The sequence below is a fragment of the Spea bombifrons genome, chromosome 1, assembly GCF_027358695.1.
Source record: "Spea bombifrons isolate aSpeBom1 chromosome 1, aSpeBom1.2.pri, whole genome shotgun sequence".
In the NCBI taxonomy this organism is placed as follows: domain Eukaryota; kingdom Metazoa; phylum Chordata; class Amphibia; order Anura; family Pelobatidae; genus Spea; species Spea bombifrons.
In genome coordinates, this window is record NC_071087.1 from 112164495 (window position 1) to 112308673 (window position 144179).

At 40.8% G+C, this 144179-nt stretch overlaps 5 protein-coding genes across 6 annotated transcripts; 2 read left to right on the top strand and 3 right to left on the bottom strand.

Annotated features, from left to right (window-relative positions):
* Positions 1 to 1509: 1509 nt before the first annotated feature.
* Positions 1510 to 9208, bottom strand: IQCD (IQ motif containing D). 2 transcript variants are annotated; one of them, XM_053468839.1, is made up of 5 exons: positions 9078 to 9208; positions 8217 to 8942; positions 7638 to 7871; positions 2830 to 2901; positions 1510 to 1926 (listed from the first exon to the last, which is right to left on the bottom strand). In XM_053468839.1, the coding sequence occupies exons 2-5, from the start codon at positions 8931 to 8933 to the stop codon at positions 1627 to 1629; spliced, it is 1323 nt and encodes a 440-aa protein (XP_053324814.1). In that variant the 5' UTR covers positions 8934 to 8942; positions 9078 to 9208; the 3' UTR covers positions 1510 to 1626. The 2 variants fall into 2 exon arrangements, with proteins under 2 accessions (XP_053324814.1, XP_053324807.1); XM_053468832.1 differs by having other exon boundaries at positions 9067 to 9160.
* A 1228-nt stretch (positions 9209 to 10436) lies between these two features.
* TPCN1 (two pore segment channel 1) lies at positions 10437 to 28155 on the top strand. The gene is made up of 27 exons (XM_053468851.1): positions 10437 to 10621; positions 10834 to 10943; positions 13780 to 13956; positions 14553 to 14666; positions 14943 to 15073; positions 15409 to 15497; positions 16002 to 16036; positions 16257 to 16315; positions 16399 to 16498; positions 17145 to 17261; positions 17811 to 17935; positions 18206 to 18254; positions 18673 to 18736; positions 18884 to 18928; positions 19225 to 19281; positions 19447 to 19500; positions 19592 to 19664; positions 20248 to 20355; positions 20512 to 20583; positions 21031 to 21120; positions 21413 to 21528; positions 21965 to 22011; positions 22520 to 22588; positions 22666 to 22750; positions 23214 to 23341; positions 23520 to 23600; positions 27449 to 28155. The coding sequence occupies exons 1-27, from the start codon at positions 10516 to 10518 to the stop codon at positions 27545 to 27547; spliced, it is 2400 nt and encodes a 799-aa protein (XP_053324826.1). The 5' UTR covers positions 10437 to 10515; the 3' UTR covers positions 27548 to 28155.
* A 9971-nt stretch (positions 28156 to 38126) lies between these two features.
* Positions 38127 to 104691, top strand: MED13L (mediator complex subunit 13L). Its single transcript, XM_053468863.1, has 31 exons — positions 38127 to 39269; positions 54800 to 55037; positions 78924 to 79008; positions 79496 to 79579; positions 83578 to 83723; positions 83948 to 84142; positions 85412 to 85600; positions 86517 to 86682; positions 87201 to 87299; positions 87486 to 88205; positions 88876 to 89092; positions 89397 to 89499; positions 90064 to 90173; positions 90318 to 90417; positions 91462 to 91682; positions 92143 to 92348; positions 92698 to 93626; positions 93940 to 94119; positions 94307 to 94530; positions 94795 to 94960; positions 95243 to 95570; positions 95917 to 96133; positions 97520 to 97708; positions 98641 to 98864; positions 99196 to 99338; positions 99417 to 99575; positions 100827 to 101003; positions 102093 to 102232; positions 103545 to 103706; positions 104253 to 104365; positions 104470 to 104691. Exons 1-31 carry the CDS (start codon positions 39198 to 39200, stop codon positions 104600 to 104602), a joined length of 6435 nt encoding a protein of 2144 aa, XP_053324838.1. The 5' UTR covers positions 38127 to 39197; the 3' UTR covers positions 104603 to 104691.
* Positions 59337 to 61425, bottom strand: LOC128499891 (actin, alpha cardiac muscle 1). Its single transcript, XM_053468872.1, has one exon. It carries the CDS (start codon positions 61354 to 61356, stop codon positions 60223 to 60225), a length of 1134 nt encoding a protein of 377 aa, XP_053324847.1. The 5' UTR covers positions 61357 to 61425; the 3' UTR covers positions 59337 to 60222.
* A 12568-nt stretch (positions 104692 to 117259) lies between the features above and the next one.
* On the bottom strand, positions 117260 to 119536 carry LOC128474687 (speckle-type POZ protein-like). The gene is made up of 9 exons (XM_053457078.1): positions 119411 to 119536; positions 119217 to 119288; positions 119030 to 119101; positions 118823 to 118932; positions 118558 to 118696; positions 118359 to 118414; positions 118124 to 118246; positions 117584 to 117726; positions 117260 to 117404 (listed from the first exon to the last, which is right to left on the bottom strand). The coding sequence occupies exons 1-9, from the start codon at positions 119529 to 119531 to the stop codon at positions 117260 to 117262; spliced, it is 981 nt and encodes a 326-aa protein (XP_053313053.1). The 5' UTR covers positions 119532 to 119536.
* Between the last annotated feature and the right edge of the window lie 24643 nt (positions 119537 to 144179).

Genomic DNA, 144179 nt, shown 5'->3' on the forward strand with positions numbered 1-144179 from the left:
TTACCACTCTTTACTCTTACTCTTTACTCCTCTTAAGAGATATACTGGGCTCTTTCTCTTCTAGAATAGGGCTTGTAGCGAGGGCAGTAAATGGTGATGCAGCTTTGGCTATATGCCCGATCATGCCAGGTGAGCTTTTGTTGCATTAATGGCTGAATTAACCCTGCATAATGCAATGTTAAAAATCACAAGGTATTTAAAAAGCCTTAATGTACCTGGCAGCCCTTCTTACAGGTTAGGCCCATCTGCTCTATTTAACTCTGTTGTAATGTTAGGGAGTTAAAATGTTAAGCTCACCTGCAAACACATTTTCCAGTTTGGAAGGAACCTCCTTCAATGTAAGCCTGCCCTTTGTGCTTTAGAACAAGTACTTTGCAGGCCAGGCAAGGACTACCTTTTAAAATTCTGTATAGCCATCTTTGTAGTTAAGGGGATTCCAATACCTAACGAGTGAAATTGACTCAGAAAGCAAAATGTTATCGGCGCCCTCTGCCAGAAAGAAACCTAGAGCTAATATCAAATCTCAATATAACAAGAAAAATGAGAGGATGCTAATTTGATATAAGAGTGAATGGCCACTTTCTGAGTTTATTACTGGGTTTTGATCAGTATTTGCAAAAAAAAAACAGTAAAAAAAATGTACTGTTTTTTGTGAAGAATAAGTAACAATTAACACATGTTCCTAAGGCAATTGAACCATTTGTTAGCCCACAGTATTATTATATTGGTATCATTTTGCACAGTAGCAACGTGTTTAAATTATATACTTGATATGGTAGATTACGTTTTATAGCATCCATTTGGGACTATGGGCGTCATATGTGTACTTCATGACATCACGCTATGTTGCATGCAAAGTCATGGCTACGGTATTCTGTGGTAGCCAGGAGGCTTCCATGTCACTTGGGAAGACAATTGTGGTTAGGGAGGAGTCATATTAAACATCAACGTAAAGTAAAGTGAAAGCATTTAGTGTGCATTAGTTTACAGATTTACTATGTTATAAAAAAAAAAACTTTGGTCAGGGTTCTGGGAGTTCCCTTTTAAGTTTAAAGGAAATAGCTGAAATAGAGCTTTTACATTATTTAGTTTTTGAGGGCTATTGTTAACATTTTCAGAGGTACTGCAATTGTGGCTGCTGTTTGATTTCTTATTTATTTTATCACTCACAGCAAAGCAAACTTTCCTGACAGCTCGCCATTTAGTGAATAAGGGTGTGTGTGTGTGTGTGTGTGTGTGTGTGTGTGTGTGTGTGTGTGTGTGTGTGTGTGTGTGTGTGTGTGTGTGTGTGTGTGTGTGTGTGTGTGTGTGTGTGTGTGGATGTGAGCGAGCGATCTACTGGCGCCATCTAGTGACAACACAATGTATCAGTTTTATTTTATATCTAAATACGGTATATATATTTTTAGTTCTAAATATATTTTTGTTGAATAAATCACATTGGATCATTGGATAAATCCATCGTCAATGGAGAACATAGAAAATATTTTGTAGAATGCAGACGAAGAAGAATTTATTAGGATATTAGTTTCACATTGTTTTGGGACATTCACTATACTAGTGATATAGAAAAAGAAACAGCCATCCTGAAAAAAAGATGCAAGAGGGGAAGTTTTGGTTTTCTTTCTATTTCTTTCCCTTCTTCCCCTTCCCTTTCTTTCCTGTCCCTTTTCCTTTCTTCTTTTTCTTCTTCTTAGATCTCATTGTCTTGCGCACCTGGTAGCCTTTCCAGAATGCTTGGATGACAGTAGCAGCCCTGGTCATATTGGCCAACTCCTTCTCTGCTGCCTCCTTCTTCAGCTGAGCCAGACGCCTCTCCTCAACAATCTGGACGTATTCTACCTCTAGCACGGCCAGCTTATCTCTCAACTCCTCCAGATGGGCTTTCTCCTCAGCATAAAGGGCCTCCAACTCCTCCAGCTCAGCCTGGAAAACAGTAGCCAATGTAACATGATTTTACAATGTATTATTTATTTATGGCTCATCAGGAATGACAAAAGCAATCAATATCAAACGTTTCCATCACCTAATTAAGGAGGAACAAATGAGGAAGAACAAAAGATAACCATAACCTAAAGGGGACACAGCCAAGAAATTGCCTACAATAAACACAATTCATAAAAACAAGCTTGCAAAGCAAACCATAATCACTTGCTGTGGGTTGCTTTCAAGAATTATACTAAGAAGTATAATATTGTCTCTTAGAATGTCTGCATATGAGATAATATTCTGTTGAATTGCTTGTGCCTTACCTTGTGTATAATCTTATTAATATGACACAAAACATTGGCAAAAGTCAGTCTTGATAAACATAAGGAAAAATCATGTTTGAGGCAAGGTATCCAAAATCTCAAAAAAGTAATGTCGACGCTAGAATTGTTAGAAACTCGCAAAAGCGGTATCCTGTTGGCCAGAAATCCAGTTGGCGCCTAATGGCTAGTTCAAATAGCAGGAAAGAAATGTCAGCTTCTTTCAGATGTGCAACTTCTCCTCAAATTGGGGAATACTGGAAATAAATCTGTGAAGATATCCATATGCAAAAGGATTGGGTACCATCAGTGTTTCCCATCTTGAGGAGTAAACTTGCAGTAAAGAGTTGAGGACTCATAATGTGCACCAAAGAATTTGGGCTATATAGAATATACACTGTTACTAAAATTGGGTTAATATTTGTATGAATTGACTGCCTTTCTGTCTTCAGTTTGGGCCTCGCAGTTGCTGGAAAATCATGTATGATATTATATAGTAGAAGTATGGCATGCATATATCCATAATATGACATCATTTGTTATCATAGGTAATAGATCCAACTCTCTCTTAGCATCTTACTTGCTTCTCTCCCATATCAGCATCATATTTCTGTATCCAGTTCTCAATCTCAGTCTCAACTTTATATTTTTTCTGTAAAAGAAAACAAACAAAATTCTGCAGCTGACAAAAAATCATTCAGTTTTGTTTTGTTATTAATTCATTGAACCGTATGTTACAGTTATATGGAATGTGTTGGGTACAAAAAGATACTCTAGCTAAACACTACAATAACTAAAAGGAGGAGGACCCCCCTCCACAACTGTTTTTTTTTCTTCACTGTTTGTTATGGGTCCCAGGATATTTGCCAGTATATAGCAGTGCAGCAAACCATTGGTTTATGTATGACATCACAACTGTGAATTAGTTTAGGTGTTTCAGCCACGACCATTGCTACCAGGTGGATAAAATCAAGCACATATGCAGCCATCTCCATAGACAAACATTGGCAGTACTGAAGAGCTTGTGACTTAAAATGTGGCACTGTGATAAGGATGACACCTTTGCCATAAGTCAGTTCATGAAATGTCTGCCCCGGACACTGTGTCTATGAGTAAAAGCTTGGCCATGAAGTGGTAGGCCAGGGGCTTCATGAACTGGGTTTCCATGGCCGAGCAGCTGCACACAAGTCAAAGATCACTATACGCAATGCCAAGTGTCGGCTGGAGTAGTGTAAAGCACACGACCACTGGGTTCTGGAGCAGTGGAAACCTGTTTTCTAGAGTGATGAATCACGCTTTACTATGTGGAAGTCTGATGGACGAATACAGGTTTGGTTGATGCCAGGAGAACACTACCTACTGGAATCAATGGTTCCCGGGCTGTTTTTCAGAGTTTTAGAAAAACCTGGTTACCTAAACTATTCCAAGCTATGAGCTATGCCTCATTTGTCGTACTGTGTCATATATAAATGAAGAACTGAATATATTTGCAGGTTGCGTGAAAAAAGTGAGAAAAACCAGTATAGGGAATAAGATAGTAAATGGTAGGAATAATCAACCTTAATGGCTTCCTGGTGTATCTGGAACCACAGCTGCAACCCTTAAGCAACACTCTCCGGGTGTTGAAGTAATACAGAAAAAAGTCCACTAGGGGGCGCTCGTGTGTTCCATTCAATGCAAAATAAAACAAAGAGAAAATATATATAGTGTAGGAGTAAAACAGTATGTTTTGCCCTGCGTGTCGCAGATTCCTCACTCACAGTGTATTGATGGAGTTCAGTGCGTCATAGAAAGGGCCTTGAGGTCCATATGCCAGGATATAAACCGAGAAGACAAACCAGAAAAGGATCCAATAGTGTGTTATGTATATGGCACTAGATACGCAACAAGTGGAAATATACTTACACTTAAATAAGTGTCAAGATGCTCGTAATTTCTGGTGATAATCTGGTCGCGTCTGTATATCCTTCTGCTTTGAAGAGTCCAATGATGAGATACCAATGTGTGTGTGGTGTCTAAAAACCAACCACTATTCACATATAAGGTATATTAAAAGAAATATTTATTCTAAATTAGCAGCCAGCTGGATCCATATCAACTGCAGCTTTAAAAAGTATTTAAAATAACATAAAAAGTGATAATACAAATAAAAGTACTGATAAAATAAAATTATATCATAAAAAGTCCTTGAAAAGTCACTCAACGCGTTTCGCCGTGTAAGGCTTCATCAGGAGTAGTATTTTCTCAGAAGTGAAGGTCCTTTTAAATGTTTGTTTGGCGCCATCTAATTGTCTTCCGTGTTGTAGCGTCTGACGTCAGCTGGACAATTACTTCCGGATTCAGTTCATTCATTGACATGCCGGGGTCGCTGCCTTCAGTGAAGCTTTGGATCCCGATCGGAGGATTCGTTGAACCGTAGGATTAGAGGTAAGTGTAAAAGCAATGTCATCGTATTGTTTGTCTTTTATGTTGCAGGCTACCCTCCCGCAGAGGGAACATCTTAATCGGTATTAATACCGATGTATACGGCAGTTACGGGGATCAAAGAGTGAAAGTATCGGGGCAGTGAAGCGGTGATGTTTGCCGAAAACGAGCAGTGAAACGGGGATACAAAGAGATATATATAAAAACAAAAAAACGGAGATCTGTAGGAAACATACAAAACGGAAGATGAAGCATGGCCTGATGATGGGAGATGCCTGATGTATATGAAATGTGTTATGCTGGTATATATACCAATACATAAATGAATGAATTAAAATGGATATATATAAATGAGCATCATGTAATTATATGTGTGTATTGAATTAAATAAACTGAATCCATGAAGGGAAAAAAGACTTTGAGGCTGGTTATTGTATATAAATTATTGTATATATAAAATAAAAAAATAATATAATAATAAAAAAAAAAAAAAAAATTATTATATATGAGCTAAGATGTCAAGCTCCATATTTAATCCCCCGCTTTTAAAGGTTTTTAATTTAAATATCCATTCTGTCTCCTTTTTAATGAGGTTCTCCGTTGTGTTGCCTCCCCTCCAATGTTTGGGCACCCAGTCTATGCCTATGATTTTAAATGTGTCCTGTGAAAAGAGAGGGCAAGCATTACAGTGTCTTGGGACACTGTGTTTGAGATTTTTATTTCTGATGTTGCCCAGATGTTCTAAGGCTCTCTCCTTTAGGGGTCTGGTTGTCATTCCCACATACTGCAGGCCACAGCCGCACTGGAGCAAGTATATAACATTTTTGGTGGAACAATTGATAAAATGTTTGATAGTGTATGTTAAACCAGTTATGTGTCCTGTAAAGTGTTCAGTCTTTCTGGGTAATGTACCACACATTTTACAGTGGCCGCATTTGTGGAAGCCATTAGGTTTGGCCCCTAAAAACGTACATGAAGATATATTTGGCTTTGGTTTAGAGAGTACACTGGGGGCAAGCATGCTTTTTAGGGAGCCTGTTTTTCTAAAGATGATTTGTGGCTTGTCAGGTAGGACTGTCCCCAAAATTTCGTCATTTTTTAATACATGCCAATGTTTATTGAATATTCTTTTTATCTGGTTGGCATGGGTATTATATTTCGTGAAGAAGGAAAAGCTATAATCTCTTTTCAGATCTGTTTTCTTATTTTTGGGGTCAAGAAGGTGTTCTCTATTTAGTCCCTGGACTTGTGATAGGCTGCTCTTTAAGGTTTCTATGGGATACTTTTTATCAATTAATTTTTTTGTTATTTCATCTGCTGAATTTATTTTAATTCATTCATTTATGTATTGGTATATATACCAGCATAACACATTTCATATACATCAGGCATCTCCCATCATCAGGCCATGCTTCATCTTCCGTTTTGTATGTTTCCTACAGATCTCCGTTTTTTTGTTTTTATATATATCTCTTTGTATCCCCGTTTCACTGCTCGTTTTCGGCAAACATCACCGCTTCACTGCCCCGATACTTTCACTCTTTGATCCCCGTAACTGCCGTATACATCGGTATTAATACCGATTAAGATGTTCCCTCTGCGGGAGGGTAGCCTGCAACATAAAAGACAAACAATACGATGACATTGCTTTTACACTTACCTCTAATCCTACGGTTCAACGAATCCTCCGATCGGGATCCAAAGCTTCACTGAAGGCAGCGACCCCGGCATGTCAATGAATGAACTGAATCCGGAAGTAATTGTCCAGCTGACGTCAGACGCTACAACACGGAAGACAATTAGATGGCGCCAAACAAACATTTAAAAGGACCTTCACTTCTGAGAAAATACTACTCCTGATGAAGCCTTACACGGCGAAACGCGTTGAGTGACTTTTCAAGGACTTTTTATGATATAATTTTATTTTATCAGTACTTTTATTTGTATTATCACTTTTTATGTTATTTTAAATACTTTTTAAAGCTGCAGTTGATATGGATCCAGCTGGCTGCTAATTTAGAATAAATATTTCTTTTAATATACCTTATATGTGAATAGTGGTTGGTTTTTAGACACCACACACACATTGGTATTTCATCATTGGACTCTTCAAAGCAGAAGGATATACAGACGCGACCAGATTATCACCAGAAATTACGAGCATCTTGACACTTATTTAAGTGTAAGTATATTTCCACTTGTTGCGTATCTAGTGCCATATACATAACACACTATTGGATCCTTTTCTGGTTTGTCTTCTCGGTTTATATCCTGGCATATGGACCTCAAGGCCCTTTCTATGACGCACTGAACTCCATCAATACACTGTGAGTGAGGAATCTGCGACACGCAGGGCAAAACATACTGTTTTACTCCTACACTATATATATTTTCTCTTTGTTTTATTTTGCATTGAATGGAACACACGAGCGCCCCCTAGTGGACTTTTTTCTATATTTGCAGGTTGGTCACCTTTATGAGTGGCCTCCAGATGTATATGTAGACAACAAGTTCCATGTGTTGTAGACTTTAATTGGCCAGATTCTCAGACTACTCAGAATTTTTGTTTGCAGAAGGCAAAGAGCAGAGGAAGACTAACAAGAGGACAGGGGAGCAATTCCCCCTGGACTGTTCTGACTTAAAGATTTTGGGTCACTGCCAGAATCTTTACCTGTCTGTTTTATTTGCAGTTTCACATATAACCCCCAAGATGTCTAGAGCAGCAAGGGCTTTAGCATTTATAACTGGAGTTCCTTCTGTACTTTTGGTTCATTTTGGCACATATACATTGGACAGAACTTTATTGTATGCACTGAACGGCATTGCCCTTTTCCATTATAAGCCAAATGTTTTTGAGCACTACATCATTGGGTCTCTAGCTTTGGCTTGGTCCCTCAGCTGAAAGTTGAGAACCACATTAACTATTGATTACATATTAAAACTACTTCCAACACAGTTACATACCTTTCTTAGGTTCAGCTCTATCTCACGATTCTCAGCAATGGTGGCACTAAGCTGTGATCTTAAATGCTGAAGGTCCTGTTGGAGTTTGGCGCACTTTCCTTCAGAGGCTCGACGGTCAGATTTCTGCTGCTTCTCAGCCTCCTGCATTATACGTCTCACCTGGCTCTCGGAAACCTTCTCCAGCTGATGCAGACTGATCTTCAGCTGCCTGATAACCTCATTCTTCTTGGAAATCTGTAGAGCAAGTACAACAACTTATTGCTCGTCTTTTGTAGCGTTGCATGGTTAGTATTTAGTTTAGCGGGATCACACAACTTAAAGTATAGGTTCTCTGTCTGCCCTATATGGTTGTACAGATAATGCACTCTCGGCAACAAATACAGTGGGTCTTAAGAAATTTCATTGCGTACCCTCGTTTTAAAGTAAAAAGCCACAACAGCAGATACTTTTTAGGCACTGATTATATCGTACAGTCCATTGTTAGGTTATGTACTATATGTGCATAGGATGGAATGAGGTGGGCAAAGACCACGTGTATAGTTCTGCACTATAACTACAGATCTGCTGTTCCTAACTTACCTCTGTATCCCGATCAAGAATGGCTTTATTAAGTTCCTCTTCCAAAGTTGCCAGAGCATCCCTATTTTTCAGGTCACGCTGCATAGTTTTCTGGAGGTAGCACATTCTTTGATTCAGCTCTAAAGGGCTGGTCAGAAGCATTTCAAACAGAAAATCTCTTAGCTCTGACAATATCTGGATGAGTTGCTGGGAGGCCAGATCCCGCACATGAGCTTCGGATTGCAAAGCTTTGCTCGCGATTGGATTGGCAAGAAAGAGCCTCAGAGTGTTCCTTACTGAACTCTGGATGGCTTCACGTACTGTTGAAAGATTACGCTCATCCAATTCAGGACTCTTCCGGTCCGCTGCATTTTCTCTGTTTATTCGATTGAGTTGCTGTTGCATATTATTCTGAAGTCTTTGATGCTCTCGGATAGCCCCTGTCAGCTCTGATCCAAAAACCACACTAAATCTATCCAGGTTATTTGCTGCATGTTGGAATAGGGTGACCAGCTCCAGCTTTTTAATTGTCTCATCAAGCACTGCAATAATTCTTTGCGTCTCTATCGAAGTTAGTTTTTTGCGGCCTGGCTCCAGCACCTTCATACTGTCAATTTTAACAAGAGCCTTGTTTGGACCTTTTTTCAAAGGACTGCTCTCATTATTTAATGGGGATTCCAGGGGCTGAGGTGAGGAACTCATCAAGGCTTGGAAAGGAGAAATAACTTCTGTAGTCATTTCTGCTACCTAGGAGAAAAATAAATGATTGAATAACTATCAGTTAAATGTTCACATAGTAAGTTATAGTATATACGTCATCATAAATCAGTAACACATGCCCAAAACAAGTGGTAAGTGTTAACTCATTTACTTTTACTTCACCTTTACGGGACCCTTTGATGTCAGCTCTTGCCCCTTCTATGTCAGACATGCACCTAAAGGAGCATCTTCCGTATACATACTGTTGCTAAGGTGACGGAATACGTAACGGAGGGAGGTAGTGTCTCGCAGCCATCCAATCGAAACATCTCGGCTTTCGCATATGCGCAGGTCCACGTCCTTAATTTCAGAGTTCTATACACAAAAGAAGTTTCAAAAATCCCCTATCGCAATCTTCATTACGGGAGTCTATCTCCTGCCCTTTACCATGAGCAGGTATCCAAGCAGATTGACATCTAAGTATCGTTTGTGTGATCCGTACTGATGACATTTTCGATAGCATGACGTCTGCCGTCTTTAGTGTGTAGAATCGCATGTTTTTTGGTTGGCTGATCTGTGAAGGAATGTTGCGCATGTGTAAACCAGAGCTCAGCTCCGTCTACTGCGCATGTGCGGGAAGCCCGGAGGGTTTCTGGTGCAGTAAATAGGGAGCTGCTCTTGTTTTTTGGCTTGCAGTCCTGGAACAGAGAAACTTATCTTTTGAAGTCCCGCGCAACAAGGTACCAAGGTAAATATTGCGTCATACGGAGCGGGTTTTCACAAGACAAGCTAGAACAGGCTTTGGTGTAAGATATTACAGATGTGTCTATTCGGGCCATTTACTAGCTGGGCTGTGGGAATTTCATGTGGGTATTTATCCTCAGGGAATATGATTATGGGGAACAGTTATGGCGGTTCTGGGTTGTTATAGTAACTCATTTAGACTCCATGGGAATATACCTTATTGCAGGTGGACAGCGAGCGAATGAGCATTTCCTTTGGGTTGCAAGGGAAAAAATGTGCAGTATTATTAAATATAAGTTCTTTTTGTGAGAATTGGTTGTATTTATAGGCTTACTTTGTTGGCCTAGCAACATAATTCAGGCCAGCGTACGATACCTGGACTTCGTGTCTGTGAGGGGACGGTCCATCTGGCCGCCCTCACAAAATGAATGAGGCGGGAAAATCACCCGTTTGTGTGATTATGAAAGCATGCTGACACTAACTAAACGATTATCTTTTTTACTAAAAGATTTAATGTTGCAATTCACTTAGTTCTGTATTTTGTATCGGATGTTTTGCATGCGTTTCCCGTTTTACTGCATACCTAAGCCAGCGAGCTAGCCGTTTAGCGTGATTTACTTGCCAATTTTATTTTCGTGTTTTTTTTTTTCCCCCATTTTGTTCTTTGGATTCAGACACCCCGTCTTCCTCTGCTCTGTTTGAATGCTCAATGGAGAGATGATACTGCTATCAAGAACTTTGCCGTTTTGATGTGTGATCGGTCTACAGATAAAATCTGCCACTGTATGCCACCAACATGGTGTTTCCCTATAGGTAAAAGTCACACTCGGAGTTAGGTTGCTGGAGCCTTGTCGGAAGTGGCTTGAAGATCTTTAGAATGGCAGGGAGGCCAGAAGATGACGAGCCTCTTATTCTTACCCTTGAAGAAAATGGAAGTTGTGCTGATTTCTCTAGAGAGGGCGCCAACAGGGACCTGACCTCAGGTAAGACATTTTTATTCACAGAGAAACCGGTGTTTAACTTTCAAGCTTTCTAAGGACAAGAAACCAACCTTTTTCCAAAGATTTTATTTTCTGTATGGAAATAAACATTATTCTTATGTATCTGCTGACCTTTGGCATCTTGGATACCTAGGTATTAAATGACTGAATTGTTATTTATTAATTTTATGGTTCAACTTTTTTGTTACTTGCAGCCAGAGAAGAGTATGATCTTTTGACCGATCTCTCGGAGCAAGGTCGGGTGTCGGGGGATTCAGCCCAGAGCTGGGGAACCCGATATCAGGAAGCTGCCATCTACCTCCAGGTGAGAACAAGGCTGGCAACCAAAGTAACACAAAGCCCTATGTTCTTATTTGTGTTCAGGAACAGGTGTAAACATTATATGTTTCAGTGGCTGATTAAAGTATACAATGTTCTGCAGACTTTGAAAATCATATATTAACTCAAGAAAGGGAAAGAAGCTAATGTTTAACATCTCGTATAAGCACCAATATTCTTCTCGTTGTGAGGCAGGAGTAATGCCTATAATGCACAAGGGTACTTACATCACTGGCATTTAATTGACGATACTGGCAGAAATGGGTTTCTGGAAACAAATGTATAATAAGTGATTATTATACATTTCCCGACCACTATTTTCTATAGCAGAGGTACCAGGGCCGGCCGAAGACTTAACGCCGCCTGGGGCGAAGTTTAAAACGCCGCCCCCCCCCCCCCGCCGACGCCGGGGGGGGGGGCATTTTAAACTTCGCCGACGCCATAATCTACGATCCCCCTGTACTTACCTTTAAACAGTCCTGCGGCGAGTCTCCCTGCTCTGCCACGGTGCCGGCTTGTAATGCTGAGCGCCGGAAATTGACGTCACTTCCGGCGCTCTGCATTACAAGCCGGCACCGGGACCGAACAGGGAGACTCGCCGCAGAGGAGAGAGAGAGAGGGGCGCCGAGCCGGTAAGCGAAAACCACTCGGTGCCCCTCTCTCTCTCTCCTCCGCTTCAAAAAACAAAAAAAAAGCGCTTGGGGCGGCAAAGTGCCGCCCCTTCTAAAGTGCCGCCTGGGGCAATTGCCCCAGTCTGCCCCATTATAGGGCCGGCCCTGAGAGGTACAGGGATACATCCTTGTTAACAAAAATCAGACGGCTGGTCACAAAAAGTACACTGGGACTGATTTCTAAGGATATTGTAAGCACATAAGATAAACAGAAAATTAGCACCCGCACAATGCCAATATGTATTGCAGAATTAACCTTTTTTACATTACACGCCGATTTTTGTGTTCACCCATATTTCTCCTCTTTCTCAGTTAACGTACCCACACAAATTTATTTTTTTAGCACACGTAGGGCTTTCTTTTGGAACCATATTCATAAATGTGAGATATTTTATATGAATAAAATCCTTAAAAATAATGGTACACAGCTAGAGCCAATGGGAAAAATACAATATATTATTTTGCCTTGATTTTGAAATCACCCTATATGAGTGGGATTTTTATCTACTTTGACCCTTATAGGGCAAATACCGGTATTGGAAGTTAGGCACAACTTTTTCCAAACAATTTAGCATGGTGGACTATAGGAGTACTCACAGATATCAAACCGTCACTGAAGATAAGACACCCAAGAGTATGTTACTAGGTCCGTTTTGACACTTTTCAGGCAGCCGTTTTATCTCCAGTCTCTTCCTGTCACGGGAATGGGAGCTTCCTTTTAGCAGGAGTGGAACCCAGTGGCAGAGAACCAGATAAAAAAAATACAATAGTCCGGAACGTGGTAATAGATGAGGATCTAAGAGACATTGTGCTCAGTCCAATCTGTGGTCAAGGCAGAGACAGCAGAGATGGAGGGTCAAAACAGGAAGCCAAGGGTCAAAAGCCAGGGAAACCGATGATATGGGGAAGGTAACAAGAGCTGGCAATGAAGATTATAGAGCTTCGTCTCCATGTACAAAGCAGCAGAATAACTCGGCTTAAAGGCAACAAACTTTAAAGCCCACAGGAGCAAGGAACACTACGTTTCCAAGCTTTGTGATTTACTACTGTGTTTGTTGTGTTTGTCACATGAACATAGCATATTGCTTTTTCTCCCTTGCTCAGAAAATAAGCGACTGCAGAAAACTCCTCCGTTATTTTTGTATTAAGCAGTAAGTTAGTTTAGCTCCCCCACAATTCAAATTGTCGCATGTTTTTCTTCCCTTAAAACTAGTCAACCAATCGTATTCTTTTGTATATTTCTCTATATATTTTTTAAGGTAACTGGGGAGTGTTGTAGGAGGGTGCAAATTAGATTTTTTACTATTTCTTATATAGATGGATACGATTTTTTTTTTCTCTACTCCTCTGCCCCAACTGTCACAGGGCAAATCATGCCTTTGTTTCACAGCCTGATTTCCCTCTCAGTTCCGAAAACCCCACGACATACGGGAAACGTCCTTGGTCCTCTAGGACCAGTTTTTTGTGATGTATCCTCTATGCTGCTGGTTATTAAGGGGTTGTAGATGTCTTTCACACATGCAATTTCACGGCAGGTAACAATGAGTTGCCCCATCTGGTCTGCCCGTTTTTCCTGAAATGAAGACTCAGACCTTTAATCTGTTCTCAGTCTCATCTTAGATTCGAGGTGGTAATATGCCTGTCCCATGCGTGTTTAAATTCTCCTCCTCGTCTTCTGCTGGGAGGCTATTATACCTCATTGAGTAGGTAATAAACTCCAGTCTCGTGTGCACTGCTTGTCATGATCGGATATAAAATGCACATGGGGCACGGGCAGGTCACTGCAGAGCTCGGTCGGCTGCCGCCACTTGGAAAGTAAATGCTGCTGGGTTTGTGTATATCATTACAACATTTCCTATATTTCCCAATAGCATCCTGAGTCTCTCCATTTGTGTGTGTGTGTGTGTGTGTGTGTGTGTGTGTGTGTGTGTGTGTGTGTGTGTGTGTGTGTGTGTGTGTGTGTGTGTGTGTGTGCAAAAGGACCAGAATAATTGTCATGGGTTTATGTGAAGTACACCCTTAAATACTCCCAAATTCTTAGGGGACAATATTCACTTTTTACACCAACCCTCAACGATCAACAGATGCTCACCATTATGTTTTTTAGACTGCCGGGATGCTAATATATTCCTGATTTTTTTTCTTTTCCAGGAGGGGAAAAACAATGACAAGTTTTACACTCATCCTCGTGATGCCAAAGCTCTATCTGCTTATCTGTTTGCACACAACCACTTGTTCTATTTATTGGAACTCGGCACAGGTCTTATGCTGCTACTACTGTCACTATGTGAGGCTCCTGCAGTCCCATTTCTGCGCCTGGACATTTACGTATGTATTTATTGTTTCACAATGATGTACTGCAAATCGGTAATCAACTGTAGCCAGCAATATTATATATTAATAAGTGATTAAGGTGTAATGTTTGAAAAGTGCTCTAACAACCAATTAACTGACCCAAAAGACTATTTTGCTTGCTGTGATCTTATCATCGCGGTACATGTGAATCAGACTTCATCTCTTGTAAAAAGAACAAAGCTTGGTGGCACGTAAGAACCATTCGGCCCACCTACTTTTCCTGTCTTTGGTCCTTGGCCTTGTCTTAAGCCTATCTCACACATGTTTAAATCCAATTACTTTATTAACCTCTACCACTGTTGGAGGCTGTTCCACTTATCTACCATCCTTGCTCCTTTGGGAGGTCATGATGACCTAGAATGTAGTGTCTCCAAGTAAGAATATCAATTAAATACTACATTAAAAATTCTCTAAATCCTTATAATAGTTTTATCATATTTTCTGTGTTTATGAATGCTTGATATTTATCTTTTTTTCTAGTGCAATTAACAAGGCACTGATCCACATTGTATGAAATCCTAATAAAACAATGTCTTCTGTCCCTTTCCAATCTGACATTGTATTTGCAGGTCCATGCTACACTGGAGCTGCTAGCACTGGCACTGGTGGCGTTTGAGCTGAGCATGAAAATGAGATGGCTGGGCTGTCGGACTTTTCTGAAGCATCGAAGAACAGTGCTAAAGGTCAGGCCTTGTTTGGTACAAGACTGGAGCAGATGGTTTGATGATAATGATAGAAAGATTCAATCTGTATATGTTTGCAGGAGTATATACCACTATGCGTGAATCTGCATTTACACTTTACTTTGTTACTTTAAAAAAAACACACAGGAAATCGATGCATATGTTTTTGTGTCATACATCTATACACATGCATTTATTTATACATCAGGAGCTATGATTGTATTGTGAAGTCTGCCTAATGTGTGATAAGCAACATTTATAACTGTGATCCCGCAGAGCTGTGTGCTACTGGTGCAGTTTATAGAAGCCATCGTGGTGCTCGTGAGACAGACTTCTCATATGCGTGTGACACGAGCCCTGCGTCCCATTTTCCTGGTGGACTGCAGATACTGTGGAGCTGTCCGGAGGTAAGGATATTACTGACCTGTAATCTGATTTATTGGTGCGCAGTAGTTATACCATATCTCTATATTGTGAACGTTTAATTTACATTGAAAATACATTTATGATCTGCAAGGTTACATCCCACGTCGTCTGCTCTTTCTGAAAGACTCAGAGGGTACCTCAGTAATTGCCTTAAGCGACCTTTTCGCCTAAAAAATACTTGACGTTAACCAAAAACAGAATTGGTTATATATTTAGACAGGGATAACACCTAAATCAACTGCCTTTCTCAGCACATATGTCCATCTTCTGCTTGTGGTAAGAGTATTCTAAATGACTCTAAATGTTTTACCCCCAGGAATCTACGTCAGATCTTTCAGTCTCTTCCGCCTTTCATAGACATTCTTCTTCTCCTCCTGTTCTTTATGGTCATATTTGCCATATTGGGTAAGTACTGGAGAAGAGCGGAGCGTTGGTACACCAGTTTGGGTTATAAACTGTTTTTTTGGTTTTTTTTGTGGAGACTGTTTTTGCAGTGGCAGTAAATAACTTAATTTTCCCTAGTTGCTAGTAAAATATAGACTGAAGGTGCTTTCCGTTTTGTTGCTTTTAGTCTAGTTAGTTGACAAATATCGTGCTATGTCCCATTCTGGACTGAGCAGTTATAAACAAATACAAAAACTATTCATGTCTCGAAGTACATAGTGTATGACGAGTAGAAGCTAACATAGTGTATGACGAGTAGAAACTAACAGATGTGTTCCTGTTTTGTATCTTAATTACATTTTTAGGAAGGCATTGTTAGTATCTTCTGCTACATAATATTGGAATGTTATATAAAAAAAAAAAAAAAGTGGGGGCACATGATAATTATACACTTGGCATAAGCACTTATGGCTATATTATGTCATTTATTTGTTGCTTATTGTTCCGCTTTGTGATCTTTTCTAGGTTTCTACTTATTTTCTCCTAATGTTTCTGATCCGGTAGGTTTGCAAGTCTTTTTATTATTTTTTCTTCTTCTTCATCACGGTGCTCACACTGTTTTTTATACTACAATAAGCTGCATGAAGGGTTTATTATTTGGATGGTTAAATGCCTGCTGTGTGCACCTACACGTAGCATATGATCCATCTCTGTATGGGTGCCCCAGCTTTTTATTTGTGGTGTTTGTGCATGTCTGACCTACACTATTTCACGTTTCAGTATTTTAGCACTCTGGAGAATAGCCTTGTCAACCTGTTTGTGCTTCTAACAACTGCAAAGTAAGTGGCACCCCTTGCTACTGTCAATTGCCTATAAACACTGGTAATCCCTCAACGTAACACAACACCTTTTTGTATTGCAGTTTTCCAGATGTCATGATGCCAGCATACTCTCGCAATCCATGGTCTTGCATCTTCTTCATAGTCTACCTGTCTATTGAGCTGTACTTCATCATGAACCTGGTGAGCTTTCCACAGTGCAGCTCAACCTTCTTTCATTACACATCAACAGGACACATTCCACTAATTACAATTACATGTGATGTTGGTGTGACAAACGACTGGCCAAACCTTCCGGGTCCTTCAGAAACTTTGTACACGTGTACCAATAGTCACGGTTTAGCAGGTAGTGTGGGCCAAGGACTGGTTGGGGAAATCCTCCTATCTCCTAGGGAGATTAAAATCGATGACGGTATGTTGTGGCAAAGTGACCTCCATTGTAGCTCCCACATGGCCACATCAAAGATGAACAGTATGGTTGTGAGAAAAAAGGGATGGGATAGGGTAAGCCAAAAACCTGTTACTAAATTCCTTGGTCCTGTAGTAGATTTAACATTGGGGGTGCTGTGCCAGCCACTACTACCTAGTTTAGGAGACGTGAAATTTGGATGGTAGCGTGGATTGCGTAGAACTACGATCTATTCATGTAGTAGTTGTATAGGAGGCTATAGGTTTAGTTGTGTGCTGTAGCCTGAAGCTTGCTGAAAGAGTAGGGTTATGCAGGACACTTTGAAATGGTCTGATTGGCTGCTGTCCAAAATAGTTTTAAGCTTGGAGATTCCCAGCAAACGCATCCATGTTCTGAATGCTTTTTTTTTATTTTCTCCAGCTATTGGCAGTCGTCTTTGACACTTTCAACGACATTGAGAAGAAGAAGTTCAAGTCCTTGCTATTGCACAAGCGCATGGCCAGTCAGTTCAGCTACCAGCTGCTTCTCAACTCCCAGGTATCCAGAGGAAGCAGTAAGTGGTGTGGGGTATCTACCAGAGGCCTGGGGCACCTCACAGCTTGGCGCTGTTACCAGATTATAGCATCTGGTTACCCATCTTGCGTGCGGGAGTTCCTTAAGTAGACACTTCTTGGTAAATGCCTATTTTCTAAATTGGCATATTGTTTTAAGTGTTTATTTCCTCTATATGTGAATGGAACATAATTTCGGATTTTGCTCTTTTACACTGGACCTTCTTTGAGTTGCCGAATTTATAAAATGTACTATGCATCATGTTAAAGAAGGCTTATGTAAATGAAAAAGCTAGATGGGCAGCTACAATACTTCATATTGGGTAAGTAGTAGGAAGAGCCCCTTTTAAGCCAGGAAAAGATTTGTTATACAGTGACCTCTGTAGCCAGGCATGTAAATGGATACACCTAATACCATGTGTCTGTGTTGCTGTGCCTGTCCTTGTAACTGTTACCTTTTGTATATGTATCACGTACAAAAATTGATCTAGCAGTGTGTATTGATTTGTCCATACCTAAATATCTTCATTTGCAGGGCCCCCCTGGAATCTCCTATCGTCACTTTGATGGGGTGATGAGGTTCTACAAGCCTCTCATGTCCGCTCGGGACAGATATCTTACGTTCAGGGCCATGAAGCAGAATGGAGCAGATAACCTCCGGTAAATAAAGGGTCGTGGTGTCACGTGTGTGTGTGTGTGTGTGGGGGAGGGGATTCAGATTACTCTAGTTGCCAGCCAGCTGTGTAATTTTATAGCAACCAGAGGCATGTTCATTAGCAGCCTATGTGTATGTGTTAGTCGCAAATACGTTAAAGTACAATTCCAGTCACCCTCATTAGGTTTGTTATAAGGAGTATTAAGGCATCTGAACTCGCACGTATACTGTAGTTGCTTGAGTCTTTTGCTTTTCATACAGTTTGTATCTTGCAGGTTAAAAGATTTCTACCAATTTTATGAAGTTGTGGACTTGAAGTGGAAGGTGAGTACCTCTGTGTGATTGGTTAGTGGCGGAGGGGTTTAATCCAATGTTTACTAGCTCTCTGCGTTTTCAGAGCCTTAGTCAGCTCTTGTTCCTCTATATGAAGTTAAATGTATGATGCCAAAACCTAGAAACAAAGGCTTCAGAAAACGACCACTAAAAGTAAAAAAAAAACAACAAAAAAAAACCCACTAAGTTTTTATTGGATCTTAAATCTCCCCGAATATTTCTCTTTCACTGAAGTAATACATACATTTAGCACTCTAAATTCATAAACACTATAACCTGCTTTATATTCTTCTGTACCGTGCCATGCGCCTTTGCTCTGCTGCTTTGTTACGCGTCCCTCGTCTGTGTTTTATTTACCAGGCTGGCGTGAGCCTCATGTCAAGGTTGACTGATTATTTCATTTCTGCAGGTACAGCGAATTCGGGAGCACTGGTTTGATGACCTCCCTCCCACAGCACTAATTATTTTTAAAGGTACAGGAACAAGGGGTGATTTGCTGGGCTAGAGATCTTTATCAGCATAATGACATGGATGGATCGTCCACTGCTGCTTTCTTATATCTTATTCTCTTCGTATTAGTCTTCATTGGCCCTTATGTTTTGATTTGGCTTCTCTTTCAGGTATTAATGTGTTGGCAAAATCTAAAGCCTTCCAGTATGGAGTGTGTAAGTTATCTATTTCTTCTGCATGCATGCTTCTCTGTGCAAATCTGAATATGGATGGCTTGATATTTAGTTTATCCTGCTCTTAGCACACTTTTTTTTCTTTTTTCAGTCGGTATATGTTCTGTATATATTCATTTAGTGATGTTGAGTTCCCAGCAGTAAATTGCCTATAGAAATCGAATGTGTTAACTAGTAATTCAGTCCTGTATCTGGTACTATCTTTGCCATTCCCATCACTCTTCAAGTTTCATGTTTTTCCGTTGCTGATCACATGTGTTCGTTCTTCTACTCTACAGATATAGTAGTTGCAATCAATGGCTTCTGGATTCTGACAGAGACGTTTATGCTGCAGGGTGAGTGTGATTATAGATTTCACATATGGTATGAAGATCCCTTATATCAATAATCAACACAAAACAGCACAAGTGTGTGTCCTCACACTTGCTTCACGTGTAATTGCCTGTTTACTGTCCTATGGCTTCACAAGGTGACCTCCCAGACATTTCCCTCTTTTTCAGGTGGTAATTTTTTTCCACAAGGTGTCCCTTGGAGCTATATTGTTTTTCTCACATGTAAGTCTGCAAGCCTGGTATACTTGACATTATTTTCATTGAGTCACCTCTCATTTCGATTTCAACGCTCATTTATTTACTTGTGTTCTAGTGTATGGGGCCGAGCTCCTTCTGAAGATTACAGGCCTGGGGCCTATGGAGTACTTTACATCAGGATGGAACCTGTAAGTGTGCGATATTGTTAAAGGGGAACTTCCAGCATCTTTCTATTACTAGTTCTTACATAATGTTTTCAGACAGCTTCATGTTAGCCATTTGTATGTGCCCAGGCTCTGTTATCTTGGCCTAATCTACTAGACAAACACCCTGACCCCTTTATCATACGGCAAGTAGTAAATAAAAAGAATGCCTCTGGTCTTAATCACACAGCCGGTCACACTGACTAATAAAAGTCTATGGTGGGTACAGACTTTTTTAGCATTGCCATAAAGAATGAGCGCCATGTGAAGATCACATAATATATTACGTGTCTGACAACAGCCTCCGGGTGTATTGGATCAAAACAAGATTTCTCTTTTCAATGAAAACCTTCATTACTGTATAAAGCTTGGTATGAATGGTCATAAGTTCCTTGGAGGTTTGGCCTGTTTAAACCATGTTTGTCATCATGCTATGCTTTGCCACCAGCATTTATTTTGTCCTGATTGTGATACATTTTACATGGATTTGTTTTTAAATGTACGAAGTGTAAATGATCTGGGTTTATAGTCAAACGCTCTGTTTAGTTTTATCTTCTCCCCTTCACAGGTTTGACTTTTCAGTGACTTTGCTGGCTCTGCTGGGACTACTGGCTCTTGCCTTTGATATGAAGCCTTTTTATTTTATTGTGGTGCTGCGACCTTTGCAGCTGCTCAGGTGAGTTCGCAGGATACCTGTATTGAGGATGCAGGGAGTTTAATACATTTGTGGAAGTTTCAGGTGATGGTTTTATACGCACACATTACTTACCTTAATTTTCTGCATACCAGTTTGCACCTCATCTCAGTTTGTGTTGTTTATGATTCCTTCCAGGCTTTTTAAACTGAAGAAGCGTTACAGAACCGTATTAGACACCATGTTCGAGTTACTTCCTAGAATGGCCAGGTAATTTTCTCACCTTTTATTATTTGTCATCTATGAGTTTTATTTCTCATCTGCTTTAATCAGCCTGTCTGTGATTTTGCATGTGAGTTTGAACTCAGACCTCATTATGCATTATGAATTTTCCCAAGCAAAAGGGTCATGATGACCCTACACAATACCCAGTAAATGTAGTAAGCTTTAAAGGTTATCTTACCTACAATGCGGTGTCAGCCCAGCTCTTTTTGCAGCAGGAGCTCGCTGGGGTTAGTCCTTCATAATTCATACTAACGTTACTTTATTGAAACTACAATGTTTCTACAAACTAATTTAAAGAAAGCCCTTCTTAATAATTTCTTTCTCCCTTCCTCCACCCCTATGTATTTATTGATAACAAACCATACACAGAACGAGTAGAATACAGGTAAACATACATATATCTTATCTTTTTTTTTTTTTTATCTCCCGCAGTCTGGGTCTGACTCTCCTCATCTTCTATTATTCTTTCTCTATTGTGGGCATGGAGTTCTTCTCTGGAGTGCTGTACCCCAATTGCTGCAAGTGAGTATTTACCATCTGTATTTTATAAGCAGCTGGGGCTTGTGTATCATTACCCCGAATAGGGAATACTGAGAAAAGCATAGTTGAGCATGGCAGAGATAGAGAGAGCACCGTGTAGCTTGCTGATATAGATCGAGGGAAGTTACATATGAAAGATTAACGTGTAAATGGGAAATATTAAGCACAAAGAATGAAACAAATGTAAAAGCAGGTGTGGAGGCATGCTTCAGTGACAAAGTATTGGTGGAAATGTACGTAGTGACTAACACTGATCTGTGCTTTTTTCGTTCAGTACCAGCACAGTAGCGGACTCCTATCGTTTCCTGAACCGCACTGTGGGAAATCAGACTCTGCCTGAGGAAGGATATTATTACCTGAACAACTTCGACAACATCCTTAACAGTTTTGGTAAGAGTGGACAGAAGAATCTCAAATTTTAGTTAAGTCAGTCAAATGTAAAGCAACAGTTTAATCTCCTGATAGAGTCCACGGTACTACTCCAAAGCTAGAGAAAATCAAACAAATCTACAGTATACTCTGCGTACCAACTGCTATTAAGATGCACTAGTGTAGCCAAATTTGATTTACATATACAACATATCTGTAAACATTTGTGGGCAGGGTCTGCGGGGTATGTATTCATTTGATTTTCTCTCAATTGTTAATTGAACATTGGCTTGGCTGTGGTGTTCCTTTATACTTACGGCACACAAGTTATGATTTATGAAGAATGTGAGCATCGTGTGACGCGTTTTGTATTTAGGACTCATCAGAAACTGAATATGACTGCTTTGATGAGGGTAAAGAGTGACCTGTACATTTTAGTTTTTGTCTTTTTTTGCAGTTACACTGTTTGAGCTAATGGTAGTTAACAACTGGTACATCATCATGGTGAGTGCCCCTCAGCCCATGGCATAATTTAACAGTCGGAATCTCTGCGATGAATTGGTGATGGGTATTTTTCAGACAGGAATCCTGTTGCAATGAATGTATATATATATTTTTTTTTAATATTCAGCATGTAGTTATGACATTAGTGTAGAATCTGTTTTAATCACTTAAAATAGGTGTCTGTGTTAAACCTTTTATTAGAGTGGGAATGTAAGGAGATTGTCTTCATGGCCTACAACTGTAGATGCTTTGAAATGCTGGTTAACAAAAATGATGATCGATTTTGGAGGCTGTATTGGTGTCGCATTCTCAAATATATATGTATATTACCGGTACTTTCCTTGTGTAATTTCTGGAACAAAAATGCATGTTACGGCATGGTATTACATTTTCACTTAACTATGTATCATCTCCCACAGCAGCAAGATGCTTGCTTACATTTTATATTTTGACGTTTCAAAATAATCCCATTGCACTGTAGTCTTTAAATGTTCTGTTTCTATTGCAGGAAGGTGTCACATCCCAAACCTCCCACTGGGCGCGATTGTTCTTTATGGTTTTTTACATTGTCACCATGGTGAGTGGTCAGTTTAATGGCCAATCCTTTAGACCCCACAAGCCCCATGTACAACTCGTCTTATTATTTCTCTCTAGGTTGTGATCACCATAATCGTGGCCTGCATCCTGGATGCATTTGTGTTCCGCATGAATTATAGCAGGAAGAACAAGGATGCAGAAGGTAGGGCCAATGTAACAAATAAGTGCTTTTTAAGTAAACCCTTAATAACCCTGACTGTGACACAGAGAATGCAGGGGAAATCACTATTCGCATCAGGCTTAGATTGTGGGTCTATTATTGAAGAAAGGCAATGTTTTAAAATATTGGACAGATGGTGAAACACATACAATGTTTCTGCAGGGATGGCTGTGGTGGTAAATCCCATGGCATTGTCTGAACTTTGTATTAGCTAGTTTCAAACTTCATTAAAGATTGGCAGTGAATGAGCTTAGTTGACACTGAGTGGTCGCTGTGGGCAGCAGTGCATGCGCAGGAGTACACCAAGGTGTTGGCTTGTGTAAATGGGCACAGTGAGAATACGTTCTTTTGTGTTGAATAAGGTCCATTCCTTGCATTTGGTGAACGGGGAATTTACAGTCTTAAGCTACTTTTTCTCCACCTCCCTTATTTTTCGCCTGGATAGATGAAAAGGGAATTACTATGGAGATAGAAGTGGGGAAAGAAGAGCTGACTTTGATTCTGAAACACGCTCAGAGCAACGATGAGCAAGCTCAACTCCGCAAACTGCTCTTACACCTGCAGTCTAATGAGGTGAGAACCATGGAGGTATCCCTTGGTCTTGTTAACTGTTTCATATGCGTTTTACCTTTTTTCATTTTACCGGTGCTTTGCAGCATAATGTACGCAGCTTCTCAGCATGGTTTGTTTTCACTTGTCTGGTCTAACATACCCTCGGTACGTTACCTTGTCTTACCTACTCTTTCCTCAGGCTTCATCTGTGCTGTTCTTGGGCCGAAGATCTAGAACCAAGAGTGACCTGAGCATGAAGATGTATGAGGAAGAGATCCAGGTGAGATGGATGTTATCTTGTATCAGATTATGAAATGTATTTGCCTCTTCTGCTGAAACTTAATATGGTCGGCATTATGATTTGCTGCTCGTTTTGTAACGAGTTTTGTAAAAAGTGCAGAAAAGAGTTTATTTAGAAGGGATTTAAAAATGGCATATCCATATCCTGTTGTGAAGCAAATACCGTATTTACTTGATTATGAAATGAGTTTTTTTTCACAATAAATCATCTCATAAAACAGCATCTTCTTATATAGGTTGTCTTTTAGTCAAAAGCACTCAGCACACACCCTCTCCCCCTGATTGGAGGAACAGGCAGGAGAGAGGCTGTTCCAGGGATGCGTGCAGTGGCTCCGCCTTTTTGCGGCTTTATGCAGACGGATCGGGGGAGAGGGTGTGCGCTGATGCTCCAACATTTTGCGGCGGTACCTAGGCAATGGAGCTGATACAGGTGAAGAAGCGAAGCTGCGGAAAAGGAGACATGGACACAAGCGGTCTGCGGGAAACTTAGGGAGACGTTGAGAGTGAAAGCACTGAAAGGAAAAACTGTTTTGTTTTTTTTTAAGATTTTTTTTTTTTTTTTTTTTGGAAGGTTGTCTTATAATCGAGCAAATATGACAGTTTACAAAAAAAGAGCAATGCTAAAAGTGGTAACCATAGATCAGACTGGTATCAGAGTTGGTAATCACAGTCCCTATTTCATGGGGTAGCGTTTGGGTATTGTAGCCTAACATAACTAGACAAAGTTCATGAAGGTTTCTTACACTCCAGCAATCCTATGTGCCTTAGCTGGTGCTGAATATATTTCATCAGCCCGTGTTATTAAATAACCTCACCGAACCTGCGAATGCAAAAAGGTTTACATTTGTTTTATAAAGAACACAATAATTGCTCAGAAGAAGTTTTTTTTTTCTAGGATTTATTGCAAAATCATTAGATGATCTCCTTCTGATCGTTGTATAGCATGCGTAAGACATCCTCTTGGATATGAGGCCTCCCGCTGAAATGTGCCTTTTCATGTATAAAAGCTAGTCTGCTTTTTTAATCTTCCTAAAAATAGCCATTTTTGTATGAGAACCCAGTGTATTTCCCTCGTACAAGTGTGTAACTGTTTTAGTGCTGGGAATATTGGAAATGTATATATCGTGAGGTGTACGCGACGAGGTGACAACAGCAGGAAGGAAAATAACCAAGAGACCGGAGCTGCCACTTATTAATAATCAGATTGTAAGACAATGGGCCGATTAGATTCCGTGCAATAAATTTAGCGCTGGTTGTGTGTCCCTGCAGGTTACGATGCAAGATTGTGATATAAGACCAGCAGCAGGCTTTTCAAAGCTAATGGATTCCAGTCCAGTTTGTTAATTTGTAATGTTAGCAGGGGAATTCTCAAAGCCAGATGTATATATAAAGACGTAATGATGTGTGAGGTATGGATACAGAGGGGGGGGGGCATGCATAGAAGGAAATTCTTCTTGTTCCGTTTTGTATATAACTACCTATGTAATGTATTGTACAGAGCGGGGACCACGCATATGTTTTGTATCGTTGTGCGTAGGATCTCTACCTGCTTCTAAACAATGTACTTTGGGCTGTGGGGCACTTAGTAGATAAAATGTGGATGCTGCTATGGTCAATATGGAAATCCCTGGAGTAGGCATGATTGTATGGAAGGTACTTCGTGCCCCCGTGAATGCCATTGGCAAGTACATGTCCTGGCGCAGGAGGCTTAGTGCATACATTACAGCAAATACTAAATAAAGTCATGTGGTAGCCAGCCATACATCGTGACTTATTGGGTGTAGTCCTCGATTGTGGACACAGCTTAGGGTTGTAGAAAAAAAACCTAGTAGGAATGGGATCTCTGTTGCGTGCGTGTGTGTGTGTGTGTGTGTGTGTGTGTGTGTGTGTGTGTGTGTGTGTGTGTGTGTGTATATATATATATATATATATATATATATATATATATATATATATATATATATATATATATATATATATATATATATATATATATATATATATATATAGAAAATTGTTGGGAGAGAGGATCTGAGTCATATATAGTTAATACTTTAATAGCTTATTTTTCCCAGACTTTGATTCTGTAAAACTTTGTAAGAAAAGGCCTTGTTAGTAATAATGCCAAAGCTCAAGCCTTGGCCCTAAATTGCATTATCAGTGCAAGGCTGTCACAGTCTTGAAAACAAGAGAAAATGTTGGCTTCTTAAGGTTTTAAACGGTTCCAGATGTTGGAAAGTCTGTATGCTTGATGGTTGAGTCACCTCCACCCATCTTCATGAACAGCCGTAAACCATCAGGTCCGAGATCATGTTTCATTAAATGGGGGAAAAAAGCATTATCTGAGAGTAGAAATTTATTGGAAGACGGGAACTCCGAAAATGCATTCTGTTTACATGTAATGTCTAGAAAAATGGGTGCTGGTACTCTTATTTATTTTTAAACAATTTTATTCGGTCGTATAGGATCAAGTATTACATGTCACATCGTGGTAGAAGAATGACACAAGTGCTATACCATTCATTACATTTTATCAGCTGCATTAAAGAAGCTGTACGGAAGAGGAACACACTTCTTACACCCTAATAATACTGTTTGAAGTACAAAGTAGAAACCAATACGTGGAGTGGCATCAAACACCCACATTTCTCCTGCTATTGGTTAAGTCTAGACACTTGACACCTGTGCCGTAAAATAAGGGTGCCTCAAAATAAGCGAAATGTGGTGACTTGCTAGGCAATATGTGGCTTCTGGATGAGACATTAGACCGTCTGCAGCTTTTGTACTTATGTGATGTTTATGTGAAGGGTTCCAGAGGGGTCATAGGTAGGTGAGTATTTCTGGCAGGGTGGTTCTCCCTATAAATTCAAATGGTAACAAAAGTTTGGCTTTTATCGTAGAAGACTCCAAAATTCCACTATAGGCATTGGGTGTAAACACAATGGTTAATGAATTAAGTAAATAAACGGAACACACATATCTGATGGGTTTAACGACATTCCTGTTAATGCAAAGAAAGAGACTTGCATGTCGTTCTTTAAAAGAAGACACTGTACATCCATGCATGGAGGATCCAGCTGATTGTGTAGTTCATTATCAGACTTTTCAGGCGTCTGTTAAAAGAATTGAGCATGTGTTTAGTCTTTTGCCAGGGTTACTAATAAAGCGCTTGCACGCAAGCATTGGGCATGAGCACTGTCCTATCCTTCTATGTTGCTGGTACTACATACACTATACGGGGCAGTATACGAATCAACTACAGTTACTATGGGTACTTGTATGCATCCGTTAGAAAATGAGTTGTACAATATTTTTTTATATATATATATGTTTTCAGAATATAACGCTATAGATGTTATTGATAAATTTCATTCCAGTGTAAAATGTCAGCATTTTTAAGGATTTGTCACTATAAAAACCAGTGGAATAATCAAAAATATAGATAGAAATATGTTCCTATGGTGATAAGAGCACTTGTAAAACTTTGCACCACAATAACTATTTTAAATAGTACCTTTTTATGCAGAGAACAACATCCTAACAAGTCATGTAATAAAATGGAGGGAACCAGGTTAATATATAACATAAAATGATTCAAAACAAGCCATTTCACTGTTTTAGAGACCTCTGATAACATAATGAACGTTTTGTGTATATCATGCAATAAATAGACCAAAGGGTTGGATATTTCAATTTGCGGGTTAATGTTCCGAGATTGGTGCAAGATAATAAAATGAAATGTTCTTACATTTAATTTACCTTTTTTTAAAACAATGTTTTTCTTTCTGTTCCATATTTAATGTGCTGATCTCTTTCTGCTTTCCCCAGGAATGGTACAAGGAGCACGCACAAGCACGTCGGAAGAAGTCCATAGAGCTACAGCATCCTCTAGGAAGCCTGCGTCCCCGCTCTCGCACCGTTAACTGAGCTATCACACGCTATGCTCATCTCACTATGCAGTTATCGGTATTAATATTTATACTTCTCAAGGGCCAGCATAGGCCTGGCAGGGATTATGGTGTTCATGTATGCGGCTATGGTGAGTTCTAAGTCTAACAACACTCCAGCCCGCTTGTTCCAGCGTCCTGAAAGACTCTTTAGGCTACCAGTCCCGAAATAACACACATGCTAATCAAAAGAGACTGTAGAGCTTTATTAAAATTTACTGGGGTCAAATGACTATTTTCATACTGGTTTTGAAGAGGATGGCAGGGTATTGCTGTTCTTGTAGTACAGAATTGTATAATATTTGCTCATAGGAGGCCAAGGCCCGAGTTTTCCTACTGTTTCCTACTACATACAATGTTTCCCAACGTTCTCTGCCCCAGTTTAATATATATATCCTTAATGCAGACAATCAATGCTGGTTTTCCCAATCTCTTCTTCTGCTGGACTGGAAATGTGTTTACCCTTTCATTGTAGTATCGCACTTGGCATCATAAAAGAGGATAATATGCGTGTATAATACACACACACACACATATATATATGAAGCTATATTTGTAACATTAATAAACTTTACTTTTATAACAGTATTTCCACGTTGTGTTTTAGTTTTTCAATCTCAACATGTAATTATGAATTACTGTAATATGCAAGGCCTATAAACTGGAACATGTAAGTATAAATTGCTCAGAATGCTGGTATTACCCTTTTTAACCCTTGCTGCAATTTATACACCTCCTATTGAACCTATCCAGGGCAGTTGTGTCACAACTGTATGTCTTCATGCCCATCTGAATATATATTTACCCATACCAGGGCAGCTACTATATGAAATAAGTGTAGCGTGGATATATCTGCTTTAAACCTTTGCAATGAGTTAAAGGCCAATAAATATATAATTTGAAGGGCACACATGAAAGTGGATGCAAAACAGGAATCGGGGGGGGGGGGGAATCTGTAATTGCCTTTCCGAGAAAGTGATACAATAAACGATAGCTTTTGATCATTTATTAGTGATGACAAGTGACATTATCATATTTCTCCAGCAGGTTGTGCAATGGTTATACGTGTTCCAGGTAGAATACAGCATGCTAGCAGTCGCCTCCTAAAGCATGCTCATGTGTTCTCCATGGGCAAAATGAGCATCTGAAAATTAGTCCAAAAAAAAAAACAATACTTTTTTAAATGTATCGTTTCAAATACAGATTATATTAAACTCATTTTTTTTATAAAAAATTTTCACATATTCTGATGCTTCAAAAAAAAATACACTTTAGCCTTAATTCAGGTAGTTTTTGATAGTAAAGAATAGAGTTCTACTTTGATCTAAACTAAGTAGTAATACCCCCCCCCCCAAAAAAAAAACCTTCACAATCACGCGGTGTCTGTGACAAGGCCCTTAGAAGTTATTGGTGCCTACAGGCCATTTGGTTACAAGCAATGGATGTGCCTACCCAAGGTACACAATATTTTACCGGTCCTGATGAGACTGGCAGTGGTGTAACAATGCTGATTTCTGTGCAAGCCAGCACCTTACATAATGTGCTATGGAATCATTTCCCATCTTAGTCATTGCTGGCAAACACTGCAACATGCGTGTTTTTTTCCTAACAAAAGGGATGCAACAAAGAATACAAGAGGAAGCATATTTTAGAGGAGGAGAATTATTAGAGAGACAGAGTCTTAAATATAATGAGAGGGTGGTAGGTAAGTGGAACAGCTTTCCGGGAGAAGTTATAGAGCTTAATACACTGAATAGGCATAAGGCTATACAAAATAATAAAAAATAAAATAAAGGACCTTACGTGAAGAGAAATGGACAGAATAAATGGGCTAAATGGTCCTTACCTGCCATCAAATGTTTTGTCAGATGCACTCAGGTCTTGGTCGCCGCTGAGGTGTGTATGATCCTATAGATGTCTTACAACTGCAACCAATGCCAGATTGTCCTATGATCCAGGATGCTATAGATAAGCACGTACCATAAGGTGATCCTATTAGCAGCAATATGAGATCCCTCAATATAACTACTTTCTAGGGTTCAACATATACATCATAAATTACCTGCAGATAAATAGGGTTTATTGTAGGTCTGATTGCATGACGTTAGGTGCTTCTGGATTCTAGTGAACATTCTGTAAAATCTATATGCTTACGCAGCAGCAGGAACTGCTATCAAATGCAGTAGTTTATAGTTATTGATCAGTCTCACAAAACTGGAAGAAGTTTATCCCATTCCTCTGCAGAACATGCAACATCTGCGGTAATCTGAGAATGAACTGCTCATTCAGGTCCTGCTAAAGTAGGTTTACAATTTGACCGTTCTTTTCCGAAACATTAAATTCCTTGCACTTCAACCATTCCCAAACCATGACACCGCCTCTTTCATGCTTGATTGTTGGTATAAGATAATTAAAGCAATGCAGTGTTTGCTCACAAAAAGTTCATCCGTGGAGTCTCGATGTACTGTATGGCAAACTTTAGACAAACTCTATTGTTCTTTTTTTCTGCTTTGCAACTCTGCCGTGAATCCAAATTTTTACCGTATGAACATAGCCCTTCGTGAAGACAAGAGGCCTGCATATCCCTAGATCTTGTTCTATGGTCATTTGTGACCTCTGAAATTATTCTATGGCTTGATCATTGAGACAATTTCTACATTGGATTCATCTGTTGAACTTCTTGAGGAACATCAATGTTCTGTACAGCAAACTCTAGACAACCATTCATTTTCTTCTTACAGAACAGCGGTTTCTGTTTAGCTATTCTGTTTTGCGGTGGAACCATGGGCATTGTGACTTCTTAGATGAATTTACGACTTGATCATTGAGCCATTCAGTCTTAAACCTCCTTCATTTAGTACATATTGCTCTGTCAGTGGTTCTGTGGCACCCAGAGCCTTAGAAATAAAAATAAATTAACCCTTTAGGGGATGATAGTATCTAGGAGGTGGCCCACAGAATGTTGTACTCTTTATGAGTCATCTGTACAGTTAAAAAAACAAACACACACTGCTTACACAACAAAGGGAACAAAGTGCCATCGTGTTTCAAAGGCTGACATTCAACAAGGGAAACAATATGCAAGCAACACACCAAAATAGAATATTGCCAACATGTTGCAACCAGATGACAACCTAATACAAAAATAGATTGACATAAATCTTTATATATACCGGTATATATACATACATATACTGTATATATGTGTACGGTATATATATTATGATATAAATGATATATAGTATGATGTAGATATTTATCACACAATATAAATTTAGTTTATATCAGTAAAAGACTGCACTACACAGACACATGTAACATGTAATTCCTAGACTTTTTTTTTTTATTTCACCTCCAAAAAAAATGATAGCGCAAGGTGTCACGTCACAAGTGAATGAAAGCACTAATATCCAAAATTAAATAAAAATCCCACGTCAAAGGGCATTGCAAATTTAGACATGAGAACCAATCTCTAAAATGACCCATGTTTAACCAGTCCTAATAAATCCACCTAACAATGAAACCTACGTTATATAGCATTGAACTAGAAAAGGAGCCATGATTGGAATGTGCTGATCATCTCCAACGTTACAGATACAATAATGAAGGAGCAGACCTCAGCTGCCATGTCTGACTGTCTAGTAATATAAACCTTGTGGAAAAAAAATGTAATTGAATATAGCAAGCATACATTAAAAATTAATGTAAAATGCAGTCTAAAGTAGGCAATATTCAGCCACACTGCAAACCAACACAGAATTGGAAAGCAGTTGTAAAAATAGCTGTCTTTCTAGCTACAGCAGCAAGAAAATCAATTGTTTAAATGCGGATAATATGAAAGGATAATTAGTAATTGTACAATGGAAATGAACTATTGCTTTTGCTGAAAACTCCACTGCTTCTAATACAAACAAATAGATTAAATTTATTTATAAAGCGTTATAGTGGAATAAAATGCTATGCTTGGATCCTAGAAAAAGAAATAAAAGGCATATTTTCAAGGTGTAAATTCCACATAAAGGGTTTATTGTTTCCAACAATGCACTTTGACCTCTAACAGTACCTATATTATTGGAGTGAACCAAAAATGCCTTTCTTGACAGAAAAAAAGGGCATTGGCATGTTAACTTCCTAAACAAATTCCCCCTTTTTTGGATCAGTATTGCTTTTATACAAATTCCATTAACACTTAAGCATGGCAGTCTCTGCTAGGCTGGCTATCATCTGTCATCAGCTGTCTCTACTTCACAGTTTATTTAAATTCCACTGCAGACGTCACAGTCAACACTCTGTTCTAGATCGTCTATCCAAAATCCCTTTACGGTAGGTCTCTTTAACCAAATCCCCTACAGCTTTGTCCATCCAAGACTTCTTTGGACTGTGTATCTACTTTCCATCCCAAGTGCATTTGGACTGTGTACGCAAACCCCAAGGTAGACGGTTCTGGTGCAACTCATCTAATTCACTAACAGCTAAACCAAGGTTATCTACAACCAAGAAAAGCTGTGCCTACAAAAAAATTTGCATTGTGCTGTGATTATTATTGTGGTTCTGTCTATGGTATATGTGTGTGTGTATGTATGTATGTGTATATATATATATATATATATATATATATATATAATATAATATGGTTAATAACAGTCTATGTAGATTCTGTACAGCAGGGATAGTTGACTTGCATAGTAACATTAATCTGTGGCTCTGTTAGTGAGCGGCAAGGAGCTTTATTCTCAGGCCTCCGCTGGAGGAGACCGAGGGGTGTCAGCCTCGCAGGGCGGAACGTGGAAAGTAGGTCGGTGGATGGGAGGGGGATGAATCCTGCTGCTTTTAGTAATGAGAGTTGCAAAAGGGGTCACAAGTTCAGAAGCAGCTTGGGAACAGCGGGCTGTCAAAGCAAGCAGAGCATAGCTCGCTGACAGCCTCCGCACACACAGACACATATGCAGAGTGTAATACACACAGAGAATGCGTTGCGTAATAAGACATTATTATTATTAGATTTCTGTTTTTAGAGCGCCAGCAGATCTGTACAAACACACACATTAAGGTGTAGATTGTAAGATCATTTGAGCAGGGCCCATCCTCACCTGTTGTTTCTGCAAGTCAGATTGTTATGTTATATACTACCTGTTACGTCCTGTCTACCCTTGCGGAATCTGATGGCGCTATATAAAACAATAGATAATAATATGTAGAAGGCACTGACCACCATAGTGCAAATGGGCTGGGTACAGAGGAGCTCTCCGATCTCCTCAACCGGCCCACTGAGTAAGAGGTGCACTGGGGGGTCTGATTGCCCTATAGGGCACTTTGTTCCCCGTTATGGGGCAGAGGGGATTCAACTCTCAGTTCTGTTAGAGATGGGCAGGGAAGGATAGTAAAGTAAGGAGATGATAACAATATGAAAATAATTGCAATCACATTACGTTTTTATTAAATACAGTGTGTTTCAAACACCGGTACATCAAGTATATGAATACATAGAAAAAAACACATAAAAATCACAAACTACAACCCATATAAGGGATTAAAAAACCTGAATTTACAGATTATATCATATGATCCACTCTGGAATATCCCCTTAGTGACAAAGCCCGTACATGTATTGTTTTCAATGGGTTTAGGGACCGCCCATTGTCCTTAAGGGGGTTAAACACACTGTCACATGCTGGATGTAAACAGTCATCCAAATATTCAGAACTCAGCATTTAAACAATAAAGTTGCACTTAAACCATAATAAAATGATTGTGAAAACCCTGATGGATGTGGAATGTACCAGTCTATTGGATTACTCAACATGGCACAACATTCCTTCACTGCAAACAGATCTCTTTTGCACTATGTGTTATGTCCTGTTTTCCCATTGTACGGCGCAATGCTCCAGATGATGGTTCAATATAAATCAATAAATAACAATAATACTAACTAAGAAGCATCCAGATTTCAGAGGAAAGCACCACTGATTGATGGCAAATAACATGAGCAGATAGAGGGAATTACAATGAGAGGAAGTCATTTGTTGTATTTTGGGGTTATAATCCACATCTGCAAAGTTGCAATATTCTTCAGTGTACGGTGCCCTTTTATGCAAGCATCTCTAAATCCAAACTACTAAATCACACCTAGGAACTTTCTGCGTTTACCTGGAGTCTCTGGGTGAAGCGCTGTTTCCCTGGGTCTTTGGGTCCTTCTCCTGACTCCTGAATCCCCTCCCACTCCCAGTCCTTTTAATTCTGGGGGTAGCCCCAATCAAGCTAACCACACCCTCATGTGGCTACCCCCTCCCCTGTGCATGGATAACCCTGCCCCCATGGAGCCACTCCTTCAGAAGAAGAAGACCTCTGGGAAGCTCCCACCTAGTCTTAGTTCTATACTCAATGACATTAGAGGTGGTGCCACCATAAAATCAAATTAAGCAGCTCCTTAAGGACCCTATTGGTCTTCAGGGCAAATCCTAGGACCAGGACATAGATTTTTTACACTGTAACGTCTGCTTAAACATATTATAAATATCGTATTCCTTTGCTTATGCGTAATCATCCTTTTCATTACTTGTAAGACCAGACTAAATCCTCTCGCTTAGTGCTGCCCCTGAGGATTTTATAGTATCTCAACACACTGTTCCACAACCATAAAAGCTCTCCATCAGCTCAAATCCATGGGCAGCCTTGTAATAAATAATAAAATACATACAAGAATGTCATTTTGGAGAGGTATAGCAGAGATCCTTGAAACAAAAGACATGTGCAAGAAGTAAGAAACTACAATTCCTTGCCAAATTAATATTCTACCCTCTGGACATAATACCCTGCTCTTCCACTTTAACAATATTAAAATTTACAATATACAGAACTGACAAAGATTAACACACATTAATTAAGACATACTGGCACACAAGGAGAAGAAATTGTAAATTGTAATATATTTATGTAAAAGTAGATGAGGGAGGAAATCACCGCTATCAAAATATGATGGCGCTATATAAAACCATAAATAACAATAATTGCATAGCGCAAACTAAGGCTATTCTCATACTAAGCTATTCCACTACATCTTAGGTCCATTTTGATCTCCTCCCTTTAGATATTTTCCCCAGTATGTGTAGAAGGATGTTGTCCCACAGTAGAAAGGTTGTTCTCTTTTCGCTATCGTCTTATTGGTTGGTGTTGCTATAATGTCCTTTGTCATTGTCATCTGCCTTTGGATGCTTGCTTGGGTTGTCTCACCCTGCTTGGTCCTGTTTATCCACTGGTGGATCATCTAAAGCCCTGGTGGGTATATGAACAATGGGTCTCAACCTCCCAAGAAAAGGGCCATCTGATAGACATGCCATACCTGCTGGTAGACTGTTTTTTAAAGTACTTAACCATTTATTGTCACCTTCTTTCTCGTCTCAACCTTTTAATGTACTGTAAGCTTGCAAGGGCAAGCTCCTCTTCCCCCTCTACCAATATGTCTTAATGCTATTGCCCATTTCACTTCCCTTTTGCTTCAGCTCTATTAAATCAGCTGATGCCCTATAAATAAAGTATAATGCAATTTAAGAAAGAACCATGGATAATACCAAAGATCCCCTTCTGTATCCAGAGGAACTAATTGCCAACAACTTTCTGCTGCCCTTGCCAACAGTTTGTAAGAAGTCGGCATTACATGCACCATACTGTAATTAATAACGGCAAAATGAAATCCGTGTTAATATTATACCAACCATCCCCAAGAAAATAAACATATATAAAAAATATATATAAAAATCATGGAAAACATCTACTAAATTTCAAATGCCATAACAAAAAAGACAAGACCAAGGACTGATTAAGGTCTGTGTCTCTGCATCAGGAAAAATGGGCAGATAGCATGGGCTGAATGGTTCTTATCTGCCATCAAATTCTAATTCTGTAACTAATATTATATGAATGGTAGAACCATGCACTTCAATAAAAGCAGTTATAACATATGGCGTTATTATACCTACAACATACCTACACAGAATATCAAGAGGGAACAGTATTATTAGCAATCCTATGTTACGTTATTATAGCAGTGGTAAAAATAATATTAAAATTCTAAAACTGACCCTAGATTTCTGATGAATATAATTTATATACATATTTGGCAGAATTTGTAAAAACTGGGAATGTGGAAGATTTGGAGATCTGTAAAGTGGCACTTCCAGGGAAGGACTAGGGATAATGAGGCTGTCCTGACACTTTAAGGCCAGTGGCCACCTAATGACATCAGCGCGGCCGGCGGCTGGATATGACAGGCCACATATTACGCTTTTATGCTCACGTACTATGTGACTGGGCATATCTAGCCAGTGGCTGCACACTGCAGCAGCTGATCTTCTACTGAAACAGCCGATAGAAGTTTGTATGGAGCGGTCAGGCAGCAGCCCACCGGGCATTTGCCCGCTATGACAGATGGCCAGTCCAGGTCTGGTTACTTCCCTATAATGTTATTAATATAAATAATGTATAACTAGCTGTGGCAGTAATGACGCTGATAACATATGTAGTAACTATTATAATCCTCCTGAAATAAATATTATCGGTATTAGTAATAATACAGGTAGAATTAGCTTGTCGGTAGAGACTCAGCTGCAGCTTAGCACTTAAGAACGTCGAGTAGGTGCACAGGAGGAAAACGATCACTGGCAAGTAAGTAAAGAGGCTCTTCTACTTAATCACTAAACAGAACAAATCTTACTTTTACTATAGGTAAGGATTGCTTACTCTTTTCTTAAACAAGTTTAATATGCCCAGCAATATTAATATGAAAAATGTCACTAATATAGTAATTATACAGATACCAGCACTAGTGATAGTAGTAACAGAAACATTACAGCTACTCATTGTACTAATTGTACTAATGATATTGATAACAGCGATAATTAACCCCTTAATGACAAAGCCTGTACATGTACGGGCTCAAAATGCATTGTTTTCAATGGGTTTAGGGACCGCCCATTGTCCTTAAGGGGTTAATAGCAAAATGTAGCAAATTGTGTTAATATTTCGAGTATCAGTGCAATGAAAAAGTACTAGTACTACATTTAGTAATTATATTGATTGATTCTGCAGAATCCCATCATATGCATTTGCCACCTTTCCCCCATGAGTTTGGGGAAGGCCCCTTTCTATTCTGCCATGACTGTACCCCAGTACACAAAGCAAGGTCCATAAGGATGTGGTTGGATGAGTTTGGAGTGGAAGAAATTGACTGACCCACACAGAGCCCTGACCTCAACCCCATCAAATGCCTTTGGAGATTGCGAACCAGGGCTTCTTCTCCAACATCCGTGCCTGACCTCACAAATGCTCGACTGGATGAACTGGCAAAACTTCTCACAGAAACACTCCAAAATCTTGTGGAAGAGTGGAAGCTGTTATAGCTGCAAAGGGGGTCCAACTACATATTAATGTCTATGTATTTAGAATGTGATGTCATAACACCATGATGTTGGTGTAACGGTCAGGTGTCTCAATACTTTTGTCCATATACTGTAGATATAGTGTACTGTATATATAGTGTACTGTGCAGGTGTGAAGAAATGCTGTGAAGTAAGAATGCTTTAAAAAGCACACCAAATATTGATTTGATTTTTCTTCTGTTCACACATTTCACATTTTATTAAATGATAAAAATAAACTATTACCATGTCTATTAGAGTATTTTTTTTCACACCTGCCTAAAACTTTTGCACGGTTCTGTATAATATGCAGCTAGCCTGATTTGTAGATATCTCACCTATCATGTGTTTATCCCATTATACAGCGCTGCAGAATACGATGGTGCCATGTAAAGCAATCATTCATTATAATAATTCCCATTTATTATTATAACGCTGGTTCTAGGTTTCTCAAGAGATCATTTGTATTATTCTGTTTCAGCATAAAGATCATAAAGTGTATAAGGGGTTCATATAATGCATTTTACGCATATTAAAATTAATTTTAATTTTAGATTGTAAGCTTGTGCGCCGGGCCTTTTTTTTTTTTTTTTTTTAACCTAATGCATCGGTTTGTCAGTCTGTGAATTCTCGTATCGCCATATCCTTTGACTATATGTATTGTAAGTCCTGCGAAAATTGGTGGTGCTATATAAATAAAATCTATTATTATTAGTATTAATACTATTAGCTGTAATTGTCCTGCGTTCATTGCTACTGCGTGATTTTTGCTTTCGAAGCAACGCGCCTCTCCTATGTATAACACAGCATTGGTTTACACGCCATGGCCTCTAAAAATGTGTCCTGGCTTTCCTTGCAAAATGCTGTTTGCTTTGTTAATGCAAAGATCTAATAGATAAATTGATGCATGTGGAAATAACAATGTGTGACAATTGGCCACTGATAATGTCATTCTCACTAGAACACGGCAGATGTGATGAGTATATAGAACAATGATAAGATTAATAATAATCATAGTGTAACAATAGCCATGCAGATAATAGCGATATTAATACCCGAGCGCTGGAGATTCCCATGCACACAGCGACCTCTGGCGGCGCTTTACAGTTCACAGACGCGATAGGGCTTATGTGAGGTACAAGCGAAGGCCCCCCACGCTTTCCTCCTCCCTTACACCGTCACGTGAGCACCGAAGCCCAATCACACTCCGTGTTGTCGCGACTGGACGCCATTGCTGCTGTCACAGAGGCGAAGCTCCGGTCAGTGTGTGAGGCAGAGGACGGCTGCGGTAGAGTCTCGTACCCCCCCCAAGCCAACAACGGAGCCACTAAGGAGACGGGACGCTCTTTGCTCCAACTCGTAGGCCTCGGTGCCATTTGCAAGGAGCGCACAGTCACCCGGCAGGCAAAGCCCTCATCCCGAGCAGGCCAGGATCCTGCGGCCTCCTCCTGTGGCACGGGGCGGTACGCTTTTCCCACATCCCCGGGAAGCTTGGAGTTCGGAAGTACTCTGCAGCTAGGACTGGATATCTGAGAAAGGACCCGGAGGCCCAGGGGCAGGCGCCGCCAGGAGCCCCCCTGTCATTTGCGGGATCTATGTGACTGGCATGCACTTGGGTGCTATTGGATCTTGCAGCTTCGGGTGCACACACAGCCGTATACATTCAAGCTGTGGCATCAGGGCGACTGGGCAGACAGGAGGCCCCGGCACGCTAGGGGGCGAAGCCCTGCACCTGGGCTGCTACCGACACAGCCCGTCCATCGTGATACTGTCAGCGTGATTTTTTTCCTCCTGTAAAGCCACTTGTACTTGCATTGCATTCCCTGACAAGCAGGGGGAGGCCGCAGCGTTTCCTTTCCCACCTCTTCCTTTCACATCCCACGGCGTCGGTCCGCCCCTCCCCCACTCGGGTGACTCACTTCTCCGCGCCGGATTATCAGGAAAACCAGGTTTCATCCGTGGTGTCCGTGGATCTTTGTTTTGGCAATTCCGTGGGTGCCCCCGCTCTGGGAGAATGGTCGCGGCTGTACCCCACCTGTGATCTGCAGGACTCCTGAACAAGGACCCTGTGATCCCGATATCGCCGCCCACACCGAGCCCGCTTCCAGAGGATCAGCTTGGGCCTGCTTTACAGCCTGTCTGCCAAGCTTTCGGATCGGATAAAGGATTTTAGGTCTCAGACATGCCCAGCTCTGGTAGCCAGGCTCCCGGTGGATCATGACTGCGGCGGCGAACTGGGCAGCCAACGGGGCGAGCCTGGAGGACTGTCATTCTAACCTCTTCTCATTGGTAATAATCATCTGTGTGTCTGTCATGTGCATGAGAGACCCTTCCTGTGCCCGGTGACTCTATTACCCAGAGCAGGGTCACACGTGTGCCGGCTGCATCGCTTTACTAGATGGCCTGTATGTCATGGCAAGTGCCACTCGGAGGCCATTGACATAAAGGCATCACTAGCCTCTGCTGTGCTTATCATTCGTTATGATTGAACGGGGAAGTGATAATAGGTAGTGATGAATAACAAGTGTGCATTGATGATGTTGACAATGTTTTATACAGTTTGATGATGGGCTTTATATAGATTTGGTTAAATGCCACATTCAGCTTGTTTGTATTACTCCATCATTTGCTAGATGTTGGCTAAGAGCTTCCCATTACACCCTGGAATGATTGTCAGTCCAGCCATTGTTGTGTGAAGAAGCCATGACTGTACTGCATGTTTAGGACCTGTAATTATTATCTATTAAGTAGACTTCCATAGGTGGGTATATGTGAACGTTATGTGCAGGCAGCCTTTACGTTGTTCTTGGGTACATCTTTGGATACGTTTCTTTAGGCATACTGACTTTAATATCATAGTTGTTAGTTTCCCATTACTAGGTACACACAACTATCTCATTGCCTGTGACATTCCTAGAGTGCTGTCATCTAGGCTTTCCCAGACAGGGCATCACCCCTCTCTTGTCACTTGGTTGCCGTTTCATGTTTTATCTGTGGCTCTCCACGTAGTTGGCTGTCTATGCTAGGTAGACCAACGGCGCTGTCAGTGTACTCTCCGGCCATTGGCTGCGTCTGTTCTCCAGAAGCATGCCATTCATCAGGCCTTGTAGTTATGACATCTACCTCTGTTTGTGGGCAGACATATACATGCGCTACATATTCCTCTGTTGATTTCTTAGACAGGCACAGAAAAGACTACTCCAAAGGTGAACACATCACATCTGTGTATAGCAAGATCACTATTTTTTGCTTCCTATTATGCATGAATTAGTGGTAACATAATTCAGTCACAGTCACTTTATTACAGATGTATTCCTCTTCTTTTTCAACGATTGCCTCTGCTGACTTCATTGCTGTCTTCTTGTGTGCACAGGGGGCAAACAAGTGCTGTAAACAGTGTTTGAACGACTTCACTGTCGTTATTTATTATTGATTCTGTTAGCTTCATATTCATTCATTTACCTATATTAAGCATCATTTATTTTCATTATTTAAACCATTTCTTTTTTAATTTTTTTTTAATGGGAATTGGTGCAATTTAGTTTGCACCCTAGCTCTCAAGTGATTGGTAAAAGTGTGCGGATTGTATTTGTTTTAGTCCAATTGATTCATGAATATTATGTCTGTCTCCTAAACACTTTTCCTGACAAGATTATCAGTGGTAGGGGATGTGGAGCAAACAGGGATATTCCCCTGGTTTCCACGGTGATTGCGCCACATCTAGAAAGTTTCATCCCTGTAGCTAAACTCTTACGAGGTCTTTCCACGGCTCATGGCAAGGTTTGCTCAGCACTTAAGCCCAAGTGATTGTAATGTTTTGTCCTAGAGTGAGGTTAGACGCAGTTGCGTGTACACAAACCCGTCTTCTCTCATAGCCAGTAAAACATTTTCTTGGCGTGGCCAAAATGCCAACTAGTTTTGGATACAGCATTATTTCCCCTCAATCTCAAGGTCATCTGTTTTTTATTACTTGCCTGAATTGGGAAAGTATTTTAAAAAGCTGAAATCTTGCGTAACGTTATGCATGTCAGTACATCTGCGGTGTTGGAACTAGTGTTTCCATGTGGATATGTTGTTTTTACCTTTGTAGTTTCCAGTAATGCCAAAAAGAGTTGTGACTACTAATTAATAGTGTCGAGAGTTCTTCTTCTGTTTAATCTGTTCTAGAATCGTTCATTTTGAATAAGGAAATTTACTGGCACGTCTTTAGGCAACACGTAAAGTGACGCTCGTGCGAACCGTCGTTGGCATGTGTCATGGAGACAAAATGAGTCCATGCATTCCTGGTCCATGAAACACGTTCTAAGCTGGAGTCTGACGTTTAGAATTGCTGTATCGCTGAATTGCAGGGTTATTGTAGCACTTCAGTCATGTTTTCACATTAGATTCCCCCTACAGGTACATTGTGTCTCCCCCTGCGTCACTATATATTACTTTAATGCGTCCACCGAACTGTCTTTGCTACAACTATCTTCAGGACTCTCTCACGTGGACATCGATTGCTCTCTCAGGACAATTGGACGTGGATTTCCACGTCTGTGCCGTTTATTAGAGATTGTGCGGGGAAGGCATTTAGACAGAATGCATGTGTGTGAATCTTTTGTGAAGCCGGGGCACTGGTTGACGGTTGGAGCCCGGCAGATGTGTCTAGAAGCTGATTTCATGGTGAACGTGTCTCATCCCGAGATCAGGGGCAGGGTCGGCCAGATTTACGTAACTTTAGGCACCAGTTTTGCTTTTTGTGTTTTCTGTAACTATGGAAAGATAAATCTACAGTGTTACCTCGGGTCAGTCCGGCTCTGTATAACGCTTACATTAACAGCCCAAACGTACTGAGATTTCTGGGTAGAGAGACCCATTTGACTTTCTATGCTCATTAATTCCAGTTACATAAAAAAGAGTACTATAGAAATAAGAGCGATTTGTGTCATCAGTGAGTGATGAGAGGACGATGCTGTGGTAATGGCAGTGCTGTCTGTCACGCCGGCGGGTCTCATTTACTCTGCCTACATGTCTGTGTTCGGTGATGACGAAGCCCTGAACGTTCTCGCCTGACACCCTCCTGTTTGTGTACCTCCTCTGCGGGTGCATCTGAGTCAAAGCACCGCGGCTGTGTAGAACTATCTAATAAAGCGTGCGCTCCCCTTAGTAGAAATGTGCCGACCTTTCCCTAGCAGTGGCGGCGGCAGCGTATTTTCCCTGCTCTTCTCTCTTTCAGGGTTTTTTCTTTGGCTTTCTTCCTGATACATAGGATCCGCCCCTGTGTGTGTTCGGTTACCTTCTATGCCTGATCCCTGTGCATTTCCACCCTGCAGTGCTATAAATAAGAAGCACTCAGACCTTACCTCACACACCGCTACACTCGCTAGTAACCCTACGCGTGCCAGAGCCGCGCAAAAGCGTCATATCGTCTTTCTCGGTGACCATCTGACCCGATCTGTGTAATGGATTCCATTAGTGCCTTACCTTTCAAGACTAAAAGATAATTGCTTGTCGTTAATATTTAAATGTCTGTTCTAACACCTTTTGAGTCTGGTACGTCGGGGTGTCTGAAAGATGCTCGGTGACAGAATTTCTATGTATTGTCCTCTGCTTTGGGATTTGCTGTTGCGAGCGACGCGGAGTGAATGAATGAATAGCGCTTATAGAGACGGCTTATGTCCCCGACAGCCCCTGTGAAGGAGAATGCATAGTAACATACTTTGTGAGTACTTTAAATATAAAGCACTTAACTGAGCTGTCCTCCTCCTCCATGGTCTGATGGTCCAATGATTGGCTGCTTGGAGTCAACCAATCGGTAGCAGAAGAGGACTCCACATTGAAATCAGCGGAAGTGTTTGCCATACATGCGCATTCCCCGAGCCGGCACTGGAGCTATTTAAGATTAAAAGTACAACAAGAGGCCACCGTCTAAAACTGGGGGCTCACGCATCTAGATGTAATGTAAGGAAGCTTTACTTTACTGAGATGGTAGTAGATAAATGGAAAAGCCTCCCATCTGAAGTGGTAGATGTTAATTTAGTCCCCCAATGGCTTTGAGGGATGGAGACTAATTGTGCCTGAATCTCATCACATATGAATGTATAAGTTTTTAGACTTTTAAGTGAGTATTTTGTTATTTTAAGGTTTAAATACAGTTGTGTATCTCGCCGTTTTAACGTTTTTAGTGCCACCAACGTTTTTCCTTACCTCCCGTGTTGAGGTGATGGACTGGCAAGTAGGTCGCTGCCCACCGCTGTGTCGATACAGATCTTGCTTTTATTAAGTAGTCTGGTTTTGGTGAATAAGGATGCAGATGCGCAGTCTGTAGCTTTTATTTATTGTTTTACTGTTTGTTACTACCACTGAGGCTTTTCTACCACCATTTTTCAATCCCCCCTTTTTTTGAATCAGAACCTCTGATGAACAGACAGATTCAAGATCCTATAATGGTTTCTCGTGACAATTTCTCTAGATGTGGAAGCTTTCTTATCACAGCGATCCCTTTAACAGTGTAGGGCAGCAGTACGGTTGTTCGGATGTCTCCTGTGGCACGTTTGTAAATAAATTACTGCGCTCTCTTTAACATTTGGCTGTTTCTGAGTAATGCCAGGAAATCCTGCTTTTTGATGGGGAAAAAAAATCAGTCCCTTACATTGGTATATGTTTAGTTAGCCGGGAAACATTTCTATATATATTGTGCTTTCTCATGATGTCACAATGCGGACAGTTTTGACATCTGCACTGGTAGGCTCATGGCATTGACTGTTGGCTTTGCTTTTTTCCATATCACACTAATGAATTTGGTTGCTTGTTCATCAATGTACTGCTGGCCCTCTTGGTCACTAAAAGGTTAACATTACAGCGCAGACTGCAGTAATGAGAGCACCGTGTCTGTCCCATGTTTTGTACTTTGTTCCTACCAGAATTCCAGGTCATTTATGAAGCTGCTGCTGGACTCCCGGCGGTGTTGTTAGACGTCAGCGTCAGAAGCTGGCTGTGTGTCCGTGATGTGCTGCCACATGATGGCATGTTACAGTGCCTGTAAAATTCACCACTTTGTAGTTTGATTGTGTTTATATGATCCTTCATTAGAACTTTGAGTATTTTCAAGGTGGTTAATTGTTTGTGAGAGCTCTTGCATAAAAATCTTTATAGGATTTTTTTTCTATACTGTCCTAGCTATCCAAGCCACCCTCCAAGGTAGGGCTGTCAGGAGTGTATGCAGCATCACACCTGAGTCCAAAGTCAGCCTGCAAAAAAAATACGTTTGTCTTTGACTTATTGGGACTTCTCTTCTTGTTAGACGCCATACCTTTGCTAGAGTTAGGGCAAATGTACGTGGTTCTGGTTCTCTGGCTATTATTCAACTAAAGTTCCATTACTGGTCTGCTAGCTTCAAAGATGGGAAATTAGCTGTGATGTTAAGTGAGAGTAGGGGTCCACCTATTGTCCACTATCTCCTCGTTAGACCTGCTATCCAGAACAATCTGATCGAGGTAACAAGCAGGCTTTAGGCCTGACTTTACCCTTTCACTTGTTATCTTTGTAAACATAGTTCCCCTCTTGTACTTTATCAGCGTGCTAAACAGGGTCTTGCAGCCCACAATACATTGGCGTGTGTGGTCTCCGGGTTTAGGTTTGTACGGATTAGTGATGATTCGTTATCTGTATTGATTTGATTCTGCTTAGCTCAGCAGAAACCTATCTCCTTATCACAAGCAACACGGTGTAGACCTTTTCACTAAAACTGACCAGTCTTACTTTTCACTTCTATAGTCTTCATTGATGACTGGTGGATTTTGCTATTCGTGCACTTTACATCTTGTGGCTTAGCATTTTTTTGTTTTTAAAGATTAGATTCCAAATGGTTGTAGTAGATCATATATATGTGTGTATATATATATATATATATATATATATATATATATATATATATATATAAATATATATATAAATAAATTTTACCTTGCAACAAAACAATGCGTACAGCAATCTAGGAGCTAGCTAAAAAATGTAGATGTTTTTTGTTCCCAATGATAATTAACACATATATTAACATGCTAACACACACAGAGCAACATAATTTCACATCTACATCTTTAAGCACGCATACTAACACAGGCTTTTTTTGGTGGTGGTGGGGGCTTTGTAGCTCGCAGTCATCACACACTGCCTGTAACTGAGTGCCAGGAAACCATTTCAACTGAGGGGACGCAGCGACCCATGGGGAGGGTCCGTGGTCAGCGGTGGTGCTAGCGCTGGGGGCTTCCCTGCCAAAAAACACTTTGTCACCCCGGTGACTTGGCGTTTAGGGTTTGTTAAGCACCGGCCTTACAGACATTCCGATTGGGATGCAAAAGCTATAAATAGATTAGGAAGGTAGGACCCTGTCCGGTAGAGCTTATATTGTAGTAGTAAGCAGTGGACAGAAATCTGCCTACAATCATAGTCAGGAGGTAAGTGCAGTTTACAGCGATTTAGAGTTCTGAATGGCGTACGAGGTTTGTAAACTACTGTAGTGCTACAATTGAAAGGCGTTCCTTTAGTTTGCTAGCTATTTAGAAGTTAAAGCTTTACGAATGTCTGGTGGTAGGGATTTCCAGGTGTATGGAGCAGCGAGGGAGAAGACCTGTAGATGGGATGGAGCAGCGAGGGAGAAGACCCGTAGATCAAGATGGACTATAGAATGATAAGTGCTGAAGAGACTTGAAGATTTTGCTGTACTCTAGAGGAAGAAGAGATGGTGGGGACACCAACTTTTTTCTTTTGGTTTTTGGCTTGCTGTTTTGTTATGTTACTATTTTACAGGGCCTGTTCGATTTTGTATACACTTGCCAGATACTTAGTAAAATTGTATAAATTGTGGTGGCTTTGGTCTACTTATTTGACAAGCCTGTAGTTTTGAGGATGAAGGCAGGCAGAACATTTCCCTTCAGAACAGACACTGATGGAAACCCCAATATGCTTTACCTTTTTTTTTTCATAGTTCTTTACGGCACATTTAAAGTCATTCACTTATCCTATATATTCATCCATTTGCGATTCTAGAATGTTCATGCCTTCTAGAAAATGGTAAGAACTTACAAGGTTTGTGATGCTTGAAGGGCTCCATGAGCTAGAGAGTAGAAATCAAGACACAGGCACAGTTTTCTTTTACTTTTTTATTTTTTTATAATGGCTGCAAGCAAAGAGCAGAATCAGAATACACTCTTCAGGACTACGAGAAACCCATCGGATCCCAGAGAGCACGTATATATCTTTGTGAAATTTCTCATGAGGTTTTCTGAGAGCAACAATTACTTTATGGCTATTGAAGAGCATCGGAGCTTCAAGCAAAGGATTTGTTATGTATTCGAGCGTCTTCTTTTAAACTTCAATGTACCATGTTTCAGACACTAAATTGTGTAATTGTAACCTGAGGCCTAAGCTTGGTTATTTTGTTTATAATTTAAAGGGACATCCCAGTGTCCCAGTGAGCCCCCTAAACAAAATGCATAAGAAGGTACTTTTGTAAGCATGCTTATATGCCTTGGTCAGATTGAAAAGAGGATACTTACTTAAGGGAAATACTGCAGCTGCCTTGCTCCTCGGTGGTCCAACCATTCTTGCCACTCAAGCAGCCAATGAACTGAATGGACCCTCTCCCAGGCACTGCTGGCGCTGACGTGTTGTATGTGCATGTGTTTGGCTGGACACTGCGTGTAAAATATCAGGGCAGTGGCGGAAGGGGCAAATGCATGTGAAAAATACTGCAGAACCCCCCTATGCGTTTACAAAATGGGCAACACTGATATTTAATGGGACCGCGCAACCATCACATGCATTAAAGGGCGTATGATGACTGAAGTGCCCCTTGTAAACCTTTTTTCCAAATCCCTTATGCTAGGCATGTTTTGCTCATATTGATTTAGCATGTAGCATATAAATATATTTATGCTGAACATTATGACAAACATCAGGGATTGAAGTGTGAGCTTTTTAGCCTCAGGCAAGCTGGGGAGCCGCATTCTTGCAAACATCCTCTTTCCATCTTTTCTTCCCTTGGGCATTCTCAGCTTCTGCTGCTATTCTATCCCATTTCACAATGTCAGTGGTGTTTTTTATATATATAGATAGAGATAGAGATATAGATATATATAGATAGAAATATAGATATATATAGAAAAAAAGAATATCTTGCTTTCATTTACGTCCCGCCATAAGTGACTGTTTACTTGTGTTTTCGTTGCTGCAGAAAAGGTGGCTTAAGCTGTCATTTCGGCTACACGCCTTCACCCCTGATATTCTACCAAAAAGTATTTTATAGTCTTTCAGTATACCCTTCTTTTTATATTGATATATATACATGCACACACACACACACTTTTTTTTGTGTTAGCCATATATGTAGTATACAGTTGGAAACCTGCTTAGACATACCACATGAATAGTGGCGCTTTAGCGTACCCCTAGTAGTAAAGTGTGGCTGTTTGGCCCTGCCGTCTCTGGAGGTATTTATGGGTACTTCCATTAAGTTACATGCGGTTCCTCTACAGAGCAGAGAATGTTGCTGCTTGACTTTTTTTTTTTGGTCTGGTTTCCGTATGCAAACACAGAGACAACCCTCGCCAAATTACTAACTGTCTCCTCACTCCTGAAGAGAAAAAAAGTTTAGTTGGCCGTGCTTAGTCTCTTGGACCTCTTTCCAGCTTTCTTCTGGCTTAAGTCCTACTTCTGTGACCGTACCTTTTAACATCACCTTCTCTGGCTCTTGTGTCTCCCTCCTGCTGTCACTGGTGTGCCTCGGGGCTGAACTTTTGGGCATGTATCCCCTTTATTGAGTGGACACGCTAATTTACCTTTTCTTGCCTTAGTTCCTCTCCTTTCTTCTATAGTTCTTCTTCTTTGTTAGTTCTTTTCTTTAGTTAGTCTTCTATTAGACTGTCCCTTTAAGGCATTGTATTATATGCTGTAAACTAGCTTTTAATAGCTGACACCTGGGCTTTGTTCTTTGTTTCGGCCATTAGTAATAGTGAGCAGTAATGCCTGCTGCTAGAAGACTTCAGTTATTTGGTAAGAGGATAGGACAGGATTCACACACTCAAGTAGTGACTTTGCAGCATTATTTTTGTTGACGGTGTCTTCAGCTTAGTGAATCAATAAGCTATCTTTGTGTGCCAGAGATTCTTCAACGGAAAGTCTGTGCATGGGCCAGTGATCTAAAGTTGGGTAGGGGTCTTCTTACTTTTAATACATTTGCACCTATTTTATTATATCTTGGTGGTCTTAGGAGCTTCACATGCCTTCACTGAGCCAAGAGCATCTGATCAATCAGTGCTGACACTCGCAGTACACTAAAAAGAATAGCTAACAATAAGATCGTTTGAATTATGGGCTTATTCACTTTAGTCACTTGCCATGTTGTCTTCAGCAAAAGCACGATCAAAGTAAAAACCACACTCTGATGTCAGAGATCGTAGCTGGTGAAATATGACGGCGTTCTCTGCGCTCATAACATAAAAGAGGTTTTTCTCTTTATATTTACACGCAGTCACATCTGATCATGTAGACCTTGTGTGATTTATAGGCTAAGGGCAAGGCTGTTATTTTTTTGTGGCATTTTGTTCTTATTTATATTTATATCTATATCTCTTGCTCTCGCGTTTTATTCGTTTGACTCTTAAAACGTACATGTAGTTGACAGAATAAACATTACTGAAACCCCAATTTGAATTCACTTAGGACCACGGAAAAGCTGGTACGGAGCACATATGGCCAGCAGGCCTCCACTTATCAGTAGTACAGCAGGGGTTCATGCTGTGCTCTCTTGTGAACATACGTGGAAGTATTACAATGCACTAGGGCTGCAACAACTAATCGATAAAATCGATAATAATCGATAATGAAATTCGTTGGCAACGAATTTCATTATCGATTAGTTGAATCGATTATTATCGATTATAAAATGAGGGTTTTTTCAGAGCAAACGCTCTGAAAAATCCCCCTCATTATATAATCCGTTTAGTCTGACTCACCGTCTCACAGCAGCAGCTCCTACTTACTCCCCCTCCCTGTAATCACTGTGACAACTGGCCCCGCCCCTTCCTTCTCCAGGCCAGAACCACATGGCTGTGACACTCATCTAACTGTAAGTATATGTGTATGTATATGTATATATATATATATATATATATATATATATATATATATATAATGTGTATGTGTGTATATATATATATATATAATGTGTGTGTATATATATATATATATATATATATATATATATATATATATATATATGTATATATATATGTATGTTATATATATATATATTTGGGCTACTGAAAGTTAGGGGAGGTGGGGGTTAATTTAGGGGCAGTTATGGTTAGTGGGGTGTTTAGGGTTAATTTAGGGGCAGTTATGGTTAATTGGGTGTTTAGGGTTAATTTAGGGGCAGTTATGTTAATAGGGTGTTTAGGGTTAATTTAGGAGCAGCTGTGGTTAATGGGGTGTTTGGGGTTAATTTGAGGCAGTTGTGGTTAATGGTGTGTTTAGGGTTAATTTAGGGGATGCTGTGGTTGATGGGGTCTTTAGGGTTAATTTAGGGGATGCTGTGGTTAAGGGGGTGTTAAGGGTTAATTTAGGGGCAGTTATGGTTAATGGGGAGTTTAGGGTTAATTTAGGGGAATCTAAATCCTGGGGGCAGTGAAGTGACATATCTGGGGGTATAAGGCATATACAGTATATAAGGCATATGTGGGGAGGGCAGTGTGGCATGTCTGGGGAGGATGGAGTGGTGTATCAGGGTGTATAAGGCATATCTGGGGGTAGAGTGGCATATCTGGGGGTAGAGAAGTGGCATGTCTGGGAGGCAGGGTGGCATGTCTGGGGAGGATGGAGTGGGGTATCAGGGGATATAAGGCGTATCAGGCACAGTGGCAGATGTGGGAGGCAGCGTGGAGTGGCAGATGTGGGAGGCAGCGTGGCATATGTGGGAGGCATTGTGGAGTGGCAGATGTGGGAGGCAGCATGGCGTGGCATATGTGGGGAGGGCAGGGTGGCATGTCTGGGGAGGATGGAGTGGTGTTTCAGGGGGTATAAGGCGTATCAGGCACAGTGGCATGTGGGGGGTAGAGTGGAGTGGCAGATTTGGGAGGCAGCGTGGCGTGGCATATGTGGGAGGCAGCGTGGTGTGGTAAATGTGGGAGGCAGCGTGGAGTGCTGTGGTAGGCAGCGTGGCATATGTGGGGGGGCAGCATGGCATGTCTGGGAGGCAGCGTAGCAAATTAGTAAATTATTTTAAATAAATGAAAAATTTACAATTTTTTTATCCGATTAATCGATTAATCGAAAAAATAATCGGCCAACTAATCGATTATTAAAATAATCGTTAGTTGCAGCCCTACAATGCACACATTAAAACAATAACTTTAAATGAAAAATAGTTAACCTCGGTAATCAAATGCATCTGAGGATATTGGGTCTCTGGCTTCTACCGTAAAATGACTCCCTCCTGCGCAACCTCAAAACCTTCTGCAAACCAAGGCTGCAGGTAAAACGTAAATGCCGTTCTTATGCTCTTGGAGAGAGTGCGAAAGGCTCCCGATACCTGTATTTCAGGTCCATACATGCAATAAAATATTTAATTGTATTCTATAATGTGAAGAAATACTGGCAGGCATAATTAGAGCTGCTATGACATCACTCATTCCGCAGCCAGAGACATGGAAAAATGAACAAGTCATATCGATATGAGATTTCAAATTTTTTTATTACGATTAAAAAAAAAACAAAGCAATTAATCCTCTGAGAAGTCAAACAAGTGGCGTTATAGTACACTCGCGCGCGCACACACACTCACACACACGCAAGCACTGGAAAGAAACATCTGGTGGTAATCGAAAGTCAAAGTCCACACTGTGTAAAAAGCAGGAATGCAGCTTTCCTCTGAAACCGAGGCGTTCGGATCCCTCTCCTTGGCATGCTTGTTTGCACTTATTGTTGTCTTGGTGTGGAAAACTGCTTCTCTAACTAGGCTGTCCAGCTGCCCTGTGCTGCGTTCAAAGGGTAGCGAGCTTGCTTTTCTAATTCCATCACTGTGAACACGTACATCTGGATGCCTATCGGCGGTATTGTTGTTGCCTTAGTCAGCTCTGCGCTCGCTTAACCTCTTGGGAAGCTGTAAATTCCTGGGATTTTGTGTTGTATAGTGTTACAAATTGGCATCATATGCAGATGATCTGCTATTAGCGCTGAGAGATTCGATCGCCTCTCCTAACGCTGTAGTACTGGACTTGATGAGTTACGCTGTTTAAGGAGCTTGCCTAGAACTTTATGGACATACCACGTTTTATAGCTTCTGGGAAGATGAAGTGGACTCCTCGCTGACTTTCTGCCTCTCCTAGGCTGTATATGTGTTTCAGCTACACAACATGTACTGGTCCCAAACAGCTACTGCTTGCACTTAAAGGGCTTGTTCCACTTAGACAAATCCTCGGACCTTTTAACAGTGGACATGTCTGGCCTTCCCTGTTGAGATGGTTAGGGGATAGTACAGATATTGGCCTTATAAAAATGCTTAAATTCATGTTGTTACTTTATTACTGGTGCCTAATCGAGCTTTCTATAATTACAGTTGTGCCATTATCTATTAACAATTACAATTAATTAAATTAATACAACAATAACTACATTTAGTGACCGTATTACCAGCTATGTTTGCATAAAGAATACTTCTGCCGTCGCTGCCGTTTGATCTTTTAAGGCTGCGTCATGGTTTTGCTAGTTTTACTATCATTGGGTACGCAGACAGTGATGTCTCCAACAAGATTTCTTAAATGCATCTTTTTAATTATTTAAATGGATAATATTGCAGCCTTGGTATTAGTGTTGGTCTTTTTTAATGAATTTACACGTGCTAACAGCTTAAGCGAAGGAAAAATGACAAGATATTGTCGTTTACCTCTGAAGGAACACAGAAACTCTTAAGAAATGTTTTCAGTTTCTATGGCTTTAAGCAGTCAGTACCTGCATTTGTGTCGCGTGATAAGTATTCCCGGCAAACTTTTTGCATGATTTGAAAACTGTTTCTGGGAATTGTTTGGGCGCGTTTATATTGCTACACTTTAGCACAGTATAGGGATCAAAATCTTAAATCTTTCAAGGAATGTGTAGGTTCACACAGCTCAAATAATCCGTATGTCTTCTAAATGGTTGAGAGGTCATCTTTTCTCCAGTAAGCACCCCTGTCATCACTGGTTTGTTTCTGTAGGTGAAAGTGTTATGTACTACTTTTAGGGATGCAACCGAAATGAGAATTCTGGGCTGAAACCGAAAATTCAGGATTTACTTGACCAAAAATGACCCCTCCCTTTAAAAATACATAAATTAAAAAAAAAAAAAACCCACAAAGTAACACTCCAAAATTGGACAAAAATATTCTATAACAATATTTATATGTATGATTAACAGCAATCACAATCCTATCATGTACTGGTTGGCTGGGCATGATAGGGGTGTGATTACTGTTAACAATCATATATGTATTAATATTGAATTTTTCACTTACTTTGAATAAGTGTGGTTAACACACCAAACTTGAACCAAAGAAAACCCAACAATAATAATATATATATCTATATATAATATATTGGTAACAACAATCACAATCCTATCATGCTGAGACAGCCAGTGCATGCTAGAACTTGGACATGATAGGAGTGTGATTATAGGCTCCCTATGCCGTGCTACCCCCCACTTACACATCCATGCTATCACACACACTCATTAAAAAACATTAATTCACTCATTCATATACTCATTCATTCCCTTAATCACACATACTTGCTCATACACCCTCCCCCGCCCCCTTACCTGAACTGCAGGGGCCCTGCTGCTTCCCTCTGCGTTGCTGTGCTAGCAACCTCTCTTGTCTCACCCCCATGTCTCATGCATTCACATGACTCTGCTGGGTTCCTGCTTTTCCTGACCGGTACAAGAGACGCTTCACGCACACTGTGTGACCAACGCACAGGTAAGCAGCCTGGCCCCTGCGGACGATTATTTATTTATTTCAGCATTTTGCCGATAACGCCCTTTTTGGCCGATATATTTCGGCCACGATATATATTGGTGCATCCCTACTTTTTATGTCCTGTCTACCTGTTGTACAGAGCCGCTGTAAACCTGGGCTTATCAAGTTCGAATGTATGTAGTGCCATTTTCTGTTTGAACAGCAGGTTTTTGCAAAATACAATCTTGGTAGAATGAATAACGGGTCTAGGTCTATTATACTTGCAGAAGGTGCTAGACAGGTGCACATGGTTCTTCTCCTACTGCCCCGTGGGAAGCTGTTTACTGTGACGTATGGAGAAAAAGACGCTGTTCGATAAACAGGACTTCGTTAGCATTGCCATAAAGCAGGGGCGTCCAACCTGCGGCCCGCCAGCTGCATCTCCCATCCTCCTCAGCCAGCCCCTTAGCTGAAAGAGCATTATGGGAGATGTAGTCCTGCAGCAGCTGGAGGGCCGCAGGTTGGACTTCCCTGCCATAAAGAATCGACCTGTGGTGAATTTGGAGATGAATGTCTTAGAATGGATGCATGCGTGAGTCAAAGCAATTTGAAGGAAGAGTGATTGTGGAAGGATGGTATTGCTCTGTTTGTTAGAGCTTTATGGGAGGGTAGGAACGAAAGCCTAGAGCTTTGAGTCCTTTTACTCGCTGTATGTCCTTGTCTTTTTGTTATTGCAGCGTTATGAGATTCGTATTTTTTCCCCCCCTTTAGTGTGAGTCTAATATCAAACGGATACTAGTTGAAAGTCAAATTAATGACACTAGTTGTGAAGTAGTAGTGTTTATATGAGGTTAAGCTTTTGTGCGTACATTATACTAGCGATAATTGCCAACACAACTGTATGCAAGGAAAAAAAATGATACCGGAAATTTCCAGGGATTATACTTTTTTTTTTTTTGTTCCAGTGAACTTCCTGTATCCGCCGACCTGGCCGTGTGATGTTTTGGGTGACTTTCCCAGCTGACTCCACACTGAGCTGATTTTTTTTTTCCTTGATAGACCTTCATTATTCAGGGTCCGGCTGCGTGGTTAAGACTTAGCCTTTCTATGGTTTACCGCAAGCAGTATGATAAGGAGTCAGGTTATTTGCCTAGTAGATTGGGCTAAGATAACAGAGCTCATATGCAGCTACGTTTCAGCAAGCCAATGTGTGCCAAGTTGCAAGCTAGTTTTCCGTGTCCTTACTGAGGGCCGTGATGATGTTGGTGACTTTTTGCGGGGTTCCCTTTTAATGAGTGGCAGCTATGTATGTGGTACAGAGCGGAAAAACAGACTTTAATGGCAACAGCGTTCCATGAAAAAGGTTTCTGTAAGGTAATAGAGACCTAAAATGAAAGCCTTTAGGGAGTTGTAGTCCTCAAAAGCGCGTGCAAAAATGTTGGCATACCTGTGGGCAAATGTAACTTCTAGAGTCTAACGTCTTTCGGGCACTGAACTCCATGCTATACGTGTCTTCTGTACGCTAAAACTGTGCATTGTGTACTTCTTTTTTTGCTTATTTGTCACATTTAACTGTTTCAGATCATCAAACTAACTTTAATATTAGACAACCATGTAATAAAGCACAAAATGCAGCTTTTAAATGACCATTTCATTTATTGAAGGTTAAGGGTTAATCAAAACCTATATCACCCATGTGAAATTGCAATTGCCCCCCTAAACCTAATAACCGCAATCAAATGTTTTCTGCCAGCAGGATTGGTTAATGACGCGATCCAATCATATAAAGGATATCTCACTTGGCTAGGTCTGCTAACATATACCTTTCTTGTTTCTCTTTTCTTAGGCTGAACTGACCGGCATTAAATGGCGTCGATACAACTTTCAGGGCCATGGCGATTGCAGCCCGATCATCTCTGCTCCAGCCCAGGACGACCCCATCCTGCTGAGCTTTATCCGCTGCCTGCAGGCCAACCTGCTCTGTGTGTGGAGACGCGAGGTCAAGCCTGACCGCAAAGAGCTCTGGGTCTTCTGGTGGGGAGAAGAGCCGAACCTCGGCGATGTCATACACCACGAGCTGTTCAGTAAGTGTCTTGTTGCCTTTGTAGTGATTTAGGATGTCTAGTACATAGAACGGGACGGATCAGATGGCCCCCGTGATTTCACAGCTGACAAAGTACGAGTGCAAGCCTACGTGTTCTTGCAGAATAAAAACTTTTTGTTTAGATTTTCAAGTGTTTCTGACAATATTTAATCTGTGCTGTGGATAGCTAGCAAGCAAAGTTTGAGCTGTTTTCTATTATTATTATTTATATGGAGATCTCTGTTGCATTATGTACGCTGCAGCGGTTATGCAGGTCAATATATATATATATATATATATATATATATATATATATATATATATATATAATGTGTGTATATATATATGTATATTCCATCGTAGATATTTCTGCTATGCTTGCGTGTACTACTGGCTGAGTGTCTACGATATCTTTATAGTTTTTTGTTTATTAAACAGATTGTGGAGTCTAAAAGAAATCATTTTGTTTTCTGTTTAACTGCTTGCCTTCATGTGTGCATTATACATTTTACTGGTATGCTTTTATGTGGAAATAAAAGTGAAACGGTAATGTATGATATTGCTGTATTAATGACTGTTGTTCTTGGTCCTTGATAGTATTGATGATTTAAGTTTGTTTGGCAATAACACCTGTGGCTCTAAGTATCGGGATACAGCATCCGACCGTAATGCTCTGCACCCACCCCCCCTTGTAGCCGTTGTTAACTGGATTTTGTCTGTCCCTCTATAATCGGCTGAGGTTTTCAGCCATCCCGTGTGGTAATAAGCCTCATTACTTCTGTGACTGGTTCACATCTGTCCGCAGATGACAGTGGTGTATAGAGAATCGTCTCTGTCTCTCTGTCTCTCTCTCTCTCTGTCTCTCTGTCTCTCTGTCTCTCTGTCTCTGTCTCTGTGTCTCGCTCTTGTCTGCCAGGGGACTCCTGTCTCTTGGCACTGTGCATGATGTGGAATGTCCTTGCCTCAGACTGAAGTCTTATTTCCTACAATGACAGGCCTGCGTAGTATTGGCAGGATTGTTCACCCTTGGCGAGGACTCTTCCCTGGAAACTCCCGGTGCAGAGCCGCGGCCCTGCCCTTACTATTGATAGGTGTTTCTTTATTAAAACATGTGTAAATGATAAGTCTTTGTTAACCTGAATGCTGGTTTGCACCTACTGTGTTTCTAATGTAATGCTCTGAGATATCGGAGCATTTATAAAATGTAAGCTTCAACGTACCAGAACGCCATAACCGCGACGTCTGTAGCTCTAGCCCCTGTGCAGGTTCCGGTTATAGTCGCTATTTCTTATGGTTCCGACAAATGGATCCCTTAAGACAGAAGTAAGGAGATAGCGAAGACCGGAGCGCAGGAACGCGTGAGTTATACTACGTGCGAGCCGGGCTTTAGCGTCTGTATTTAGCAGAGCTGTGCGAGCGCGTGAGAGGCGGCTGTGTCTGTGTCACTGCTATGCAGCCCGTCATACATAATGGAGAAGCCCATCAAGCCATTACAGCGGCGTGAATCTTTTATAAGGCACCTGTTCTTAGTGGAGGCATTCGTGACATTCTTACTTCCCCAGCCAGCTTTTAATAATATATAGGCGTTTCCCTTTTTTTTTCCCCTCGTTCTTTCTTACCATTTTCTCTTATTGTGTTTATAAAATATTAACGCTGTTGGTGTCTTTGCTGTCAGGCCAGTTCTTAGACTGAGAGGATAATTGTGATTGACGTTGAGGCATTCTGATTTATTGCTTTTAAATGTGAAATATTCTGAGGGATTCTTCGTTCCGGTTCTGCTTGTCCTTACATTATCTTAACCGCTATATGCCCATGTGTATGTTACAAAGCAATGTATGCTTTGTAATGTGTTCTCTATATCCGGGTTGCACTCAATCAAGGTATGCTGCATTGAGCCCTCTCTTAGGAGCTAGAGATGGCGTCCACACCGGGCAGTTTACACAATTTGTTACTTTTTGTCATCGTTCTGTAATGCGTATATAAAAGACGCTTGTGATTTGCGCATACCTCGCTTATGAGAAGAGAGAAAAAAAACCACACATTTGCGTCCCAGTTGGCTCAGAAATATTTCTTACGCAGCAGCTGGGAGGAAAACAAACAAAATAAAATAATAATATATATTAGTTTGTGTGTACATGTGTTCCTTCTGTGTCCAGACGATATTCATTTTTGATCTGATGGGAGTAAAAGATATAAAAGTAAAAGCTTGGAGGAGCTACATGAAACCTTACTGCCTTAATATAGCTAAGTGTGCAAGAGAAATCCGTGTCTGCGTGGCTCTAGATCACGTAGTGTTCTGTATGATGACAATCCGCGTCGAGAGCCCATTCGTAGTAAGGCATAGTCTTATTCTGAGAGGGGGTTTCACCGCGGGGGATACTGCGAGCCGAATGCCAAAGCAGCTATTATGGGTATGGAGAAGAGACTTTTGGTATGCGGCACATTAGCATATTTGACTACATGGTTTTTAAATCGTGTGCTGTATCATTTTAAGGTGCTGTTCGACCTGATGGTAAGCGCTTTCCATCCTTTGTATTCTTAGTCTGTAAATGACTCCCTGACGATCTTATCTGTGCTTTAAAGCAGATCTGCGTACGCATTTTGCAAACTTTCTGGTTATTGATTGGTTCGAGGAGCCTTTGGAAGAGTGGGACGGCTGGCAGCAGAGAGCTTTAGCACGGGAAATCCATTTGAGATTCCAGTCTGGTCTCCTTTCCTATTATAACTTGGGGGTCGCTTGAATCACAGTGACGTAAAATCTAATTCAGTTTGCAGATTACACTCTGACTGCTGATGCGGGATATGAACATAGCGTTATGATGTTATATAACTTGAAAGAAATTGTGTTACTGTGATTTATTATTTGTGAGGTTTCAGCTATACATTTCCCATAATGCTCAGCTAGGCAAGGGCATCATGGGAGTTGTAGTTTAATGTAGTGTAGTATGAACCTAAATGATCTTCTACTCACCTGTGCTTTGGCTGGTAGGTTGTGCTGTATAGGTGACATCATGGCTTTATTGGCATTTCCGAAACCTGTTCCACAATGTTGCGCTGTAGTCTGACATGTACTGGGCATTTCATAAATGAAACTGTAATGAGTGACATGCTCATAAACCCTTACACTCCAAATAACTATTTTAATATACCACATATTGTGGTTTCACATCTACATTGGCCATCACTCTGCTAGACTGTGTATCCCTTATAAACCCCAGAGCAGATAAATCAGCCATCAGTCATATGTTTTTTTACATTCGTGTGGTAAAAAAAAACAAACAAAAACAGAGACGTGATAGAACAGGGGCCGACAAATTTGGTAAAAATGTATTGGTAACAAAATAAATAAATAAAAGCAGCTTTTTCAAAGGTGCTAACTCCATTACTATATACAGCACTGTATTTAATGCTCAAATAATATTATTCACCCCCTTGTATCGAGTTTTTGTTGGTGTCATAATATTCACTTGATCGTCACCTCGTATAAGTTATTATATAAGTTATTGGAAAGTATTAGTTGACATATGACCTAGAATGATGCATTATAAAGGAGACCCCTTAAAGGGTATGTTGCACAAACAAAAGGGGGGGGTTATATCGCAGCAGCTGGGAAAACTGCATTTGGTATCTTGACAGATGCAGCTGTAAATACAGACTTCTCTTCTCTGAGATAGTAGCGAGACGCTCTCTGTCTAGAGTGTGAGGGAGGTAAGGAGAGAACGGCACTGAGTGACACGTACAAATGCAGTCGGCGCAAAGCCCTGGTGCATTCTACTGTCAATGCCAGCCTTTCTCTTTACAAATGTGATGTCATCAAAAACAGCAGTGATGAGGTAAGATTTCTTGAAAGGTTATGCATAAACCTCTAGATTGTAAGCTGGTTTGAGCAGAGCCCTCCTCACCTGTTGTCTCTGTAAGTCAATTTGTTATGTTACATACTACTTGTTATGTCCTGTCTACCCATTGTACAGCGCTACGGAATTTGGCACTATATAAAACAATAAAATAATAAAAATACTGGTGCAAAGTGGTAAAAGTGTAGCAATCACTGTGGCAACCAATGGAAAATTCCTGCTTTTACCAATTTCCACCAAAATTGTTCCATTTACGTAACCCCCACGTTGCCCTGTGACCTGAGATAAAGCTCACCATACTTTCGACTTTTGTACATTTTGATAGAATTTAATTTTTTTAAAAGCCTCCAGTGTAGCATTAGAGCATAATAACTTATCACACCCCAAAACATTGTGTACCTGTGATTTGGTAATACCTTGAAAAACAAATAACAAGTAAACACAAAGATGATTGCAAAATATTTTATTGTGATTAATCTTTTTTTTTTTTTTTTTTAATTGAGCAGAAATGCATCAATACCCACAGCACAATATCTTAAATGTACATTTCACATTATGTGATCTTACTCATTAGCACTTTACAATAGAGTTCTTTATAAGGTTTAACATAGCAGCAAGTTTTTTGTGGTTGGCATCATATATTTGAGCATGTTTTAGGGTAAACCATTACTACATTATTATATACTACGTTATTACTACACATGAAGAGGATTACAATATACACAGACACTGCATAATATGTTAGTGTGTCTAAATGTTAGTGAATAACCATTACAATACGGTCTGGTGTTTGTTTGAGATGTTGTTGATGCCAACCATATTTTGTTTCCCTTAATTTACTCTTAATGTATACAATAAAATGTGGGCTTGGCAAACTGGTTTTCCAGCCATTGCCAAAACTACAATTCCCATCCAGCCCCTGTATTTTTAGTTTTACGCCCCGGTTTTACATGTTCAGTGTAACAGCTTAACCCCATTTAGTACATAAGGGGACTGTTGCAAGTTGCACGCCCCTCTAGCCCCAAGGATAATTTAGTGTCCTTATAGCCCTGTCTGAACATAGCAGATGCTTCAAATATATTTAGCATATAAAGATATTTCAAACCTTTTACATTTGTTGTGATCCCTTTCCGTCTGTACCCCTCCTGAGTGAGAGACTGAAAACGGAGGAGTGAGAAAAAAGAAAAAAAAAAGTCCTCACCAGTGATCTTGTCATCGTGATTTTAAAGAGGTCTGTTGTTTATACCATGATGTTATAAGCCAGTTCTTTTTATGCATAATTTCTCTGTGCGTAAAGACACACACAGGAACCTGCAAAAGGTAATCTGATGTTTAGAAGCATTTGCGGTGGACAATTGAAGGTCCAGCCTCGTCGTATTCTTGCTTGCTGATCCACATCTGCTGGAAGGTAGAGAGAGAAGCCAGGATGGAGCCGCCGATCCAGACTGAGTACTTGCGCTCAGGTGGGGCGATGATCTTGATTTTCATGGTGCTAGGTGCCAGGGCTGTGATTTCCTTCTGCATACGGTCAGCAATACCTGGGTACATGGTGGTACCGCCAGAGAGAACGTTGTTGGCGTAGAGGTCTTTGCGGATGTCAATGTCGCACTTCATGATGCTGTTATAGGTGGTCTCATGAATGCCAGCAGACTCCATGCCAATGAAGGATGGTTGGAACAGGGTCTCAGGGCAGCGGAAACGTTCGTTACCGATGGTGATGACTTGGCCGTCGGGCAGCTCGTAGCTCTTTTCCAGGGAGGAGGAAGAAGCAGCTGTGGCCATTTCATTCTCAAAGTCCAGGGCAACGTAGCACAACTTTTCCTTAATATCACGCACAATTTCTCTCTCAGCTGTTGTGACAAAGGAGTAGCCACGCTCTGTCAGGATCTTCATGAGGTAGTCAGTCAGGTCTCTGCCTGCCAGGTCGAGACGCATGATGGCATGGGGCAAAGCATAACCTTCATAAATTGGGACATTGTGAGTGACACCATCTCCTGAATCAAGTACGATACCAGTTGTACGGCCTGAGGCATAGAGAGAGAGCACAGCCTGGATGGCAACGTACATTGCAGGGACATTAAAGGTTTCAAACATGATCTGTGTCATCTTCTCCCTGTTGGCTTTTGGGTTTAGTGGAGCTTCTGTGAGCAGGGTGGGGTGCTCTTCAGGGGCAACACGCAGCTCATTGTAGAAGGTGTGGTGCCAAATCTTCTCCATGTCGTCCCAGTTGGTGATGATGCCATGCTCAATTGGATACTTGAGGGTAAGGATACCTCTCTTGCTCTGGGCTTCATCTCCTACGTATGAATCCTTCTGTCCCATACCAACCATGACACCCTGATGGCGTGGACGGCCCACGATGGAGGGGAACACAGCTCTGGGAGCATCATCACCTGCAAACCCAGCCTTCACCAGGCCAGAACCGTTGTCACAGACCAAAGCGGTAGTTTCCTCGTCGTCACACATGGTTGATTGCTGGAGGCAAGTTAGGACTTGTGGCGTGGAAGGGCAGGTGCGTTATGCTGTTGCTACAACTCTTGAGTGTGCACCGAGTCTTTTATATTCATTCTAAGCCCCTCTCCTCCTTTTCTCCCCTCCTTACTCGTACTTCCTTTACCTAGTTTAGGAATGCTTTGCAATGCAAGAGGTGTTTCCCATGTGCCTATCCATATTTGGCCCTTTCAAAGCCAGCCCATGTCACCCACCCTTGGATTCTTGTCATTCATGGTTGGGAGGAGGGGGAAAGGAGTGTCTTGTCTCTGTGCCCTGTCTGTCCTTAAAAGGCTACTTGCCAGCCCGGGTCCCCGGCAGCACACCGTCCTAAGAGCCTGGGAGGTAGTGAGTGACAGTGACATATTCCTGGAGGACAGCTGGAGGCGTATCGTCTGCAGCAAATGGGACATATGTACATACATGCGCTCTTTTTGGAAACCTGTTTGAAACGCTATGCCCATGCATGGGCAATATTTTTTTCTGTGAGATAAGGAATTGAAGCTGCCTGATCATTTTAATACATTACTAAAGCAACAGCAATTTATTTGGTGACCATCTAAGCAATGTGCCTTTCTAATGGAATGTACGGGATGTAACATTTGTGTATGTATATTTAATGTGTGGGTGTGTGTGTATATGTATTAATTTATTATATTATAATACACACGCGTACCTTTAGAGATTAATTATGGGAATGTAATCTCCTTTAGCAACAATATCATAGCAGTTTGCTGGCAGAATACACCGCATCTCAGTTTTAATCCATTTACGTTTTAATGATTGTACTCTTCTAATATTACTGTATGCAATACGTTATTGGAATAAAAAGAAAGTTTGATTGTTATGCTAGGACATACGTGACATAAAGGGTTAGTTATTTTATTTATCTGATTTGGCTTGGCTTGCCAGAGAGGTTACTTTACCCAGGTACACAACGCTAAGCCAAAAAGCTACAGTATCTAACACTAGGCATCGGGTATTTACCTTTTTCATCACAGGAAGCTGTTTATGTGGCATTAACTCATTTTGCATCATATATCGTAGCAAAAGGTTGAGCAGTTTTACTGCCTAATAACAAGCCATGGGTTCATGTAACTATTTAAATTCTTTTTATTTATTTTTTATTCTGTTAATTAGTTGCAATTTGCGGATATTGCCTTATTTATTTCCATTAGGAGTTATCAAACGTTTGTAGGTTTTAAATGCTTGATTTTTCTTCAGAGCCGAAGAATTCTATAAAAACTTCCTTTATAAAGTATACAAAAGTAAGGAGTTTGGCAATGTGCGTTTCTTACTTTGTGTTGTTTTTACTATTTAAACGCATGTCCAGATGTCATTAAAATAGCAAAATTCTGTCTTGTTTTTCTTGAGTGCACAAAAAGAGACAGTCTGTTACTACTATACATTGCAACCTGCCATGCCACAGTGTTTTGCAGGGATATCTGGGGTTAAGAGCGCTCCATACTCCCTATCAGGGAAGTGACAGAAATAGGATGGAATTCATGAGGAGTAGGCGGGCGCCTGGCCATCAAGCCAAGGAGGAATTCCTAAAAAAGACAATATAGGGCTTTGCTATCAGGCCGGCTGTCCGTCCAGGCGCCTGTCCCAGCCCACATCCGTGAATTAATCCCATCATCTCTTTTTACATCCAGTAAACAGATTTTCATCATAGTGCCGAAGAACGCAATACCTGTCTGTTATTTCTAATTAGTGTGTCTTTATACTGATTTGCAGCCTTGCATTCATATACAGACGGATCAAACTTCTGATGCACAAAAGTGGTCGCCTTGTCCGTGGTTGTATTGTCCGGATATGAGACCTTGGTATTTGTAGGTTTTCTGCAACGTTTGTGACGTTAACAAAGCCCCATTCAACACAATACTTATCTGATTGTGATAACGTGGCAAAAAGAGGTATTTTGAAATTAGTTCAAAGAGCAATTCTGTTACAAAGCTTTAAATTTGGTCTTATCACCATAGCAACCGATTTAAAAAAAAAAAAAAAAATAAAAAAAAAAAAAATCAGCATCACATCTTCCAGCGCTCATTATAAATAACATTGCAAGTAGTTGCTGTGTGTGATTTTCTTTGTTTTGGTTTTGTACCCTTCTTTAATAGTTTATTTGCTTGATCATTCACTATGATTTAAAATGATCACTGCTATTTGAGCTCGGTATTCCATGATCCCCTTCTGTTTGCTTTTGCATTCATTAGCGGCATTGTTGAATGTTTTTCTTTCCTTAAAAAAAAAAATTCACTGGGCCTCTCACGACTGCATTGTTTATTTCTTTCCTCGTCTATTGCATTCCAGAGCGTTATAATTTGGAAGATACATCAGCATGTGGGGACCTTTTGTCGTGTAAGGGTCTGCACGATAATTACTAATGGAGATTTTATAATATCGTGAGTCTTTTACATCATATGGGAACCGCAGAATACAGTGTGCTTAATGGTACACGTGCACAATTCTCATCTACATCACTACATACTTTTATTCTTTTTATTGCAAATAAATTAGGTCTTCTATTTTCTTTAATAAGGAAGTATTTTGATAAGCAAAAACATTCAGTGATTAAAACATTCTTGCACGCAATTACAGATGTGATGTAACCATGTATGATGTAATGTAACCATTTATGATGTACAGTGGAACAAATATGTTTTGCATCATTGATCCCTCAAACAGTCATTAGTGTCCGTATTTGTCAGGCATAAAATGAATATAAATGACATGTCCCAGCTGTTTCAGTAAATATGAATATATATATATATATATATATATTTTTTTTTTTTTCCCTCAAACAGCGTTGACATGAAAAAATGTTTGCCAGGCATACATTGTTTGTAAACTTAGATAACTGTGTTATACTGCATATGTTTTATGCAAATAAAGTTGATTAAACATTGAATATTTAGTCATTTATATGGGCGAATAAGATGAAATAGTTTCTATCTGCGAGAAATAAGACGCACATTGCATGATTTGTCACAGTGGAAATCCACTTTTAATTATTTCCTAGTTTTCCATAGCCACCGTGCTTCTTCTCTTTTGCACAGTAGCGTCACATGCCTCGTCCCAAAGTAAGTTTCGTTATGTTGTATTGAGCGTTGCACGCAGTTCTTCGAGGAGCTGTCCTGCGGTTACGGGACGCTCAGATCTTGGTAGCCTCTCTTTACCCTATGGCCAAATTTAGTAAAAGGCAGGCGGCTATATTTGAAGGGCTATATTTGACAGCTAGCCAGGCTTCAGATTACTTGCCATTCCTGATTTTCTGCTTGATTTTCAGCTGTTTTCTTGTCTCCAGCTCATGTTAGACCTTTTTGTACTTAGGGGTTTACAACACGGAATATATTTTCTTGTTAAAATGCGGAAAAAAATATTTTGAAAAATATTTAACATGCCTTTGGAACGTCTGTCCTCCATTTAGCGTAAGAGAAGGGGCATGCTGGAATGAAGAAGACAATTTCTATAGTCACACAGATTGAGTTAAATACAAATATATCTCCTTTCATTACCTATAGTTAACCTAAAGGCAAAACCATATTATCAGGAAATATTTGACTTAGAGACAACCTCACTGCCAGCTTTTATTCATTGTCACCATGATTAATCGTTCAGAGAGTATGCCCTGATGTTGGTGTGGCTAAAACATACCAGATTGGGGTAGACTGATCCCATTAGATAGCATAACAGAGACTGGCTTTTTGGGGAATACATTTAATGAACTCGATTAGTCCATTGGTTCCAAATAAAACTTTTTTTTTTTTTATTTTTTTTTTTAGAATGTTTGCCTTCTGCTGCTACAGGGAAATGTAATTATTTTGACTCAATGAAAATCCATTTCTGAAAGAATTGCTAAATTAGTGAAAATTATAAATGTAATAAGCTGGTAAACTAATAAATGATTGGTAAATAATTGATTAGTATTACATTGCTAAATTACCGTAATACGTTAAATAATTGGACAACAATCAGTTCAGTGTTATTTAAATAAAGTTGATACATTAATTAGTATATTATTAATCATAAATGAAGCAAGACACATCTAGCCAGAATGGAGCTCACTGTGCCTGCCGCTTCTGTTCTGGGTATCCTTGGTGCTAGAACGTGATGTTGGTTGACCCCGTGCGGAGCGCGTCAGTCGATCGGCCACCCTCTCCATCTCCCAGGTGCCACTAACCCTAGACTATTTCTCGTGGCCTTGCTGACCCTGTGCCCACGGTTTGTTTAGCCCTGGTGTAAACAAACCTTGTTCAACTTTTTAATCAAACACCAAATTGATTTCTAGGTGTACTGAACATTTCCATCCGTGTTTTCCGGACCAGCCTCGCTGACTTTGGGACCTTTACTCTAAACTCCTACGCATGACCTCCCCCTAGACCCATGGACGTGTTTGCATTTCCAGCCTTACCTATGGCACTTCTAAATTCAGTACATTTTGGCAGCCAAAAATGAGCTTTTGGCAGAACTGTGGCTCCAGCCATCTCTACCCTGTCTGTGGTTAATGAATGATGCTGGCACTGTGGACAAAATGATGTCCCTGGTCCGTGGCTCCGATGCTGTAATAAATGCAAGTGACAGTAGCAGCGTTCTGCAGGTTAGATGTTGGGGTAAGATATGCGTGGTGTGTCGCTCCGTGTCCCGTGTCTGTAATCTGGTCTGTTGCCAGAGACACGTTGCCGTCTGCAAAGCAATCCGGTGCTAAGCCTGGCCTGACGAATAGTCTCCATTTAAAAGCCCTAACAATAGCATCTGTTGAAATTACACGCAGGCAGCCGAACGTTAAAACAGTAAATAGTGGAGTAGGTATGATTTGTTTAAATACTCTGATCCATGGGCGAATGTGTGGTAAGAGAAGATCCCAACACTGTGCTGGTAAAACGCAAACTCATACGTAGATGCCGATTATTTCATTCTGGGGCGAAAAAAACCTGTCCGTAGCATTTGCTTTCTGCACAAATAGAGCTATCAAGGACTTGTGCTGATCTAGCTTAAAATTGCTATTTGCATTTTAGAAGCAATATATATATATTACAGTGTGTATGTGTGTGTGCTCGAAAAACGTTCGTAGTGTTTTACTTTCGTTGATCACAAAGGCTAAACCAAGGGAGTCTACTTCTAGTTTGTTCCAAGTGAAGTCCACGGCTGCTGGTTTTCTCATCTGAAGTGCCAGAGAAAAAATTGCACTAATCCTTCAGGTGTTTATGTAGCACGGTGGAACCTAGTTTTTTAGGAAGCAAGAACTCTTGGAGACCAAGAGCTGACAGCAGTCCCCAGGCGGTTATTGTCCAAGTGAAGGCCCATACGTCTGATTCTGGATTTTTAGTATGACCACAACCTTAGTTTAAAACCACATTTACCATAGTAAAACCACATAGTTTCTGCCAAATAGACCTCTGACGAAATCGGCATTGTGCTGACATTTCATACATCTAATACATTTATTAGCACGATGATATGCAGCGCATTGCAATGTTTTGCTATTTTGAAGCATAAGTGCCACTGCTGTAAAAAAACAAAAAAAACCCCCACCAAGTACAGCAATAACCCACGTGGGTATTTAATTTCAAAGGTCCATATGTAACATGCTTTGCTTTTATTTTATCTTTCATAGGTTTATGGGGCAGTGATAAAAAAGCAGGGTTTTACGAACTTAATCCATAAAACTTTTTTTTTTAAACGTAAAAGTATTTCCATACGGTGCAATTTCAGTAGTTGCAATTTGTTGTTGAGAACCGTGTAAACTTGAAACGTAGCGGATCTGTTTGTCTTCCAGAATCCCGTTTCAGTAAATATGCTGAATAAATCCACGTGACTTTGTTTACACATAAAACAATATAACAAATCCACCTTATGTTTCTACCACGAGGAAACGCATGTCAGTTTCTTTTTCTGATGCGATGCGTTATTATATCTGCCCTGTTATTAAGCTGCTGGTTGTTGATGAATAGTCCAGGCAGCCCTTGTAAGGGTGGATAAGGAGACGCAAGAGAACTTTAGGACAGGGAATTGATTAGATAACGCCGGCCTACGTCACGTATCTCGGCAGAGCTACGCGTTTAAGCTAAATATCGCCAAATAAAAAGCTTTAAGGACCCTGAAAGGTCTTTACAGACGTCTTCTTATTACCCGTTTCCTTATGCTTGAGATCCATAGAGATCCAATATAGCACTACAAATATATACTAATTTCTACATATAAAAGGCTCATCTCCATGGGAAAAGTTGGTCACTTTAGGCTAAGGTCTGATTAAAGAAAAGGAAGAGGGAAAAGCGTGCACATGAGTTCCGGGCACATAAGTCGTTTCATGACTAATGAAATAAAGCACGTGGGACCTGGTCTGAATGGAGTAGTCTGATACAGAATAATATGATACTTTCCCTTCTGGGAAGCTGAAATTTACACGGCTTCACATAGTATTGCAGGGTCAATTGCTTTGCTGTAGTTATACTTCAGATGTGGAGGTAATTGTACTATAAAGTGACAGCGTCGGTAGGTAATGTCATAGCACAGAAGCTTGATTGTAGGTGGAAGCAAAGAGAAGTATGATGGGATTAGAGGTGACAGGACAGGGACATTTTATGCATTATAGGTGGCAGCGCTGGCATACACTTGGATTATAGGCGGCAGCACAGGGGCATACACTTGGATTATAGGCGGCAGCACAGCGGCATGCACTTGGATTATAGGTGGCAGCGCTGGCATACACTTGGGTTATAGGCGGCAGCACAGTGGCATACACTTGGGTTATAGGCGGCAGCACAGTGCCATACACTTGGGCTATAGGCGGCAGCACAGTGCCATACACTTGGGTTATAGGCGGCACCACAGTGGCATACACTTGGGCTATAGGCGGCAGCACAGGGGCATACACTTGGGCTATAGGCGGCAGCACAGGGGCATACACTTGGGCTATAGGCAGCACCACAGTGGCATACACTTGGGCTATAGGCGGCAGCACAGGGGCATACACTTGGGCTATAGGCGGCAGCACAGGGGCATACACTTGGGCTATAGGCGGCAGCACAGGGGCATACACTTGGGCTATAGGCGGCAGCACAGGGGCATACACTTGGGCTATAGGCGGCAGCACAGGGGCATACACTTGGGTTATAGGCGGCAGCACAGGGGCATACACTTGGGTTATAGGCGGCACCACGGTGGCATACACTTGGGTTATAGGCGGCACCACAGTGGCATACACTTGGGTTATAGGCGGCAGCACAGGGGCATACACTTGGGTTATAGGCGGCAGCACAGGGGCATACACTTGGGTTATAGGTGGCAGCGCTGGCATACACTTGGATTATAGGCGGCAGCACAGTGGCATACACTTGGGTTATAGGCGGCAGCACAGTGCCATACACTTGGGTTATAGGTGGCAGCGCTGGCATACACTTGGGTTATAGGCGGCAGCACATGGGCATACACTTGGGTTATAGGCGGCAGCACAGGGGCATACACTTGGGTTATAGGTGGCAGCACATGGGCATACACTTGGGTTATAGGCGGCAGCACAGGGGCATACACTTGGGTTATAGGCGGCAGCACAGGGGCATACACTTGGGTTATAGGCGGCAGCACAGGGGCATACACTTGGGTTATAGGCGGCAGCACAGGGGCATACACTTGGGTTATAGGCGGCAGCGCAGTGCCGTATGCTGGGATTGTAGGAGGGACAATGAGAATGTTGCACACTGCCAGGAAAGGCCAAGCAGAGTGATAATTTATGGATTTTATTATCGTGTTGAGACTGCCCTAGTCTCCTTTTGCACTTTTCTGTTATCTCGTGTCTCAACAGATAGTGTGCAGAATGTTCTCGTGTGTATCACAGAAGTTACACTTTAAAGTTGGGTTTTATGAAGTTTATGAAGAAAATGCTAGCATTCTGTAGCCCCTTTTCCTTTAAGGAAGGCTAGACCTATTTACACTATGATGCAGTAGACTGTAAGCTGGCCCTGCAAGCAGTTTTATGTGTTATGTCTTCTTTGCCCCAAGGAACACATGATTATTTCAGTCTTACTCGTAATTTTGTGTTTTGAAAAGAAAACCATACTTACTATGGGAAATAAATCTTAAATTCCTTATAATTTTTCAACAATAAGACCAATAAATTGCTGTGAATTGTGAAATGGCTTTTGGTTCCCCCCTTTGGTATGGTGTGGTATTGACAGGGACAGACTAGGCTATTTCAGTCTTGAAGGGCTGAAGAGGCAAATACTTTTAACCCATTCAGTGCGAGTACTGGGAACTCTGCATTAGGACTAGTTAGAGAGCATCCCATTTGTTTCAGGCATAGCTGAAGTTGCATTAACCGAGCTTCCCGCATTATAAACCATATACAGTAAATTGAAACCCCCCCCCCCTGCATTTGCCTCTTTCCCTGCCCCTCAGATCCTTGGTTTGAAAGGAAATTATTCAGCTGTAACTTGTATTCTTCCTTTGTGGTGCTTTATGGTTTGAAGGAATTTTGGGCCGTTCTTCTTGGCAGGTTGTTGAGTTTGGTTGGACGTCACTTGTGTACGGCAGGTTTCGTATAGTGCCATGGATTCTGGAGTGAGGTTAGGACTTTCACTGGGCCACTCTAGGTCATTCACCTTTGTTCTCCAGCCGCTTGCTTCGATGTTGCTCGAGGCTTATACGCAGGGGTAGTTGTCCTGCTGGAAGGTGGATCACATGCTTTAGTTTTGCTTTGTGCACTGAAGCAAGTTCTTTTCCTTGTCTTCTGCTCCATATAGTTGTTGTTCAATGTAAACAAGATGCGCAGACCCTGCTGACGAGAGCCATCCCTACAGCAGGGCGCTGTCACCATTATACGTCACTGGGACAGTGTCTATGCCGTACATAATAAGTCTCATCTGATCACAAAAACTCCGGACTTGCTGGCAGATGGTACGTTTCGAGTGATGGCTTCTTTCTTGCCGCCTTCCTATACAGGCCAGTGTCATTTAGGGCTTTTGATATGGTTGACTGGTGACCCCGAGTTTCGAGGGACAGCCTTTTGTTATGGCAGTGCCTGAGTTTTGTGATGCTGTTTCCGCTTCCTTACTGGATATCCCAGAAAGTACATCTGGGCTCCATAAACACTTGGCAAATATTTAGTATCCTTTTCCCAATCTCTGGATTTGTATAACTTTATCCGTAACTTCTATGGGTTGGTCTTAATTTCACTTCAGATTCGGATCCAGAATGGGGAAATATGACATTGACTTTAATTATTAACGGGTGGAAGCCTGAAATAAGGTAACTGAGTGCTTGCTGGGTGAACTAGGAGCTTCCAGAGCATAGGCGTTATTACATGGTTGAGCAAGCAACACTTTTTAATTTTATTACCAAATTGTAATTTGACTTTTCAGTATTTAAAATAAATGAAAAAATCGTAGTAATGAATGAAATTCCAGCACAGCATTTAAGTAATATGAGAAAATTGTAAAGGGGCTGACACCGTATGTGTGGGTTTCATAGTATATATAGTATATATAGTAGTATATATAGTATATCCTATTTTTTGGCTGCAAACACTTTAATTCAGATGCCATTTTCTCCACTAATTTAAACGCTCATGTATGTAACTAATAGACTCCAGGAGGTTCTAGTTGTATATTATATAAAAATGTAACAGTCTCATTCACCAGCAAGGGGATCCTCGTTGGCCATGTTTTTCCGGACACGTACAATTTTTGCACGTTCGGGGCCAATACCTGTAAAATGCAGCCCTGTAGTTTGTGGGCTTTGTTTATTCGGCAATATATGTCAATATAGTCATAGAAAAGATGGCTGATGTGGGTACCCTGTTGACTACTAAGATTCAGTTTAGTTTTTAGCAAAATAAAAATAGTCCAGTAAAACGGTACACTTAGAAACCAAGCTTTACTTTCTCAGTCCGGCATGGTGTCCGGTTTGACACCGCTTGGATCGTCACAAAATACCCATCTGTTTTACAAAATCTTTTGTCTCTTTACAGTTTTACTACGTTTGTTTTTTGTATTGAAGCTTTTTACAATATGTGTCTTTGCTGGGTACAGTACTGGTTTATTTAGGGTGTACAGTTATTAGCATTTTTTTTTTGAGTAATCAAAAATCAGATATTTGGTCCCATGCTAGAAAATAAATAATAAAAAGAAAACTACCAACATGTTACAGATTTTTCAATTTGTGCCACACAAACTTGATATTTTTGTTTCCTTGTTCAGTTTCCTTTAGAATTAAGATATGTGAATGTCGGCATTGGTATTTATTATTATTATTATTATTATTATTTATTCTCTTTTTTTTATATATTTATATATTTGTATCTGCCATAACATGAGTATTACTCCAGGAAAATGCTGTGTAATTACATTTTGTTTGTGAACAAGTTGAGTAAATGTTATGTATTCATTCAATCTATAAAATTAAAAAGGGGGATGGGAAGTATGTTTCCCTACAGCAGATGAAAGGGTGGTGTGAGCAGTCGTACTTAACATTAGAAAGAAAAGAAGGCAGGGGTAGGGAAAGATCAAAGAAATATAAAGAAAAAGAGAGGGGGGGGCGGGTGAGACCGAAAGAAATGCAGATGTCTCAGGGGAGCGGAGGGCAGGACACAGTTATAAATTATATGCAGAGTCTGCTAAATTACATCCAGACCGTTCCCAGTGAGCTGGCTCAGTACTTCCTGTGTCTGAAAGCGGGACCTGCGAGTCTGTGCCTGGGCCAGAGACCTGTCTGTGGGGGAGATTAATATACAGAGGCACATCTTTAGCCAAACCACTTGGAACATACAGCACATTACAGACGTGTGTTACATGTGTATGCATGTGTATATTATATATATATATATATATATATATATATATAATATTAGAATTATATGAAATTATATATAATATTAGAATTATATGAAATATCCGGTCGCGCTCTCCATGCAGCGTGGGGGTTAAACATTCCTTACCGTGCTGTGTGATAGATGGCAGTACATGCTGCCGGCATCTGCTCACAAGTGTAGGGCTCATGTATGTGTGTCCTCGCCAGCACCTGCTCAGCCTTCATCTCCATGACAACATGCCATTGTTTATATTGGGCAAGAAAAGTCTCCTTCCATCAGCCCGTGTAGTCTGCCCTTTATTCCTGCTGTAGCGACTCAAACCTCAGTCTTTAGTCTTCTTGGCTTATATTCAGGATGCATAAATGACTATTAAATGCATGTTTAAATTCCCCTGGTGTATTGTCCTCTACCACTTCTGCTGGAAGGCTGTTCCATTTACCTACCGCTTTTTCACGAAAGTAAAAGATCTCTGCTTTGCTGTTTAGTTGTCATTGGTTAGCTCTCGGGGGGATTTTTTTGAAGGATCAATAACACAAGGAAAGAAAGATAGGCCATAGGCTGGTGGAGGGCATTCCAGAGGATGGGACAGCCCTTAAGATTATCGGATGAGCAGAGACTGGGTAGGGAGTGTATTTATTGAGTAAGGAGATGTAATAGGGTACAGGCATCCAGTTAGAGACAGAGGAAAAGCAGTTAGTCAGGAGATCAGGAAAGGATAGGTAGATCTGGATATCATCAGCATACAGGTGGCAAAGTGAGACCATGCGGGGTCCTAGAAATGAGCCTTAGGGTATATTAACTAAGAGAGGAAGGGGAGGGAAAGCGTTACTGGAGAGTGAAACACCGGAGGAACGATCAGAACCAGGAGAGAGCAGTGTCACAGAGACCACGATTGACTTTGAAGGAGAAGAGGGTGGTCCACAGTGTGTAAAACAGCAGAAATGTCCAGTAGGATTAGTAGAGTGTTCACCCTTGGATTTCACAGCCAGTAGGTAATTAGTAACTTTAATAGGGTGATTTCAGTAGAATGTCTAAAGCAGAATCTAGATTGAAGAGGGTCATGTAAAGAGTCAAGGAATGTAGTTATTTGATTATATACAATGTGTTCCTGGAAGCTTGTAGGCAAGAGGAAGTAGAGAGATGGGACAGTGGTTGGAGAGATCAGATGGATCCAGGAAGGCCTTTTTCAAGATTGCAGTTATGGTAGCATGCTTGAAGGAGGATGAGACAGATCTAATAGAGAGGGAGAGGTTGAAGATATGAAGGGATAGGGTCAATGGGACATGTGGTTGGACAAGAGGAATGAAGAAGAGCATGAACCTCTTCTTCAGACGAGAGAATATGTTTGATGTAGAAGTGGAAGAAGAGTTCAGTGTATGGGAGGGTGAAGAGTCTCAAGTGAGGACAAGGGCAACAGGATTATGCAGATAACTGTGATTATGGACATTTTAACTCAGGTAGGTACTTGTCCCCTTGATTATCTGATCTCGGGGCTGCATACATTATAAATTGTATTTAAATATTGTTTAAAACATTTTTGTTATATTGGAACCCAAATTTTAACTTCCCAGAAGATATTGTCATGATCAGCATTTGTGACGAGGCACAAAAAATGTTATCCACTAGAAGACCTATTGCTTACTGTATTAGCCTTGTGCAGAAGAAGTCTTTTTCCAAGTAAAACCTGCAGGTGTGAATTAGTCACTCTTGGGAATGTTATTCAGGTAGCTTGTGTTTAGTACACTGGAGAAGAAGTGCAAAACCACATGGGTGATAAGCTTTGGTTCCTTGTATATATTACCCCGTCCTTCCTGCTATTCCTACTTTTCCCCCCGTGTAAATCTCTGGGCTAGACTTAGTGTGCATGATGGGAGTTGTCCACATCTGTAGCAGGGGTTAGGCTTTTACATTTTAAAAGTGATTCTGGTGGAAAGCTGCCGTCTTATAGCATTGCTGAATGAGCCACTCTAAGGCCACTTCTCCAACCATGCAGCACTCACAAGTTTCTTCAATGAGACGGCCTGTGGAAACTCCTTAAGTCCAGATGGTTTCTTACGATGTTGTTCCAGTCAGAGTAAATTGTGGAGTTCTTCTTTGAGGTCCCTGTAGTGCCCTTAAATCAGACTCTTCTGGAAAGAAAACGCCCCTCTGGCCACATGACCAATTATATGACACCTTGTGGGGTAAAGGTGATGGAAAACCCCTCCATTTAAGATAGCAATGAGATTCCTATAAGTCAGAATCCTTATCTGTTGGGTCATGAATCACCACAGGAGTCCATTGGGAAGGTGACACCTCTAGCCAGAACAGATACAGAGGACTTCCACAAGAAACTGGTTTAAATCAGATTAACCCATTTAATGCTTACACAAAGAAACAAACCACCTCTGCTGGATTACCCTTCCATGCATCCACTACATTATGAGTTAATCATGACACCCTCCAGTAGTTAGGTATCCCGCTGGCAAAATTTACCATGATGTTGGCTGCTCCGGGGTTTTTATTTTTTAATTGTTAAATTGACACTCCAATGTCAGAAGTAGCCCTTTAAAAGGAACTATTTACTGCCTCACTAAAAAGAATGCATAGTAAAGTACTTTATGGCAGCCATCCCATCTCCTATGTGGTCTGACAGTTCTTGCAGCTCATTGGCTGCTTAAGTCAGCCAGTCAGTGGCATAGGGATCTAAATTAAATCACCTCGGATGTGAATGAATGGTTTATGCCTTACTGAGAACAAACACTATAACTACACCCTTTAATTTCAGATCATGTCATACTATAATCTACATAGTCTATTGTATAATCCCTGGCGGACTATTATCACATTTGTAGTGAGTTTAGTTAAGCCTATTTTATTTTGTTTTGTCTGTTTGAATCTGAAATGCACTAATGTTCTCTCCTGTTTACATGTTCTTTGATAACTTAGTACTTAGTAGCTCACTTTTTGGAGAAGCAAGTGCCACAACCTCTGTGCTTATTCTCTCCCTTTCACTAACGTGTTTTTCTTGTAATTAAAAACGTCAGTTAAATCCCCTTGATTGGTACCATAAGAAGGTCAGAGTTTTGTACATTATGTGAATTATGTCCCTGAAGTGGATGTCTTTTTAGGAGCACTGGTGGCTGTTTTGTCTCCATGGGTGGGTTCTTTCTCCACTATCCTCTATGACAAAAACAGAGCGTTCCTAAGCACTTAGTCGCTTGCGTTCTCGCTGACATGTCGTGTGAACCGACCATCTTACTTTCTTTATTCTAGCGTTTTGGAATACATTGTCGCCATGCGTGTCCTTTGTGTCTTTATCAGTGTCCTCTATGCACGTAATGCCTTACTCCTTTTGTTTTAGTTTGCTCTTTGGTTTACTTATGTCGTATATCATAAAAGGCGGCCATTCCTAGAAAACTATTTGTTGTTTCAAGCAGTGTATTCTGCAATTATCCGTAGTTACACGTGCTTTGACACAAAAGAACAAGCCGTTAATAGGCGATGGACAGCACACTTCCCTATGGGTATACAACATTTACAAGAGCACACGTGTAATATTGGTGTAATATTGTGCTGCAGTGATATAGTGACCAGAATTGGGAGATCTTGATATTTTCATTGCATGGTAGAAAGTATACCTTCTTGTATCACTAAAAGGACCAGTAGGTGTTAAATAATTAGTAAGTGTTAAATCTTAAACCTTTACGTATTAAGATCTCCTGACGTAGCTTCATGCGTAACAGTGTTGGTGCTACCTGCCATCTCTGTTAACATTGTGCTGTCCCGTGTATTCCTTGGTCAATTTCTTGTTCAGTTTCTTATGGCACAGCTAGAGATGAACCTCTTAAATGTTTGGCTTATGAGAATCCTATAAAATCTTATTTTCAACTATATTAAAATGTCTCATTAAATGTTTAGGCTTGGCGGTAAAAAAATCTCTTTAGCTTCATCCCAAAATGAGCCAGAATAGTGTGATTCTGATACCTCTATGACACTTAATTCTCCAGGGGGAAAAAAAACTAGCTTTCATGTGTTTGACTGAAGAGCTTTTGTTTTATTCACCTTTGGTGGAGTGAATGAATAATGGTTAAACTTCTAAGCCCCAGAAAACATTGGTCTAATATTTTTCATTCACTCTCTTGCGCCCTCTGCTGTCAACTCCTGCGCTGGAATGTCTTGTTTCAGTGTTTTACACCGTGATACATTGCATAAGGTCATTTCCATGCAAACTTAAACCTAAGGATATTTTCACAAAGTCTACTGAAACATTCTGGTAGAGAGGCAGGAGACATTAAACATTGGATTTTATCAGATAAAATGATCATTTATTTACAGCAGAATAAGCATCTATACGGTCGCTGAAGAGAGAAAGCATGTGGCCTGTGCACTTGTTCAAATTGGCATGGAGTTGGGAAGCTGCAGATCCCAGCTCTGTGCCTTACCTTGATTTTTTTTCTTTTTTTTTCTTTTTTCCTCTAATCCCTTTCCCCTTGACCGCATCACCTATTTTCCTCCACTTCAATCTGTATGGCAGAGCCCTCTGTTTTATTTCCTCGCTCTTGCCTTCTCCTTCACCTCCCCTTCTCCCTGAAATTTGCAAGTGATAAGACTAGGCACGGATCCAAATCCCCCATTAGCAGCTCCCCTCTCTGTTGTACATGTAAAATGCGCTGCTGCAGCTTCTTGCCAATTGGTTGGAAAGCCACCGAGAGCATAGCAATGCCCAGGAATGGAGCACTGCCGCTTAACCCCTGCTTTTCCAAAAGGGATCAAATTGGTGATACTCTAGCAGATGGGATATATATATATATATATAGATATCATTATTATTTTATTTAGTTTATATTTATTTTATTATTTTATTTAAAAAAGAGAAATGTCTCTATTATATTATGTTTTCTGTGATTTTATTTTCCAAATATCAGTATAATGAGCTATAAGATATTTAGTATATATAGGCCTTGCGTCAGACCACCTGTCTTATTCCAGCTCAAGCTGCTAGTGGAGTGTCGGTTCACATGAACAAGGCATGCTCTCCTCTGTCTATTCACCCAGACAATGATGCTCTGACCAGTGGAAGAACTATTAATTGATCAAGCATGGCTTCATTTGCATTGCCATAAACTGTTCTCACAATGCGGTAAGTGAGCAGGGAAGGTCACTCAAAATATCCCACCACTGCTTATAATGACAGCCTCCAGATCTGCAGATTAAGAAAGTTTATTCAAACGAAACTATTAAATGCTAAACTGTTACTGTGTCTCTCACCGCTTTTAACTTGTATCATTATACATTGAATTTCATGTGTTCAAACCAATAATAAAAAAGTTTTACAATAAACTAAAAAGCTCACTAAAAAAATAATTTTCATAAAACCCCGTGCAAGGTGTCCCTACAGCAGCAAACACCATCCTGTTAACACAAATTCTGTGTGTTTAATGCAGTCAGTTAGATACTTTGAAAGAGAAAGTGTTGACTATGTCTCTCTCTTTCCTCAATAAACCACAATATATTTATGTACATTTACCTCTTCCTGGCTTTTCTTTTTTCAAAAATTTGGCATATGAATAAGCCGTGCATCCCAAGGAGCTTGGAGGTCTTGGTGCCTCTGCTTTGGTGAGCCATCACCGGGCAGAAGACATCAGATGTCATAGCGTTGTGTAATGTGTGTTACCTTGTCAGCACATCTCTACGGTTCATCTGTGGTGCTGTCTGTGTAAAAAAAGGTTAGGAAGACCTCCGACAGCAGGGCTGTGTGTAAAGAGCGCTTCTGGTACAAAGTGATAGACGTGGCCCAATCGACAAGGCAACCCATACGGTTTTACTGCTATTGCTCCGCTTTTGCCAATCTCTCTTTATTATTTATATGTAGTTTCCAATGTCATCTCTGTGATGTAAGAAAATTACCCTAGGTAATAGCAGAAATGTATGTGAACATTAAATAAAATTCGCCTTTGGCAAAGAAATCATAAATATCTTGGCATGTTCTCATGTAAAGGTCCACCGAGAAGAAAAAAGACAGAAAAGTAGAGGGTATAAAGAGCAGCCAGTGGACGCCACACAAAATAATTTAGCCATCGTATATTTTCATGATTTTTTTATTTTTATTTAACACCTTGGTGTATACTAGTCCAGAAAATTGCTTTGACATAGAAATAGTACTTTGCAGAATACGAGCTTCAAATGAAGTCTTACCAGTAGATATGTTGCCTGCTTTGCTTGGGTGTTATGCTTCAAGGAGAGGTCAGATCGAAACACTCTGCTTCATTCATTTGAAAAGGAAAAATACTGATGCCATAAATAGCTGTTCGATGCCTGCCTGGTGTGCGGAGGCAGAGCCTTGCCAAGGAGAGGAGACGTGCTACATAACCCGGCCTTGGATATATATACTTCCAAGACTGCTCCCTCTCCTGCTGCCAGCATGGACATTAAGTACCCTGGTCACCGCATTGTTGATTTATCTGCGTTTTTCAGTTTCTTGTTATTCAGCAGCAGGATATTTTTGGTACCAGGCTGTTTGTAACAAACCTCAGGAGCCAGTGTGCTTTGTCTTCTTCTTAAAATATCACTTCACGGGCCCAACTTCTTGAGAAGCTGAGTTAGATGAAGTAGACTATGTGTCTTCGACTGGTTCGTGAATATATTTGCCTGCTTCTAAATCCTACAACAGTCCCCGAAATCGTCTGTGTTCCCTGCAGATTTCTTTCTATCAAGACGTATTATATTTGACCTGTTACATTTTTTTTTTATCCAGTGGCTGAAGAGGGGCTGTGGGAGAATGGACTGTCATACGAGTGCCGAACATTGCTCTTCAAGGCCATCCACAATCTGCTTGAAAGGTAACCTAATAATTGCAGTACTACTTTGGTCAGCGTTCTTAAACAGAGCTGGCATTGATACAGAACTTTTTTCCCCAACTAATCAAAACTTCAAAGTCAAATGCATTTTTTCCAATATGTTGAGCTTTGTGCATTAAAAAGTCCTAATAATAATAATAATAATAATAAAAAAATGCAGTTCACAAGCATTCCAAGTGGCTGTTGAGGGCCCCACCATGTTGCTAGATATTAGATTCATTTTAAAGTAGTTGCACCTATCTTGTGGAAAAAATATGAAACATAATTACAAAAACAGCCCAACATTTAAAAAAAATATATATATGGTATGTTATTCCTGATAAATATGGAGCTACAAAAAGTCCTGTTTGCCCTGACAAAAATCCATGAATTACTGCTCTGGTTGTAAGACATGATCGTGTAGATTCTGGTTCTCACCCGTATAAAATCATGTGGCAGTGATTCTTTTTTGTTTCTGAACCTGATTTAGGTGTCTGCTGGACAAGAGTTTTGTACGAATTGGGAAGTGGTTCGTGAAGCCCTGTGAAAAGGAAGAGAAGTCCGTAGCCAAGAGGTAAAAAAAGAAAAAGAAATGTCGCCAGGCTGTCATTGCTTTTCATGATCTCATCATCTTATGCGCGCATCGCCTGCTTCGTATTGTGTTGGGGGTACCAGTATATATAATTTACCTACAAGCAGTAGTATTTATAGCATCCTTATCTTCAGCACTGTTCACATTGGTTATGTTGTCCTCTATTTCCCCTCCTTATTGATCGGAGTTACAATCTTATACTCTCTCATTGATGAGCAAAGAACGTTTGCTTGTAATCAGCAGTTCTGCGATGTGTTTTGCTGGCATGGTAGAAAGCAGCAGGGGCGAGTCTAGCTGCCTGAGCAAAACATCTTTGCAACTCCCATCTTTTACACACATAATAAAAGAATTAAAGAAAAGTATGGTATAACAGGGCATGTGCCTTTTTATCCCCACAATGCCCCATGTTACGGTGGCCAGATGGCTCCTTTGACTGTGATCACTAATAGAAAATGTGTAGTGCGCTCCTGCTTTAAAATTGGTGCTACTTAAATGCTAGAGCCACCTCTGTGAAGCAGTGATCTTTGGCTCGGGGGCCCATATGCATACTGTTGGGATAACTTACAACAGAAGCCCTTGAGCCAAAGATCACTGCTTCACATATAGGGCTATCGCATGCGCCATATCAGACTTGCTGGGCTTTGTGTTATAACCCCCCTAGCCAGAACGTATGTAGCTGTGCACAGGCGGTGGGTGCTGGGAATCAAGGTGTGGTCAGTCTGCCAGCCTGTGCCTTGGAATGTATGCCTATTACACACCCATTATGTCTGATTTTATATCGGGGATGTCCGCTGGTGTCGTGTTAGACGCCGTAGTTACAGTGAGTGACCTGTGTATAATGAAGCACGCTTTGTCCCTAACCCTACCTCCGACTATCAGTCTTGAAATAGAATCATGTTCTCATTTTGCAGGCTGCTACTTTTGTATTGTTTTTTGCTCCTCCCCGTTACCCAAGCCCCCCCTACTCCCCGATCAGCCTGGTAATTATGCACAGGCTGACATGAAGACATTAGCAGTGTTGCCATAGCAACATGGTTTAAGTAGACAAGTTCCTGGCATGATGTCACTAGGACAGCATTACCCCTCCCGTCTTATATCCCCGCATGCAGAGAGAGAGTCTGATTAATCCAGTCAGTCACCGCTCCTCCTTGGTAGCCCCACATCATGTTCTTCTGCATGCCCTTGCTGAAAGAAAAAACTACGCTTTTTCACGCGAGCTGTACTACATGCTGATGAGCGAGGGCTATCACAAAACAAACCTGCGTTTCTTTAACCATGATTGCAGTCTAGTATAGCCTAGGAGATTTCAATACCGTATTTGCTCGATTATAAGACGACCCTGATTATAAGACGACCCCCCAAAATCTGAATATTAACTTAGGAAAAAAAGAAAAAGCCTGAATATAAGACGACCCTAAAGGAAAAAAGTTTTACCAGTAAATGTTAATTCATGTAAACTATTTTTTTTAATAAAAGCTATGATTGAGAAAAATATTTTTTTTGTTTTTATTTCTTGTATTTTCCAACCTGTCCCCCAGTTACGCACATCTGCCCCCAGGCTTGCCACTCCAATATGGCACTGTGGCCCATGATATGCCTTTTAACCCTCTATATGCCACTGTGCCCCATGGTATGCCTTTTGACCCCCTATGTGCCACTCTGCCTCCAGAAATGCCTTATACCCCTATATCCCATTCTGGCATTTAGGGGGTTAAAATGCATATTATGGGGCAGAGTGGCATATAGGGAGGTATAAGGCATTTCAGGAGGCAGAGTGGCATTAAGGGAGTTAAAAGGCATTGTATAGAGCACTCTGCCTCCAGAAATGCCTTATACCCCTATATGCCACTCTGGCATTTAGGGGGTTAAAAGGCATATTATGGGACAGAGTGGCATATAGGGAGGTATAAGGCATTTCAGGAGGCAGAGTGCTCTATTAAATGCCCTCTTAACGCCACTCCTGAAATGCCCTATGCCCCCATTTAACACACACACACCCTATACCCCCATTTAACACACACACACACTCTCTCTCTCACCCCCCTTCCCTCACCCCCCTTCTCTCTCTCTCACCCCCCTTCCCTCTCTCTCACCCCCCTTCCCCCTCTCACCCCTCTCAGCCCTCTCTTACCGGTGCGTCCAGCCGGGGCAGCGGGTTGACGTCGCCTTCCGCTGCAGCCAGAAGGAGGTGGAGTTGGCAGCGGGGGTTTGTATGCGTCCGTTGCGTATACTTTCCCCGGCTGTCAGAGATCAGAGTTCCCTGCACCGGTGCGTCACCGGTGCGGGGAACTCTGATCTCTGACAGTCGGGGAAGGTTTTTCGCGACGGACGCAGACAACCTCCGCTGCTAGCCACACCTCCTTCCGGCTGCAGCGGACGTTGTCTACGCGGATCGCGTAGACGTCAACCCGCTGCCCCGGCAACACAGCAGGAAGCACCGGTAAGTGTAAGGGGGGGGTCGGGTGAGACAGGAGGATCCAGGTCCCCTGCAGCGGTGCGGGGGATCTGGATCTTAGTCTCCTAATCAGACCTCTATTTGAGGTCTGATTAGAAGACGACCCCGATTAGAAGACGAGGGGTATTTTTCAGAGCATTTGCTCTGAAAAAAACCTCGTCTTATAATCGAGCAAATACGGTATATCCATATAAGTAACGAGACCTCATTTAGACTTCCCAAGTGGTTTGAAAGGCTCAGTACTGTCCAGTACAGCGTAATATATCTGTAATTCTAATACCAATTAAACGATTTATTCAGGTGCATTCAATAAGTAGAACAATTGCATGTCAATGTTGGAACCTGTACACGAGAAAGACCTGCTAAATACATTTCAGATAACTCTGCTTATTATCGTTTCAATTTTTGTTAATTCCACAGCAGCCGTGGACGCCATTAGTCTTGATTCCGTTTTAATGTAGACATGCCAAATTCAAACAGACGTAAATAGTGTTATGTGTTTGGGGATTACATGAGAAATTCTACAAAACAAATCTTCAGAAGCTCAGTTGGGTTTATTCACTTGAGGGAAAGTTGTGGTTTGAACTCCTTCACTATATGTTATGAAGACCAGCCCGGTGAGCTTCTGCTGCAGTAAAAACTTGGCTGGCCTTGTTTAATCATAGTTCCGTTATTGAGATTTTTTTTCAAAGTTACCTGTTGAATTAAGTGTTACACAGAGCCACTTAGGCCTTCTTCCTGGAGAAACTTGCCATTGTTGGCCCTTCATAATATATAGTGAATTGAAGAAGTTGGAATCACAACTCTGTAAACTCTATCGACATTTCTCCATTAGTGAATAACAAAAAGGTCGGACCTTCTGCTTTGCCAATATCAGTCCGAAGAAGTTTGCGATACCTTTTAGATAACATCTTTTCTAGAATAACATGTATAGTTACACATATTCTCAAACCCTCAAAGGTCTGATGCACATCTGAAGTCTGAGGTTTTTGACCGCTTGTATTACCCTACATTTTGCTCAATGAATGTTGATCCACTAAAAGCATCACAAATGTTGTTGGACCCTCTTCTCTGATACCCTTACAGCAATATATATTTCTGGTATACTAAAGATAACATGTAATGGACATTGTTCTCGATCTTAACTATGAATCATTAACATGTATGTGGTTTATGGGGAAAATAACTTGCCAGTTTATCAAACCTTCATGTAAATCTCAGCTAGGGTGTAAAAAGTTGGTGCATCACTTGCATTAGACTGAAACCTCTTAGGTGTTCTCTTGGGAAGTATTCCACCCTCACTGGATATGTTTATTGAAGCTTCCTATTGCACAACTGTGCCGTTCCAAGAGGTATTTGATGTAACGAAGCATTGCTTTCTGCACAATGAACTTCATTAGTGGGTTAAAACCGAACTTGTCTCCTTTGCCTTCCTGAAATATGTTGGCAAGATTTAAGAAGTAATAGTGAGAGGAAGAATCATGCGTGTCTGGGAAATATAAATCTGTTTTTCTTATACCCACAGTGAAAACCTCTCGTGCTCCTTCACCTTTTTCTTGCACGGGGAAAGCAATGTTTGCACAAGTGTGGAGATTGCTCAGCATCAGCCAGTGTACCTTGTCAACCAACAGCATCTCCAGATGGCCCAGACCTCATCCACGCCTTGCCAAGGTGAGACCTACCTCAAGTGCAAGTTCTTATTGTCATGAAGTAAATCCTCTGTTCAGATGCTTCTCTTGGATTGATATTACCCATCTCTCTTCCATACTGGAAGGATGTGAAAACTAATTCACTTGTTATTACCTGACTACCACCTGTGGTGTCCTGCCTCTTACAGTATTTAGTAAATAAATGTAATTTGCACCCTTCAGTAAACTGCTTGTTTTATTTCTCAGTGATCCTGAGTCCATATGGGTTGAGCGGTACACTAACTGGCCATGCCTACAAAAGCTCTGACCCCAGTACCCGTAAGCTGCTGGAGGAATGGCGCCCTTTCTATCCCACCGTACTATGTGCCAGGAAGGAGCAGCTAGGAAGTGAAGATCTTCTGTATGATGATGATTCCCCTGCAGCTGTGGAAGTCATCGTGGGTAAGGTTTATGGCTTATGACAAAGACCTTATAACCATATGTAAAATTATCCAGAAACATTGTCCTTCAGTGTATCTTCTGAAACTAGACGCCAGCAGGCTTCAGAAGAACCTTCAACTGCTACTGGTGTGATTTGCAGAAAATGCTGTCTACTGCTTGTCAATTTTGTATATTGTGAATCTGATGCGGTTTAAACATTTAACAGATTTACACTATGTTGTTGTAATGTGAAACATTTCCATGTTAATTGTCATATACTCTGCCGATATGTGCACGCTGACCTCTCCTTTCCCTAGGCAGGCTCTGAGAGCTATCCCAGGGCCAGCATTTCCTTAGAAAATCTTATCTCAAAAGCTGTCACTTAAAAATTACTTAATCCCAGGAGTGTTGAAAGAGACAAGACATTCACGTGAGCAGCGTGTATGCAGCACATAGATGTTATAATACACGAAAAGGATACAATAGATAAAATGGGAGAACAAGTAAGGTTGAAAAATAATAAGAAAGAAGGGTTGTGCAGAGTAGTCGGTAGGTTGGAGGAAATTATTTCAGTATATTTAAATGTAAGCAGTTTTGCTTAAATGTAAGCAATTGGCTGTTTATTCTGCCGATTGCTGCTGGGCCTCTCGTTAGCATGGAGATGTGGGATCTCAGAGAGCTTGGAGAGAAGTTTGTCAGCCCAGGGCTGGAAATTAAACTGAGAATAAAAAAATATAATTTGGAATATGCATAAGATGCATTAGCTGCTGCAGTTATGAATTGCTTGTTAAAATTATGGATAATAAGATTACCTTAACACAGCTGTGGATGCAGCGATGAATGAGATTTCTAATTGTAGGACATCCGAAGTATCTCGGTACATTCTATACAGTATGATTCCGGGTTAGGGCTGGGTGAACCAGTGAGGTGCTTTGGGTTCAATCTTCTTTTGGCAGGAACATAAGGATCAGTGTCTGCAGAGAACAAGGCGGCTTTGCTTAAGCATTGAATCCGCAGGTCAGAGTTGGCTTGTGCCACAACAAGGACTTTTCGCCCACTTAATGGGTGGATGTGTTAAATCGATAAGTTCCAGAGGATTCCTTTTTGTGTGAAGTTCCAACTGCCTTAAGTAAACTATACATCAAAGGTGGATTTTGTAGCTAGTAGGAAAGTATGCTTGCAATCGTTTGCTTTAGTCTTATTTTATGTGTATCCATATTGGTGGTACTGGCATGATGCCTTTTTGGTTAGAAACCTGTTCCTAAGTAATGTTCTCTGTTATCCTCACAGGTGGTGTTCGGATGGTGTACCCCTCATCGTTTGTTCTCATTGCCCACAGCGATCTGCCCATTCCTCCTACTGTGGGCAGCACAGGGCAAAGTAACTCTGGTTGTCATCAAAACACCTCTGTTGCTAAAGATCCCAGTCCATGCAGGATGCCCCTCACGCCACCCACCTCTCCAGATCACACAACTCCAGGTAAACAATGTGTTTAACTTAAGTGTTGCATCTGAATAAATATGTAAATAATTAGTAAACAATACCGCTTTGAATTGTTAAGACTTGTCTTCAAGACACGAGCAATTGCTATTCCCTTATAAATAAGCATGCATCTTTTCTTTTATTAAATATGCTTATTTTTGAGCTTGGTTTATACTACCTAGATTTTGGAGGTACTGGTATGCGAGTACACGGAGGTATGTAAGTAACGGCGTGTTGGTAAATATGCTGCCAACTGATGGAGCATAGAAGAATTACTTTAATATAACGGTAGCAATATTAAATAAACCTTTATTTGGTGTGGCTAGTCTGTATGTTTTGGATAGCTCTTTACTTTTAAATGGAAAATTGGTATGTATTGAGTGTGAAATTTAGGAGCAGAACATAGAGATTGGGCTCCATCTAGTGTTGATTTCTGGAAATTGCATTTAACCTATTAGAGTCTGACATTATTGGCATTCCAACTAATCTTAGAATTTTTCATTGTGGAAAGTGATCCGTGTGCCTTTTTCGTTCGTGATTTTGGGCCACCATTAAAAACTTATTTTTTTAGTCTTTGTGGACTTTAATTTATGTTTTAGGTATCACATATTTCTGAGGGGCTTTATTTCTGAGGACTTTAAGGCAATGCAATAACATGCCAGGAGATGCTTTCAGCCCAACAAATCTATTGCACTGCATATAGCTGGGGGGCAGAGAAAGGGCAAATGCCTATGGGGGTATTCTTAATTTCAAATGATGTCTCATTATGCATTAGTCCATATGATGGCTGGAGTGTCCCTTTAATGTAAGAAATAATTTTACTGCCTGCAAGTCTTCTCTACCTTCCTTTGCCCTGGCACTATATTTTCCCTTTGCCACACACTGTTTAAATCTAAAACTTTTCTGTTCACAGGTGATGGGAAGGGAACGTCCACCGGCTTTACCAACCAGGCAACAGGGGAAAACCCTTCCGATCCAATGCATAGCCCCAAACGCGCAGGAAGGAGCTATCAGAAACTACACAGTAATATGGCGCAGAGAGCCTGGAGAGAGTGCGTCATGAGCAAAAGCCAGTCCAAGTAAGGCATCCTTCCACAGGATTATTTTGTACATGTGCTCTATTTTCACTCTTTTCACTATTTTCACACAAAATGTTTGTTATAAGGGGAGAGTATAAGGAGAATTATTTTAGAAATTTTGCTTTATGATACATATGATGGTTTATTGGAACCCAATATCATGCATACTGCAGCAGTACAAAAATATAGTTTGCCATGTAGTACAAAATCACAGAGCTTCCCTGCACACATTTCTTTAAATTCTGGGTTGATTTATGTTTCGAATGAGCACCCTTCTGTAATTGTCTTTGATTTTTGTAATACTTCAAAAAATAATAAAATGTGAGTTATATAATAAAAACGTAACAAGGCTTAAATGGAACAGTTTGCAGCTGCGCTAATAGAACATTTGCCGCCACCCATGGCCTAGGTAGGACATTTCTTTGACATTATCATCATGTCCCACAGCCCCCATTGAAGATTGTATTAAAATCCCACAGCTGGTCCAATTAAAAAAAAAATTTTTTCTTCTAATTTAGGTTGACTGCTGCCAGCCAGCAAGAGGAGGAGATGCCTGTCATCAGAACCCCCTGGGACTTTGTAGTTCCTGCTCAGAAAGTGAACTGCTCCTGCTCTAGGTAGGAACTATGCACCGTAATACATGATGGATGGGCACAGAAAGCCTCACAATGACAATTAGTTTGTCTTCATTTTCATAAATTATATTTTTTAATTCTTTATAAAGAACCACTAAGAACCCAATAAGGGTGTTCTGAACTATTCTCTATAACTTATTTAACACGTTTCTGTTTTATACTATCCAGACACAAGCAGTCCAAGCAGCGTGCTGCACTTGGTGCTGGCCGCCTGCCCTCTGTTTCCCAGCCGAGTGTTGGAGGGGCAACTTCCTCTAACAGCACTTCCCTTCCGCCACTGGCATCTTCCAAGCACAAGCCTAGTGATCGTCAGGAGAAGGCAGAGAAACTTCAAAAGAAGACCACCACGCCATTCCATCATCGTCCATCACCTACGCAGAGCGAGCAATACCTGACACAAGAACAAACGGATCTAAACCACCAAGGTACAGAGTCTGGGACTGGAACAGCAACTAACAGGCAGTACCCAAGTGCTCCCTCTACTGGTGAATTGGATCCACTGATACCAGTACAACCCACAGACTCGCCACATTCTCCTTCTTCTCCAATGCCCCCCACACTTAGCCCACAGCCTCCACACCATGAAATTGAAGTCCATGATCCGGATTTGGCAGCATGCAACTCTTCTCTGTACCCAAATGGACTGGAAATGCAGCCGCTTGATGACAGGACGATGATGGTGGCAGGCATGAGCTTGCCCATGATGACAGAGATAAGTGAAACCAGCCTCTACTGCTCAGGGCTGCCTCAAAGCCAACAAACTGGGGATACTTGGCATGGCTACAGGCTGCCATCCACAGATGACCAAGACTTTGTTCCACCAGAGATACAAGGAGAATGGTATGAAAGCAAGCAGGAGCTGGGACCAGAAAGCACTGCACTGAAGAGGTCAGCTATTTTACTTGGTTTTCTGATTATGGCAGTCTGGGGAGTTATGGCACACAGCCAATTGAGCGTGGATAAATTGTCACCCGTCGCTTTAAGTATTACACTATGTCGACAGTCTTTACTTTTTAAGAATGGGGTGGCAATGGTTGCAGTTGGAGAACAACATCTCTGTTTGCGCAGTATTTTATGTTTGTTCAAGTGCAGGCAATGGTGTATTTGGACATTTGTTAGATACAAATAAAACATAAGTAAAACAGTAATTATCTGCAGTAGGCATTATGAAGTATCATGCCTTTCAGGTTTCTGCTTCACGAAGGGCTGAGTTGACACTGAATAATTCATAGATAACGATGGCAGATTTCATCGAGTCACCTTACCAACTTGGCTGTGCATTACGCACTGCTGACTCGTCTTCAGGAGACGCTTGTCAGGCCTGGCCCTTCATATTGCATGATGAAGTTCCCGCTTTAGTGAATACACCATTGAGTGACAAGCTGCTGCATTTTGTTTTAGCAAAATCTCAACTATTGTTACTCGTGTCAGAGACAATAGAGATCCCCCTATATGCTAAAAAGTGTAAATTGTATTCTTCAGTGTATTTACAGTATGAGCCAGCAGCAAAATATCAGTAGTAGTTGCCTTGCCTCAAACTTTTAACTCCTGTCTCTAGGCTCCTCTCTCAGCCAAACAAACGTTTCAAAGTGTTGGATGAGAAACGTCCATTTCCGCCAGACTCTCTTACGTGTATGGATCAGCTCCGCATGCTTTCATGTGATGGCTTTGGGGATTCCATAGACCCTTACACTTTTGAGGATGGAGACATCAAGTACAGTTTCACCACCACAAAGAAGTGCAAGATGGGAGCCGAAAGCGATCGGAAGCTAAAGGTACGTTACTGATCTGATGTATTTCAGCCTGCCATGGGTCTTACATTGTTAAAGGAGGAGGATTCAAAGTGTTTTTAAGCAACTCCACATTACTCGCTTATCCGTATAGACTGTGAGGATAGTCCGTTCTGTCCAGATTTGGTTTTCAAGCACGGCTGGTTTGGGAGCATTTGATTTTACGTTGGTATTTTAGGTTTGCTTTTGCTTGTAACATTTCCATTTTATTTGAATGAATTTGTGTTAACTGTCTGAAATATGTCACTTATACTTGTTAAATAAAAATTAAAAAATAACTTTATTTTAGACTGATGAGGGATTTGAGAAAGTTTCATCACCGACAGAACACCCTGCCCCAGTGCCTGATGGGAAAGATGCCATGTCCATATTTAGTCCCTCAACCAAATCAGGTTTGTAAAAAAGTATTTGTTAACATTAATTACTCTAAGATAAAAGCACATTCATGAAAAGGGTACTTAATAGCAGTACATGCCAATATGAATGAAAAAAAATACTAATAAATATTTTGTCATGTGTACAGTTTCTTATTATCTCTTTATGTACCTGTAGTCTTAATGGTATTGTTAAGTTGATGCTAATGTAATGTTAATGGGACACTCCAATCGTCATGCACTTCAATACATATTATAGCGGAGGAGTCCTTTTTAATTTTTGTGATGGTCCCCTTGCTTGAAGCAGCCAATCAGTGCTGTTAAATGTCAGGCCACAGAGTAGACATAGTGCTGAACCTTCTAAAGTTAAGTCTAAAGGTAAGTGCATATTTAAGAATGCAGAGAAATCCCTTGTAGCCAAGTATTAACCCCTTTAGGATATTCAACTATATTGATATTCCTCTAAAGGGCAAATATTAGAAGCTGACTTCGCTATTAAGACCGACTGGTTGCATTCTAAGATTTACATAGTCCTTGTTAGTCCCAAGCTGTTATTTTTACAACTTAACTCTTTTTTTGCAGACCCGCGGCAGGACCGAGGGGTGGCGGCCAGCCTTACGCAAGTAACAGACCTGGCTCCTTCTTTAAATGACCTGGACAACATCTTTGACAATTCGGAGGATGAGGACTTGGTAGGTTTAAGCTTTTCAGGAGGAGCAGATGTGTCTTTAACAACGATAATGTTGGTTTCAGAGTCATTTTCTTTCATTCATGAGCAAGCTTCAACTTGATTCATGTGATTTATTCTTAATCACTAAGTGTAAATGCTATTTTAGGCTGGTTCTCCAGGATCTCGTGCAATAAAAGTACCCCCAGGAGGGGCAGATGATCGGGCGCATGGCAAAGACGGAAGGGCAACTGTTCCGTACCTACCGAGTGAGTGTTTACAAGTTTTGCACCGGAAAACTATTATGGTGAATTGTATCTATAGTATGACATCACTTGTAGACAAGATAGATTATATAACCTTCTACTCATGAGTCCACACACACTTTCCACTACTGTATATACAAACCTTTAATTTCTGACTATTTTAAAATTCTCTACTATGAATGCATATAGCAAGTAAGAATACATTATTTCTTATTAACCTATATTCCATTCATTATTTTACACACAATTATTGACTCATGGTATCATTCCTTAGCACAATTGTACTGCGAGTTTGCAGACCTGTGTTCTAGAAACCTGATAGTGTTGCACATCTCTTGATGAGAAATGATGTTGTTATAGCTATACATACAATGTGATACAGTACAGTTTATGTACATAGTGAAACTTAGTATATTTAAAGGGGCACTCATTTTAATGTTGTCCATTTTGCAAATGTACGGAAGGATTCTGCCCATTTAGGATTATACAGTTAGCCCTTTCTTCGCTCTGAGCTTAAATGCTGTGCAGAACATGTGTCTGGCTGAACACATCTCCCTGCATGTGATATACTACCTCTTGAGTTGGCTCGGGGAACACTGCAGATGGGGTATGTTCATACATGTCTAGAAAGCACTTCCATTGATTTCTATGGGAGTGCTATACCGCATCTGATTGGCTGCTTCAAGCAGCCAGTCAGTATCAAGAGATGTCGCACCATGGAGAAGGGAAGGCAGCAACTGCACCAGGCCTGCAGCTTCCGTGTCAGGTGGAGTACATTTAGCATGCACTCTTCTAGTGTCAGGAACACTAACTCGTGCCTTTCATTGACATCGTGTGTTTATATCCGTCCGTCTGTGAGCGTTGTTTGCAAACTTTCTTTGTGTGTCTTGTGTTTGTTTGTTCTCAAATCCCTTTCCGTGTTTCTGTGCATGCGTTCTAGGCTTTATGTATAAACAGCATGGGTTTTGCATAGTTTGCACAGCTGCTGCTTTGTTAGAGACTTAGACGTCTGTGGAGAGATACAGTATTCCTGTCTGTGTCCTGCAGCAGTGGCCGACTTGCAGAGGATGTTTCCCACTCCGCCTTCCCTGGAGCAGCACCCTGCCTTCTCCCCCATTATGATGTACAAAGATGGGGTGGGCTCAGAAACGGCAGCAGTTCTGGGCATGATGGAGAGTCCCATGGTGAGCTTGGCCTCCATACAGCATGTAGAGTTCAAGATGGAGGTGGAGGAAGGCCTGTGCAGTCCAAAACCCGAGGAGATTAAGGTAAATTCATACATATGTTTTTATTCATGCTTGCAGGGTTATGATTCATTAAGTGATTGAATTTGCATATTTTCTTGGTCATTTAAGCTAAGTTGTCTTTATAATTGGAAAGACACATTTTCCTTTACGGTGTTATATATAGCTATTTTCCTTAGCACATTAAATACAGTGCTATGTTTAGTAACGTAGTTTAGCATTCAATGTTTAAAGACCTGGAGGCTGCCATTGTCGTCAGTCTTGATATTTTGGGTGACTTTCTCTACCCAAATGCTACACCGAGCTGACGATTTTAACGAAGGCCTGTTGCTCCAATTAAATACATTTCCCTGATTCCTGCTGCAGTCGAACTGCCTCTGTACAAACAACTTACTCAGCTTAGGTCAGAATGCGTCACTGTGTTTGTGATCTCCATTTTTTTTACCCGGATTGCTTATTTTTTTAAATTTCTTTTGCTTCCCAGGATTTCTCTTATGTGCACAGACTTCCTACCTGTCAGCCCTTCTTGGGTTCGTCCATGTTTGCACCACTCAAGTCTTTGCCTAGCCAGTGCCTGCTGTCCTTGAAGATACCAGACGCCTGCGTATATCGACCTTCTTGGGCAGCTCCCCCAAAGATTCAGCACCTTCCCCTACCTGCTACATCGTCTTTCAGTAGAGATGGTTACATGTAAGTCTCTGAAGCACCTGAACATGTGCGGTGATACAGCAACATTTTTTACTCCGAGTTTAGAGAGTTAGTTTTGTACTATTTTGTAGGATGTACTTCTCCCCTAGTGCTTAAATCTAATGTTGTCTACACATATTTGCAGAGCCTTGTCATTAGAAAGAAGGCATTCAACAGGGAAATTTGATTACAATGTGCTAGCATGTTCTGCATAAGCGCTTAGCAGAGTAACTATGTAACCTAACTTTGTGAAATATCCTTTCCAGTAATGTATGGTTTAATATGATTTTCTTTTAGCAACACTGACATGGCCTTTTTTTTTTAAATCACCCTTTTAACACATTCTCCTTAGGAATGTGCCAAGTGTGGGTAGTTTGACGGATCCTGACTATCTTCAGTTAAACACTCCACAAACCAACACACCAGTTGCACCATGTAGCACGGCTCCAGCCAGCAACAGTGGAACTGGTGGTGTCCTGCCTTCCCCAGCCACTCCTCGCTTTTCTGTTCCTACTCCGCGAACACCAAGAACCCCTAGAACTCCACGGGGTGGTGGAGGAGCCAGCGGCCAGGGTTCTGCAAAGTATGACGGCACAGACATCTGTTCACCTGCCTCTACTCCGTCGACGACCAGGCCCCTGAGCTCAGTTGAACCAGCCAGCAGTCACCCAGCTCCCGAAGCCCACAGCCTATATGTCACTTTACTCCTTTCTGACTCTGTCCTCAACATATTCAAAGACCGGAACTTTGATAGCTGTTGCATTTGTGCCTGCAATCTCAACATCAAGGGATCTGATGTAGGCATCTATATCCCAGACTCATCTAATGAAGACCAGTATCGCTGTACCTGTGGATTCAGTGCCATTATCAACCGTCGCCTAGGTTACCACTCTGGACTCTTTATAGAGGATGAGATGGACATCTTTGGCAGGTCATCTGATGTTGGCCAGGCTATAGAAAAAAGATTAAACCTACTTGAGGCAACAAGAAAAGATGTAGAAACTCTGCAGCCTGGCCTTCTACTGCTTCTGCAGAGTCAATGTACTCGTCCTTTTACCAGCAACGGAGGCCTATGGGACCTGCCTCACTGTCGGAGGGATTCTCTTCTGGAGGGTCCCATCTGGAATTATGACAAAGTGCAAGTTGAGAGCTTGGATGCATGGCCGGAATGCCTGAATGCATTAGAGCAAGGGAGACAGTATGTGGACAACCCTACCGGAGGAAGAGTGGATGAGGCTCTGGTTAAGAGCGCCACCTTTCATATCTGGCCACACAGAAATGGTGAGGAAATTTCTTACAAAATTTGATACAATGTGACTTGTCAATATGTACTTTCGCTTGGTCTTTTACAAGAAACTGGATGACATGCAAAACAATTCTATACCTTTTTTTTAAATAAACTTATTGTATAGGTTCACTAGCTGCTCTACTTGTCACATCAACAAGTTGGGATAACTTTGCTGATATATATCACTCATATATACACATGCCACTTTATTAGTTGTCTTCCAAACATTTGCACTGTGCAGTTCTTGCTGTAGCATTCTGTTACTTTCCTTCTCATTCATGGCTACATTTGAACCCTCCTCTGTAGTGATGGATGTGAGCATGCTGCCATCTCAGGATGTGGTGCGAATGCTGCTTTCCCTGCAGCCATTTCTTCAAGATGCCATCCAGAAGAAGAGGACAGGGCGAACGTGGGAAAACATCCAACATGTTCAGGGCCCCCTAACGTGGCAGCAGTTTCACAAGATGGCAGGGCGTGGATCCTACGGTAAGTAAATCAGATGTGTGCAAGAGATTGCAAAACAGAAATTCATTGAGAGGAATGCATGTGTATATGTGTGTATGTACGTATGTATGTTTATGTGTATGTATATATACACACTAATGAAGGAGTAACAATAATTTATGAATATAGGGGTTCATTAGTAATATATATTGTCTCCTTTCTTTGACAGGCTCTGAAGAATCTCCAGAACCTCTCCCCATACCTAACCTTCTGGTCGGTTATGACAAGGACTTCCTGACAGTCGCCCCCTTCTCTCTTCCCTTTTGGGAGCGTCTTCTGCTTGAGCCTTATGGAGGACAGAGAGATGTGGGATATCTGGTGCTGTGTCCTGAAAACCCAGCTCTACTAGATGGAGCAAAATCATTTTTTAGGGACCTAAGTGCTGTATATGAGGTGAGGCTTATTTAATATTATGTCATAGGGAAATGTTTTCTTCAAGCGTAGCATCTATAAATGTGCTTTGATTAGTCGGGATGTGGACTTTTTAATGTTTACGGTGGGATTCATTTGGTTTTAAACTGTTGGTCTTCCTGGGCTGTTATTTTCAGACCCTTGTTCACTCTTAATATTTCTCTAGAATCAATTATGTGTTGGATCATTATCTCCATACCTTTTTGGCACACAAGTCATAACTTTGCATGTATACCTGCTCCTTAGATGTGCCGTCTGGGCCAGCATCGGCCAATCAGTAAGGTGCTTAGTGATGGGATCATGAAAGTTGGCCTATCAGAAGTGGAGGCGTCTGCGGAGGAGAACACCAAGGAGGAAATGGATAATCATGCACGTTTGCGTCTCTACATGCAGACCTGTCGCCAGCATCTTGGTGAGTAACAAGCGTTGTGGTTTTCGTTGGGTCCATTATGAATAACAAAACAGTTATTAACTCATAATAGAGACGTAATAAAACAACTTTAAATGTATTTCTAACATGCATGGACCAACCTTACCGTTTGTTTCCTCTGTCCTATAAATACAACGCCCTTCTTGCCAAAACAAATTGTGTGGTGTGTTTGCATATGTATTCATATACATTTTCCTGCATTTTGCTGTCACTGGAAGCACGTGAACTTATTCTAATATTGACAAATAACCTTTTTGTTTTTAGCTCCTTACATTTCCTCACTACAGTTGGATAGCAGCCTGCTGTTACCGCCCAAAAGCCAGTCGCATTCTCAGCAAAACACCCCAAGCCCTCCTGTGCCCCCCTCTGTGCCCAGCCTTCCCTTCAGCGCCACTGTTAATGGCACGGGGACCACATCCCTGGCACCACCCACAGCCTCGTCCATATCTGTTGGGAACAGCACTGGCCCAGCTGGACATGGCAACAATTCAGCGCAGAGCTCTTCAAACCCCACTGAAAGGCCGTCAGCCACCCAGCCTAGCGGAGAAGGAGGACCCAACCCGCAAGCTACACAGCAGGAAACACCTGAGAGGCAAGTACTGAGACTGCTTCTCTAAGCCATAATATATACCGATTGCTTGAACCTGTTGCAGAGTCATGTTATGGGCACCATTCCGTTTCATGGTCAGTGACAATAGATGTAGAAATATGCAGAAATTACCAGGAACTTTTGTGTAAAAGCACCATAAGGCTAGATGGCAAGCTCCTTAACACAACCAGTCTAGGGGATTCAGGGGAGAGGAGTGTCGTACTTCTACTGCTATACAAAAGAGACACCAAAGGCTAACCATAGCATTCTTAGATTAATCTCCATTTACAGTATTGTACTGTGTGACCTTGGTGTACAATAATTTCCTTTTCATTTTTTACATTCACAGTACAACAGACAGAGAGAAAATTGGCATCCCCACAGAGCCAGATGCAGCTGGGGGTCTCACTCCATTCCCTGCAATAGTCATATACATGGTGGACCCCTTTCTGTACCCAGCTGATGAGTCTCACACAGAGAACTTCTGGCTTCTTGGCTTGATCCGATCCTTCACGGACATCCTGGAGAGTTTACCGGAGCAACACCGTGCGTCATGTATCCTGCAGGTAACCAGGGCTCCGTCTGGGAGTTGGAGCATGAGTTTGGTGTGATGGCGGCTTTATTGAAGCAATTAAAGGAACCCTCGCCTCCACAATTCAGAAAAATGCATTTAAGTCCCTTTTGAATGCACCCCAGTGCTTTTTAATGCATGCACATTGGTGCAGCCATTCTTTAGTTAGTGGCAGAAAATGATTACTCACACTGCACATGCACAGTAAAGCAAACATAAACCTTAGCAAGGGCATTTAACCCACTCAATGCTGACACAGTAACAGTTTCAAGTTCTGTGAATGGTAGATCTTATTCATCATTACTCAGAAGAGACACATGTTTCTAATAGTGAGTTGGCTGATACCCCAGAGTACTGTGGGGAGCCCACCCACATTATTCTGGGATCTCAGCCAACTCACTCCTGACTTATGTTGAAGCAGTTAATCTGTTTTTAATATTGATTTAATATATCTTTGAGCGATTTGTCCTGCAGATTTAGTCGGGGCAATGTTAAATAGTGCCCTGTCTCCTCTGACTCCCAATTAGCTGTAATCAGCTGTAAGGGCATACTACAACAAGGTTGGGTATCTTTCCTTTGATCTAATTGGTTGTTAATTGGTTTGGCTATTCTCACAGTGCATGCTGTGGTGTGATATGGTATGCTTACCTGCATTTTGACTGAGAATGTTGGTTTGTCAGCATAGAATTGCTCCGTACATACTGTGTACAGGGCTACCATTCTGTATTTTCTAACTACTGTTAAATCTAGTTGGGTCCATTGAACCAAGCACTTTGAGGTTCATGCAAAATGGACCAGTAATCATTAAAAATACAATTAATCTATTTTAGTGAGACTTTTATTTTTGTTTTACTTTTTTCTGCATCGTTTGATGTTTCACTTTGTTCAGCAATGTCTTTTTGCCTTAGATGGCCCCATAACTGTAGTAATAGCATGATTGTAGAAAATATATATTTAGTAACATTGAGCCATATAGAAACCAACCTTAGTCCCTGGTAGACTAGATAATTCTCTGAAGCTGCAAGTGGTTAAGCCTTATGGGAGTTCTCCTTCCCCTACAGCCTTATAATTACCTATTGTTGTGTTTTGATGTAATGGGTTATGTTCATGTTTATAAGAGTGAGAAAATCAGTAATCATCCGAAAGTGAAATCAGTAAAGCTTTTCATCCGGTTGCATTAAAGGAGTATTACTATTAGATTTACACAGCTTATTATACTGATGAGGCTCTTGTCACATTGAGCAGAATAGATAGTGGCTTCATACGTACAACATTGATGGTTTGAAAACCAGACAATATCTTCTGTAGTCATTTAATCAGTTATAGAAACATTCTGTGCCTAGTTACCTATTAGTAATACGTTTTTATCTCCCTGTTTCAGGTGGTGCCCTGCAGATATCTCCTACAGGCTCTGAACAACGAGCCAGTTACCTACATCCAGCATCTGAAGACTCTGGCTTTCTCTGTGTACTGCCAGTGCCGGCGGCCGATAGCCTCACAGATTCCCATTAAATCCCTCACTGGCTTTGGTCCCGCTGCTGCCCTTAATGCAATACTCAGGAACCCAGAGGTGAGTAGAAGACAACGGGAGTTCTACAAAGTCTAAAGTCAATTCTAGCATGCACGGTCATGTCAAAAGCCAATATACCAAAAACCTGGTTAGACTTCACCTAGAGAATCCAGTAGAGTTTTGCTCACTGACCCGTAAAAATAAAGAAGGCTACTAAGTTAAAGGAACAAATTGAATTATGATGAGTGCTTGGCCAGACTGGGTTTGTGTCGCCAGTTAAAAAGGCACTCAAAGGCAGTCTCCTAACTTTGTTGAAATATATGAGAGGTTAGTACGTGTTTTTTTCAGGGGAATTGTCCTACAGGCTGAGCAGATCACAGGGGGTCACCATCTAGGATTAGAAAAACAGTGGTTCCATCTTAAATGGAGAAACTGCCTCCAATACATATACAGTGAGGGCAGTAAATCTCTGGGAATCTTTGGGCTGGTTGGGGTGAGCTTTCATGACATGATGGATGTATGTCCCCCCATTTCATTAACTACATATAAACTCAAACAATCATTTTGTTTGAATCCGTTGTAATTTAACACTTAATTTCAAGCAATGAAAAGATATACATATACCCACTGAAAACTAGCAAAAAGCGTTGCTTGGGTAGTTAATGCAATGCACACGCTACAGAATAAATATCCTGATGACAGTCAGTGGATGGCTCAGTGGATCATAATGTAGCAACCACGATGTTCCATTGGCCTAGTCAAATCAATGTTAATATTAGTGGAGTGACACAGTATTGCTTTCTTATTTCTGCTTTATTTCTAGTTTAGTGGAAGGTAGGCACCAGCAATTTGGGCAAGCACCCTGTGAAGGCTGGGAAGGTTTATTCCTTGAAAGAAGCCGTTTATGCTGCGATTTGTGTAATGCACCTTTTGGCCGATAATAGGAATCCTACTTTTGTAAGTTGTCACTGAATACAGTTTTTCTTTTTCAGCACCCTAGCCCTGGTCAGTTGTACTCCCCACCTTTCCTGCTAGCCCCCACCAAAGACAAACAGACAGAGTTGGGTGAAACATTTGGCGAGGCAGGCCAGAAATACAACGTGCTCTTCGTGGGATATTGCCTGTCCCATGACCAGCGCTGGCTGTTGGCCTCCTGCACCGATCTCAATGGAGAGCTGCTAGACACGTGTGTGGTGAATATCCATGTGCCTAACAGGTGAGTAATAACCTGTATGAATGTGTATCGCTGCGGCTGCATTCAAATGGGAATCCAGGGGTTATTTATTATGTATGGATGTCCAGAAGGCAAATTAAGCTTTTCCTGCGTGGTGAGTTAGGTAAAGAGGTTTGTTATTAGTATATGTAGGTAAAGCTTACCTGTTGTTTCTGTTAGTCAAATTGTTATGTTATATGCTACTTTTTATGTCCTGTTTACCCATTGTACAGTGCTGAGGAATATGATGGCGCTATATAAAACAATAAAAAATAATAAAGCGCTACAGAGGTACACTCTACATAAACTCTGGTTTTTAAATGTAATCCCTTAGGTTTCGGAGGAAAAAAGTATCGCCAAGGAAGATGGGGTTGCAGAAACTGTGGGAGTGGTGTGTGGGGATCATGCAGATGACATCATTACCATGGAGAGTGGTGATTGGACGGCTAGGGCGACTGGGTCATGGCGAGTTGAAAGGTAAGATGATTTTTGAAAATAACACGTGTGACCGAGCACCATAAGTTGTCAAAGTCTAAGCATCTACTTATGTTTCAGACTGGAGTATCTTGCTTGGAGAATGTTCTCTACAGACCATCAGCCGTCAGCTTAAAGAGACTTGCAGAATGTGTGGCATATCAGCTGCCGACTCACCTTCTATCCTTAGTGCCTGCCTCGTAGCTATGGAGCCCCAAGGATCTTTCACGGTCATGCCTGGTAAGTTTTAAGTTCCATTCTTCCTCATTGGATATGTGAACTCTCCATGCCTGTGCAGGAGCTAATTTGCGAATTCTAGTGCGTAGATTCACGCAATATGTTTAAATAAGAAGCCACAAACTTGTTTTTAAAGGGGTACCCACTCAAATGCAAATATACTACATCTAAAGATAAAATCTAAAGAAAGTATTATCCAAAAAACCCTTACTATCTGTAAACCTGTAGTTATAGAAAAAAAAATTTGACTTGCCACATCAAAGTGCCATCTAGTGTTAGCCTCTGTGTACTGTGTATATATACAATTGTACAAGGGGTTTGAAATATATATATAAAAAATGTTTTTTCCACATTGCACTTCTCTTGTGCACAGTTACGATTTTATAGAATGTTGGTTAAGTGAAGCACAAAGCGATCTTCACATGGACAGTCTATTGTCCCTGCCACCCCTACTCCATTAACAGCCCCAAACCATTTTCCCTAGTCCACCAAACTTCACAGTTGGCACTATGCAGTCCAGTAAGTAGCATCTTCCATTCCAGATCTATAGCTTTAGTGCGACCCATTCTACTGCCAATGTATTTTAATGGAGATGGGTGCCTATGTGCTTGATTTTATACACTTGTTAACAAAGGCTGTGACTTAAACACACTAAACTCAATAATTAGGAGGCTGTCCGCATACATTTGGTTATGTAGTATACCATATGGATAAAAGTGCATGTAAAAAGGACTCCATGGCACTGTGTGATTGCTCTCCAGAGCAATGACATTCGCCTTATTAAAAAAAAAACAGCATGCCTTTACCAAGATAGCGACACCCTGAAAGCAATAAGCGTAACATTATATCATTTGTGTAGGTACAGTAAATGAGAAAAAAGAACAAAGGGTACAGGATTTTAAAAGAAAAAAGGGTCATGTAGGGGTTAGTGTTGATTTGTTTTACTGTTACGCAACAAAACTAGGCCCACAATAATCACTCCCACGTGTCCGTAAATGATTTAGCAAACAAGCCAAGTCATTACAGAATAGCATAAACAGTACCCAAATGTAAAATCAGAGAACAGTATTCTTTACACACCCGTATATATGTATTTTTATAGGTACAATATATGTATTTTGTTCATGAGATGTTATTCATAGTGCTGTCTCAGGTGTAGATTTTCATGATGGATGTAACCTAGCTAAAGTATTTTCTTCTCAGCATTGTGAATGTACGTTGTGTTAGTAAATTTGATATTCTGTCTTTCTCCAGATGCGGTGACAATGGGCTCCGTGTTTGGCCGCAGCACTGCTTTGAATCTTCAAACCTCCCAGCTCAGCACCCCACAAGATGCCTCCTGCACCCACATTCTGGTGTTTCCTACTTCAGCCACCATCCAGGTTGCTCCTGCTAATTATCCCAACGAGGATGGATTTAGCCCCAATAATGGTGAGTACATGCCAGAGATGTTGACTTGATATGAATTTTTGCATTGATCGGATAATCAGAAAAGTTGGCACTTTGGCACTAGGTGTTACTATTTGTGAATGAAAAAAGTTAGAATAAAATATTATTGAGCATGGGCTGTTTAAAAAAAGAAGGGAGTAAGTCGCTGAAAGCTTTTTTTCTAATTTGTCTGGAGTTTAACTTGTAAAGTGTGTAAAAGTTATTCTAGTTGCCATTTTTATTGTAATGCTTGAATGCATGTTGGAATCCACTTGCAGAAATTATTTTGGAGTTAGAAAAACTTTCTACACTCCTTGCACTGACTATCTCTACTGAATGCATGAAGCATACTTAAGTAAGCTTACGCCACATACTCAGTAGTAAGTAAGTGGAATCATACTGTTCAGCTAGCTTAGGGTTCCTAAAATGGGCAACTCTCGGTTCATTGTTAAGCCTGCGGCTAAAGGGAGATGCATTGGGAACGCATAAACACGTGCAGATAACCAGCATGGAAGAACATGTCAGGAAACAGCTGCCAGTGTGTACGTATATAATATGTATATACAATATATATTAATTAGAGTAGCTATGTAATCTTTCTCAGCAGCCAGCCTTACAGTAAAACACTTATTTTCTTTCTATTGTCCTCTGTACAGAGGACTTGCAGGACCTTCAGGTAAATTAACAATTAAACACTTCTAACTACTCCGTGTCCTGTGTATACATAACTGTTACTGTGCCCCCTGCCCTCAGCCATTTCTGCACACATTATCACGGCTGACTATTAACTCTCCTCTCAGGCGATTAATGCATTGGTTGGACCTGAATGGGCTAACGCTCAAGGGAAAGCCTTGTGTGAATTCATGCTTTACGGCTAGCATCTAGCTGTGAGGTTAGCTATCTCTTCGACTAATTGAATGTATCTCATAAGCACAAATACACATGAAAATGTAGTTTGCTACCGTAAATGTCCTTCATGCAAGAGAAAAATACATCACTGCTGAACGTTCTGTGCAGGACGTAAAATCTAGCAAGGGGTGAAGCCGCTTATTAGAATGGCCTGAGTTCCATCTCTCTCTCTACATTCAACAGATATGTTTGATCTGCCATTCCCGGATGACATGGACAACGACATTGGAATATTAATTACAGGGAATCTGCACTCTCCTCCAAACTCTTCTCCGGGATCCCCCACTGGCATTGGGGTGGGATCCCACTTCCAGCACAGCAGGGTGAGTATAGTGATCAAGGGCAGGGTATTCTGCTTCCCCATGAACATGTGCTTCGTTCTACCAAAAAAAACCCACTGTACTTTCTTCAGGCAATGGCTGGAGGAGAAATCCCATATTTACATGAGGTTTACCCGTTTTCAGCATATAGAAAAAGTACCAGTTGAATGTGTTGTGTGTTACTTTTTTGTGTGTTTTATGGCCGTTTTGTACAGCTTTTGGTGGTCCCTTTTACCAGAGTGGCTTTATTCAGTCTGTCCATTAACACGTAGCCTGGTAATTGAAGCGTAATGTTTGTGCTGTGCTAGAGGGTACATGTTCCAGATTTGTTATGAGGTCAGGGCAAGTCATGGAGCTACTACTGAATGGTGTAATTAATTGCACTGATGTGTAGGCCTCTGTTTTACGAGCTCCAATCTGGTCAGTCTTACTTGTAGACTTTTACAGCGGCATTAAACCAGAAGTGCCAGAGGGTAATATTATGCATAAGCAGTGCTGTCAGGCTTCAACAGGACTCGACAATTCCTGGGCACAAGGTCGCCATAGCGACTAAAAATCACTTCCTGGTGCATGGGGCATATGCCTGGTACATTGGAGGATCCAGGGGTAGCAATAGGGCGGTGGCACGAGCCCGAGTATCTCCTTAATTTTAGAGTAACATATTTTTATTGTGTGACCCTGGGGTATAGTGTGACAGCCTGCCAGACTTTACAGGCTAAGTGTGTCCGTATATTAGTGTGCGCATGTTTTAGTCTGTGTGTAGGGGGGTATTTTACTGTGTGAATATGTATCCAGATATGTTAGTATGTGTGTCTATGTGTGTGTGCATGTCTTTGCCTATGTCTGTGTGTGTGTGTGGGGTATTTTAATGTGTGAACATGTGTCTTTGGTTGTGTTAGTGTGTGTCCTGTGTGCATGTGTATTAGAGTGTGGTATTAATGTCTGTGGCTCCTACAGTTGTTGACTGGCTTCTTAAACCAAATTTGTCGACTCCTGGGCCGCAGTATACTTTAATCTTTTGTAAAGCAAGATGTAGTTTATTGCAGGCCTTATGAGTTAGCTGTAATAAGATGCCCTGGTAGCATATGTAAAGAAACTAAACATGTCCCTAAAGCTACGCTGGTGGTTTAAGTGCCATTACATATGCAGTCGCTTATTTGTGTTAGTCTATCTCTCACTCCCCCATTCATTCCTTGGACAAAGGAACGTGTGACAACCTTCAAGTTGTCTAAATATTCATTTTGCTAATGTGTTAAAGTGTTTGTCTGCTTTATGCATACCACATGCTGACAAATGGATCTTCTCTTCATCACAGTGTCAAGGTGAACGTCTCCTTTCCCGAGAGACACCGGAAGAACTCAAGCAGCAGCCCCTGGCATTGGGATACTATGTGTCTACGGCAAAAGCAGACAACCTGCCGGATTGGTTTTGGTCATCGTGTCCTCAGGCTCAAAAGCAATGTCCCCTCTTTCTAAAGGTACCTTCATGTGATGAATGTGACTTGCTGTTATACATTAGTTAAAGCTGTGTTTAAACTAGAGATTATGCTTTGTGGGGAAAAAGTCAGCTATATAGTTTTTTTTTTTTTTCATGAGCACACTTTTTAGAATGAGAATTCAATTTTTAAAGGTATATTTATAATTTTTTTTACCGTGAAATTCAGTGGTGTAGGAGAAAAAAAATAAAAAGGTTACAAAATATTTTGTGTCCCACAGGTGTTGGTGTGAAATTGTAAATATTTTTAAAATACTTTATGATGAATAGGTTGAACAGGCACACCTTTCATACTAGTTGCTGCTATGAGCATCTAGTAGCTTATTGAGACTGAATTGTGCACCAGAGCACAACCTCTTTTTATAAAAAAAAAAAAAAACTATTAGAAATATCCAGTATGTTTTACAGGCCCTGTAAATGTTACACTTACAGTTACTTACGAAATAATGAAACCTATTCCAACATCTTTAAATTATGTTTTCACCGTCTTTCCTTATTTCTTGTTTAATACCTCCCCGCTCTCTCACAGGCCTCTCTGCACCATCACATCTCAGTTTCTCACAGCGATGACCTCATTCCTGTACGAACCTCTCAACGTGTTCCTCATCCCCTGGACTCCAAGACTACATCGGATGTTCTAAGGTACAACTCTAGTGGCAGAATTTGGAATCCCTGGTGTGTTGGTCAGTTGCTGGGGCTGGAAATGCAGGATATGCTTTATATTTACCGGATACGTTTCTTTTCAGGTTTGTGCTGGAGCAGTATAACGCCCTTTCATGGTTGACTTGTAATCCAGCCACTCAGGACCGAACATCCTGTCTACCTGTTCACTTCACGGTGCTCACACAGATGTACAACATGGTGATGGACACACTCTGAATATTCTAATATGTGACATCTAAAAATCTCCAGCTAAATTCTGAAACCCAAACCATTTTGCAGCATCTCCTCCTGAACTCCAGAATGAAAGTGAACGCACAGCTTCTAAGGATCCCCATTTTCTGAGCAACATAACAGGTTCACTAAGGAATAAGAGAATAGGCAAATGACAGATGCTGACATGACAGCCTGCAGGTAACCCTGTAGACCTAAAGCAAACAAGTATCCATAATTGCATTCAGCAGTGTGTCAGCCTACTGCACTTTGATGGGGAGAAGACCACAGAGGAATTGTATAGGCAAGAGATGCGTTTCTGGCACAAGCTAAATCACATACAGCACAGAAAACAAAATCTATTCTGCTGAAGATGCTCTTCTGAAATATAACTTGTACCTGTACTGTATTAGCGTCTCAGTTCCCCTTGCTGTTGGAAGGAACTACATGCGCCCAAAGTCTACTCTATTAGAGAAAAAATGCCACTGTGGCATAGTTCTGTATTTTTATGACAGAGCAAAATCAGTATTTGTGTGGAAGGGCAGCAGTGATTTATTTTTTCTTCTTTTAGCTCATGGGTGACGTTCAGCAGTTCTGGCAATCGTTACACGTCATGTAGCAGGGTGACCAATCAAAACTTCAATGCTGTTATATGTATCGCTCTGCCATCCCTTCATATGACCAGAACAGGGTTTGTTTAATATATAAAACCAGAAGTCAGATATTCATAGTGACTGTACATCCAAGTTTGCATTTCCTATCAGTACTGACTTTTGTCTCTTGTGATGTTTTTATTGAACATCCTCCTTAAAGTTTGTTTGGAATGTTAGCAGTAGTTTATCTTACTTTGAAATTTAGATGGCAGGCGTATGTTCTATTATACCACAAGGAAATCGAGTGGTAGACACCCAAGTTATATAGGTAAACTATAGAAATATATTCCTGATTAAACATTCCAATTAGGACAGAGGACCTAAATCAGGAAAAAGACAATCACATATTACAGGCAGACACATAGAGGTCATATGAAAATAGCCAACGTCTTCATAAAGGTGTTTCTGAAAAAAGCCTTGGATCATGTTAATAATTTCTTACCTTTTCTCAACTTTGCCTATGAGACAATACTATGTTACTGCCCAACACAACATCCCCTACCTTCTCCCATTTTCAAGAGTGCAGTTGGTTACAGTGTATGATGGATGGGAATTGAATTGCTTGTCTGGGTTTCACACTATACAGAGGCAATTTTAGGTCCATAGGTTGTCTTAAGGAGGAGAGTGACAACATTTAAATACATTGAACTGATCTAAAAGGACTTTAATCCTGGGATGTCGATTGCATATCATCTTGTGTCCACTATTGTTTCTTGTTTCATCTTTAATTTTTAATGTCAGAAGGATGTGCTGTTCACCTCTCTGGTACTAAGAGGGTTAATATCAATACATCAGGTTTTACATAAAAGTTCCTTCCAGTTTTGGGAGTAAAAAAAAAAGAAACCAATGTCTGTCACAGGGCAAAGATTAATGTATTTGTATATAGAAATATCTATCAGTCTTTTAAAATATGTAAAAGTTGTACATTTCTCAAGGAATCTGAACTTTTCTTTACTTTTTTTTTTAAACATTTACAGGCCGTGTTTTTGTTTTTCATTTTATATATAAAATATATATAAATATATATATGTACACACACATTTAAAATATCTTTAAATATTCGTAAAATTTAAGAGATGGGTAAATAATTCCTTGCAGAAATATGAAAGAAAAAACATTTTTGGAGTTATAAAAAATTTTATTCCCACCTCTGGTACCTCACATGCTTAAAAGACTTTGTAAAAAAAAATAAAATAAAATAAAACAAGTCGAGTTAAAGAACTAGTTCTTCGATATAAATGTGCTTCATATATACCTTGTGAACAAAAAGGTCTATACTTTTACACACTTTTTTAGATGAATAAATTATTGATTTATTGATACCAGACTCCAAAGCTTGCTTGTTTTTGTATCGGTTTGGTCTCCTATTTTATGGTTTCGTCGTTATAACTTGGCAAACAAGAAAAATAAAAAGGAATTCCACCCTTGTGAGTTCTGAGATGTTTAGTTGTGAAGCGTGAAAGCATGGATCACATTTAAATACCGGTACTCCTATGTTGCAGCAAAGAAAACTTGTATACGGCTTTCAGAATATACCATTATATAGCACAAACGTGTCTTACTAAAGATTAACTGCTCTTTGGCATATCTCAGGTCATTTATTAAAATCCATTACTGTACTTGTTTTGGAGATAATTAATTTAAATGTTCACCTCCTGGATCTCAAAATGAGGCAAGTGGGTTATACTGTTATATCTACTCCTCTGTACCCTATCAATATAACCTCCACTTGTTTGCAGAAAGCTCAGTTTTTCTTTTTGGGATCCTGTCTGAAGGGAGAATGGGTCCATGGTGCTCATTTGCCATTTTTAGTTAATTTCTATCTTTGTCTAGTAATAGTATTTTGGGGGGTTTTCAGAAGTGCTTGGCAACCTATCTTTAGGAAGCTGAAGTGGGGGACTTCCTCCAACATGACAGCTTGCCTGGAAAGCGTTAAGCAGCACCTCCATAGTGCACCGCTCTGAATGGAATCATCTCCATAGAACACAAGACAAAACCATGCACCCACACTGTGTTATACTAGTGTTTTGAGCAGGCAGCCAGTGCCGAACCCCTCTTTCCTGCAACCAATAATCGGACAGGAAGCTGCTACGACCAAAGAGGGATTAGTTAACATACACCACAACGCATCAAAGATTTCCAGGGGATTCTTTCCAGCCTGTCCTTGCAAGCAAATAAGAGATTTAGACAAAGCACCAGCTTGATCTGATATTCCCAGCAGAACTCCAGTTTATACCATGGAGGTAACCACTGTAACAATCCAACCCTTTCTGCAATAGCTATTTTAGTGCTTCTCTTGGCAATCTGTCCTTTATTATACCCTTGTGTTGTCCCAGAGCTTATTCAGTCTACACTTTCAGTTCAGATGAAATCCCCCAGCCCAAAGATAAATAACATTTGTGGTTCATATGGAGTCCACCCTGGAAGTGTTTTTCTTGGCCAGATTTAGTATCTGAATTTTTGGGGGATATTGGAAAAACGGATCATCCCACTGACCGCAGGATCTTCTCACTTACCCACCCCGTGAGCGTACCAACTTGTACGGCTAGGGAGCTTTTCTCCCCACTCCACGACTCCCAGACACTACTATTAACATCCTGGAACTACAGGTGAACTTTCTGTCCCAGACAAGGTAAAATTGCAATGGCGCAGTAGCATACATTAACTACCAGAGAAGCTCAAAAAACTGCATGAGCTCTTTTGGCGGGAGGTTTTAGCGGTTCTCAATCACCATGTCATTTTTGTTTGGCATACATGTTACGCTGTGTATTGGCCATAACAAAGGTGACCGCATGGCTGCTCAGTTGACCATGTCTTTCTCTTCAAGAAGACTTTATCTCAAGCAGTGCTTTTCCATACCTATCTGAAGAGGCTAACTTTGATGGCCTGATGGACATTGCTTCTCAGGCTCCCTCATCCACACTTTACTAAGTACCAGGAAACAGGCCATGGCAGGAGTTGATATGTGATCTGGTATGTGTGTCTCAGCTCATGTCTTCCTCCAGAGTGCATTTGACCAAGGCATTGAGTGTCCTATTTCGTTATTAGCTGATTTTTTTTCTTCCCAGTTCCTTCAAGGATTGATCCATCTCCATCGGATCTCCAGAATCATCATGAAAAATTTGCAATTCTATTGCTGATATGGAATTCCAGCCAATGTTTTGCACATGGTCTTACTGGCATTTAGAAAGGTCTGTGCTCATAGGGCCGTTTGTTCCATTTTGCCATTTCATTTTTTTATTGACACAATTTTAATATTTCCTTATTTTGTTAAGTGGCTCAATAAGTGTTTAGAACAAGCTGTAGAGTAGTACATGCTTTATAAGACTGAGGTAGCCCTTGGTTTATAAGGACCCTGAACAAATAGATTGAGAGCCAGTCCCTTAATCTGCTTATATTTTTCAAGACTTTAAACCACCTTCAATTCAATACCTGTTCTTGTGGGTTATTTAAAGTTGCTGAAGTGGACAGTCCACTTTTTCGGCATTCTGGTGGTACGTACATACAACCACAGGCCTTTGGCCATGTACATATCATTAAAAGCCATCCATCAAGCCTTGTGACGTTACTGTCACTTTACCACTAGAGGTCAATGCCCCACCACAAACTCAGATTTCAGATCTTCTTCCACATGTCACCATCATAGATATTCTTATTATTCTCTAATACAGTCCATTTGTTAATACTATCAGTTTATGAGCAGACAAAGAAGTTCAGGAGAATGAAATAGCTGTCTGTTTCATTGACTGTATCAACTTGCCCCAGGTTGTGTTATTACCTGACATAAACCTTACCTTATCATATATGAAGCTTTGACTGTTGTGTTTTTAAACATGTTGCTACCATGTTACTACCCTGTATTTTTGTCTGGTAGAAGAACACTAAACCATGTAACTTAAGATGGAATTTACTAGAGTTGGTAAAATATATCTTTGGGGCAGCAATAACTTGGTGAGACCAATAGAATTTTTTTATGTTGGGAAGGCAGTAATACTGGTAGATTCTCAATTACGGTAATGTACAATCAAACATGTATTATTTTATTCAGGATTTTGTAATCAACTCACACAAGCAGTATGATGTGAAACTGTTAAGGGCGATAACCAAACAGCAACATGGGCATTTACACTAATACATGGAATGGCTGTGGGCGGAAATGCTTCTTTGTGTTTTTTTTCCTCCATATGGTTTATGTGATGATGTCTAGAAAAGTTTGTTACTGGACCCAGCTGAACTTACTTCTTGCCTGCAAATGGCCTGCCCTATTAAACATGAAAAGCTTAGGCCCGCTGGCTAATAGAGATGTTTGCTGATGAGTCTACCTCCTTCCATGACGATAGGAGTCCTTGGAACTGCTTAGAATTTTAGTCCTTGGTGGGTTAATGCCAGTCATGAGCAGGTGCAATTTCTCACCCCCCTTTCCCCTACACAGCTTACATCTACAAAGTGTTCGCCCTCTGTGTAATGAAATGTGTTATTGGTTGATGCTTCAGGCTACTTAGCAAGGCTGAGGGACTTGGAGAACGTGTTTGAAAAAGTTGTTAGCAATGAAATGGGTCATTAACCCACCCGCCTCATTAACAGGAGCACTGACTGCTTATTGCCCCAGTTTGTAATAGTCCTGGAATTACTTTCATGTAAACAAGTGTGCTCCTTCACCCCTGGGGCTTTAAGGTGCTTACAGAGAAGGTAGCGGGCCCTGTTAACGCTTGCTAATGTCATCAAGCTTATTTTGTAATTAAAAGGATGTGTATATTGTCAGTACTCTGAAAGTGCTTGCAATATCCTGCACCTTTTTCTTAGTTAATTTTTACAAACATAAGTGCAATTTTGCTTAATTGATGTGAACAGTTGTAAAACTGGGTAATGAGTACCCAAGGATTTTTTTTTTGTGTATCTGCTGTAAAAGCTAGACTGTTTTGGATTATAATGCCAATATACCCTTGCATAATACATGTATCTTTATTGAGTTTTTAATCAATATGAGTATCGTTTGATTATATATATATATATATATATATATATATATATATATATAATGTTCTAAGTGTATATTCAGAGTATGTGGCCAAAATGGGCATTTTAGATCTAAAAATCTCATTCAATAATACATATGTATTTTTCTGAAGTTTCCAGGTATCCAATACTTAAAAGGGGCAACATAAAATATTCATGCCTGATGATGCTAAATGCGAAATAGCTCCAGGTTCCAGTGATCAGTGAAACTGTAATGAAAATCCAGAGAGCTCTCTACCAGGTGGAGCCACTCTTCCATCGCAGATTTAATAGCTAGTTTCTTGGAAACGTTTCCTTGGAAAAGTAGGTGGCAGGATGGAGATGTAATAATTCCCCCTGTATTTGGTATAGGACAGCACCCAAATCTCTCTCTCTGAGGCATTCACCCCAATGAATTATGGGAGGAAGGAATGAGGCAAAACATGTTTGCTCTTAAAAGAATTAAAAGCTAGTTCCAAAAGGAAGGCATACCCATGTAGTAATACTGACTTTAAGTGAGATTTGAGTCCAGCAGCCGGGTCAGCAAAGTCTTCTGCCAGAAGAAGTCACTTGTTACCCAGATCATTGAGCCCCTTTGTTTAGAGCGGCTGTCTGGTCTTAGGTATGAGCTGAGCGGCTGGAACAGAAAGGTAGGAAGCGTAGTAGGGGTCAGTAATAACCTATTTCATAAGGGAACAGTGCACCTCAGGGGAGGAGGAAAAAATCAGAAAGGGATCCAGGTAGATAACAACAACAATGTCTAAAATGTCTCTGAAGATATTAAGAAAGTGATGGAGGCGATACAAAGGCCAAAAGGCATTTTAATGTACTTGAAATGCCCGTTAATGCCTTATCTGATATTGACCAAGTTGTAAGGAGGTGTAGGTGTCATGGATACCTGTATGTCACCATTATTTTATTCAATTATTGATAATAATACAGGGCTTGAGACTCCCATCCTCGTTTTCAACAAAAGATCCTAGCTGCAGCTGTTGAGGTTGAAAGAGGGAAATTCCATATACAGAATGGGTGTCCACAAACTTTTGGCTTTGTGGTGTATAAGCTGTCACCTTACTAGTTTGGGAACCCAGAGGCTCATGTAATCTTCCAGCACATATCTTTACAAGGTCATATTATGAGAAATTGCTCCATACAACATTAAGAGAACCGAAAAGGTGATATCCGAACGTGCCACATTGCTCCCAGGCTGTCGGTGGTACTGCAGAGAATGTGAACTAGATGCATTAAAACTGAAATCTCTTGTTGCTGAGTTTCTTATGTACAATTGTAGAGGACTGACACATATGGTCTCTGTTTGCATAAAGAGCATTAGGTCAGGATGGGAATATTGCATAGGTGAAGCACGTCTTTCACGTGTTAATGGCTTTTAAAGTCCTTCTTTAGGATTTGTTGTGTCCTTGTGACTAAGCTAATTGTGTTCTAAGTGTGTAAGAGGAGCAGGTGTGCCATTTGGCCATTTCAGCGCCTCTACCGCTTCAGCTTTTAGCAAAGTCTGCCATATCTGGCTCAGGTGCCTAAATACAAAAAGCTCTAGTGATGCAATTCTTCTTCTTTGTTCCAAACATCACATCATTTTCTACTAAATGTCTTCCATCAATTTCAGTCATTCTAATAAATAAAAAAAAAACAAAAAAAAAACAGAAAAACCTGAACCATTCAAAGTAATGGAGTCCGGAAGAAAACTGAGAAATTCAAGTTCACCGGAAAGTCCACAGGGCCACACGTGCCTCAGCTTTTCCTTTGTTTAAACATGGACTGTGTGTCTTGGACCATGTCTGACATCTTTTAGATAGGTACCTTGGAATTTCTTTAAATCGATAGAATTACATTCTGGCAAATCAAGTGTTTTTTAGGGATGACCGGATAATGTTTTTAAAACCTCATAAGAATAAGAGCTGGACTTCATAAGGGAGCTTTAAGTCCTTTTACATTGTTAATTTTACTTACATGGACGTTTAACAAAAATACCTACCCATGAACCTCTGGCAATCTCCGAACTCAACATCATCGTAGCTTGCATTATTACATAAGTACAGAGGCTCGAAATTTTGCCCAACCTCCTACAAAAGCTTGACGCGAGAGTCACTTGTCATCAGGAGATGTAAGTGTCACCTTTGGTCTGTGGTGAAGCTGGGAGAGGTGACGCTGGATCATTATGAAGATACTACTCTTGAGCACACAGAGGGAAAAAGAAGCAAAGACAGCCATGGAAATCTTCAGGTGAGTTTCACCTGCTACACAACACTAGGCACCCTACTGACAGCACAATCACCAAAATTCAGTTTTAGGCAGCTTAGAGGGCAATATTTTTTTCTTTATTGCGCTACCTCATGTTGCACCTTACTATATTATTTTATTATAGGTATGTTGGAAGGGTTTTATGCACCTGAGGGTTTGTTTGCTGCAAGTAATAGATAACATTATATCGCCAACAAATTCACATATTATTAAGCAGCTTAGAAGTCGCTTTCCATCAAATGAACTGGTAAAATTATTTTCCTAACTTGAAACCCATCCAGCCATGCACACATTGTCAATAATAATCTAATATATATATATATATATATATATATATATATAATTTATAAAAGTCTTGTGACCATGAGTGCAGCTTAAAATAAGGTCCATGTCCTGGCTAGCATTTATATTTCTGCAAAGACAAGTATCCTCTGTTGTCCTACCTGTCGCTCTGATGCCCACTGCTTCCTGCAGCCTCTTCTTGGCCCCTCCAGCTACCTTCTTATCCTCCCAGCCCTTTCCTGCCCTATGTACTTTTACCTATTCCCTCCACTGTCCCTCTGCTGCAACCTGCCACCTCCCATTAATCATTAAAATGCTCAAAGAGGGAGCTTCTTCATGCAGCAGGGACTTGTGGGGTCTATAGAGAACCTAATTGGATCTACTGCCATAATACCTTACCGACTGATCGCACAATGTAAAAATAAAAGATTCTACTTGGGAACCCCTGTATGCTGTACAGGAGAACCCTACTGGTGGTGTCATCTGTGACATCCCAGGGGTGTCCATGTGCCAACTAAGATCCCAAAGGTGATCTTTTAAAAAAGTGCTGCCAGATAATGTGTGCAAGGGGTGGTGTGTGTGTGTGTGGGGGCAATAATGTAATGAGTAATGAGAAGAAAAAATGGAGAGACAGAACAAATATATAAATCCAAAATAAAGAAGCAGAGGCTCAGCACTCAAATGATAAGTTGAGTTTATTTCACGCAGGCGACGTTTCGACACACAGGTCTTTCTCAAGGCAGAAGAGTGAGAAAGGGTGCCCCAAGGTCCACCCCAACCAGTTTCATCTACAGCCTGAAAGTTAAAAGGATCTTGATTGCCAGAAGTTTTCCGGACCTGTCATAGGTACCCCGTTGCAAAGCACAGAGCTCTGTCTCCTGTTACTGGCCTCTGGCTACCTCTGACCCTAGTTAAACCTGCCTCCAGCATCCAGGTACTTGAATGTGACAATCAGATATCTTAAAGTATGAGTGTACTGTGGGTGTCAAGCTCATAACAAATCCCCCATCAGGTGTCCTCCTATTAAGATCTTTTCTAGATAGTTTTTCAAGGGCCTGCACCCTTCCATGATCTAAGTTCAGACTGCAGCCATCAATGCCTTCCAAAATGTGCTACTGGCACAGTACAATGGCTAGCTATTGGCAAGATCCACCCTAGAACATCTTCTAATGTTCAAGACACAGTACTTAATCTACTCTACATAGATCCATTCAAACCATTAGAAGAATCTGCCACCCATTTGTGTTTTTAGTTCCTCTTATGACTTGCATCTGCCTTCTACTGTAATAGCGCCAGCAGATTTTGTAGCGTTGTATAACGAAATAGAAGCAGTTGATTGGCTGGTTTCTCGGACCTATATTTGGCTATAGGCGATATTTGGCTATAGGCGAAGTTCTAGGAGGCGTCCTCTGCTGTGATGCTATTGCGCTGTCTCTTGTAGCGACATCTAGTGGCTGAAGTGTGCAACTGCATCTACACAGCAACCCCTTAGCCTTTTATATAGGTGGAGACAAGACTGGAATATCTTACCGTATAGGACAGTACGTTCAGCCAACTGGTTTCGGTATATATGTAATATTTTGTTTCAGTTCAGTTACTCAGTAAGTTACTGATGACGCTTTACTTTACTGAGAGGGTGTGTAGACAAGTGGAACAGCCGCCCAGCAGAAGTGGTAGAGGTTAATAAAATAATGGAATTTACACATACCTGCCATGGGGATCCCATCCTCATTCCTGGCTCAAACTGTTCATTCTCTTTATTTATTCACCAAATATATTTGTATTTATGGACTCCATACCATTTCTCCAGTGCATGGGAGATCCCGGCAGATTGCGCGCCTCCATCGTTGTCACCCGGTAACCGGCACACACATGGACGCCGATTGAATATCATTAACCTCAACGTTAATCTGTGTAGGATCATCTTACAGAGTACAATAGAGTCAGCGGCTGCCGGTGACCAAGTGGAAGTACATATGTATTTATGAAAATCATGTTTTTTAATCAATAACTGGCCCAATTAATTTTCCTCCTCAAATATGAGATTGTAAACCAACGGTGCCAGCTCCAGTTCACGTTGTGTTATGTAGGGTGGTCTTTTTTACCACCTAAAACATATTGGTCAGTATTTTAACAGTAAAAACTATTTTACCTAATACACAGGAATACATGTATTTTAACATTTTTGGTATGTATTACGCAGCTAGTCAGCATCTGTTATATAGACACAGAAATTTGGAAAAGCAATAGCCATTTTAATGCACCTTACTTATAGATATTCCCCTCTGCTCCCCAGATGTGCTTTATGCCCCCTAGAAATGCCACCCCCCCCAGACTCACCAATGCAAACCCCTGGAAAAGAAAAAAAACACTGTATGTCCTGGGTGTCGGGCGATACAAATTGTGCTTCCCTGCGCTAAACCCCAGATTATAGGCTGCACCCCCACTTTAAAGCCTTAAGGGGGGTACGGCCTATATTCAGGCAAATACAGTATAATATCCAGATTTTCCCAATAATCATACAAAGGGGGTCTGTAGGTAAACCATGGACCCAAGGATACATTTTTTGCACGGCTGGATTGTTAGGATACATTTAATATATATATACAGTATATATATATATCGAGAAATATCAGTCCGGTGTGGTGTAGGCAATACTGAGGTGCTGATGAAGGTTAAGTTATTCTTGTAGCCAGTGGCGTCGCTACAGGGGGGCAAGGGGGGGCAATTGCCCCCCCTAGGATATTCCTTGCCCCCCCTAATGCCCCCCCGCTGAATTTGAAGCCACCCAGGACAGTCCCCTTGACTGCTAACGACGGCATGGTGCCGTCGCTAGCAGTCCCAGTCAGGTGCTAACGACGGCACCATGCCGTCACTAGCACTGTCTTACCTTGATGGAGGTCTGTGGACCTCCATCACCACCTACCCCGAAGGGCATCACCGGGCCCACCCGATCCGGCCGGTGACGGCACGCGCAATGACGCGATGACGTCACCGCGCAACTTTATTAATAACCGACAATTGTCAGTTAAAGCGGTATGGGGGCATGCTGCTTAGATGCCTATATCTCAGGCTTTGATCCATGATACAAACCTGTTTATCCTTTCATAAGCATGTAAGTATGATTATATAACGTGCGTTTTAGATATATGTGTTTTTTAGGATTGTATATAAATAAAAACAAACACTTATATAAAATAAAAAAAACACATATATATATATATATATATATATAGTGTGCTTTTTTATATATGTAAATAGTGTTTTTTATTTATATATATTTGTGTTTTTTTAATGTATACATTTATGTGTTTTTATTTATTTATATGTATGTATATAAAATATATGTCATATCTTTCAAGACACACGTTTTTATTACATGAGCTTTTAGAAATCAACAAGCAAGCACCTTTGCTGTCGTGAAACAGAAGCCTCCTCCATCGCTTTGCTATTTGTAAGAGAGCTAAAATAAAATAAAAGTTAATTGTTAACAATATGAAATGGGTGAAAATAATGTATTTTCACCCATTTCTTAGGACAGAAACCCTGTGGAAGTTATACACACTCAAAATTAATACATATTAATATATTAAAAACTATTAATATATTAACGCGATTTCCTTCATATTTTGCTAGCCACAAGAGCGGAAAGGCTCTATGTAACTGTCATGTAACGGAGATTACATATCAGACCGCTGCTTCTCCATAGCAGTGAAAGAGTTAAACGAAATGGGTAAAAACATAGTGGTGCAGAGTACAAAATATATATATATATTTTTTTATATTTCCAAAAATTCTAAATTAATCTACAACCTCTGAAATATGAGTGGCAGCCCCTCAAAACAGGGGAGAGTTAAAAAAAAAAAAAATTAAATAAATAAAAAGAAATGTAATGGCGGTGAGGAACCATAACAAAGCGGGTACATGATGATGGGAGGAAAAAAAGGGAAGCAGGTAGTTAGAATAAAACACATTTAAAACAATTTGAGAAGTGCATAAAAATCAGACAAAAAAGCAGAAAATAAAAATGGATCCCAGAGTAGATTAGGCCAGGCTGACACCTACCGTACACACACACACACACACACACATTCATCACAATGTCCTTTTTTTGTAGCACACAATACAAAAGATGGTTACAATAAACTCAACTATTTAATATCTAAATATGAACAAGGAGGGTCTTCCATCTGTAAACGTCTCTCTGCTCCTATAAATTAATGAGGAACGTCTGAGCCAGCAGGAATTCTGTAATCCTGCAGGAGGTGTAATATTCCAACTTTTCACCGGTAGAGAAGGAACAAGTGGAGTCCATCCGTACGAATGGTGAAATAAAGGTGGCAGCACACGATGTAGCGCCAACTGTACGTGTACTCTCCAATTCCTTCTACAGTGACCACCAGATGTCTCTTATGATGGGATGAAGAATAATGATCGACTTCAGGAGAAAGATGGAAGGTCCTGCAGGAACATCTTAGGCTTGCTTCAGACGTTTGCGTGGAGGGCCCAGACAAGGACACTGGGCTGAAGCCAGGGAGCGGTATGCTTCTGCTACCAGATGTGTATGGGAAATAACCATAGACTTCCACCCAGCTGTCTCCATAACGTCAGATGCATGGCTGAAAGGAGCAAAACAAAAAGGTTACCACTATGAATAAGTCCAACAAACAAGTAAAAAATATGGGGAAGGACCGACTTGGTCATCTATAAAAAGGGAACATTCTTCACAAGGTGAAAGGAGTAGTATATAGCATACATGCAGACAATGAGAATATACACTCAATCCCAACACACTCACTAGTTGATAAAGTCCACAGCTTGGGTCTTCAGCTGGTCAGCGCTGTGTAAATCAGCCAGGATCAGGATCTCTGCTGCGTTCTCCACAGATAGGTTGCTGCAGAGAGCTTCCTCACACATCACTTTCAGGCGTTCCAGGGCATACTGCGGGTAGACAGGAATGTTAGCGAGTACAGAGATCTATACTAAAACCACCATGATAAAATACAAGAGGAATAGTGTTATCCCAGTAAAAGGTGCCTTTTGGACTAACAAAAAAACAAACATTACAAACACCGATACGTGTCTTAACAGAGTTATTATAGTGAACCAGAGAGCAGCTTTAACCAGAATAAAAGGAAACGTTTTAAATGCCTCCCCCTACACATAACCCCCTCTCATCTTCAATAAAAAGAGCCTGAACTGCATACCATCTAAAAACGGTCTGCTTTCTACAAGATTCCGTCGGTGAAGCAAACCCCACACGGACCAGCTTGCCTGGCTGTCACCCGAAAGAAAAAAGTTGTTGGGAACCAAACACTGGCTTTCCTCCCGCACTCACCTTATCGGCAGCCGCCAATAAGTCATCCGCCATTTTGTCCAGATTAGGTGCTTTGCCGGTGTAGATGAAGCACATCATTTCTTTGAACACATCAGGCTCCACGTCTATTATCTCGACGCGGTTCTACAAATAAAAAAAAAAAAAGCAGGTTTGCTTAGTTTTGACAGCAAAGGAACAGAACTTAAATTTCAGTAATAGCCTGGTAACTTATCAGCCCCGAAAATGTGAAACTTACTTTTATCCTTTCTACCATCTCATGTTCAAACATAGCGCCAAACACAGGTGATCGGGCTGAGTGGGACAGAATACATTTAGTTAACTTCACATTAAAGTACCGTAACAGCAAACTTTAGGCATTGATTCAACAACCTGCAAAGCAGTGGAAACGCTAGAAATAATTGTATGTATTTTTTTAATTTTTAATCGCCACCAACCTGCCAGAATGGCTTTGTGCGCTTTAAACTCTTGACCAGCCACGCAGAGGCAGCAGTCGGTGAAACGGGAGTTTTCCCATAGTCCTCCGAGTTCATCGGCCAGGCGGCATTCAGGAACTTTGACCATATTCATGGTGTTCTGGCCAGAGATGATTACAAAAGTTATGACTTCAAACAAATGTCCCAGGATAGCCATATTGTAAGACTGGTACTCTGCAGCCCTTCCCCATTTCCTATTAAAAAATGATTCATTATGGTATCTCACCTGTGTGTAACCCCACGACTCTGCAACAGGGCCGGTGGTCATCTCCGCAGGGGGAGGAGGGCTCGGCATTCTGGCCATGATGTTATTCAGCCGCTGGAGGAGGTGGTGGGCTAAGAGGGAAACACACGTTAATAAACCGGACAGAAAACAGTTTCCAAGAAATACAAACACTCTTGAGTACCATAATATATCTTAGATGCATCTCACCTTCCTCTACTCCAATAATCCACCCTCCTACGTCCCTGCGGAGGCCCTGTTGCAGACGTCGCAGGCTTTGCTCTGTTAAAGACAGATAAATGATTATTATAAACACGTACATACGTGTAGACATGATCAACATACAAAAGTATAAAGCTGCAGATGTATCATAAAATATCTTTTAGAAGCATCTTACCTTCCTCTGCCTCTAGAAGGACCGCCCCTTCTCCAGTTAGGAGGCGGTCAATCGCCTCCTGGAGGCTGTTTCCTGTTACAGACAGAGAAATGATTATTATACGCGGGTACATACGTGTAAACATGTACAACGCACAGCATACAGAAGTATTCCGCTGCCGACATATCATAATATAGCCTTTAGATGCATCTCACCTTCTTGAATGCCGATGGCCAGCACGCCCTGATGTTGATGGCGGCGGCGGCCACGTCGGTGTCTGCGAGCTGTTACAGACAGATGAATGGTTATTATACATTGGTAAATACATGTAAACATGTCCAACACAACGCATGCACAAGCCAGCCGCTGCCTATGTATCTGCACGTGTACATTTAAATCAGAGGCAACATGCTGGCTTAGGTCTGATGGGTTTATGAATGAAGATAACAGGAAGGAACAGCTTAAGAAGTTAGGTTATGACACGCTCTATGCACATAAACACACAAAAATACTTCGTATTAACAATGTGCAACGTTTAGCAATAGTAATGTACAACATTTGAACCCTAATATTAGCAATGTATACAATTTAAAAACAAGATTAACAATATACAAAATTAAAAAGAAAAACTATTAGCATTATACAAAATTTCAAATTGACTAACAAGTTATACAATTTAATTAATAACCTTAATATTAACAATATACAACATTTAAAAATAACAATACTAGCGATATACAAAACTGAATATTGACCCTAGCAATTTCTGCAATTTGAAAATAGCCTGGATATTAACAATAATAAACATTTTCAAAATGACAATACCAACAACGGACAAAATTGAATATTAACCCTAAAAAGGGCTCGGTTTTTAATTGACATTTCTTGTTGACAAAAACGGTGGCCGGTTGAGACAATCGGTTAGTAGGATACGATACCCGCCGGTGAAACCGTCCAGGATAAATGATGACAACCTCCATGGCTAGGTGAGAAGTTCTTTAAAGATCCAGAAATGGATACTTTGGACCGATCTGATAAATGCTATATGAACAAGGAGCAAAATATTTGAACTTACCCATTTTTTTCTTAAATAGTGTGGTACTCAGAACTGGAATAGAGAGAGAGAAAAAATATGTTTTAACATTTAGCAGTTTACCTAATGTCAATATAATATAATATACATCAAGAATTGTTTGGGTGGGAACTCGTACATAGTTAGGTGACATGTTATCATACAGGTTGCAGTTTTTTATATCATATTTGTAGTTTTTATATTAATATATCTTAGGAGCTAATAAGAAACCAGCCTTTACCTGCGTCTTTCTGTACCACACTGAGAGCATTTAGAATGCAGGACTCACAAAGTCGATGCCATTCTGTCATAATGGGGAGCCTCATGCTAGCCTCATGCTGATGTAGGGGTTCATCCCTTAAAGGGGAAGCTACATGGAAAAGAGAAATAACTGTTATTGTAATTATTTAGGTAAACGGTGCATGCTAGTTGAGTAGTTGAGTTATACCCTGCAGCCATTCCCCGTTTCCTATTAAAGAATGATTCATTATGGTATCTCACCATGTTTATAGTCATTTCTTTACTAATACTAAATTGTATTAAGATGAATCATTATGGTGTCCCACCTGGGTGTAGCACCACGTCTCTGCAACGGGGTCGGTGATCATCTCCGCAGGGGGAGGAGGGCTCGGCATTCTGGCCATGATGTTATTCAGCCGATGGAGGAGGTTGTGGGCTAAGAGGGAAACACACGTTAATAAACCGGACAGAAACTGTTTCCAAGAAACAAAAACACCCTTGAGTACCATAATATATGTTTGAGATGCATTAATAACCTTGATATTAACAATAATACAACATTTTAAAATGACAATACTAACAATGGACAAAATTGAATATTAAGCCCAAGGGCTGGGTTTTTAATTGACATTTGTTGTTGATTATGGTCAACGCTCTCTGATTGTAGCCTACTCAAAGTTGGTCCAAAACGAGTCTGAAGGGATGGATACTATGCACAATGATCCTGTAGGGTTTGGGTAACTATCAGGGCTGGCCTTTGGGGTGTGCGACCTGTGCGACTGCAGGGGGGGGTAGTTTGAAGGGGCAGAGGGGGGGTAGTGAGGGGGGGCGCCAGAGGAGTAGTTCGCACAGGGCGCCAGAACACCTAATTACCTTTTCTCACTCCGGTATTCATGATTTCACCTGTGCTGAACCCCTTCTGTGGAATTCCCTACCCTGTTCCATCAGACTTTCTCTCTCGTACGCAACTTTCAACAGATCACCTGGACCCTATCAACTCGACCTCATCGAAGCAGTCTTCTCCTATTGTTTCACTTCCCCCTCAACCACCAGCTAGATTGTAAGCTTGCAAGAGCAGGGCCCTGTCTTCCTTTTGCACCAGTTTTTTGTGTTTGACTTTAAATTATTCCATTGAGTATCTATGTCGCACATGTAGGCTGTTGCTTTCTCAGTTTATTTCGGTGTTGCTAATTTGTCTCCTTAGTTAACACCATGTGTAAAAATAACATCACCATTATGTATGGTGTTAACAAAGGAAATAGATTCTAAACACTTCATTTGCTGATGTTATCCAGTTCCTTGCAGAAATATTCACACATTGCTTTTAATCATTCCACTTTTTCTCCTTTTATAATGTGAAAGTAAAATGGATTTAATTGGATTTTTGTGTTTCTTAGCTCCTCAAAATAATGTTAAAGTGCCAAAATATATTTCAAAGCATAAAGCTTACATGAATCTAAGATGAGACCAAGGACTAATTAACATCTGAGTATATCAGGAAAAATGCAGATGTGCCGACTATAGAGGGTCTAAGTAGTTCTTATCTGCCATCAAATTCTGTTCCTGTTATCCACACAGAAAGGGGACTTAACAAATGAATGGAGGTATATCTAGGCACAGATGGGTTTAGAGAAGAAAGAAGGCCCATATGTCACAGATGCTCCATAAACACTACTGGCATGTGAAATATTAAGATACATATTATCTGCTAGCTTACTACATATTGGTTAAAATGTTAATAAATTGTACATCAAGTAATTTACCATATGGAATGTAAAATCTATATGGAGGGCTTATATCCAATAACAGCTTGGATAGTCCGGTCAGTTAGATACTTTATTTAAAAGTGATGCATTATATATTAATGCTGTATAGGTTGATTCAGGAGGTTATAGATGACTTTTAGTTGTATACTAAACGGCATCCCAGACAAGATTGCTTTCTGGACACAAAGAACATGTAACTGCAACTGAAAAGGTATAAAAGTAAACATTATAAACTATGCAACCAGCTATGTACTATACTATATGACCAAAAGTACGTGGCCGTGTTTTGTTACGGGGTAGGCCATGTCCCCAGCCTCTAGTTGGTCGTGTGTCGTGACCCATACACCCCCCCGTGCTGGGGACAGCGGGGGACGCGTGTCCTGGCCTCCGTGGACACTAGCCCATTGGCAGAGATAAGGGAGGCGGAGAGAAAGCCTGGCAATCACTTAGGGGAATTGCATAGCCCTACACACCCTTCCATCAGTGCTTAGTTATTAAGCCTTCTTGTAAGCTTTGTCTGCTCAGACCCAGTCCCTTCCGTGTTTGGCTTATTCTACTTGATTGACTTCCCGGCACCCAACTTTGGAATAGTTTTCTGGACTTTGTGTTTGTCTCCTATCCTGACCCGGCACGTTACTCGTTGTTGCACCATTGCCGCCTGCCCTGATCCTGGTTTGCCTCTCGGACTTTGCTTCAGAGTCTGAACCCTGCTCTACACTCCCAACCAGTCCTGCTCAAACCTGACAGGGTCATACTGAAGAGCTCAACAACTTTGAACGTGGTGCTGTCATAGGATGCCACCTTTCACGAGTCAATTTATGAAATTTCTGCCCTGCTTGATGTGCCCTGATTCACTGTAGGTGCTATTATTGTAAAATAGAAGCATCAAGGAGTAACAACAGCTCGGCCACAAAGCAGTAGACCACACCACACTCACACAGCGGGGCTGCTATGTGCATTTGCCTCAAGTCACAAATGCTCTATTGGGTGAATGTGCTAGAATTCCCCCATACACTCCATATACTTGTGGAAAGCCTCCCCAGAAGAAGGAAGGTAGTTATAGCAGCAGAAGAAGGGAGCAATTCCATAATAAAGCCCATGGTTTTGGTATGGGATGTCCAACAAGCACATTTAGGTCTGGTGATCAGGTGTTCATGTACTTTTGGTCTTATAGTGTATTTTTGTATCAAATGATACATAGCATCATATATCACAATATCAATGAGCAAAAGGCTATAGTGTACATTTTAACAATAAACTCTATTAGTCACATGTTAAAAAAGATAAAATACACACAAGGTGGTACACATTAACTCTGTGGTTAAATATTTAAACACACAGTTATGTTCATGGCAAGTTACACACGTGCAATGTAAAGTTATGAAACCTTTCCATTGAAGTTACTCTAACAGGAGGAATGCACGTGTGATATGCTGTAACGTTGTTACATAGAGGTTGGAGCAGTCACTGTCTATATGCATCATAATGTAACAATGTGGCACTCTGTTTGTATCCAGTGTATACCAGTCATGATTTAACACTGCTATAGTAAGCCTGGCTTTGCCATGGTGCAGTAATATGATAGGCGGAGGTAAAAAGGTATGTGAGAATGTTTCTATAATCTTGGAGAGAGTGGGTATATGGCACATGTAATGAGCAGTCAAGTTAAAATGGGAGTGGGTCGTGGGCATGTATCCACAAATACAAGTTATAGCCTAAAACCTGCAGTAGGAGATACATTTATAACAGTTGAGCTTCCATCTCACATGAACCTGGCGTAACACATCTCACATACCTAACAGTTATAAATATACAATATAAGATAGATAGAAGATCCCACATTCTAAAAAGCATAAAAGGCACAGGAATTCAAAATTCCTGGTGTTGTTGCTAGAATAATAATGACCAATAAGTACACAAAACAAAGCAGCGTTTGCCCAGGCAATACCGTTCAAAAAGCACCTATCTAAGGCAAAATATCGGGGATTCCGTCTACCTGAGGTACTTCGACGTGGTGGATAACAGTTCTCAGGACACGCTTTTTGGGATCAGCCTCCATTCATCAAGTCCAGACTAATACATAACATAAAAAAGATACCTAGTCAGACATTTGTGGCTCTTTACGTGTAAGGAAAAACAAAGGTTATAGATCACAGTAATGTAAGGTGGCCATAAATAAATGAAATAAAATGAATTAGGTCATTGGGAGAAGAATGTGGAGAGCATAGGAGAAGGGGAGAGATCAATTTCTTAGTTAAAGAGAGGAATTTGCACATGAGCATTTAAAAAAAAACCAATATAAATACAGACAAACTTGCGAAATCATATGTAAAGTAATGCAACTATGTCCATATTTAGTAATGTTTCTTTGGTACTAAAATCATCTTGATTTTTAATTGAGGTAAGTTCCCTTTGAGTACTTTGATTTTAAAGTTCTATATGGGGTGATTTCTCTTTGCTAAGTGATGAGCATTATGGTTTTTTGTGTTTGGCAATTTCATAAGTGGTATAGTTTTGCCCTGATACGTTTATTGATTTCTTCAAGCTTTAGTTTTAAAGTAAAATTGACAGTTATTTATTTATGTTGAAGGACAGCAAATAAAGTTGTTTTGTGTATCTTTCTACTAGAATCCTGTTTTATTTATGTGTCAAAATATATTTCCAGAAAAATTTTGCACTGATAAAAACTATATTTATCCAAAAACTAAAAGTATCTTGTTAGGAACAAATAGAAAGATGATGGGGGCCTATCAGCTGGAGTCAGTTAAGCAACCATTAAAGGGTAGAAATCAATCAATATTGATTTATAAATTCATCCTCATGACTATATTCATAGTGGCCAAGAAGTATAAATCACAAAGACCGTCATTTCTTCTAGAATCTCAGTTGCGCAAATGGTAATTATAATAGTGATTCAAACCACTATTTTTCCCAGAACATAAATTCACATAAAAACTGTAATTGGACAATAATGAAAAAAGAAAGCACTTCTCGTACCTGCTTGATTTAATTCTACGGTTAAATACTGGAGAGTGACATTTCTGTTGATTTCTCATTGAATACAGTTCATTGATCATCTTGAAAATGTGCTGTATTAAAGTAAGACTGTGGGAGAGCGTGTGCCCCGACTTTCCGCTATTTTGCCGAACTTCACCAGGAGGCCAGAATATGAAGAGAGATTTGCTGAGAACGAGAAGTGTTTCTGTACCTCTCTTCCCCTGCAAATCTATCTGTATTATTATGCTGGCCTCTTTGTGGACTTCCTCAATAAAGCAGAAGCACGTAGACAGCCTCTCCCCACGTTCTGAAATTGCATGGTGGACTAGGTGTCTCTCCATCATGAGTGTCGCTCCATCATAAGTGTTCTCCGAAAAGGATTTATCACCGTACCTGGGAACTCTCCGGGTGACTATGGGGAAATATGGGGAAATGGTGAAGGCATCAGTCCACCATAACAGGATGAAACCTCTGGCATAAGTATCCACGTTCTCACAAATGCAGTTTGTAAGCCACTTTTTTAAAGCTGACAGCTTGTTGAATCACCAAACCAATGTGTATGGCAGTCACTATTTAGCAGGACACATTTTATTCTAAGCACTATCCCTGGGAACTCATTGACCTGGTGGAAATGAAAGCATTTATAGCCCTAAACTTGCTCATGTGCATAGTAAAAAAATCTATTTGCTCCTTTTGGAGAAAAATCCCTGCCCTATCTACCCCTATTTTTCCAGCAGTGATGATAGGTGATGAACTGACCCATTGTATGACAGGCTTTACAAAATAAAACCGCTTTTAACCACCTGTCTGATGTATTTATGGAGGTCTACACCCCACAGCAGAATATCTGCATCAATGTTTCCTTGATTAAGTACAACAGAAGGCTGATATTCAAACAATATATACTTTCCAGGGGGGGAAAGGCATGGGGTAAAGCTGTAAAAGGGAGACAGGGTACACCTTCTCCTTTCGGATTGATGAGGGGAAGAACTAGTGCTTAAATCTATCAGGGTGCCCTGGCAGGCTGTGGGGACAAGTGGTAAAATTGTCTGGGACCTTATCTCCTTCTTAATTATGGGTATCCTATGTGCGTGGACAACTATTACACGTGTTCCTTTATTTTTTTATTTGAGATCATGGCCTATGAGTCTGTACAGGTAAAGGTCTCCCAAAGCAGCTGGTACAGACCAGACATAGTTGGGGTTCTGTTATGGTCTTGCGCCTTAATGAGTTATTGGCATTCATGTACACAGACCGCAAGGATGTGTGTACGTTGTCCATGACACACAATGAGTCCATTGTGACAACATGTGCTAGATGGAAAAATGCCCCTTACCAAAGTGCATAACAGATTAGAATTAGCACATGGGGGGTGTTGACTGGGCTGACCAGTGCCTTATTTAGTTAACTGCAAAATTATAATTTGGTATAAGAAAGTTGCCATTTATTTGAAACAAATGGCAATGTTCAAAACCTATGTGTGTAGGCGATTTCTGTAAAGCTGTAGCTGAAAAAATACTGGTGTATTTCAGTGCAAAAAGTAGCAGTGGTGTTTGTAACAAAAAAACAACACACCCACACTTAACGTTAGAACTAATTTTGCTGGTAGAGAATGGTGTCCGAATTCCCTTGGTAAAGTACCATGGGTTGTCTGCTCTCCAGTGTTTTCAAGCTGGTGGGCTGTTACACAATCCCAAATGAGACACAGGGTTCACAAAATACAATTTATAAATATAAGGTTTGGAAAAAGGAATGGGCATGTTCCACTTTGTGCTCACAAAACCCATAAAAACCTATGGGCTATTTCCATAATCTGGAGATGCATCTGATTATGTTTTGGTCAACGTCCCTGCAGTTTCGTGTAAGCTACGCAAATAGCATTGGTCATTATTATTCTAGCAGCTACCAGGGAATCTGAATGTGTTTGCCATTTATGCTTTTTAGGTTGTGTGCTCCACTTTCTGTATATTTTTTTGCTGTGCATATTTGCAGGCTCTGACCAAACTTTAGGATTGAGCAGCCCTACCTGCCACACAGGTGCCTCATTGATGGTGTCCAGAGAAGGCTTTGAAATGCTAAGGATTCCCACTGATTCGGCTAATTGGTAAGCAATATATCCGTGAAAAAAATAGATAGGACTTGCCAAACTTGGGGTGCTTCAACATAATGGCAGGCTAAGCAATATAAGGCTATATAGAGTGATTTTGCCTTAGAAAGTGTTTTGTAAATGGTATTTACTGGGTATGGAGAAGCACTAGGGCCAGAGATGGTAGTCTAAAGCTAGATGGCCAAGGATTTTTGATGTAACATAAGAAAGTATCTCTTCAATGGTTGATAAGTGGAATAGCCTTCTGGCAGATGTGGTCCAGGTTAATACAATTATGAATGCAAATGTGGGGTACACAAAAGTCTATCCTGTACATAATGCCAAGGATCAAGTAAGGTCTGAGACTTTATATTAATTGTTTTACAGAGTAGATCTGTAAGTGGCCAGTAAAGGTAAGAAAGCAGGGGCCTGAGTGTACATGACAGATATAGAGTAGGGTGTTGGATATGGGAATTAGAGAGCCTCCAGCACTGAGATTCACCTGACAGAGGTCATGTAACAGGCATGAACGCGGTGCTGCAGTGATATTCCCGACTTTTATAGGACAGGATGGAGGTGTAATGACAAAGTGTAGTTTTTCAGCTTAGACTGGGGATTCCCAGCTCATAAAACAAGTTGCTTGTCAGCTTATAACAAAACAGCCGAGAGGGCCCTTGAATCTTTGCAGTAACGCCCACTCTTATCACATTCCTGTCGGGAGCTTCAGGGGCACGAATTGACAAGCCCCCCTAGTCCCACATTACCACAGCTCATAGGGAAAATGGCTTAACCCATTCACTGGTAAGCGTCCTAGTTCACCCCATTGCATGTCTATATGTCTATCACAGGGTTACAGCTTGAGACTCAAGGTTTTACTGATGGGCTAATATTTGGGGCTACACACTCTATTTCATAGAAATCAATGGCTAGATGGTACCAAATTTACACATTAGCTGTTTTCTTTTTAGCATAATTTTAATCACTGGTTGGGCTTGGTGCCGCATGTGGTTAATCACTATATGAATTTGGTATTATAGATAGTTATAGGATTAAAAACTAAAGGGTCTTTTTAGTCTTGGTATGACTGACATTCTAAATGTTGCAGGAAACAATGACTAAAGCTATCACTTGGGTTGAGGCAAACTGCCATGTATTGTTACGGTTACCGCATAGAAAAAAGGAAGGGTGACTAACAGAGAGAGAGAGAGAGAGAGATAGAGAGAGACAAGGGAGTTGTGCTTAAGCTAAGTGAAAAGTAGATTTTACGTAAGCTACATGAGGGAATACTGTACTGAGCCGGCACTGTACGGGCAGCCTGCTGCCACAGTAACAGTGATGAATAGAGTTGCTCTTACGTAGATGCAGGATGAGCCCCTTGACTGAAATGTGGCTAATGGGGTTAAAACGTCAACTTTTACAAGGAATCATGCTTACTTAGAGGGCATTTCAATTTGACTGCCAGATACAGCTTGTGTAAAGTATTAGGACACCTGACCATTACACCAACAGGGACTTTTATGGCATTGCATTCTAAATACATAGACATTAATATGTAGTTGGTCCCTTCTTTGCAGTTATAACAGCTTCCACTCTTCTGGGAAAGCTTTCCACGAGATTTTGGAGTGTTTCTGTAGGAATTCTTGCCCATTCTTCCAGCAGAACATTTGTGAGATCAGGCACTGATGTTGGACGAGAAAGCCTGGCTCGCAATCTCAATTCCAGTTCATCCCAAGTTGTTTGATACGGTAGAGATCAGGGCTCTGTGGGGGTCAGTCAAGTTCTACCACCCCGAACTCACCCAACCATGTGTTTATGGACCTTGCTTTGAGCACTGGGACACAGTCATGCTGGAATAGAAAAGGGCCTTCCTCAAACTGCTCCCACAAAGTTGGAAGCATAGTGTTGTCCAAAATGTCTTAGTATGTCCTCTTTAGCATACCAAGACATTTTGCACGATGGTTTCCAACACTCCAAAATCTTGTGAAAAGCCTTCCCAGAAGAGTGGAAGCCGTTATAGCTGCAAAGGGGGACCAACTACATATTAATGTCTATGTATTTAGAATGCAATGTCATAAAAGTCTCTGTTGGCGTAATGGTCCCAAAACTTTTGTCCATATAGTGTATTTAGCATGTGCATGGGGAGCAGCATATTGCAGCTTGCTATGGGCTGAAGAGTTCGTACATGAGAGTAGATCAAGTCTATACCTCTCTGTCCTCTTGTTCTTAGGCATCTTTGTGTTGCTTATTTTCAATGAAGTGGGATGCATAGCACCTCCGAAACAAGTAGAGACATGCTTCTGAAACAATGGTGACACGTTCAGAGTTAGGGAGCATTCTTGCAATCCTTTTAAAGCTTGTGATCAAAGACAAAATCTAGCTAAAAGTACAATAATAGCAAGTTTGCATTACACACACCTGCTATGATCATCTGGATGATAGCCAATAAACGTCATCCAATTATTAAATAAGTACATTTTTAAACCTTTTACGCTTTTGATGCTATGCCTAAGCAACATTAGTATACATACACAAAGAAACACATTATTGTTGTCCCATTACTTTCCTGATGTGATACTGTTATGAATAGCCAAATTTTGCCTAAATTATTTTTTGTCTTGTTTTGAATTAGCTGTGAAGGGTGTTTACTATAGTGCCTTAGACTCTATAGAATGTTTGGCCTTTATGATAGGAAGTTTTAATAAAACAACAAACATGTTTTCGGAGTAATAATCTCAAAGTGCAGGACAATTTTCGAAACCTACAATTTCTTTACACCCCAGTTAACCCCTGCACCCCTCCAACTAAAATGAACATGTTCACATAAATTAAGTACGAGATAAATTAAGGTTCAGAGAACTGTCCTAGATCAAGATCTGAAAAAATTGTCAGCAGTACTGAGGAGGGTATTGTCCCGATAGCTTCTCTTTTTTGAGACATTTAATGAAAAAACACATCCATGCTCACACACTTACATATACATATCCATTCTCACACACAAACTTTTACACACCCATGCTCATACACACTAACACAGACACATCCATGCTCACATACAAAAACATGCACATCCAAGCTCACAAACACATACATACACAACTATGCTCCCACACACTTATACATGCATATGCATGCTGACACACATACATACATGCTTACACACACTTATACACTCTAAAGTACATACAGGTATATATCCATACTTCCTCCCTTACCCAATCCCTCCTTAGCTCTACCGCAGCTTTCCCTCTGGCTGTGAGCAGCCTCGAAGAAGGTGGTGCATAAATGGAACAGCCTTCCATCAGATGTAGTAGAGGCTAACACAATGAGGGAATTTAAGCATGTATGGGATAGGCATACAGCTATCCTGAATCTAAGACAAGATCAAGGACTGATTAAGGTTTGAGTCTTGACATCTAGGAACAGACTAGATGGCCAAATGGTTCTTATCTGTAGTCAAATTCTATGTTTCGATCTGGAAAAAAAGAAACATGTGTTTAATAGTGAACCGGGTATTAGTCGAGTGTGCCTAGCTAAATATATATTCATACATACCTTTGCAAGACTAGATCTTTCAGCATGTCTAAGGAAAAAAAGCAGTACATAGTTTCTGTAAACAGCCCTGGTTAAACCAGCCATCCTGCCCCTGCAATATACATTCACATCACTAAATTCATCCAATTTCAGTTGCAATTAATATTGCCTCGTGTATTTTTATAACGTTTACACCTAAACAAAAATATATAAAATACATGTCTGTGCAATATATATGCATTCCACAGGGCCAGCTCAGCCTTTCCCAATGCATTGATAAAGAGACACTACACCTATCATATGTACCTTGATAGCTGAGTGATCCCTTAGTTCACATTGTGCCCCACTTGAAAATGCATGTTTGAATTCTGCTTATGCATTTTTCCGTTTACTTATTATTTACTGTGCAATAGATGTGACTTCTTGCTTGACAATAATCAGTAGATCGCGTACATGTCTGGCAATATGTTTTCTTAACAATATTAACACATTTTATGGCAGTTTTGTTTTGTTATATATGACATGTATTCACACACAATATAGACATGTCCACTATATACTCACATACACACATGCACAAGACATACATGATAACATTGTTGCTGCTAACTAAAAACTTGTGGCTCTCTACAAGGCCTCTTGATATGTCTGTTTGTTTGATTGTATGTGTGTAATGTGTAATAGAGGGGTTAATCCTCTGAATTTTTTGTCTGATAATAGAGGAGTTAATTCCCTGAAATGGCTCATGTCTGGTAATAGAGGAATTCATTATCTGAAACTACTTAGGTCTAGAAATAGAAGAGTTAATTCTCTAAAACTGCTCATGTCTGATAATAGAGGGATTAATTCTCTGAAACTGCTCATGTCTAGTAATAGAGGGGTTAACGGTCTGCAAATGCTCATGCTTGGTAATAGAGGGGTTAATCTTCTGAAACTGCCCATGCCTAGTAATGACTGTATTCATTAATATAAACACTGATGTAAAAAAGTAACTGTACTCTGGCAAGTAGCAAATTCAAGCTTGCAAGGTGGCAAAGAGCCACATTCTTTAAAAGTCACACATTACAAGGGGTTTTGCATTATGGCACATTATAATATCAGCTAGCTGGCGTTTCAGCTAGGTTTGACTAATACCTGCCTTTTAAACAGCAAGAATAAAAAAACAGCGCAGAACAATAAAGCATCTAGAGACAGTCAGATACATGTTAATGGAACAGATGATGAGCCTTAACTCATAGTAGCTTTTTCAATGAACCCCTGTAGTTTAAGTGCCTTGACATCACTGTACAAACCAGTATATGATGCAGTCTCGTAATCTATGGGCTTCTATATTAGAAAACACTTGTGGTGGAATTAGATTTCCATGTTCAAAGGGGGCAGTAGAGCATATCCCACCAATTTACAGAGGTTGGGAAAACACCTAATTTATACCTTGCTAGAGGGACAAAATCACAAATTTAGTAAAGGTTATACATTTTCGTTTCAGAGGAATCAATTTTTTTTATTTTCGCTTTCTAACCACACTTCAATTACCTTCCCATTTTTCTGAGGAGACGGTTTTTATGAGTTTGCATTCTGCAAGCTCTTCAGAGTAAGCCTATCATCACCTACATACACACTGTCACATAACGCATGTAGTCAGTTTACAGATCAAAACCATACTTGAATAGAAGGGGATTAGGTCCATCTACAAAGAGCTTGGACTCTATATCAAAACTGTATTTTATTTATCTTTTTTCACCAAGTTATTTTATAGTATCTCAAATGAGACTGACATTACAGCATTGGACGGTTAATAAAATGGTTGCTCTGAATATAAAGTACTTGTAAAATATGTCTAAATCATAAAATATAAATATATAAGGCCCTCCAGCTTTATTTCCATATGGGTCCTGTTAAGGCAAATATTAAAAACTAGCAGAGTCTATTATGTGCAGGCTTATTAGGGAACATTTGCCTGATTTATAAACTGTATGTACTTAATCGGCTGGAATAACAAGGGGTGAGGGGAGACAGAAGAGCGCGAGAGAGGAAGGGTGGAGAAAGCAGAACGAAGGAAGGAGAGTCTGAAGAAAGGGGAGAGTGGGAGGAAGAGGGTGAGTAACGAAGAGAATATTAGGTGAAAGGAACAATAGAAATTGAGGGAACGAAAACAGGAAACAAGCAAAATTGTGTATGTTATAGGCAGAATATCTGGAGTATATTACAAAGCGATCTGAAGTAATTTTGTGCCAATGGAAAAATAATAGGGGGACACTCTGCAACTTGTATGTTTCCTGAGAATATACAGTTCAAGTTAACTGCGTTGTCTTTAGAAAGAAAAGGTTACATCACATATGATTTTATTGTGTTTATAATTATACCTCCTAGGCTCATATACTGTGTAATACTGAGAGGTTGCAAAGACCAGCTTAGGTCACTGGAAACTTTTAAGTAATTTTTAAACATCACACATGCCGTTATTTTGTACTTGCTCCCATTTAGGCAGCAAGCTCTTCGGGACAAGGAACCTACAGTCCTATTGTATTTACTCCTTTTGCTTCTTCTCGTATTTTAATGTTTATTTCTTGACAGAATTATAAATAATAAAAAAAAAAATCATTCACCTGTCACATGACAAAAGATGATGTACCTAGCCGTGTTATGCAGCTTAATCATCACTGATGATGGGTAAACCCCCCAAAAAACATATGTAAGGGATCTTTCAAAAACAGGTCCAAGGCGGCTCATATGGCCTTTAGCATGTCCCCAAACCTGCCTCACAGATGTTGTATATCTGTAATAGTATACTGCTAGCAACATACATATTCAAGGTCTGTTGCTCTCCTGTTGAAAATTATGGACAATGCTACCTCATGCCTGCTGCCATCCATCAAAAGTCTTATAGGAGAAGAATTTCCGTGCAAGCACACGAGGATGAAAAACATAGATTTATTGACCAAGAATGTATGATGACAATGTGGTCTCTTTAAATCTCCATGGTGTCTCTTGCAAATGCAAGAATCCTCCATATGCATTTGTCCCTTTCCTTACCTACCCCCCTCCCAAGCTATTTTCCATGCAGGAGATGTGTTCCGGCCGACATATATCCTTGCATATAATATACTTAAGTCCAGTCAGCTCCAGCACTGGCTCAGAAAACACTGAGCCATGTGCGCATGTGTGAAAAGCACCCCATTGAGTTCCAGCGTGGAAAGCACCCCATTGAGTTCAGTTGAGTGCATTCTTTTTTCCTTTGCGGGGTGTCAGGAGCAGCAAACTCTTCCTTCAAATATAGGATGGAAAGGTGGTTTGCACAATACTAACTTTAGGTCTTTAAAAATACCCCTATACGATCTCATAGCGGTTTTTGTCTCCAGTTTGGAAATACATTTTTAGAGAGGAAGTTCTAAAGAAAATTCAAGAAAAGTCTACTAAATAATGCATAGCTTAGTAAGGATCCATAACGGCAAATGTCTGAAATGTTAATATGTACACCACAGAAGAAAAAGAAGAAAGGAGGCGCAATCAAACTCCTTGGACTGGATCACAGGTCTCCAACCTTTCCTTTAATGAGAGCTGCTTATGAATTCATGAAAAGACATATCATGTTTTCCTTTTTACATGAATGTTCCTACAGTAGGAATTAGTAATTATTATTCATTATCTTTATGAGGGCTTGAGTTACAACAGAATATGCAGTCCTATTTCCATCTGGCATCTAGTATGCTTATGTCTCTGGGGTGGGGAATGGTTGGGACAGTACTGTGGGTTACCTTTAGCTTCTGTGCTTAGGTTCATGACTAATGTGTCACTAACATGCACTTCCAGGATCCTGAAACTATTCCAAGATGCTGCTCAAGTGAAGTACTTACATTGAACTATATTTCTCAGAATTTAAATTATAACATTGGATTTTTTATCCTAGTCTCCCACTCCCCATCATTATTATTTAGGAATCAGTTTAGTGTTTATGTTTGAGGACTGACTACCATCTATAGACCTCAGCAGATCTAAAATCCAGAATGAAGTCCTAAACCCGCGTCCTTGCACAGCAGAACTGTGTTCTATCATTGTTTATTTCTCTGTGGTTTGAACCCTAGTAGGAAGACCCAGCTGAGTATGACTTAGTGTTTGATGAATCATCTTTCTGATTTTAAGGACAAAATTGACTTACCTCTGATGTCCAGCAGATGGTGCACAAATATCATATACAATTCATATACAATTAATGGACCATTATTCTTCCACAATGTTTTTTTGATTACAGCAAATTTCATATTTTATCATAATTATTTACATAGCACCAATAATTAATGCAGCACACAATATGAGCTATAACCTACCACTTAACATTCCCAATGGTGGGACTTTGATCTATTGTTATTTTTTTAATGAAAGCCCCGAGGTCAGTGGTTCATGTAAAAAAAGAAAGAAAGGTGAATAAGGTGCACAAAATGTATCCAAAAATTGACACAATGGACACCAGACCATCAACTTTTCTTTCTCTGGGGGTCGCACTTCCCCGAGGAATATGCAGCCCCTTCCTCCTCTCCGTGGCCTGAAGGCCTGTAAGAGTACCAGATCCTCTTGGTCCGCCCCCAAGGAAAAAGACCACTGGAAACACTGGAAGTGGGAGGGGGGCATCTTCAAGGGCTACCACACCTCACTCATCAGAAAAAAACAAATTTTCAGGGAAACTAGTTCCACCGCGGCCTTGATCTATTGCCAGAGTTTTTAAAATAATTTCATCTTCTGGTGTTTACATAAACATTATTGTGACTTATGGGCTTGTAGAACACTGTGATACCCATATCAGCAAACATTTGGAGCTCCTAGAATTGAGGTACATCAGGGTGATGGCCAGAGAGATTTAGGCCTCAGAGAGACAGTGTCCTTACAAAGGGGACACTTGTGAGGCATGCATATGTAATACAAATAAAAAGCTTTTTATATGACTACTGAGAAACAATTCACTTGTGAGTTTTACTACACAAATAAGAACTGTTTATTTAGGGAAAATATCCTTGATTTATAAGTTCAAATAAGCTGAGTGTTTTATATCTTTTTGACAAAGAAAAAAGTCCTGGAGAAGAAAACAGGAAATACAAACACTCTTAAGACACGCTGAGAAGGCTAAACATGGCTTAACAATGTACATAATGTACATTGATATCTGCATAGAGAAGATGCACCCAAACCAACCAGCTGTTCATACTGTTTAGTCCACCAGCTCATTAACAGGAAAACTTAATTCATACTAAATGATTCGTCAGGACAAGCAAACCTTATGTGTTCCACTTAGACAAAACACTTATTGCATTTGCTAGACTTTTAACCAAATCAACTCCGTACAGAGCTACGGAATTTGATGGCGCTATATAAAACAATAAATAATAATAATAACCTCAGTGGATATTGAGTTTCTTGGTATCTAAAGCAACAACCAATCAGTCTCTGCCTTTGTGTCACGTGACACGAATTAGCTGAATGGGATATACCGTATTTGCTCGATTATACCTTGTCTTATAATCGGGGTCGTCTTATAATCAGACCTCAAATAGGTCTGACTATGAGACGACTAAGATCCAGATCCCCCGCAGCTGCAGGGGACCTGGATCCTCCTATCGACCCCCCCCCACTTACCGGTGCTTCTGAGTCCCCGGTGTGTAGCCGGGGCAGTGTGTAGATGTCTACGCGATTCGCGTAGACAACTTACGCTGCAGCCAGAAGGAGGTGTGGCTAGCAGAGGGGGTTGTCTGCGTCCATCGATGGACGCAGACAACCCCGCTGCTAGCCACACCTCCTTCCGGCTGCAGCGTAAGTTGTCTACACGAATCGCGTAGACATCTACACGCTGCCCCGGCTGCATGACAGGGGAGTCAGAGGCACCGGTAAGTTTGGGGGGGGGTGTTAAATGAGGGGCGTAAGGCATTTCTGGAGGAAGAGTGTTATATGAACTGCCTTTTAACCCCCTTAATGCCACTCTGCCTCCAGAAATGCCTTTTTAACTCTCTATACGCCACTCTGCCTCCTGAAATGCCTTAAACCTCCCTATATGCCACTCTGCCCCATAATATGCCTTTTAACCCCCTTAATGCCAAAGTGACATATAGGGGTATAAGGCATTTCTGGAGGCAGAGTGGCACATAGGGGGTCAAAAGGCATATCATGGGGCACAGTGGCATATAGGGGTATAAGGCATTTCTGGGGCAGATGTGCATAACTGGGGGGGGGCAGGTTGGAAAATAGGAAATAAAACCAAAATATTTTTCTCAATTATAGCTTTTATTAAAAAAAATAGTTTACATGAATTAACATTTACTGGTAAAACTTTTTTCCTATAGGGTCGTCTTATATTCAGGCTTTTTCTTTTTTTTTCTAAATTAATATTCAGATTTGGGGGGTCGTCTTATAATCAGGGTCGTCTTATAATCGAGTAGGGCTGCAACTAACGATTATTTTAATAATCGATTAATCGGCCGATTATTTTTTCGATTAATCGATTAATCGGATAAAAAAAACAATATGCAAATTTTTCGTTTATTTAAAAGAATTTTGCATTGTGCCCCCACCCCTTTGCACTGTGCCCCCACCCTCACTCTGCCCTGCATCCCCACCCCCACTCTGCCCTGCACCCAGTCTCACAGCCTGCCCTGCACCCAGTCTCACAGCCTGCCCTGCATCCCCACTCTGCCCTGCACCCAGTCTCACACCCTGCCCTGCACCCAGTCTCACACCCTGCCCTGCCCTGCACCCAGTCTCACAGCCTGCCCTGCACCCAGTCTCACAGCCTGCCCTGCACCCAGTCTCACAGCCTGCCCTGCATCCCCACTCTGCTCTGCACCCAGTCTCACACCCTGCCCTGCCCCCCCACCCCCACTCTACTCTGCACCCAGTCTCACACCCTGCCCTGCATCCCAACCCCCACTCTGCTCTGCACCCAGTCTGCCACCCTGCCCTCCCACCCCCACTCTGACCTGCATCCAGTCTCCTGGCCCCACTCTGCCCTGCACTCACATCCTGCCCTGCATCCCCTGCCCCCCCACCCCCTGTGCCGCGGACCCCCCACCCCCTGTGCCGCGGACCCCCCACCCCCTGTGCCGCGGACCCCCCACCCCCTGTGCCGCGGACCCCCCACTGTGCAGCGCACCCCCCCCCCCACTGTGCAGCGCACCCCCCCACTCACTGTGCAGCGCACCCCCCCACTCACTCTGCCGCGCACCCCCCCACACACTCTGCCGCGCACACACACGCACACACACACACACACACACACACACACACACACACACTCTGCCGCGCACCCAGTCTCGCACATAAACATTCGCACAGACAATAGACATAAAGAGTACTTACCTCCGCTACGAACTTGTTCCACTTCCAACTTGATAGTAGACGCGCGTCACATCCGTCGTCACGTAGCTTGAAGAAGGCGGAGACTGCAGAGCGTGGAGCAGAAGCGGGGAACGCTGGCGGAGGTAAGTAAAAGGAGCCTAGTGCTCCAACGACGAATCGATCACTCGATTAATCGATAACGGAAATCGTTATCGATGATTTCCGTTATCGATTATTATCGATTTTATCGATTCGTTGTTTCAGCTCTATAATCGAGCAAATACGGTATATGTATGTATGTATATTCAGTATCTCACAAAAGTGAGTACACCCCTCACATTTTTGTAAATATTTTATTATATCTTTTCTCGTGACAACACTGAAGAAATGACACTCTGCTACAATGTAAAGTAGTGAGTGTACAGTCTGTATAACATTGTATTTCTGCTGTTCCCTCAAAATAACTAAACACACAGCCGCTAATGTCTAAACCTTGGAAACAAAAGTGAGTACACCCCTAAGTGAAAATGTTCAAATTGGGCCCAATTAGCCATTTTCCCTTCCCCGTGTCATGTGACTTGTTAGTGTTACAAGGTCTCAGATGTGAATAGGGAGCAGGTGTGTTAAATTTGGTGTTATCGCTCTCACACTCTCTCATACTGGTCACTGGAAGTTCAACATGGCACCTCATGGCAAAGAACTCTCTGAGGATCTGAAAAAAAGAATTGTTGCTCTACATAAAGATGGCCTAGGCTATAAGAAGTTTGCCAAGACCCTGAAACTGAGCTGCAGCACGGTGGGCAAGACCATGGAGCGGTTTCACAGGAAAGGTTCCACTCAGAACAGGCCTCGCCATGGTCGACCAAAGAAGTTGAGTGCACGTGCTCAGCGTCATATGCAGAGGTTGTCTTTGGGAAATAGACGTATGAGTGCTGCCAGTGTTGCTGCAGAGGTTGAAGGGGTGGGGGGTCTGCAGGGCTGTCGTCCCAGAAGGAAGCATTTTCTAAAGATGATGCACAAGAAAGCCCACAGTTTGCTGAAGACAAGCAGACTAAGGACATGGATTACTGGAACCAGTAATCTTGGTCCGATGAGACCAAGATAAACTTATTTGGCTCAGATGGTGTCAAGCGTGTGTGGCGGCAACCAGGTGAGGAGTACAAAGACAAGTGTGTCTTGCCTACAGTCAAGCATGGTGGTGGGAGTGTCATGGTCTGGGCCTGCCAGCACTGGGGAGCTACAGTTCATTGAGGAAACCATGAATACCGAGATGTACTGTGACATACTGAAGCAGAGCATGATCCCCTCCCTTCGGAGACTGGGCCACAGGGCAGTATTCCAACATGATAATGACCCCAAACACACCTCCAAGACGACCACTGCCCGAGGGTAAAGGTGATGGACTGGCCAAGCTTGTCTCCAGACCTAAACCCAATTGAGCATCTGTGGGGCATCCTCAAACGGAAGGTGGGGGATCGCAAGGTCTCTAACATATACCGGGATGTCCTCATGGAGGAGTGGAAGAGGACTCCAGTGGCAACCTGTGAAGCCCTGGTGAACTCCATGCCCAAGGCAGTGCTGGAAAATAATGGTGGCCACACAAAATATTGACACTTTGGCCCCAATTTGGACATTTCCAGTTAGTGGTGTACTCACTTTTGTTGCCAAGGTTTAGACATTAATGGCTGTGTGTTGAGTTATTTTGAGGGGACAGCTAATTTACACTGTTACACAGGCTGTACACTCACTACTTTACATTGTAGCAGAGTGTAATTTCTTCAGTGTTGTCACATGCAAAGATTTAATAAAATATTTACAAAAATGGTAGGGGTGTACTCACTTTTGTGAGATACTGTAGATTACCTTGGGAATCGAATGGTCAGACACCTTTTATAATTACAGGGCAAGCTTACTGATAGGGTTGATCTCGGCCATGTATGGTCACTTACAGGGTGGATCAGAGCTGCACATGATGTGTCATCGAGTGAGGTAAGAGACACGGCAGTACAATTTGTGAATTTGCCAATCTGAACAGGTTTCCAGAGATAAACACAGTGTGTATACAGAGGGTCATAAATCTAATTACATCAAGAAAAAGCTTTTTTTGCGCATATGATGAAATTCATTGCAGCAATGATATAATTATCCACATCTCTACAAATATTGAGTGTTTTGGGTGGTGGTGGCCAAGGGCAGGGATGGTGAGGCTGATGCAGCTTGTTCAAACGCAGATAAAACTGACGTCACAAAGGACAAGAGATTAACATGATATGTATTTCTATAGTGCCAGCAGATTACGTACCACTGTAGAATAGGAGCAATATACAATTGCTATGGGCTAAGAAAGAGGATACATCATTTGTGTAGGGTACTGCCTTTTAGGATTTATATTCTAAAGATCCATAAGGAGTTTGTTTTTGTGTCATGTCATGTGCGATGTCTGTATGTTTGTGATAAATAAATAAAAAGACACTCACAAACATTAACTGTATGCATTGATAAGATGTTGGTGCCTAATTCCGAATTCACGTAAATACAAACTATAAATGAGGCCCTTCCCGGTCCATATTGTGCAAAGCGGTCATTTCACCTTGAGATACATAATCCTTTATACAGTGAGGTAACAACTGGACTCGCATTGCGCGGCAGAAACAGATATGAACCAGAGGTGGTGTTGAGCCAGAGTAATGAGACAAAGACACAGGGTCTTGGGAAAAAAACAAAGATGTATGTGTGTGTAATATATTTAGGCGGGTTACCCATTGTATTTATGGTATGTATGAAATCTGTGAGTGTGGTAATAGTTATTAAAGGTCTGCTGACCCACAAATGTACTAAAAGTTCCACATCTTCTATGAGCTGAACAACAACAATGTTTAGGACACATTTTGTTGACTTTTGGGCCAGAATTCTGGCTGACTTTTATGGACTTTTTTTTAACCGAACACTTGCCTGGAAATCCAACAGTGCACAGCAGATGGACTAACAATGGTTAAAATAAAATGCTAATAAATTATTCAAATTTTACACCAACTCTTCTCTTTTAAGTAAAATGACATAATCCTTTTTTTGATAGCACAAGCAAATATTCAATTGCCCCACTGACTCTTGTGCTCCCTGATGGACCTAGGTAGAATGAAATAAAATGTTATTTTGTTTACAGTCTTCAATAACCTTAACTACGGTAAAATATTTTTGTTCTTGACATTACTTGGGTAATATTGTAGCTGTTGATGTCTTCACAATCTGCTTGTGAATGATTAAGAAACAACAACAAATATTCACAATCAGAATCTTCAATCAGAATATGTACTATCCTCAAGACAGCATGTATACAGGTAGTAATAACATAATAGGTTGGAATAATCAATTAAATCCTGTCTCATGGCTCATGGTATAGACATAAGGTGGGTAACATATATGTATATACACATTTAATACATTTTATTGAGGCCTTACAACAAGGCAACCTGAGGATTATCATAATCAGCTAAAGCAAACATGGAAGGAGAAGGTGGGTACATGTCTTTAAAAGTGTAACATAAACACACATTTTTCTGTATGCACAACTTTCATGTACTTTCTTGACAAGTTCACATGAATCATTAAGTGTTCACCTACTAGCAAACACCTCTGCATACGGAGGTAATCAGAGGCAGGCAGAGGCTCCTCGGCACACATCTGCTTCTATATCACACCTTTTCCAGCTCCACCCTGGTGGACCTGTGTCTTTTATCTCATTTACAAGTTAACACATTCTTCTTTTCACTATGAAATTTCAAACCTCTCAAATGCTTGTTTAGTTCATAAAAAGAGAAATGGAGGGTTTTGTAAGGAAAACAAAAATAGGCATTTATCAGCCACGAGAACATGTGACACATACAGGAACTAGGACTGGACTGGGCAGGTGCTTGAAGGGTATCACAGTTTTTTGCTGCAAGTAAATGAATCTGTCCAAACTACTGATGGCTAGCTTATTTTTCCATTATATTTAACTTATTTTGGGAATATTTTGTTTCAAAATTAGAGACTATTTTATCTAACAATTTATTTTCTCCTAATCACGAGTTGGTTCTGTAAATTCCATAGCCGCAGCCCTTGCACCACCTACGACTTCTTCTCACGCATGTGTCATCACATGGACAGGACCACCGACCCAACCCCAGATTGATTTGGTTCTTGATCACTAATGTCACAATGCGCACTGGCTAGCCCTTGTTACACTAGAAGCCCCAGTGGCTCTATGAGGAATTACAAGTAAAACAAACAGACACTTCAAGCAGTGGCCTAAAATCTTCAAAACAAGAGAAGCCCAGGGTTTTATTCCCCCTGTTGCCAGCCTTTGCCTACTGGTAAATGTGTGAATAATTGCACATACCCTAAGGACAGGAAGTTAAGTACATTGCACACATGGTATAGACTGGTGTTTTATTACATATGTTTTAATCTTTAAACAACATTATGAGGGATAAAATTGTAAAATGTGACATTTGAGAAAAAGTGTCAGATCAGCAGAAATTACATGATGTAAAAATGGAGCATTACAAATCCATACCACCCTTGCCTAGGGACCTATACGACCTCCTTTGATTTGAATATACTGTATGTATCCATGGGGTTCCTAAGCAGTTCCTTAATTTGGTATACAGGTTATTAATCTCATATAACGAAGCAGTTAAAGCAGTGCAACAGTGTTGGAGCCAACAAAACATGGGCGCATGTATTATAAGGTGCAGAGTGCTGTAGTCTTCAACATTATATAAATAGATGGACATTAACCCTGTGACATATGCACAGTGTCATTAAAATATCATCTTACCCACAGACAGCACAGCCCTGATTTATTTCTATAAAGAACAGTGGAGGACAGATTTAGCCGTCCTAGCTGGACACCCTCACAACGTTTCTAATGGACATATGAAGAACATTGATATGATCAGAGGTTTTTTTAACCGATTGGTTCTGGAGACACAGGACTGTGTCTAACCACTGTCTCTGCCCCCAGCCCCTTTCTTTTTATTTGTCTCAGTGCCTAAGAATGCTGTGTGTGAATATTTCATGCTTGTGATTGACAGCTTTGTACGATCTGTCTATGGGATGGCGCCCAGCGATAGAGAAACATGTTTCATAGGTCCCAGAGAGGAGGTGACTCATCTCCCTTATAGAGTACCATACAATAGCAATTTAAAGACACAGTGCTATTTATAATAGGAGGTCAAATGTGACATCCTATTGTTCACAGACCAGTAAAAAAATATAGTCTCCTTCCCTGCCATAGACTTGTGACTATAAGCAGGCTATAGAAAACTGCCATTAGATGCAAAATAGTCAATTAATGGTAATGAATGTAACAATTCAGATGAACATATTACAGACTTTGTTGGAAGTTTTTATAAACCAAGGCACTCTGTAACAGTTTATTCTACATATGCTGGAAGAAGGACCAATTTTGAGATTAAGAAGAAATTATATGCCCTTTATATTTAAACGCATATGCAATATCAGTATAGTCATAAAATTATATATAAAAATACACAGATTCATGAAGACAAAAGGCCAGTGTTATGGAACACTGTGACAATTTATTTTTAGGCAAACTAATAAAATATATGAAGCAACTGATCAGATATCTCAAACTTGCTTACTGACACGATCTTGATGACTGTTTGGGGTCCCTGACACTACAGACATAGGTGTAACATTTCCTGCATGGTGGACACACTGCTTGCCACTTACCTGGGATCCATCCCACGGTGAGTCCTGCCCTTAGCTACTTGTGCTAGTGCCACCCGAATTCACCCTACGTCTGGCAGCTAAGTGCCACACAGAAGCCAGACCTGATCTTGACAAACAAATCCTTGTTGCATAATTATCACAAGAGGTCTGAATTCATTGCAGCTCTCCCTTTTATAACATTCCATGCTTCCTGCTCATAAACCCATACCCTCAGATGGCACAAGGGGTGTGGACTTCAG

Excerpts from the sequence above, each read along its gene's own strand:
- IQCD (XM_053468832.1), bottom strand. The coding sequence starts at position 9,126 with ATGTCTGACATAGAAGGGGCAAGAGCTGACATCAAAGGGTCCCGTAAA. Across the intron at positions 7,872-8,216 it reads TTCTTGATCGGGATACAGAG|ATTTCCAAGAAGAATGAGGT; the intron begins GTAAGTTAGGAA and ends CTTGCTCTACAG. Across the intron at positions 1,927-2,829 it reads CTGATATGGGAGAGAAGCAA|GCTGAGCTGGAGGAGTTGGA; the intron begins GTAAGATGCTAA and ends ACTGTTTTCCAG.
- TPCN1 (XM_053468851.1), top strand. The coding sequence starts at position 10,516 with ATGGCAGGGAGGCCAGAAGATGACGAGCCTCTTATTCTTACCCTTGAA. Across the intron at positions 18,737-18,883 it reads AGCACTAATTATTTTTAAAG|GTATTAATGTGTTGGCAAAA; the intron begins GTACAGGAACAA and ends CTTCTCTTTCAG. Across the intron at positions 21,121-21,412 it reads CTGTACCCCAATTGCTGCAA|TACCAGCACAGTAGCGGACT; the intron begins GTGAGTATTTAC and ends TTTTTCGTTCAG.
- MED13L (XM_053468863.1), top strand. The coding sequence starts at position 39,198 with ATGACTGCGGCGGCGAACTGGGCAGCCAACGGGGCGAGCCTGGAGGAC. Across the intron at positions 85,601-86,516 it reads TCCAGATCACACAACTCCAG|GTGATGGGAAGGGAACGTCC; the intron begins GTAAACAATGTG and ends TTCTGTTCACAG. Across the intron at positions 98,865-99,195 it reads AATATCCATGTGCCTAACAG|GTTTCGGAGGAAAAAAGTAT; the intron begins GTGAGTAATAAC and ends GTAATCCCTTAG.
- LOC128499891 (XM_053468872.1), bottom strand. The coding sequence starts at position 61,356 with ATGTGTGACGACGAGGAAACTACCGCTTTGGTCTGTGACAACGGTTCT.
- LOC128474687 (XM_053457078.1), bottom strand. The coding sequence starts at position 119,531 with ATGTTTACATGTATTTACCAATGTATAATAACCATTCATCTGTCTGTA. Across the intron at positions 119,289-119,410 it reads GGCCATCGGCATTCAAGAAG|GAAACAGCCTCCAGGAGGCG; the intron begins GTGAGATGCATC and ends TGTCTGTAACAG. Across the intron at positions 117,405-117,583 it reads GCTGTGGACTTTATCAACTA|CCATGCATCTGACGTTATGG; the intron begins GTGAGTGTGTTG and ends TGCTCCTTTCAG.